At 37.5% G+C, this 144,179-nt stretch overlaps 1 protein-coding gene across 7 annotated transcripts; it reads right to left on the bottom strand.

Annotated features, from left to right (window-relative positions):
- Window positions 1-53,299: 53,299 nt before the first annotated feature.
- Window positions 53,300-127,897, bottom strand: LOC131158103 (uncharacterized). 7 transcript variants are annotated; one of them, XM_058112705.1, is made up of 7 exons: window positions 127,503-127,897; window positions 126,216-126,694; window positions 112,287-112,406; window positions 112,121-112,174; window positions 95,424-95,587; window positions 63,182-63,358; window positions 53,300-53,701 (listed from the first exon to the last, which is right to left on the bottom strand). In XM_058112705.1, the coding sequence occupies exons 2-7, from the start codon at window positions 126,612-126,614 to the stop codon at window positions 53,494-53,496; spliced, it is 1,122 nt and encodes a 373-aa protein (XP_057968688.1). In that variant the 5' UTR covers window positions 126,615-126,694; window positions 127,503-127,897; the 3' UTR covers window positions 53,300-53,493. The 7 variants fall into 7 exon arrangements, with proteins under 7 accessions (XP_057968688.1, XP_057968687.1, XP_057968693.1 ...); XM_058112704.1 differs by having other exon boundaries at window positions 127,488-127,880; XM_058112710.1 differs by lacking the exon at window positions 53,300-53,701 and adding an exon at window positions 57,214-57,335 and having other exon boundaries at window positions 127,503-127,822.
- Window positions 127,898-144,179: the final 16,282 nt, after the last annotated feature.

Raw genomic sequence — 144,179 nt, 5'->3', positions numbered from 1 at the left:
ACAGAGAAGAGTAGCTAGAACTTGCCAATATCCATTTCGGTTATTCCGTTAAAATGGCCATCAATAGCTACCCTTATGTAGTCAACAACTTTGAAAAAATGGTTCGAACAAAGATAGAGATATCCATTTTGACCAAATGTTGAATGAAATTTAGGCAAGGGAAAACAAAGTGAAAGGGATGTGTCAATAGTTGCCGTTCCTAAACTGTCAACAAAAGAATTGTTTGTAGGGGTTAGTAGCTTGAGTGAGACAAATTGTTCATGGGGACCCTACTCATCTCAGACCAATTTGAAAAGAAGTAGAAAAGGGCTTCACTTGGGGAGTCACATATCCCTAATTATTAATCCATACGAGAATCATTTGTAGGGGTTGGTACTTTGAGTGAGGAAATTTTTCCATGAAAACCCTACCCATCTCAGACCAGTTTAGCTAGAAAGAAAGAGAAAAGTACTCAACTTGGGAAATTGCATATCCCTGACTATTAAATCACATAATAATTGCTTGCAGAGGTTAGCGCCCTAATTAAGAGAAAAATTTTGCATTGGAACTCTACCCATCTCGAACCAGGGTGGAAAAAAAGGAGTAAGTACTTAATATGGAGACACTATAAAACATGTCCTTTTTAGTGATGAAAGCATTAGTGACGAACAAAAAATCGTCACTAATACTACATTATTAGTGACAAAAAGACGATTTGTCACTAATACATAGGAAATTAGAGACAAAAAATACCACTGTCACTAATAACTAATTATTAGTGAAAAATTACAATTCGTCACTAAACGTATGTTTTCCCGCTCTAACGATTAAGTACTAGTAACGATTTTCAAAACCATTACTATTGAGGACTTTTAGTGATAGTTTGTTTATTTTACTATTAGTGAACTCAATTTTATTTTTAAAAATTTCTAATAAAAATTTATTAGTGATGGTTTTGAAACCGTCACTAAAATTATTCTCCTAATATCCTTGTACGTTCCCTTTCGACAAAATCCTACGCGTTCCCAAAATACCAAAATCTTCCTCACCATCTTCCTCCCCCTACTACTACCTTCAAATCACCCCTTTGGGCTACATTGGCCATTTTTCTTTCATTAACCACACTTTTTAACCCATAAACACTTATCCTACCTTTTCAAGAAAGTTTGTTATTTGCTTACTCGTTGGAGAAGAGAAAAAGTTGTTAAAAGAGTTAAAAGATTAAAAGCAAGTTTTGTTATTCAATTAAAAAATAATAATTGTGCAAATAATACAACCCAAATTACAAAAATAAAAAATAAAAAAAAAGTTTGGGGATTGTGAAATTGAAAAAAAAAAAAAAACCAAAAAAAAAAGAAATAAATATATATAGATGAATAAATTGCTTATGATTTGCTCTAGGAAGTAATTGTACATTTTTTTCTCTCTTCTCACTGGTGAAGCTTGTGTTGAATTTTCTTACTTTGAATATTATACCATTTTTCTTCTTTTGCCATTACCCTAAGTTGAACATTACAAGCTTTTATTAAGACTGTTTGATCTTTTGCTGTGTGTCTATAATACATTAGTGGATAGTTGATTTGGAAAATAGACATATGAAGTTCGAGAAGTTCATTCTTATATAGATTAATCATAATTCAATCAAGTTTGCCTAAATTGATCCAAGTTAATAGTGTAGCAAGTTGAGATTGGTTACACACACACACACACAAAGTTTCTACATAAACGTAAGCATGCCCTTGAATTAATATAAAAACCTGTTAAATGTTTAGACTTTTCATTGAATCAATTTCTTATGCAATCCATGAGGCAATCATTGTGAGAAATCAATCTGTTCTATTTGTTTAATTTTTTATTTTCTCCTTTTCTTTTTGCTCTAGGACTAGCAAATCATAAGTTTGGGGGTATTTTGATGTGTTTAATTTATATACAAGTTTTGTCAAACTTTCACTCTTATTTTTATGCTAGTTTGTGTTTAATTTTATTATTTATTAGAGTTTTGATTTATTTTTCTTATTTTTTATTTAGGAATAAATAAATTAAAGAAGTCATGAGAATTTAGGAAACTTTCCTTTTTAAATTCAAATTCCCTTCATTAAGAGCCCTTTTCAAACTCAAATTCCTCTCTCAAATTTTTCAAAATACCCTTCAATATTTGGAGCATAACTTTTGCTATAGAACTCCAAAAGGTGCATTCTTGGTACCTACATAAAGCTAAGAAAAAAATCCCACAACTTTCATGTTGAAGATTTTTGAAGATTGGAAAATCTCGATAAAGAAAATCACACATCAATGTGGCGGCTGAAAAGGAGGGGATTTGAAAAATCTTGTTTTGGGGACATAAGAAGGGAGGACGACCAGAGCCTTATGAAAAAGAGGATTTTTCTTCACCATTAAGGAGGGGATTTGAAGTTGAGTGTTGGCGTTATTGTAGGCTTGATTGTAGGTAAATATTTTAGTAACCTGGATAATTATAGAAATTAAATAATAAAGGGAGAGGGAGAAAAGAATTTTTCTAGAAGATTCTACAGGGGCTCGTCGACGAGTACAGAGAGTTCGTTAAAGAACAATCTTCTCAGGCTCATCAATGTGGACGTGTGTCTCATTGACGAGAGTTTACCGAGGGACTGTTTTCAAGGCCTGAAAGTTATCGACGAGGGTTAGGTGTTCGTCGATGAGTCCAAGAAGAACGAATTCCCTTCTTGGACTCATCGACGACGTGACGTGGCTCGTTGATGAGGCCACGTGGCAAGAGGTCTATAAATAGTAGAAAATGATGGTTCAACGAGGAATTCATTCTTCCTCAGCATTTTCTCTCTCTTGTTTGGCCATCACTCCTTCTCTCTACGTTTCTGGCTCCATTTCTCCCTATTTTGACGATCAAAAATTGCCACGTTGATCCTAGGGAGATTCTCTACAAGTCTGTTGGAGTAGATTGTTGATTTGAGCAATTTGGGCACAATCCCAAAATTAGGGTAAGTAGATTATTTGGGTATTTTCAGTTTTATCAGGCTTATTTAAGTTTAGATTTTGAGTTATATGAGAATATACTGGTGTTTTGTGAAGTAAAATTAGGGTGTATATTTTCAAGGTTAGGGTGTTTGTGGGACCCTTCAGGCATAGGTTAAGGACCCCGGCAGATATGTTTTCAAGAGCTCAAGTATATTATAATTTCGGAAATTATGAATAGGCAGGTTCAGGAAATGTGAATGTGATGATTTTCTAGGGAATTCAATGATTTATTGAGGAATTGGTATATACGTATTATTTCAGGATTTTGAAGATGGTACGCCGAGGGTGTGAGAATGGAGTGGAAGGCAAGCCTCCCAGTTAGTTAAGTAAGGAAAATATGTTATGCTAGGAACTTCATATTATTTATAGAAATTATGTGTTTTCTAGATTATTACTCAGTTTACAAATTATTAGTATATCAGAAAATACAGTTTTTCAGAATATAAGGTATTTACTAGTTTTATTGTGTGGCATAAGATTTTAACAAATTAATACAGAAATTATAAAGTTTCCATATTATTATGATTTATAACATCTACACAGAAATATGTTTATGAGACCTTATCAAATCAGTACAAGAGTGATATATTTTCAGATTGGTAAGATTTATATTGTTATGCAGAGATATGTTTCATCAGATTTTACACGAGTATGAATTACAGTTGTTTATACAGATAGATGTTTTACAGCATATGTAGATTACCATGATTTCCAAAATATTGAAGTCATAACACTATGTAAATATAGTTTATACAATTCATATAATACATTATTTTCACATCATTTTCCGGTGTTATGGTTATTTTCCATAACACTATAGTATTATAGTTTATACAGTACAAATATTACACTATTTTCAAATTAGCTTCCAGTGTTATGGTTATTTTGGGATCATGATGAAACAGCAAGATAATTAGGTATATTAGTATTATATAGTATCAGACCCTGATGAATCAGTTTAGTAAATATTTAGTTATCATAGCACGGTACTGTTGCTATTACAGATCAGAGTGCAACCACACATCTTAGATAGTGTGTAGAAGGTTTCCATCAACCGTGCTTGGAGGGATTGTAGACTCCCTAGAAGACTGGGTTGAGGTGGCTGGTTTGACGAGATAGATACCTGTACCGTGCATGGGAGAGGTTGCATATTGGCTGACCAGTGTTAAGTCTTGCGTACGAGCCGCACAACCTTGTCATAAGGGGTTAAATCATGACGTACAATTTTTTAGGGTAAATATCACAATTATGTATATGTATACAGTTTTTCAGAATATTAATAGATATATTATGATACTAGTAGAATGATAAAATAGAAAACTCAGACATTACAGTTGTATTTTAAATTATAAAAGATGCAAGTCGTATTGTATATTATTCTACCAGTTTTTACAGTTTTAGATATTTATCAGTATAGTTTTACGTAACTTAGTTGTCACACACTAGTAATAGCATATTTCCTCTTATTGAGTGTTGTCTCATCTCAGTGATGTAATACTTTTCAGGTGACCCAGTTAGAAGAGTAGAACAGGCTCGTAGATAAAGGAGTTATCAGTATTGCCCTATCTAAAAGGTGAGTTATTTTGGGAGATATGTATTTGGTATAGATCCTAGAGGATCTGATATCTAAAACTAGAGTGATGTGTATAAGTCTTAAGAAATTCTAGTATTGTGTTTCTATTGTACACTTTATGTTTTCCGCTGCCTAGGTATATGCATATGTTACAGGGTATCAGGGTACATGATTTTACCAGTCAGCATTATTATAATTATTTTTTAAAAAATGGCATGAAAAAAAAAATGAGGTCGTTACAACTTGGTATCAGAGTCTAGGTTGTTAGGTTCTGCAAACTCTAGAGTATAGCGAAAAACAATATGAGAGTATAGGAATGGATTTTGAGAGAGATAGAAATTTGTATAGAACATAATTTCAGTGAGATAGTGTTGGGGAACTAGCATGAGAATTTAGGGTTCTATTATGCAATTTGGAAGTAGGAATTTCGAGATGGTTTCTGTGATTTTCCTGGGGTGACGATTTCAGAAAAATTATAGTAAACTATCGTCGATTTCTATTTTCGTATAGTAGGACTAGACCTTAAATTAATGATAGAAGGTATGGGATATTTTAATTAGAATAGCCCTATGAGGTTCGTGAACTCAGAATAATTTGTTATTATTGCAGGATGGACCCAAAAGGTATTAGAGCTCATGCTAGTGGCGACGATGGAGCAAGACCTTCTGGTGCAGGAGGCGAGGACTCAAATGCTATTTTACGCAACATAGTTTAGCAGGTCATGGCTGAGATTGTCCGGAGCTCTAGGGAGCAGGGAGGTCCATCTACAGTTCAGGGATGTACGATAGAGAAGTTCACAAAGATAAATCCTCCAACGTTTTTAGGAGGAGCAGATCCTATAGCTTCTGAGAACTAGACGCAGGAGATCCATAAAATACTGACGGTGCTTTAGTGCACCAATGAGCAACGGGTTCTTTATGCCTCGTATAAGCTAATAGGTGAGGCTGAGAGATGGTGGGTAGCCACGAAGTTATTGGAAAAACAGAGGCCTACGCCCATGGATATGATCTGGAGTAGATTCAGGGAGATATTTTCGATAGATATTTTCCCGCCATAGTTAGAGAGGTTAAAGTACAGGAATTTTTGAGTCTATCCCAAAAAATCGATGACAGTCCAGCAGTACGCGGCAAAATTCATTAAGTTGTCGCACTTTTTCCCTTATATCATTCCAGATGAAGCTAAGAAGGCTAGGATGTTCTGAAATTATGAATAGCTTCCCAAGAGGGGGGGTGAATTGGATTCTTTTTTATTTTAATAATTTTTGAGCTTTTGCTTATGATACCAAGAAAAACACAATTAATAACCGATAATCACACTTGAAAATATTGAAATTTAAATTCACAAGCCAATCAATGAAACTAAAACAATTCAACCACTTAACCAAGAATATTAATACTTTTGTCAATTTCCATGTGATTTTTTACCACCTTTGAGTAACCTCTTCGTATGCACTTCTCTTGATCAAGATTTCCGCAGATTAACCAACGTACTCCCTTTTGGGTTTCCGCAAATGGTTAATCAAAACGTATTTTCTAAATATCAAGAGTCTTTGTTTACGTCTAACTTTTTAAACCTACAACCTGCACTTTAAATCACACAACAACAGCAAGTACAGAAAATAGAAAGTAAAGAAGAGAGAAAGACACAAGGTTTTTACGAGGTTCAGCTTTAACACAGCCTACGTCCTCACCCTTGGCAAAACACTGAAGGGTTCCACTATAGCAGTTTCGTTACCGGGTGGAACAACGCCTGTTTACAATCACTCCTTGGCCAAGGCTAGAACTCACCTTCTCCAAACAACATACCCTTGCTTGGTCAACGAACCAACAGCCTGAAATCGTTCAAAATCTACAAGAGAGATATCAAAAAGCTGGTGTACAAGAGATGCTCATACAAAGAGCAGATTAGTACAAATTGAAACTATGTACTTCAAAAGATAAATATCAAGAAAGAAATACACTATTGAAGCTTTAACAAGGATTTTACCAAATTCTTTTTCTCTAGATGAGAAATCAGTAATCTTTCTTCAGGAATTGATGAGCAAAAAAATATCAGAATCACAGCACTTTTAGATTGCAAGAGATTGAACAAGGTGAGACTTTGAGAGCAAGAGAGCTTGAGAGATTTTCAATGCTTGGTGTATTTTTGATTTACAAAAACCATGTATTTATAGACTTTTGAACAAGTTTCCTTGTTGCAAGAGTTTCCTTAGAGAATTTCCCAAGTTCTAAGAAAATTTGGAGTTCAAACGACTATATTTTAAAATATTAAATTTTAAAAATTTTCTCATTGAACAGTGTTCAGATGTCTGAGGATTCGAGTTTAAACATCTGAAGTTCCTGAAACCCCTTGAAAATTTAACTGGACACAGGGTCAGATATCTAAAAAGAGGGTTTAGATGTCTGAGGTGCCAGATTCAGATGTCTGAAGTGTCGAGTTCAGACGTCTGAACTACTACTGCCTATTTCTGTTTTGATCCATAAAATCTTCAGACGTCTGCACTTAATCTTCAAACATCTGAAGTAATTCTTCAGATGTCTGAACATGAAGTTCAGTCATCTGACGTTGTTACTTCAAACATCTGAATTAAAAAGTTCAGTCATCTGATCTGCCAAGAACCTGTTTTAAAAAATATTTTTTCTTTAAAAATTGATTTGCTCTCTTATGATTTTTACAAGACTTATTTCAAAAATCTTAAATAGGTCTTTAAGTCCTCATAATCTCTTGGAAGAGCTTCAAAACATATTTCAAACGATATTTTAGCTTTTGAAATACTTACAAATTGTTTCCTAAGCCTTTATATGTCATGCTTGAATTCTTTCTCAATCGTTGCTCTTGAAGTTTCTTTGAAAATTTGCTTGAGCTAACTTTATCTGCAAATGCCTTAGTTTATCCTTAGATCATTGATTAGTTGACCCACACTTGATTCATACTTTATTTTTACTTGAACTATACTTGATCTTTACTTGAACTATACTTGATCTTTATTTCCTGAAACACAAAAACTCAACCTTTCCAAGTTAAATAGTCCTTTGTTTGTTATCACCAAAATTCATTGAAAGACCTTGTTAGGCCAACATGTTTGAGAGAAATTTGAGGCGAGATATATATAGGCAAGTGGTAGTATTAACGATATGGGATTTTTCTGAGCTGGTTGATAGAGCCACGGAAGCAGAAGAGAGTGTCCAGGCAGATGTAGGAGAATTCAGCGAGAGGAAAGAGGCCCACACCTCCAAATTTTCAAACTGGCTCTAGTCAGGGTCCATGGAAAGGAGGCAATACTGGTGGGGGTTAGAGGAAGACGACAAAACACAATGGATATCAAGGAGGGAAAATTTATCCTACCTGCCACAGGTGTGGTCGGAGACATCTAGGCGAGTGCCAGTTGGGTAAGAATGTCTATTACCGATGTGGAAGACCTGGTTATATGGCTCGATGATGTTAGGGACCGCCAATCTATGCACCATCACCCAAACCAGGTTGGGGTGGACAACAGTAGGCGCCTTGTGGAGGCCAGCAGAGGATCACTACACTGACTAGAGTCTATGCATTGACGCCAGGAGATGCTGAGATTGTTGGAGACGTTGTCACATGTATACTTACTATTTTACCATATAAAGTTGTTTTTTTATTTGACACAGGTGCCACCCATTCTTTTGTATCGTCGGAGTATGTTAAAGTGGCTAGGATAGGAGCACAGTTGTTAGATGTTGAGTTGTTGGTATCCACATCAAATGGATCTATTATGAGGTATAGGAGGGTACTTATAAATTTTCCAGTGGCCATTCAAGGGAAAGTCCTACCAGCTGATCTTGTGATACTAGATATGCAGGGATTTGATATAATATTGGGTATGGATTGGCTGGCAGCTAATCACGCCAGCATAGATTGCTATCAGAAAGAAGTGATGTTTAAACCCCCAAGTGAGCAAGAATATAGATTTGTGGGTTCACGTGTGCGTGACGCACCACAACTTGTGTTAGCTATTCAAGTGAGGAGACTGATACATGGTGGATACCAATGATATGTAGCTTACATAAAGGAGTTGCCGAGGGAAGAACTGAAACAGGCCGACATTATAGTGATTAGAGAATTTCGAGATGTCTTCCCAGAGGAGTTACCTGGCTTACCACTCGATCAGGAGATAAAATTTGCAATTGATTTGCTTCCAAGGATGGCACCAATATCTAAAGCGCCTTACAGACGGGCTCCAGATGAATTGAAAGAATTAAACGACTAACTACAAGAGTTGTTAGATAAAGGTTTTATTAGGCCCAACGTGTCGCCGTGGGGGGCGCAAGTTTTGGTCGTGAAAAAGAAGGATGGAACCATGAGAATATGTATTGATTACAGAGAAATTAACAAAGTAAAAATTAAGAATAAATACCCTCTTCCCATAATCGACGATCTATTTGACCAACTCTAGGGGACCCAGGTCTACTCTAAAATTGACCTTCGAGTCCACCAACGATCCACCCCGGTAAGCTTAGAGAGAACTTCGCCAAGAGTGTCATGGTGGCCTCAGATCGTCGATCTGGCGACTAATGAGGCCGGAATCAAAGAGAGAAGAGGGAAGGATCGTAGGAGAGAGAGAGAGAGAGAGAGAGAGAGAGAGAGAGAGAGAAAGTTTCTGTTGAAAATCTGTGTAAAAATTTGAGGTTTACACTGTTTATACTGTGGCCTTCGTCGATGAGCCATGTCATCTCGTTAACGAGTCTAAGAAGCAATTCGTCGATGAACTCTTCCCTTCGTCAACGAAATTCAGAATCGCCCAAAACATTCTCTCGGTATCTTCTCGTCAACGAAACATACCCTCGTTGGCGAGACCCTCTTGTATCCTTGTCGACGAAACCCATGTGTTCGTCAATGAGGCCATAAGAAAATTCCTTGGGTTATTATATCCAAAATGCAATGTCGTCGATGAACGCTTTGCATTCGTCGACAAAATCTACTGCCTCCTTCTATTTCTATTCTCATTTCCCTCCCTCTTTATTATTTTAATATCATTATTCTTTGGGTCGTTACACTTTCAACTTATGTGTCCTTGCCTACAGTATTAATGATTCCTCCCCGGGTCTTTGGATGTGTAGCTTTTGTACATCTCTATAAGGACCCATGTAATAAATTTTATCCATGTGATGTTTGATGTCTTTTTTTAGGATATGACATACATAAGAAAAGGATATCAATGCTATGATCCGATCACCAAACGCACCTATGTAATTATGGACGTAACATTCCTAGAATTCGACATGTTCTACTCTCCCTCAGTATCCAATTCTTCTCTTCAGGGGGAGATCCAAGTTGAATAGAAAAATTGGTCAAGATTTGACAAGCTAGGGTTTGATGACATAAATACGGTAGTCAATGGGGAACCTGATAAAACTCTAGATGAATCTCTATAGGATGACATAACTCTAAATGCAACATCTACACCTACAACATCTACATCAACCCCACCTAAAGCTGAACAAGAATCCCCCCACAACTTAGTACCTAAATAGCCATCTCCAAAGAATATCCCTGAGGTAAACTCTCCCATTACACTTCCAACTAATAATGATATGGATATCTCTGCTGGTTATACCTTACCTTTTAGGAATAATCGTAGAAAGCCACTAAATAGGTACTCTCCAAAAATTGAGGAGCGAAGGTTAAGGTATCTGATTGCCAACTATGTATCTACAAAGAAACTATCTGAACCCATTAAAAAATTTGCATGTGAACTTTCCTTGTACCATGTTCCCATTGATGTTCAAGAAGCTCTAACAAACCCTAAGTAGGCCCAAGCTATAAAGGAAGAGATGGAGGCATTACTAAAGAACAAAACATGGGCTCTTTGTCGGAATTGGTGTGATCGCAAGAAGGGGGGGTGAATTGGGTTTTAAAAATATTTTCGACAAATCTAAACGTTTCGCCAATTTACCACAGTTCATATCTCATTCAACATAAGGATGTGTATGTAAATAATAAAACTATGAGTGCGAACATACATGTGCAACATCTCTCATTTAAATAAATGTGTGCATGCAAATAATTATAACTGTAAATGGACAAACATACACATATGGAAATTACAGTGCAGAAAATAAATGAGATATGGAGAGAGGAACACACGATATTTTTTATCAAGGTTCGGCCAAACCAGCCTACGTCCCCACCTTGGGCATACTCACCCCCCCCCCCCCCAAAAAAAAATTACACTATCCCTATAAAAACCCAAACCGTGATGTATGGGTTTAAATAATTAAGAGAGGGGTAAATTGGTAATTAAGCAAGCTTCGTCGATGAAGCTAGAGTTCGTCGACGAAATCCATGCGCTACTCATCGACGAAATTCGAAGGCTCGTCAACGAGGAGAAGCCGAGGGGTTTCAGAAAATCGGTAATATCAGGTTCGTTGACGAGGCCATCGTCTTGTTGAGGAGCTATCTATGTGGCCTTGTCGTCGAGGACACCATTTTTCGGCGAGGAGTGGCCGAGTCAAAGGGTTATAAATAGATATTTTCATTACTTCCAAGCTAAGAAACCTAAAAAAAAATCTCTCCCTCTCTCTCTCTCTCTCTCTATAGAACCAGAAGGCCACTCTCTCTCTCTCTAGATTTCTTCATTGTACGTTGCTAGAATCAATGATTCAACGTTACCACGAGGATCAGGGAAGGATTCTCTTCAAGATTTGTGGATCGGATCTTCGTTTCGAGCATTTTCGGGTTTTGGCTTAAAATCGAGGTAAGGATCGATTTTCATTTCTGTTCTAGTAGTTATGTAGAGAACGGAGTCGTGAGTATATTTTGTACTGTAGGTTGTAGGTTTTGGAACTCGGTTCGCTGTTTAAGGGCCTTGGAGTTTGGGATTTGCCACTTGGGGAAAAGGTAAGGGGATTCAGTTTATATCAGTTATTTTTTCAAATCGGACTCGGTAGGATTGTGGCTCACGGTCCTGTGTGCATTTTAGTTACTCATTTGGGAGGACCTGACAGGTAAAATTATGAGTTTTTCATGTTACAATTTTGGGAGAAAGGGGGTATTGGGTTGCATCCTTGGTTTTATTGAAAACCGTATGTATATTGTTATTTATACTGTGTAATAGGGATGGTCATGCCTTGACTTTATTTTAAACTGTATATGTTTGGAAAACTTGATTTTCGGATTACCAAATGGGTGTGGTTTGTTTGGTTATATGAGCATGCATGGTTGTGTTTTATTGAAATGCAATAGACCAAGGTTCTGAGTTGCTCTAGGTACTAAAAGAGTGTCTGGCTCTATATTCAAAGGCATATGAAATTGCTGAGCCATGTTTAGCAAGAGTGTCTGACTCTATATCCGAGGGCGTAAGCCTTACCGGCTGATCACCGAAGGGTGTGGATCCACCAGTTTGTACTGGTACAATACCATGGGAGCCTAGGGTTCGCCATGTGCTGAGGACGTTGTGTAATGCGGGCCAGCTACGGGTTGAAGGGTTTAACGACACCGGGTTGATCATGTGTGTGTGTGCGTGTATGCACTGTACTGGAACTATTTTCTGAAAATACTAGAATTGCATTTAATTGTGTATATTTGCTGTCATGATAACACTCAAATGCCACACACCAATATAACTTGTATTCTTCCTAACTAAGAGGTGTCTCACCCCTGCTCTACGTACATATTTTCAGATCTTTCGGATAACCGAAGCTAGCTTCTTGGTGTAGGAGCGTAGTGGCCAGTCTACTGCAGATAGCGCTTAGGTAAGTGCTAGAACTTTTTGTTCTCGGGTAGTCATTTTAGGAAATGGTTGGCAACCGGGTTTGTGTTTTGTGCTACGGAACTTGGACTCCTATTGTATAGACTCTGGTATTGTACTGTATATGTATAGAAAAACCTTTTTTCTGCTATGTATTTGGTTGTATGTGAATGTGTATAGGGTTCCTTGGAACCCCACGGGGTCGGACCCTCATTCATCATACCGTATCTTTAAATGATTTGTATGATACAAGGACATGTTAGATTACATTTTCACCCCTAGGTCCCATTTCCGGGTTCGGGGTGTGATAGCTTGGCATCAGAGCTAACCAGGTTATTTGGTCTTGTAAACTTGGTTAGGCGTAGTTATGAGTACATACTAGAGTATAGGAGGTGGAAAATGGGTAGAGTTGGTTTAGGGATGTTTTGTTGCTAAATCGAGACTCGTCGGCGGTATTCTGTTTTTTCCCTAGAATGACGATTTCAGTAAAATCACGACAAACCATGATGGCTTTTGTGTTAGTGTGATAAAAAAGATCTGGACTTGACAGGTGGTAGTTAACATGATTAGGGCTAGATAGTCGAATTTTCAAAATGGAGCCCAAGGATAATAACCTAGGAAGTGGCTTCGAGGAGACTGCGAGTGATGAATCTCCTTCCATGCCTCGAGGATTGACGAGGCAGGTCATGCGGGAGATAGGGCAGAGTGTCAGGAGACGCGAACATTCTCCTACGTCTATGGGATGCACCATTGAGAGGTTCACACGCATGCATCCTCCGACGTTCTCAGGGGGACATGACCCGACGATAGCAGAGGACTGGGTTGAGAAGATTAAGAGGATTTTGGAGGTCCTACACTGCATGGACAAGTAGAGAATCCTCTATGCTACCTTCCAGTTGTCAAGGGAGGCAGGGCGTTGGTGGACTGCAGTGAATCTGCTGGAGAAGCAGAGGGCCGGTCCTATGGAGATGTCTTGGATCCATTTTAAGGAGGTGTTCTTTGATAGATACTTCCTGGCTTCTGTACGCGACGTTAAAGCGAATGAGTTTTCTGCTTTGACTTAGGGGAGTATGACGGTGCAGGGGTATGTAGCTCGGTATATAGAGTTATCCTGGTTTGCGCCGTATTTGATCTCAAACGAGTATGAGAAGACTCAAAAGTTCAAGAAAGGCCTAAGAAAGGACATTCGTAGATTAGTGGGTATGCTTCAGATCCACAAATTCTCAGTTTTGGTGGATAAAGCCACTGTGATTGAGACTGGTATCTGGGAGGATGAGGTGGATCAGGAGCCGAAGAAGAGGCCAATACCTTCTGGTTCTTAGTCTGGATCTTGCCAAGAATCATGGAAGAAGAGGAACAGGGGCTCGAGTTATCATCAAAATGCCGAGCATCAGAGTTCTTAGATGAGCCAGTACGGTGATCGTTGTGTTAGGTGCCACAAATGGCATAGTGGGGAGTGCCAGCCATTTGGAGGTAACTGCTACAACTATGGTTAATCAGGTCACATGGCTCAGGATTGTCATACACCGAAGCGAGGTACACCTTCTTTGAGTCAGAATCGGGGGAGTAATTAGGTATCCCGAGGAACCCACCAGGCGAATACAGCTCCAGAAGGGGTGTACTCGCTTACTCTAACGGATGCTGAGCAAGCAGGGAATGCGGTGACAGGTATGATGATGTTGTTTTTTAATAAAGCTGTATTTTTATTTGGTTCAGGTGCGACCCACTCTTTTATATCTGTAAATTTTGTAAAACTGTGTGGTGTGGAGACCCAAGTCTTCAACGAAGGATTGTTTATAGCTACACCATCTGGGAGTGTGTCTTTATGTAAGAGAATGTTAGAAGATTGTCCAATGGTAATTCAGGGGAAGTTGCTACCAGTGAATCTTGTGGTATACGATATGTCGGCGTTTGATGTCATATTGGGAATGGATTGGTTATTCTCTAGTTATGCTATGATTGACTGTCGTAGAAAGGTGGTAGTGTTCAAACCTCCTGGGGACCAGGAGTATAAGTTTATAAGATCATGTGTGCGTTCGACGCTAGGGATTTTATCAGCATTGCAGGCGAGGAGATTACTCTTGGACGGATGCCAGGGGTACCTAGCTTGTGTGAAGGAACCACCGATGAATGACTTGAGTCTCGAGGATATTCGGGTAGTCAGTGAGTTCCCAGATGTTTTTTCAGATGATTTTCCCGATTTACCTCCGGATCGTGAGGTAGAGTTCGCGATAGAGTTGATGCCTAACAAGACACCGATCTCTAAAGCTCTGTACTGGATGGCTCCAACGGAACTTCGAGAGTTGAAGGATCAATTGTAGGAATAACTGGACAGGGGTTTCATTTGACCTAGTGTTTCACCCTGGGGAGCTCCAGTATTGTTTGTGAAGAAGAAGGATGGGTTTATGCACATGTGCATTGATTACCATGAGATTAACAAGATAACTGTGAAGAATCGCTACCCTTTTCCTTATATAGATGATCTTTTTGACCAGCTGTAGGGTACGCAGGTCTTTTTGAATATTGATCTATGATAAGGGTATCATCAGGTGAGGGTTCGATCCGAAGATGTTATGAAGACGGCTTTCCGAACCAGATATGACCACTATGAGTTCATGGTCATGCCGTTTGGGTTGATAAATGCCCCGACAGTGTTCATGGATCTGATGAACAGGGTTTTCCATGAGTACCTAGACCGGTTTGTGGTGGTGTTTATCGATAAAATTCTGGTATACTCAAGGAGTTTGGAAGAGCACGAGAATCATCTGAGGTTAGTATTGCAAATTGTGTTAAATAAAAAGTTGTATGCTAAATTGAAGAAGTGTGACTTCTGGTTGAATCAGGTGGCATTCTTAGGCTATGTGGTGACTGGAGATGGTATATCAGTTGATCCTAGCAAGATCACAACTATGGTCAATTGGGTGACGCCAAAAAGCGTGCAAGAGGTTTAGAGTTTTCTAGGTTTGGCGGGTTATTATCGTCGGTTCGTGGAAGATTTCTCTAAGTTTTCTGGGCCTTTGAATCGATTGACTAAGAAGGGAGTGAAGTTTGAGTGAACCAGTGATTGCGAGCAATGTTTTCAGGAGTTTAAGCACCAGCTAGTTACTGCTCCGGTTTTGACCATTCCTTCGGGGGATGACGTTTTTGTGATCTACAGCAATGCGTCTCTAAAGGGTTTGGAATGTATGCTTATGCAGCAGGGTAAGGTAATAGCGTATGCTTCTTGGCAATTGAAGGAATACGAGAAGAATTACCCTACGCATGATCTGAAGTTAGTTGTTGTTGTATACGAGCTGAAAATTTGGAAACACTATTTATATGGTATGCAATGCGAGATTTTCACTGACCACAAAAGTCTCAAGTAATTTTTCATGTAGAGGGAGCTGAATATGAGGTAGATTCGGTGACTTGAGTTGATCAAGGACTACGATTGAACCATCAGTTATCACCCAGGGAAAGTTAATGTGATAGTCGATGCGTTGAGTCGGAAGTCGGATCTTGCAGCTGTATCTATAGTTGTAGCTCAGCATCACATTAGACGAGATTTGGAGAGCTCAGGTATAGATTTGGTGTCCGATGACCATCAGGCTTTCATTTCTAACTTGGTGATCTAGTAAACTTTATTTGAGCATATTAAAGCAGCACAGGCTAGTGATGCGGAGTTGGTAGATGTTGTGGAGAAAGTGTAACAGGGATAAGTTACGGATTTTAACATCTCTGAGGGAGGTGTATTGAGGTTTGGAATCAGGTTATATGTTCCGAACGATGATGAGATCAGAAAGACGATTCTAAAGGAAGTGCATCATTCTTTGTATATGGTACGTCCTAGTAGTACAAAGATGTATCGAGATTTGTGCGAAACCTTCTGGTGGAGTGGTATGAAAAGGCAGATTGCTCAGTTAGTGGAACAATGTCTAACGTGTCAATAGGTGAAAGCTGAACATCAGATGCTGACAGGGCCATTGCAACCCTTAGCTATTTCGAAATGGAAATGGGAGAATATTTCCATGGATTTTGTGACCAGATTGCCACCAGCGCTTCACGGGCAGAATGTTATCTGGGTGATCGTGGATAGATTGACGAAATCTACTCATTTCATACTGATGAAGGTTAGCTACCCTTTGGGCAGGCTAGTGAAGTTGTATGTGTATGAGATTGTGAGAATGCACGGAGTACCGGTGTCAATTATATCATATCGAGCCCCGAGGTTTACTTCTCGATTATGGTCGAGCATGCAGGAGGCATTGGGGATAAAGCTTACTTTCAGTACAGCATTCCACCCCCAGACTAATGGACAGTTGGGGAGGATGATACAAATCTTAGAAGATATGTTGTGGCCTTGTGTATTAAACTTCGGTGGTAGCTGAATACAGTTTATGACACTAATAGAGTTCGCTTATAACAACAGCTTCTAGGCTAATATCGGGATGGCACCGTTTGAGGCTTTGTATGGTAGGAGGTGTCGATCTCCTCTGTATTGGGATTAGGTTGGTGAACGTTAGGTATTAGGACCTGACCTTGTGCAGAAGGCATCTAAGAAGGTGGGTTTGATCCGATAGAGGATTAAATCAGCTCAGAGTTAGAAAAAGAGTTATACAGATGTTCGCCGCCATGAGTTAGAGTTCGAGGTAGGGGGTAAGGTATTTCTAAGGATTACTCCGATAAAATGGGTGATGAGATTTAGGAAGAAGAGCAAGCTGAGCTCGAGGTATATCGAACCGTTCAAGGTTCTTGAGCGAGTGGGTCTGGTAGCCTACTGGATTGCACTACCCCTAGCACTCTCGAGGATCCATGATGTATTTCACGTATCCATGTTGAGGAAGTACGCGTTGGATCCTTCACATGTTATTAGCTACGAGGATATGGATATTGGGGATACTTTAACGTATGAGGAGATACCTGTTTAGATTCTAGACCATAAAGTTCAAAAGCTACGTACCAATGACATACCTTTGGTGAAGGTATTGTGGCGGAATCACGAGGTTGAGGAAGCTTCTTGGGAACTGGAAGCAGAATTATGCCGGAAGTATCCACAGTTGTTTTGAGTCATGTACATTACCCTACTTTGTATTGGAATAGGTGGTTGGTCTTGAGGAGTGTGTGTATTTGTGAACTCCTGAGATGGTTCATGTTTGTTACCACGGTATTCCTCTATCATAAGTGCGGGTATGTATATGTTTTGACGGGACTGCATAATAGTAGTCGTCAGTTTTCTTCCTAAGTCGAGTGTACAATTGATTTCATGAATGAGTTTGTGAATGAGAGATGGTAAATTTCGATGACGAAATTTTTGTAAGGAGGGGAGGTTGTAAGAACCCGAACCGTGATATATGAGTTTAAATAATTAAGAGAGGGGTAAATTGGTAATTGAGCAGGCTTCATCAACGAAGCCAGAGTTTATTGACGAAATCCATTTACTGCTCGTCGAAGAAATTCAGAGGCTCGTCGATGAGGAGAAGCTGAGGGGTTTTGAAACATCGGTAATATCAGGTTCGTCGACGAGGCCATCATCTCGTCGATGAGCTGTCTATGTGGCCTCGTCGACAAGGAGTGGCTGGGTCAAAGGGCTATAAATAGATATTTTCATTACTTCCAAACTAAGAAACCTTAAAAAAAAATCTCTCCCTCTCTCTCTAGAACCTGAAGGCCACTCTCTCTCTAGATTTCTTCATTGTACATTGCTGGAATAGACGATTCGACGTTACCACGAGGATCAGGGAAGGATTCTCTTCAAGATTTGTGGATCAGATCTTTGTTCCGGGCATTTTTGGGTTTTGGCGTAAAATCGAGGTAAGGCTCGATTTTCATTTCCGTTCTAGTTGTTTTGTATAGAACGAAGTCGTGAATATATTATGTATTGTAGGTTGTAGGTTTTGAAATTTGGTTCGTTGTTTAGGGGCCTTGGAGTTCGGGATTTGCCACTTGGGGAAAAAGTAAGGGGATTCAGTTTATATTGGTTATTTTTTGAAATCGAACTCGATATAACTGTGGTTCACGGTCCTGTGTGCATTTTGGTTACTCATTTTAGGGAATCTAATGGGTAAAATTATGGGTTTTTCATGTTACAGTTTTGGAAAAAAAGGGGTATTGGGTTGCATCCTTGGTTTTGTTGAAAACCGTATGTATATTGTGATTTATACTGTGTAATAGGGATGACCATACATTGACTTTATTTTAAACTGTATATGTTTAGAAAACATGTTTTTCGGATTACCAAATGGGTGTGGTTTGTTTGGTTATATAAGCATGCATGGTTGTGTTTTATTGAAATGCAATAAGAATTGGATTCCGAGTTGTTCCAAGTACTAAAAGAGTGTTCGGCTCTATATCCGATGGCGTATGAAATCACTGAGCCATGTTTGGTAAGAGTGTCCAGCTCTATATCCGAAGGCGTGAGCCTTACCGGCTGATCACCAAAGGGTGTGGATCCACTAGTTTGTACCAGTACGATACCATGGGAACCTAGGATTTGCCATGTTCCGGGGACGCTGTGTAATGCGGACCGGCTATGGGCCAAAGGGTGTGACGACACTGGGTTGATCATGTGTGTGTGTGTGTGTGTATGCATTGTACTGGAACTGTTTTGTGAAAATACAGGAATTGCATTTAATTGTGTATGTTTGCTGTCATGATAACACTTAAATGTCATATACCAATATAACATGTACTCTTCCTTACTGAGAGGTGTCTCACCCTTGTTGTACATACATATTTTCAGGTCCTTCAGGTAACCGGAGCTAACTTCTTGGTGTAGGAGCGTAGTGACCAATGTACTGTGGATAGTGCTTGGGTAAGTGCTAGGAATTTTTGTTCTCGGGTTATCATTTTGGGGAATGGTTGGCAACTGAGTTTGTGTTTTGTGCTACGAAGCTTGGACTCCTATTGTATAAACTCTGGTATGGTACTGTATATGTATAGAAAGACCTATTTCTGTCTTATATTTGGTTGTATGTGAATGTGTATAGGGTTCCTGGGAACCCCATGGGGTCAGACCCTCATTCATCATACCATATCTTCGAATGAGACTCTCTAGGGCTGAGACTCTCCAGTTCAATTAATGGGATGACCCAACTCGCACAATAAACTAATTTTGTACATAAAAAAATGCTTCTAAAAACAACTAGAGATGTACAACATTAAAAGTTCAAATACATGCACTCTAATATGATATGAGTTAAGCTTAGTAGATTAAAGGGTGTTTATCGAAATAATTTTATACAAATAAAATATATATGAAAAATAAATATTATTATTCTCCTATAAATATTTTTGCAAATAAAGAATATTTGAAAAATCTAAGAATTTAAGCTCAAGAAAATATTTATGCTGTAAATAATTTTCTCCCAAAAATATTTATCAAAGAAATAACCATGAGAAAACCTAAGCAAATACTCTCAAAAATGGTTTTCAAAGATAAAAGTTATATAAGAGTAAAAGCAAATAAAATGCCCTAAATAAAATATTCTTCTCAAAAATAATTTTGAAATAAATGCATGAAAGAGAGTTTGAAAGATTTGTATAAAAGATTTGGCTCCAAAAGAATGATTTTAACAATAAAAATGATTTGAGAGAACTTTGATTAACAAGAGGTTTGAGAGAAAATTAGGCTAATCAAAGTTACTAATATAGAGTAATGAAGGGGTATTTATAGATTTTCTAAAAATTATGATCGTTTGATACATGCTCGGTATTTCAAAAAAGTTTAATTAAAAGTTAATGACATTTTAGTGCTTTTAAAATATTTCAACCCGAGAGTTTTGGTCGACCATATTGACAAGCTCGGTTGACCGTGGCATTTTTGAACTGAGGTTCTGGTCAACCATATCAAGGCTATTTTGAACCCTTCGAGGTTCAGTCGACCAGGGCATGTTCGGCTAATCAAATTTTGATGTTCGGTCGACCAGATCAAATTTCAATTAAGAGTTCGGTCGACCAGAGCATTGGAAATCACCCACGTGCTAGTTCGGTCGACCGTGTAGTGCAAGGTCATTTTAAAAGTGGACGACCGAATAGTCGACCGTTATATGTTCAGTCGACCGAAGCTTCTTTATAGGTTTGGCTTCGATCGACCGAACACACTTAAATTGTGCATTTAAGTCTTGATTTTCAATTTAAGTCACCCCGATTCACATAAGAGTAATTTCTAAGTTGTAGGGGACTTTTCATGTGGTGTTTAGGAACCTAAAGTCAATCTATGGTCATTGAGAGTTCACCCCAAAAATCCAACGTCGGTTGACCGAAGGTGATCCCTAAGGTCACTTTACGGTCCTGTGACTCCCTATGGTCAATCTATGATCCTGTCTGAGAAAATAACCATATCATGCAAATGCATGCATTATTACAGATCAAATAATAAAAATAAATGCAATTACAATAAGAAATAAATGTCTTTTTGCTCTTCTGACTTCATGGAATGTGCTTGATCGTATAGGCTTTAAATCTTGCAAACTTCCATCGTCATTTCCTTATGTGTGTGTTAAATTAATGGACATGCTCACATGCTAAATATACATATAAAAAACATGTGTTTTGTTAGCATCAAAACAGGGATCGGATTCAAAAAGTCAACACTTTTGTGTCATTGCCTAAAGGAAAAAGGACAGTGGGGTGCAAATGGGTGTTCTCCATCAAACACAAGGCAGATGGATCTATCGAATGATATAAAACAAGACTGGTGGCAAAGGGCTATACACAAACATAAGGCGTGGACTACTAGGAAATGTTCTCACTAGTAGCCAAGTTGAATACAATTAGAGTCTTGTTATCTCTAGCAACAAATCTCGATTGTCTGCTGCACCAATTTGATGTAAAAAAAGCCTCTCTTCACAGTGATCTTGAGGAGGAAGTGTATATGGATATTCCACCAGGCTATACGACAACCTCAACAATTAAGGTTGTGTGTAAATTACGATGTGCGTTGTATGGACTAAAACAATCATCAAGAGCATGGTTTGGGTGATTTAGCTTGGCAATAAAGAAATATGGGTTTCAACAAACAAACTCAGACCATACACTTTTCCTGAAACATCAACTGGGTAAGGTAATAACATTAATAATCTATGTAGATGATATGATCATTACGGGAGATGATCCAGAAGAAATAACAAGACTTCAAGAGCAATTGGCGACAGAGTTCGAGATGAAAAATCTAAGAGGACTCAAATATTTTCTGGGAATTGAAGTTGCTAGGTCTAGGCAAGACATATTTCTTTCCAATGAAAATGTATCCTAGATTTATTATGAGAAGTCGGGTTACTAGATTCTAAGCCCGCAGATACACCAATAATCCAAAATCACAAGCTTGGAGAATACCCAAACCAAGTGCCAACAGACAAAGGAAGGTACCAAAGATTGGTTGGAAAACTAATTTAGTTATCTCATACACGGCCTGACCTCACCTATGCAGTAGGTGTAGTAAGTCAATTCAGGCATTGTCCAAGTGAAGATCATATGAATGCAGTGATTTAGATTCTTCGATACCTAAAGTCCTCCCTTAGAAAAGGACTTTTGTTCTCAAAAAACAACTACTTTAGGGTTGAAGGTTATATAGATGGAGACTGGGCGAGAAATATTTTAGATACAAAATCCACCTCAGGCTATTTTACATTTGTTGGAGGGAACCCAGTTACATGGAAAAGCAAGAAGAAAAAGGTGGTAGCATTATCAAGTGTCGAAGCAAAGTTTCGTGGGATGGCTAAGGGTCTGTGTGAGCTTCTCTAGCCACGAAGACTATTAGCTGAAATTGGCTTTGCCCCAAACTACGCAATGGACTTATTTGTGATAACAAAACTACTATTCACATTTCTTATAATCCAGTTCAGCATGATCGAACCAAACATGTGGAAATAGATCAACACTTCATCAAACAAAATCTTGAGGCCAAGATAATTCGATTTCCATTCGTTAAGTCTGAAGACCAGTTGGCAGATATACTTACAAAAGTTGTGTGTAGTAAGAGCTTCTACAACTCACTTGGCAAGTTGGGCATTATAGATATATATGCACCAACTTATGGGGGAGTGTTACATGATTGTAGGCTTGATTGTAGGATTAAATTGTGGTATGATTGTACGATGAAATTTTGGATAGGTATTCATTCATCTTGTATAGGAAAAGGTAAAGAAGAAATATACAAAATTTTATTTTTCATTTTTCGCCACTGACAAAAAAAAGGATTTTCTTCACCATTAGAAAAGAATTCATAGCTTGGAAAAAGAAGAAGAGAAAAGAGAGGCCAAATTAAATTTGTTGACGATTGAGATTCTCAATTTATATACAGTTTCCTTCTTACTTCTTTCATATTCTCTTTGCACAAATTTTCATTATGAATTCTAGAATTATTATGGCTTGTTTTGATTCTATTATGAGCTAATTTCTATTGCTAAGGCTATGATATAGCCTCTCCATGACAATTTCGAATCTTATTTCTATGTGATCATAATTTTATCATTCCTTTTGAGTATATATCATTGAGTTTAATACTTTCAATTATCTGGCCAATAATTGAGTGATTTATTGTGCATGTTAATTTGAGAGATGATGCATTTAGTTTAACTTCGTATGATGTATGCCATGACTTGAACGAAAGATAGGAATGTGCCAACATGATTTGTGCAACTTTTATGTGAAATATTATTAATCTTAATGTACTCATATGCTTTTAAATTCGCATAGACATGTCCCGGGTTATCGAATTTTGGGTAATTCTAATTCTACTTGAAGAGAGGTGAAAAGTAAGGCGAACTCCCAAAAGGGGGGGTGAATTGGGTTTTTAAAATTTCTTTGCTTACTCTGTATTTAAAAATTCCTTAGTTGAATCTTAATCTCAGCAATATATACTTTCATTAATTTACCAATAACCACAATACTATCAATAATCAATTAAGTTTAACCAATATTCAATCTCAAGTTCAAATCTTTAATATTGACACTCAGCTGATTAAATTCCAAAAATCATATTAGGATAGTTTAAAAATAAAACTCAGATTTCTAATTCAAAAACTCATATTTTATTCCTTTACTCCAATCAATATAATTTTCAGATATTTGATTTTTGAAAGCTTTTCATCTAAAATACCTTGTAGCTGTTTAAATATTCAAAATCAGAACTTTGATGAATTTATCAAACCAACCAACTAGCTAATGTATGCTGAATTTAAATATACATCAAAATCAAGATTCCAGCACTCCCAAAGTTTTAGCAAGATATAAAGATCATACACGCATTTAATATTTTTACAAAATTTTAAAGAGATTTAGGTAAGAAGAGAGAGATATCGGATTTTTACAAGGTTCATCTAGCAGCCTACGTCCTTGCCTCAAGCAACCACTATGAGGATTTTTCTTTCCAACTTTCTTCTAGAGAAAGTTACAACCTCTCCGTATCAGGTGAATATCCCCCCCTAACAAGAATATCCCTTCTCGTTAGCCAACGATTCAACAACCCTAGATCGTCAAAAACAACAAGGGAAAACAAGAAACAATCTGGTGTACAAGAAGAACTCTCAACAATAGCAGATTACTACAATTTAAAAAATATATATTTCAATCAAAAATCAATATAGAAATATGAAGCTCAAAGTAAATTTCACTAGGGTTCTTTCTTAGATTGTAAAACTCAATTAGAGCACAAGAACCGTAAGCTTTAATTCAGCAAGTACTCAACAATAGCTTTTAGCAAAGTATTCAACAAAAACTCTTTGAAAGTACGAGAATTTTATCAATAGCTGCTTGTTGTTATATTTAATCTTTAGGTTTAACATGTATTTATAGATAGAAAAAATTAATTTTCGTATTCCCCAAGTTTCTTGCATTGTTTCCCAAGTTTTTACAAAGTTTGGGAACCAAGCAATCCATTTTGGAAACTTTCTCTAACTGTTTTAAATTTAAAAAATTGAAGGTCATACGACTAAGACTATCAGGATCAATCGCCTGATCTTTTATAGAACATCAAATTTTGAAAGTCAATGTAGTGTCAGTCGCTTGATTCCGAATGGTCAGTCACCTGAACTCTTACAGTTTAGTATATTTCAAAAGTCAATACTGAATCTGTCGCCTGAACTTGAGAGATCAGTCGTCTGATTCTATTATGTTTGCTCAAATTTTTTAGCATAATTAAGTCAGTCAACTAATGAAACCTATCAATCGCCTAATCTTGCCACTTTCAGAAATTTCCAAAAACTTTTATTTCAATATTTTATTCCTTTGATTTTGAAAGACTTAAATAACTCTTTTGAAAAATATTTTTCAGGATTTTCAAAATCAGGTCTCTAAGTCAATAATTGTTCCTAAGAGTTTCAACCATTTATATTGATATTCAATAAAGTACTTACATGAGACTTTAAAACTTTTATACTCTTAAAACACTAAGTCTTCATGTTTTTGCTTCCATTCTTTGAGTCTATCTCGACTTCATTCTTCAATACACTTTAAGCTTCATTAGATCTTCTATCTTTGAGTCCAAACTTTTAATGAACTTTATTAAACACTTGAGATCTAGAATCTTTCATTAAAACCACTTGAATCCTGAAACATTATCACTTAACCAAATATATTAAATTCCTTTGTTTTGTTATCATCAAAATAAGATTCGTAAGTCTTGTTAGACCAACAAGGGGGTCTTAGATAAGTTAGAATATTTTGTCGTCAAATAGGATGAAAATTGATTGATTTTATGATTAAGATTTGAGATTGGATTTGTTAGGTAAGTCGAATGGCTTAGTGTTTTTGTCTTGGGTGGAATCTTCTACTTTTTATGCATTTAGTTTATTTAATTTTATTTATTTTATTTATTTTTTAGATTCAAAATCCACCACTTTTCTTGATTTTCAAATAATTGAGAATTACAACAATTTCAATAATTAATAGTTAAATAGTTCTTGTGGGTTCGACATCCTTTTTTATCACTATAGTATTTGTTACAATTTCGTGCACATACGAATTTTCACAATAACCTCAATAAGGGGGCAGCCTTACCCTTAACAAGGAAGTTATCCAAAAAGTGCAGCAAGTGGGAACCACCAATTAAAATAACTACCAAGGTAGTTGTGTATGCACATAACAATATGGAAAGTTACCAACATATCAATAACCACCCACATCTTAAGTGGAGGACCCAAATACAGAAAAAATAAAGCCACAAAGGACCAGATCATAAAAAGGAAATCATTCTTAGAAAAGTATGTTAATACCATTAGACTTAGAACTCTCTCTCTCTCTCTCTCTCTCTCTCTCTCACACACACACACCAAGGTAGTTGTGTATGCACATAACTATAGGGATAGTTACCAACATATCAGTAACCACCCACATCTTAAGTGGAGGACTCAATTATAGAAAAAAATTAAGCCAGAAAGGATTAGACCATAAAAAGGGAAATCATTCTCAGAAAAAGTATGTTAATACAATTAGACTTAGAACTAAATCCTCCCTCTCTCTCTCTCTCTCTCTCTCTCTCTCTCTCTCTCACACACACACACAAACCTCTCCTTTTCATTTCTCCATGCCTATTTACTAACTTAGGCATCAAAGAAATCCCTTGCCATCGAGACCTCCAAATAGTCTATTTTCATCATCTTCATCAAACTTTCATTCTATTGACCTTTAAAATAGCGATCCTTTTTTTATCATCAATAGTCATAATTTTTGTTGAGTAAGTAAAATTTAGAATTTATCCTAATCGATTAAATCTTTCAGAATGATGGCATTGTCCTAAAAGAGAAGTTCATGCAAATGGCTGAGGACTTATAAGCTAATTCTTTTTCACACACTTTTGAATATTTCAACTAAATATCCAGAAAATTTTTTAAGAAATAACAAAACTAAAATATTTAAGTTAAAAATTATAAAAATTAAACAATCTATATCAATGTGCATGATAGCCATTAAACTACTTCTAAAGGCAAAATTCAATTTTTTTTGTAGTTCTTAGGTAATAAATTTCAACATGGCCAAAGTACCCTAGAGTGTGTTTCCTTTGTATTGTTAATCCCTATTATGTTTAAACTAACGATATACTATACGAAATGCCCTTGTTGAACCTATCCCATTCAACATCTCCAGGCAACATTTGCATCATTTGGTTATAAATTGATGCCCAATCGATGTTTCTTTTACAAGAGTGTTGAGACATATTCGAACTATTTACTCATACATAGTAAACTGTGTTTTTTTTTTTTTTCTCCAACTCTCTTTGAATTTTTGCAGCTTTCTGGTTTACTCTAGCTTCAATGTTTGAACTCTTTTGTGGTTGGCATTTAAAGGATATTAAGGACTGCAAAGTGAAAGTACGGTATTCAATTCCCTTAGCTAATTGTAGGGAAGTTTAAAGGAGAGAAGCTAACATTGCTTTAACAGAGAGGAGCTAGACTTTCAAAAAATTTACAAGGTTTGTTCTTCTCTTTCTTTTATTTCTTTTTAATTTCTTGTTGATTTTCTTTATTCCTAATACCCTTTAATGCAAAAATAATATTTTTTACCTTTCCAAAAAAATTAATTTGAGTGAAAAGTGAATGGATTATTTACAAGCTAGAAGACTTAACATTAGAACAAACCCAGCAATCGGTATGATATGCGTTTAACAATTTGTGAATTGTGATTGTAATGTAATGAGATATTTCTTAATGAATTATTTATAATTATGCTATAGAAATACAATCATATAAGAAATTAGTTAATTTTAAAGCCTTTACATCCACTGAAAATACAAATTAATTGATTCTACTAAGAAATTTGATTGCTTTTGATTATCTACCAAATATATATTTTAATGCCAACTTTTTAAAATTTCCAAGACTACAAGTTCTATTGATATTATTGTAAGTGATTTTTCACTTTAAATGTCATCGACCAACATATCTGCTACATATTTTAGAACCATTATTTGGCACGATGGATGCCTCTAGATTTAGAACCCATGTAAGCATGTATGGTAACAATATGAAAACTTGTAAAAGATTCAACTTTTGGTTTCATCGACTCAAAACTGTAGAGGAAATTACTTGGATTTACAAACATTTTAGTTAAAATTTGCATTAATAGTCATTACTTCCACCATTGTTTTATATATATATACTTATTCTAAATGTACAAATGTGCTTAAACATTAACAACTACAAGTTCTATATTCTAGATTTACAAGAACACACATGGTCATTTCCTTGTTTACAATACTCAACATGTAATGGTCAATTCACATTGCAAATACACAATTTATGTACTGTGAGTTTACGAATTTCTAAACATATTTACTAATTCAACATGAGCACCAAAATTTGAAACTCAAACCACATTTTCAAAGCTTTGCAATCTCTCGTACTTGTAGTAGGTAAAATCCCATGAGTTCCTTTGATGTCATCCATAAGATACAAAATCTAAAACAATTTTAGTAAGTTAATGTTTGGAGCATGAATTTTGAAGGTTGGATTTGGATGTGTGGATATATTTGAAAAGCATATAATATATATTTATACTAAGTTTTGCTTAAATCAACATAAATCTAATGTCTAAATTCTATGCCCCAGAGTAGAGTTAGTCCAATGGAATTCAATATTATAAATAGGACGACTGAGCTTTATTACTATTTTAGCAAGCCTGTACAAACTAGAACCTTCATTTTCCTGATTGCAGGTCTTTTATGACCCCATGGTTCATGTGAGAGTTAGTTAACCAAGTTTATTCTATATATTCATGCTTTTAAAAGATATTAATGTTGCAATGATACTATTTGTGTTTTGGTTAGTGCATATGTTAAATAAGAAAAAGAGAGAAACTAATGGTAAATAAAAAGAGGATGAAAAGGGCATTCTTTTTTTCTTTTTCTTTTTTAAAAAAAAAAAACGAAAAAGAAAAAATGTCATTGTGAGTAGAATGTTTTGGAAGATATGATAATGACTCATAGTTGATTTATTTTTTAAAAATTAAAACTATAAATGCCATTGTGATCGATAACATCACGAGTTCATTTTTCAATTCAAAGTTTTTTTATTTTTTATTTTTTTTAAAAAAAAGATTAGATTAGATACATTACTATTCTTATCAATGTATTTAATATATCCTTTGTGGTGATCCTAGCGTGCAGATATGCTATTAGTTGCTACAAGTTAATATTTTTAACACCTTACATTTTTCATGGGCTATAGAATCACATTCCATGACATTTTAATTTTATGGAAGGTGTTTTGTTGTGGGATCTACTATTGCAATAAAGTTCCAAACTATTGAATTACTAGAACCTTGAAACACATGAAAGAATACAAGTAATTTTGAAGGAACATGTTGTAACGTCATCTTAGAAATCGAAGTGCTTAGGAGCAATTATCATTTTTAATAATAAAAAAAAAAATTATATTAGCCTAAACAACTTGATTTTCATGGGTGCATATTCATTTCTTATTAATTAATGCTTTGAGAATGGAACAATCTAATTCCAAACAAAAATGATAAAATAATATAGCATATTCATGTTTGTAGGTACTAAAATTCTCAAGAATCTCAAGAGACAGGCAAAAATAATTTAAGCCTCATTTGGGCTTATGGCTTCCAAGTTGCAAAATTTGTTTCAATTCTTGAATGAGAAGAAAGCCATCTTCGTGTAGTGAATTTTTCATTTTAGAATTAGTCATACAACAACAGAAAAAAAAAAAAAAAAAAAAAAAAAAAAAAAAAAAAAAAACCAAACCTTAAGTCCCATTAGGTAAAATCAACTACCTCCTCACGTTCTTTGAGGTATTAAGGTTTCTATTTTAGAAGTTAGGGTTAGGGTTTCGAACGTTAAGGTTTCAGGTTGGTTGGTGAGGTTGAGGATGAGTCAACTCGTCTTCGACTCGAGTGAGTTGAGTGAATTCAGAGGATCACGAGCGAGCCATATGGGCTCTATCACGTGTTTAGGTCACGTGTGAGCTTTAGGACTCAAGAGAACGAGCTTGAGTGAATCGGGTTGGAGTTTGTTTTCGAAAAATGGGCTTTGATTGAGTTTTAAAATGGATCGGCCCGCTTCAAAAAAAATAGGGCCCGGGTCATTTTTAAAACGGACCGGCCCACTTTCCTTTTTTTTTTTTTAAATAATGCCCATGTTTATTTAAATGGCTAGGCTTGGATTAAGTTCTAAAATGGGCCGGCCCAATTCAGAAAAAAAAATAAAAAATAGGGCCCAGGTCATTTTTAAAATAGGCCGGCCCACTTTCCCTTTAAAAAAATAAGGCTCAGGTTTATTTAAATGGTTGGGTTTTGTACAAAACAATTGGCTTCGGATTCTTTTAAAGCGGGCCCCAGGAATAAATGCGCCCCCACCACCCCCCCCCTGTTTTTTTTTTTTTTTTCTCGGGTTTAGATATTATGACGGCTCAATGTCTTTCAAAATCTGTCTTAGGATTTTATTTTTTTCCGCCTCGTGAACAAAATCCCCACTAACAGCTGAGGGGACTTCACGACTCCCACAGCTTATCTTTGCTCACAGTCATTGGGGGCTTCTCGATGTACATCGACTCTCTCTTTCTCCTGTCAGACACACACTTTAAGACATATACAACAGGGCAATCCTTTTTGTTCTATTTAGACACTATTCTTCTCACACTTAAACATTACAGGCAACCTCCACGTGTGACTGCAACCCATTTTGGCCACCCTCTGTTACGGAAACCACACCTTAACCATTTCAAAACTCTGAATCGTTTCTCATGGCAGGGGCTTCATCTTCCAAACAGGTTCCTGACTTGAATGTGGCACCAAGGTGCCATCCTGTTCTAGTGTTCTCAGCTCCTTCAAGCTCTCTCCTCAATTCCAAAAAGAAATGTTGAGGAATGAGACAGTGCTGGCCACGATGTCCAATGCCGACATAGTCAACCAAGCACTCTATTACAGTGCCCAAGCAATGTCCTCGACATCTCACCTAACCCGTCATCTGCAGAAACAGAACAAAACCGTGACCCTCTTCGGGAATGAAATCTACCTCTTACGGACAAAATACCAAGAGAAACAGCAGAAAATAAGGGACTTAAGGCAAGAAAATATGATGTTAAAACGGGAGGTCTAGGATTTGAGAAGAATGGTGGTTGTTTACTCCAACAACTTGGGCCTAAAATAGTCGAGTTGGAGAAAAATCGGGAGGACATCCAATGGGAGCATAAACGGCTCAAAACCATAGTGCGTAGAAAAGACCAGACTTCTCATTCCTCAGCCTGAAAAGGGAAGTAGAGAAGCATGAAAAGTCGTGATGTTATGTGTTTAAGTTGCCATACGTGGCTTGTAAATGTACAACCCCCATTTTTTTTTTTTTTTCTTTTGGTTTTGAGAGAGTTTTGGTTTAGTTTTATAATCTCCCAGAACCGTAACTATAACCACGGTATTCCTCCGCCATAAGTGAGGGTAATTAATAAAATTTGGTTTTTTTTTTTTTTTTTTTTTTTTTTTTTCTGGAACATAGTTGTCCCACTGAGGATGATCAATCGGAAAAGAAATGTTGAAATTCCTTTTTGAAGAATAAGCTCACGTGCAGGGTTCTAAGTCCTAAAAAATAGGGCCCAGGTCATTTTTAAAACGGGCCGGCCCACTTTCCCTTTTTTTCTGGATGTATGTTTTGATATCATAAAATCACGGTTTTCCGTTGGCCTCCTTTATCACCGTGCAGTGGGCAGGTTCGGGTTGTACTCTAATCTAAATAGTTTCGATCTTCACCCCTTCTTCTACCTTGAATAAAGCTGTCAGTGTGGCCAATGCATCAGGCATCACGTTGTTCTCTCTTGGCGTGTGAGAGAAACTCATATTGTCAAACCCTTCTATCATCTCTTGAATGTACTCTCGATACGGTACCAGCTTGGAATACCGAGTTTCCCATTCTCCGGTTAGCTGGTGGATGATCAAGGCCGAGTCACCTCTTACTGTTAATCGCTTGACACCCCGATCCAAAGCGGTCTGCAAACCTAGTATACACGCCTCGTATTCGACTATGTTGTTAGTACAAGGGAAGATGAGCTTAGCTACCACCGAATAATGTTTCCCATCTGGTGATATGAGCACCGCGCCTATTCCATGTCCCCAAACATTGATTGTCCCATCGAACAACATCATCCACTCTTCGGGGTCGTCTTCCCCTTGGGTTAGGGAGTCAATATCTTGGTCTACGAATTCGAACTCCATAGGTTGGTAATCCTCCACAGCCCTTTTAGCTAGGTATTCCGCAATGACACTACCCTTTATAGCTTTTTTGGTGACATAAGAAATATCATACTCCGTCAACAACATCTGCCATCGTGCTACTCGTCCAGTTACTGCGGGCTTTTCAAACACGTACTTGATTGGGTCCATTTTGGAGATCAGCCAGGTGGAGTAATACAATGTGTATTGCCTCAACCAACTGACCGTCCATACCAAAGCGCAACATGTTTTTTCCAAATCAGAATACTTAGACTCATTATCTGTGAACTTCTTGCTAAGGTAATAAATGGCCCTTTCTTTTCTTCCTGTCTCATCATGCTGGCCTAACACGCAACCCATGGAGTTTTCTGAAATCGATAGGTACAAGATTAACGGCCTTCCAGGCACTGGTGGCACCAGTACTAGGGGGTTCAAGAGGTACTCCTTTACTTTTTCAAAGGCCACTTGGTACTCTTCGTTTCACTTTTTTGTTCTTGCTCAACAGCTTGAAGATGAGTTCGCAGGTGGCAGTTAATTGAGATACGAACCGGGCAATGTAGTTGAGCCTACCCAAGAAGCTTTGCACCTCCTTTTCGAACTTTGGGCTAGGCATCTCTCGAATGGCCTTAACCTTGCCAGGGTCTACCTCAATCCCTTTCTCACTCACTATAAACCCCAATAGCTTCCCGGACGTAGCACCGAAGGTACATTTTTCGGGGTTTAACTTCAATTGGCACTTCCGGAGCCTCTCGAACAATTTTTCCAAGTTTAACGAATGGTCTTTCTCATTTCGCAACTTAACGATCATGTCGTTGACATAAACCTCAACCTCCTTGTGCATTAAGTCATGAAAGTGGTTTACCATAGCCCTCTGGTAAGTGGCTCCAGCGTTTTTTAGTCCGAATGGCATGACCTTATAGCAAAAAGTCCCCCATAATGTGATGAAAGTCGTTTTTTTCCGTGTCCTCAGGTGCCATCCTGATCTGGTGGTATCCCGAGAATCCATCCATGAATGAAAATAAAGCATGCCCTGCGGTATTGTCCACCAGCACATCGATGTGCGGGAGAGGGAAGCTGTCCTTAGGGCTTGCTTTATTTAAATCCCGGTAGTCGACAAAAACTCGTACTTTACCATTCTTCTTGATTATTGGGACAACGTTGATCATCCATTCAGGGTACTAGGCTACCTCCAAGAATCCTGCCTTAAGCTGTTTTTGTACCTCCTCCTTTATCTTGAGTAACATCTGCGGCCGCATTCTCCTCAGTTTCTGCTTTACTGGCTTTGAATCCGGGTGAAGTGGGATCTTGTGGGTTACTAAATTTGTGTCTAAACCTGGCATGTCTTGGTACGACCAAGCAAACACGTCCCGATATTCCCTTAGTAATTCAATCATTTTGTCATTTTCTTCACCCTTTAGTACTGCCCTGATTTTCACCTGCTTGGGTTCTTCCTCGGTTCCAAGATTAATCACAACAGTGAGATCGCTACTGGTCAAGGTTGGTTTTTCATCGGATTTTAACATTCTTTCCATTTCAGAAGATAAGTTTATTTCTTGATCGTCAACTTCGGTTTCATGGATTAGATTGTCAAAGTTAATGTCAATTACTTGGTGAGGGATTCTGGTGTTGTTATTTTCTTTATTCCAGCATGAAATTAACAAACAAATTTTGCAACTGATTTTCAAGATGCACATAAGTGGGAAGGAATGCATAATTCATTTTCATTAAGGAGCTTCCCCAATTTTTCAGTGGTCGGGGGAATACAACAGAAAAACAAAATGAGACACATTCTGAATAAAGATCATTACATGATGATATCCGGTAAATCCAAGGAGCTCCAATTTTGAAGCTGTACTTCTGGCTGGAGATGACGGATCCACCCGGTAGCAGTGCCTGGGGGGACTTCAGCATCTAACACTGATATGCTCAGTTGTTGCAACTCTGCCTCCAGGTTGGATTGGCTGCTTTTCACGAAGGTCCGGTTGATGGACGGGACAACTAGTCCTCCCTTGGAACTTGTTTCGCCGGTGAGTCTTTCCTCCCTTTGCATCTTCTTCTTTTCAGCTTTCTTCCTCCAGTCCGCTGTTGTAGGTATGTAGCCAAGGTCTTATCTGTCTTTCGCTTCCTTAAACATTAATGGCTTTCGGATCCCCTGTAGGTATTTTTCGAGCCCTTTTTCCGGATGGTACCCCTTCCTGATCATTTCGGACGCCATCATATGCACTGCGGAAGAGATTTGAGGGCGTGGGATTGGAGATCCTTCAGCTATAGTTGCGACATTTACGATCTCGAACGCTCAAAATGAGCCCTCCAATGCCTCTTCCGCGGCTTCCACATAAGGAATGGAAGTGGGCTTCGTTATCATAACGTCGGCTTCTCCATATATACAGATCAGCTGGTTCCCTACTACAAATTTAAACCTCTAGTATAGTGAAGATACGACAACCACAGTGTTATGGATCCATGGGCTTCCCAACAAGCAGCTGTAAGAAGGTGTAATGTCCATTACCTGGAATGTGATGTTGAAGATGACGGGTCCAATCAGCATAGGAATCTCAATTGCCCCTATGGACTCCCTACGGGTTCCATCGAAAGCCCTGACTACCAGATTATTCTGCTTGATATACGAAGGGTGGGCCGGCAATTTCTGACGAGTGGTCATGGGCAAAACGTTGAGGGAGGACCCGTTATCGACTAACGCCCGAGCTATCATATGGTCCTTGCATTTGACCGATATGTGCAATGCTTGGTTATGCCCTCTTCCTTCCGATGGGATTTCTTCATCACTGAAGGTAATGTAGTCGGTCGTGGACAAGCCTTCGATTACGTGGCTGAATTTTTCTACACTGATGTATTGAAGTATATACGCCTGATTAAGCAGTTTCAGCAGTGCTTCTCTGTGAATCTCTGAGTTTAAAAGCAGAGACAAAACGGATATATGTGCTGGCATTTTTTTAACTGGTCGACCATACTATATTTGCTGTGTTTGATAAACTTCAGAAATTCTTCAACCTCTTGCGGTTGAACTGGTCTTTTAGTGCTTCTGCTTGATTCACCAATTTGTTCTGTATCCGGCTTCCCAGACTGTGCTGGTGCATATACTCTGCCACTACGGGGTACACCCGTGATATTGCCCGTATCTTCCACGCCCCGGGCTTAGCAATCGTACTTCCATGGCACCGCCTTGTCATTCTGATATGGGAACGGTGGAGGTACCGATATAACCAAACGGGTTGGGGTCTTATGGATGTAGCTAGACTTTTTTGCCAAGGCTATGAAAGGTTGGTGTGGGCACGAGGGATGTTCTTGTTCTTTATCTCCCAGCATTGAAACTTCCACATCCTTTTGAATCGAGCCGACTTCTATGGACTTGTCATCCAACATTTTGCGTAGAACCCTCCTAAAGGTTTTGCAACCCTGAATAGTCTTTCTCAAAGAACTATGGCATTCGCACCATGCTCCTTTGGGACAGGTGGCCTCTGATTCTATTAGGCCTGCCTTCCTGAACTCTTGGTATACCCAATCCAAAGCCAAACGATCTAGGTTGGCTTCTTGTGCTTTTCTGAGTTCTACCCCGACCATAACAATCTGGTCTCCCTCATGATTGGGTAAAGGGTTTCCCTGAATGCCCGCCAGCTTGTCATCAAAGGTCAGCCACCCCGCATCTTTCAATGACTGAACTTTATATTTGAAAGCCCCAGCACTGGTCAATGGGGTGGCCTGGAGAGTTTGCGTGGTATGCATAGTGGGCATTGGGATCAAACCATTGTGGTGGGGGATTGGTGATGGGAATGGCTGGTATGGTCGTCACCATTCCTCTCTCATACAGTTGAGGAAACAAGTCGTCATAGGGTATTGGGATCTGGTCGATCCTTCTAGCATTCTTTGGTGCATCCTTTTCTCGAACATGATTATTTGTCGGTGCTGGTCTTAGTCGAGGGGTTGCGAACTAGGGTCTCGGGCCCATATGTAGTGTCTGGTTTACTATTGGTTTCATGTAAAAATTCCCCCAGGTTGTTGACTTCGGCTTCTCTGCCTTCGGCTCTTGATAGACCCCTATATCATTTGGGTCTCTTCTTCCTTTTTACCTTTGACTCACTTCTTACTTAGGCCGCTATCGGTATTGCTAGCATTTATCCGTTTATCTTTGACGTCGGCTTCCACTCTAACCCCTACCGCCACAATGTCCATGAAGTTATGGGGGGTGGACCCTACCAGGTGTGAACGGTAGGGATCTTTTAACGTCCCTACGAACATCGATATTGCCTCACGGTCGCCAACCGGAGGATCTACTTGAGTGGCCGTGTCTCTCCAACGGTGTGCATACTCCCCAAAAGTCTCTGTTGGCTTTTTCTCCATTTCAGAACAAGACATCATGTCCAAAGCCATTTTCAAGATATGGCAATATTGCGCTTCGAAGGCATCGGCCAAGTCACCCCACGTACGAATTTGGGCCCTGTTCAGCTAGACATACCATCTAGCCGTTAAGACTGCTTCGAAAGCAGTGCATCATCAACTTCTCATTATCGGCATAGGCAGCCATCGACTGACAATACATCCGGAGGTGAGTCCAAGGGCATGTGGTCCCGTCAAACTTCTTGAAGTCTGGCATCTTAAACTTTGGAGGAAGGACTACATTAGGCACCAGGCAGTAATCTGAGGGTCTGGCGATACTAGCAGCCCGAGTCCCCTCTATGGCCCTTAGCCGCTCTTCCAGCTCGTCACAATGGTATTCCGTTGCAGTCTTGCTTGTCCCTACACCCGCAATTGCTTATGAGGGCATCCCCATTCCCATCATTGTCGGGCTAAAAGTCGGAGTGCCATGCGGCGGTTTCTCCGAGGTGAATAGCGGCGGACCGGAAGATTGCCCATGAATCGGCGTAAAATCGGGCGTGTGAATAGGATCATTTTCTTCTTCATGATCCTGATCTTGGACTGTCTTCCCTTTGTTTAGCAGCAGGTTGAATATCCTCTTCATCTAATTGCTCAACTCTTCCTGCCCCTACTCGATCCCCAAAACACGGCTCTCTAACTATTTTGCCATGGCCTTAGCTTTTCCGCAGGTGTTGTACGGGTGCGTATTTGCCTCAATCTTACTGGATCTTAGTCACATCCGGCTTGTTTCCACCTCCCTATTCATGAAAACCCGCATCCTTCAGAACAAATGCATGTAATGGATGTTTATGAGTATGTATGAAAATGCAGTTCTGTGTGCTTTAGCCAAGGTTCTAAAGAAAAATCCTTATCATTTCATTTCAAATTTTCATAGAATTTTCAGTGAGAAACATAGAAAATTTCCAACTAGTCTAAACAGATGTAAGATTCTAATTTCCTGGTCCGCTCCCGACGAGGCAACTTGAATCTTCTGGGGTTGGCTCTGACTTTGTGAGTGCCGCACTGTCCACCTTCTATTTCAGTGCTTTGTACCGAGCTTCCCAGTAGTTGGCCTTGTTAACAACAAAGCTCCAGTTTTTCAAGCACTTTGTTGAAGTGATATCTCTGTTTGTCATATCGCTCTTCCAAGTCCTGTATGTACTGAGATTTTTCTTCAATTTCTACTTTTGACTCTCTCAGTTGTTGGACCTTTTGATTAAGCGCCTTTTGAAGTCTCGATTTCTCCTTTCTCAAAACTACCGATGCTTTCTTTGATGGCGAGCTCTGAATCTTCGGTCACTTGCTTGGCTCAGGTTGAGGATCTACCGGACCTCATTTTGGCAACTATTCTCTGGAAGTCTTTCTTTCAGACGGAAACATGGTTTCTCTGAGCTGTTTCTTGTCTGTCAGAGTTTTTCCCTCGCACAGGACCCGAGGGTTCACCCTGTCACGTTTCCATAGCACATAACTCTCATGGACTCCCGAGTTCTGACCAGTTGCTTCGACTATGTGCGCATGCCTCCATGATACAACAAACTCTCGGATCTTCCTTTGACTATCATCATCCTCATATGTGAACCGAGTGTCTGCCAGTCCATAGGTCATGGGTACGAACTGTATTGCGCCTACTTGCCTTCGGAACATAAGCAGTGCGTAGGATATTCCACCCCAGGGACCTAGCAGTGGGACCCAAGGAAGGTTTCCGCATCTGTATATCACTTTGGGCTAGTCGATCCACGGTGCCTTCCATACAATCCCCTTGCTGACTACATTCTGTAGTCTGTCTTTCCAATCGGTCCTGCTGGCGTGTTCCTCCCAACAAGCTGCCTCAAACTCTACTAAAGGTATTTTGATTGTTGAAAAAGAAGCGTGAAAGAATCCCCAGATGCATGGCAAATGGCTCATCATCCACACATAAAGCAATGGCACACATCAAGTCAATCGAGCATATCTCCTGTACGGCATCCGTTAAGAGATCGGAACGTCTCGGCCAGAATACCGTAAACTGGATTCACTCCTTCCCTTACTTGTGCTACGAAGGCAATGGTAGCATGATCGATGATTCCCAATTCCTTCGGGAAGATAAGCAGGCTATAGATGGCTAATGCCACCAGATGCAGCTGGGCTTCTTCCTTTCCCGCCAGTACCGCCAGACCCTCAGATTACTGCCTGGTGCCTAATGTAGTCCTTCCTCCAAAGTTTAAAATGCCAGACTTTAAGAAGTTTGATAGGACCACATGCCCTCGAACCCACCTCTGGATGTATTGTCAGTCGATGGCCGCTTATGCCAATAACGAGAAGTTGATGATGCACTGCTTCCGAAACAGTCTTACCGAGACAGCGGCTAGATGGTATGCCCAGCAGAATAGGGCCCAGATCCATACGTGGGGTGACTTGGCCGATGCCTTCGAAGCGCAATATCGCCATATCTTGAAAATGACTCCGGACAAGATGTCTCATTCTGAAATGGAGAAAAAGCCAACAGAGACTTTCGGGGAGTATGCACACCGTTGGAGAGACATGGCCACTCAAATGGATTCTCTGGTTGGCGACCGTGAGGCAATATCGATGTTTGTAGGGACGTTAAAAGATCCCTATCGTTCACACCGAGTAGGGTCCACCCTCCATAACTTCATGGACATTGTGGCGGCAGGGGCTAGAGTGGAAGCCGACGTCAAAGTTGGACAGATAAAGGTTAGCAATACCGATAGCGACCCAAGTAAGAAGTGGGTCAAAGGTAAAAGGAAAGAAGAGACCCAAATGATACAGGGGACTATCAAGAGCCGAAGGCAGAGAAGCCGAAGTCAACAACCTGGGGAAAATTTCTACATGGAACTAGTAGTAAACCAGACACTACATATGGGCCCGAGGTCCCAGTTCGCAACCCCCCGACTAAGACCAGCACCAACAAATAATCAAGTTCGAGAAAGGGATGCATCAAGGAATGCTAGAAGGATCGACCCGATCCCAATGCCCTACGCCAACTTATTTCCTCAACTATGTGAGAGGAATGGTGACGACCATACCAGCCATTCCCGTCACCAATACCCCACCACGATGGTTTGATCCCAATGCCCACTGTGCATACCACGCAAACTCTCCGAGCCACCCCATTGACCAGTGCTGGGCTTTCAAATATAAAGTTCAGTCATTGAAAGATGCGGGGTGGCTGGCCTTTGATGACAAGCTAGCGGGCATTCAGGGAAACCCTTTACCCAATCATGAGGGAAACCAGATCGTTATGGTCAGGGTAGAACTTAGAAAAGCACAAGAAGCCAACCTAGATCGTTTGGCTTTGGATTGGGTATACCAAGAGCTCAGGAAGGTGGGCCTAATAGAATCAGAGGCCACCTATCCCAAAGGAGCACGGTGCGAATGCCATAGTTCTTTGAGAAAAACTGTTCAGGGCTGCAAAACCTTTAGGAGGGTCCTACGCAAAATGTTGGATGACAAGTCCATAGAAGTCGGCACGATTCAAAAGGATGTTGAAGTTTCAACTCTAGAAGATAAAGAACAAGAACATCCCCCGTGCCCACACCACCCTTTCATACCCTTAGCAAAAAAGTCCGGCTACGTCCACAAGACCCCAACCCGTTTGGTTATCTCGGTACCTCGATCGTTCCTATATCAGAATGACAAGGCGGTGCCATGGAAGATACAAGCAATATCACGGGTGTAACCCGTAATGGAAGAGTATATGCACCGGCACAGTCTGGGAAGCCGGATACAGAACAAATTGGTGAATCAAGCAGAAGCACTAAAAGACCAGTTCAACCGCAAGAGGCTGAAGAATTTCTGAAGTTTATCAAACACAGCAAATATAGTGTGGTCGACCAGTTAAAAAAGATGCCAGCACATATATCTGTTTTGTCTCTGCTTTTAAACTCAAAGATTCACATAGAAGCACTGCTGAAACTGCTTAATCAGGCGTATATACTTCAATACATCAGTGTAGAAAAATTCAACCATGTAATTGGAGGCTTGTCCGCGACCGACTACATTACCTTTAGTGATGAAGAAATCCCATCGGAAGGAAGAGGGCATAACCAAGCATTGCACATATCGGTCAAATGTAAGGACCATATGATAGCTCGGGCGTTAGTCGATAACGGGTCATCCCTCAACATTTTGCCAATGACCACTCTTCAGAAATTGCCGACCCACCCTTCGTATATCAAGCAGAATAATCTGGTAGTCAGGGCTTTCGATAGAACCCGTAGGGAGTCCATAAGGGCAATTGAGATTCCCATGCTGATTGGACCCGTCATCTTCAACATCACATTCTAGGTAATGGACATTACACCTTCTTACAGCTGCTTGTTAGGAAGGCCATGGATCTATAACACTAGGGCAATCGCATCTTCACTATACCAAAGGTTGAAATTTGTAGTAGGGAACCAGCTAATCTGTGTATATGGAGAAACCGACGTTATGATAACGAAGCCCACTTCCATTCCTTATGTGGAAGCCGCGGAAGAGGCATTGGAGGACTCATTTCAAGCCTTAGAGATCGTAAATGTCGCAACTATAGCTGAAGGATCTCCAATCCCACGCCCTCAGATCTCCTCCACAGTGCATATGATGGCGTCCGAAATGATCAGGCAGGGGTACCATCCGAAATAGGGGCTCGAAAAATACCTACAAGGGATCCGAAAGCCATTAATGCTTAAGGAAGCGAAAGACAGATAAGACCTTGGCTACATACCTACAGCAGCGGATCGGAGGAAGAAAGCTGAAAAGAAGAAGATGCAGAGGGAGGAAAGACTCACCAGCGAAACAAGCTCCAAGGGAGGACTAGTTGTCCCGTCCATCAGCCGGACCTTTGTGAAAAGCAGCCAATCCAACCTGGCGGCAAAGTTGCGACAACTGAGCATATCAGTGTTAGATGCTGAAGTCCCCCCAGGCACTGCTACCGGGTGGATCCGTCATCTCCAGCCAGAAGTACAGCTTCAAAACTAGAGCTCCTTGGATTTACCGGATATCATCATGTAATGATCTTTACTCAGAATGTGTCTCATTTTGTTTTTCTGTTGTATTCCCCCGACCACTAAAAAATTGGGGAAACTCCTTAATGAAAATGAATTATGCATTCCTTCCCACTTATGTGCATCTTGAAAATTAGTTGTCAAAATTTGTTTGTTAATTTCATGCAGGAATAAAGAAAATAACAACACCAGAATCCTTCGCCAAGTAATTGACATTAACTTTGAAAATCTAATCCATGAAACCGAAGTTGAAGATCAAGAAATAAACTTTTCCTCTGAAATTGTAAGAATGTTAAAATCCGAAGAAAAACCAACCTTGACCAGTAGCGATCCCACCGTTGTGATTAATCTTGGAACCGAGGAAGAACCCAAGCAGGTGAAAATCAGGGTACTACTAAAGGGTGAAGAAAAGGACAAAATGATTGAATTATTACGGGAATACCGGGACGTGTTTGCCTGGTCGTACCAAGACATGCCAGGTTTAGACACAGATTTAGTAACCCACAAGATCCCACTTCACTTGGATTCAAAGCAAGTAAAGCAGAAACTGAGGAGAATACGGCCAGAGATGTTTGTTAAGATAAAGGAGGAGGTATAGAAACAGCTTGAGGCATTATTCTTGGAGGTAGCCCAGTACCCTAAATGGATGGCCAACGTTATCCCAATAATCAAGAAGAATGGTAAAGTACGAGTTTGTGTCGACTACCGGGATTTAAATAAGGCAAGCCCTAAGGACAACTTCCCTCTCCCGCACATCGATGTGCTGGTGGACAATACCGTAGGGCAGGCTTTATTTTCATTCATGGATGGATTCTTGGGATACAACCAGATCAGGTTGGCACCTGAGGACACGGAAAAAGTGACCTTCATCACATTATGGGAGACTTTTTGCTATAGGATTATGCCATTCGGACTAAAAAATGCCAGAGCCACTTACCAAAGGGCAATGGTAACCCTCTTTCATGACTTAATGCACAAGGAGGTTGAAGTTTATGTCTACAACTTGATCGTTAAGTTGCAAAATGAGAAAGACCATACGTTAAACCTGGAAAAATTGTTCGAGAGGCTCCGGAAGTGCCAATTGAAGTTAAACCCTGAAAAATGTACCTTCGGTGCTACGTCCGGGAAGCTATTGGGGTTTATAGTGAGTGAGAAAGGGATTGAGGTAGACCCTAACAAGGTCAAGGCCATTTGAGAGATACCTAGCCCAAAGTCCGAAAAAGAGGTTCGAAGCTTCTTGGGTAGGCTCAACTACATTACCCCGTTTATATCTCAATGAACCGCCACCTGCGAACCCATCTTCAAGCTGCTGAGAAAGAACAACCTAGAAAAGTGGAACGAAGAGTGCCAAGTGGCCTTTGAAAAAGAAAAGGAGTACCTCTTGAACCCCCTAGTACTGGTGCCACTAGTGTCCGGAAGGTTGTTAATCTTGTACCCGGCGATTTCAGAAAACTCCATGGGTTGTGTGTTGGCCCTGCATGATTAGACGGGGAGAAAAGAAAGTGTCATTTATTACCTTAGCAAGAAGTTCATAGATTATGAGTCTAAATACTCTAATCTGGAAAAAACATGTTACGCTTTTATATGAACGGTATCGAGAGTACATTCAAGAGATGATAGAAGGATTTGACAATATCAATTTCTCCCAAACACCAAGGGAGAACAACGTGATGCCTAATGCATTGGCCACACTGGCCACTTTATTCAAGGTAGAAGAAGGGGTGAAGATCGAAACTATTCAGATTAGAGTACAACCCGAACCTGCCCACTGCACGGTGATAGAGAAGGCCGACGGAAAACCGTGGTTTTGTGATATCAAAACATACATCCAGAAAAAAGGGAAAGTGGGCCGGCCCATTTTAAAAATGACCTAAGCCCTATTTTTTAGGACTTAGAACCCTACACGCGAGCTTATTCTTCAAAAAGGAATCTCAACATTTCTTTTCCGATTGATCATCCTTAGTAGGACAACTATGTTTGAGAAAAAAAAAAAAACTAAATTTTATTAATTACCCTCACTTATGGCGGAAGAATACCGTGGTTACAGTTACGGTTCTGGGAGATTACAATAACTAAACCAAAACTCTCCCAAAACCAAAAGAAAAAAAAAAATTGGGGTTTGTACATTTACAGCTTTTCATGCTTCTAAACACATAACATCACGGCTTTTCATGCTTCTATACTTCAATTTTCAGGCTGAGGAACGAGAAGTCGGGCATTTTCCATGCACTATGGTTTTGAGCCGTTTATGCTCCCACTGGATGTCCTCCCGACTTTTCTCCAACTCGGCTATTTTAGGCTCAAGGTCGTTGGAGTAAACAGCCACCATTCTTCTCAAATCATCGACCTCCCGTTTTAAAATCTTATTTTCTTGCTTTTAAGTCCCTCATTTTCTTCTGTTCCTCTTGGTATTTCGTCCGTAAGAGGTAGGTTTCATTCCCGAGGAGGATCACGGTTTCGTTCTTTTTCTGCAGACAATGGGCTAGGTGAGATGTCGAGGACATTGCTTGGGCACTATGATAGAGTGCCTGGTTGACTATGCCGGCATCAGACATCATGGCCAGTACTGTCTCATTCCTCAGCATTTCTTTTTGGAACTGAGGAGAGAGCTGGAAGGAGCCGAGAACACTAGAACAGGATGGCACCTCTGGTGCCACATTGAAATCAAGAACCTGTTTGGAAAATGAAGCCTCTACAATGAGAAACGGTTCAGAGTTTTAAGAAATTTGAAATGGTTAAGGTGTGATTTCCGTAACAGAGGGTGGCCAAAAATAGGTTGCAGTCACACATGGAGTTTGCCTGTAGTGTTTAAGTGTGAGAGGACGTGTGTTTAAATAGAACAAAAAGGATTGCCCTGCTGTATATGTCTTAAAGTGTGTGTCTGACAGGAGGAAGAGGGAGTCGATGTGCATCGAGAAGCCCCTAAGGACTGTGAGCAAGGATAAGCTGTGGTAGTCGTGAAGTCCCCTTAGCTATTAGTGGAGGATTATGTTCACGAAACGGCAAAAAAAAAATCCTAAGACAGATTTTTAAAGACATTGAGCCCGTCATAATATCTAAACCCGAGAAAAAAAGAAAAAAAAGGGAGGACGCATTTATTCCTAGGGTCCGCTTTAAAAGAACCCGAAGTCAATTGTTTTGCACAAAACCCAACCATTTGAATAAATCTGGGCCTTATTTTTTTAAAGGGAAAGTGAGCTGGCCTGTTTTAAAAATTACCTGAGCCCTATTTTTTTCTGAATTGGGCCGGCCCGTTTTTAAAATGACCTGGGTCGTATTTTTTTTTTTTTTGAATTAGGCCGGCCCGTTTTAAAACTCAATCCAAGCCTAACCATTTAAATAAACCCAGGCATTATTTTTTTTTTAAAAAAGGGAAAGTGGGCCTACCCGTTTTAAAAAAGACCTGGGCCCTATTTTTTTTTAAGCGAGCCGACCCGTTTTAAAACTCAATCAAAGCCCATTTTTTGAAAACAAACTCAATCCCGATTCACTCAAGCCCGTTCTCACGAGTCCCAAAGCCCACACGTGACCTAGACACGTGTAAAGCCCATGTGGCTTGCTCGTGATCCTCTCAATTCACTCAACTCACTAGAATCGAAGACGAGTTGACTCCTCCTCAACCTCACTAACCAACCTGAAACCCTAACGTTCGAAACCCTAACCCTAACTTCTAAACCAAAAACCTTAATACCTCAAGCCCTAAATTGCCACACAAATAACAACCAGCAATCAAGCATACACAAAATTGAAAATATATATACATATATATATATATATATATATATATATATATATATAAAGAGTTTATCTTCTTTGGAAGTGCGAAAGAACTCCCCGTGCATCTATGTTGATCTTCCCTACCGAGGCACTCCCAGTGATCATCATTCGTTTGGGTTTCGCCAGATCTCTCCAGATCTGGCCGCGAAGACAGAACAGGAGGTCGGTCGGAGCTAGGTCACCTCTAAAGAATTGTGTGATGTTTAGGATTTTAGATTTGCAAGGATCTAAGGCTTCTGAAGAAAGGTCTAGACTCCTGAAATAAGATCAAAGATAGGGACAGTTGAGAGTTAGGAAGAAAATATTGAAATGGTGAAGAAAGGCACAGAGAGAGAGAGTTTGGAGGTAGGCATGAGTGAGAAAGGAATTACAGAGGGGCTAGGGTTTCAAGTTCGCAGCGAATAAGAGCAGAGAAGGGGAAAGAAAAGAAGAACAAAAAGGGTGAGAGAAGAGAGACTAAAAGAGAAGAACAGAGAGGGTGAGAGAAGAGAGGAGAGAGAGAGAGGGCATTCGAGAGAATGAAACATGGAAAAAAGAATAGAACAAAAAAATTATGTTTAAGTATCTAAAGCCCTGGAGCCACAAGATTCAACCACGTGGCATTCCATCATCCGTTTGATCAAAGAAAACACGTGGCTCCCTTGCATCCGTCCGTTTCTATTCCCCATCAACGGCCTTGATCTCACCATGTTAGTACTCTGGATAGCCGTCCGATCCTCGCGGATCAGCAACGGTCAGGATTGCCTCGTTCAAAGAGGAAGCCATCATGAGTGTTGGCACGATTCTCCACTCGCCAGGTGACACATGGCAAGTACGTGGCCCTCATCATTAATGCGCATAGAAGCCCGTGAGCCATCTCCACAAGCCATTATGCCACGATAGGAAATTTGTGCGGGTCAAATCCATATGAATCCCTACAGAGCACCAACGATACAGATCACCCCACGACAACATTAGAAATTTGTGCCCCCTCCTCAACCGCACGATCTGTGTCTTCTGGGGACGGCTTAGATTGCTCCATGCTGGCAATCTGAGTACCACTTGCTGCTCACCGTCCGATGTGTCTTTTCTTTGGACAGTGAGGATCTCTCCACTATTAAATCCCGCTTTTCCAAGGATGGCTTGGATTGAGCCACGTCATCAATCTGCACCCGCACACACCCACCAATCGGGCCACCAACACATGGCTCATTTTTCCCAACACACGAAGAGTCCTGCGTGGCCACCCTGATCACTGTTGGCTTTGTGTTCTCCGAGGACGGTCAGTATTGTGCCATGCCTAGATCCAGGTCACATTTGACCAGCCACTCGGCCACTGATACGTGGCACGCCCTTATACACACGGTCATATGCTACGTAATCTCTTGTTAGCCATTTGATCTATGTTTCCCAAGACGGACCAAATCAAGCCACATTTTCGATTCGGGTCACCCTCCATAAATCAAATAAACCGGCAAAAGCCGATTCGGGAAAAGGGGCAGAGATGTAACATAGGAAGAGAAAGTCCATTAGTTTTACCTCTCGTCTTCCTCTCTTCCAGTCTTCCTTTCCTGTCTGTGAATCTGCAGGGGTTAGTCTACAGCGTATTCCCGAGGATGGTTCGTGAGTCCTAACTCGAGGCACTATGGAGCGCTTTCTTCAGATAGGGTGACCTGACCCGGTAAGAAACAAGATCGATTGTCCGCTTGATCTTCTAAGAGAATGAAACGTAACCTCACTCCTTATCCACAAAGAAGAAAAAACAAAACTTTAAAAACTCACAATATAAGACTTCAATACTCGAAATCTTCTCCTACTATCAAGAAAAACCTCATTTTCCTTGTACTTGAAATGAGAAGGCTATTTATAAACTTAACTTTGGGCAAGCATAAGAAAGAAGACATAAGGGAGTAATTATAGGGGAACAAAGCATGGGGTGAAGAATGATGAAGGGAATATAGCATGGGATGAATGATAAAAAGAGGAACAAAACATGTGGTGAGTGATGATGGGGGGAACAATGTATGGGGTGAAGAATGATGAAGGGAATATAGCATGGGGAAGAACGATAAAGGGAGGAAACAAAGCATGTGCTGAATGATGATGGGGGGAACAAAATATGGGGTGAAGAATGATGAAAAGAATATAACATGAGAAGAATGATAAAGGGAGGAAACATGACATGTGGTGAGTGATGATGGGGGAAAACAAAGTATGGGGTGAAAAATGATGAATGGAATATAGCATGAGAAGAATGATAAAGGGAGGAAACGAAGCATGTGGTGAGTGAATTTGGGGAGAACAAAGTATGGGGTGAAAAATGATGAAGGAAATATAGCATGGGAAGAATGATAAAGAGAGGATCAAAGCATGCGGTGACTGATGATAAGGGAACAAAGCATGCTTGCATTTGACAAATTAGATAATAATAATAATAATAATAATAATAATAATAATAATAATAATAATATGAGGGTCCTAGAAGCTGTGCAAAGCCCTACGGAGATGTGTGGGGCCCACGCGCCATGTGGGTTCCACTAGCCGTTTGAGGGTTATAGGAACCCGAGTTAGCATGCACCGGATATAGGGATCCGAGCTAGCGTACCAAAGGGGGTAACGTGCACCGAATGTAAGAATCCAAGCTAGCGTACCAGGAGATGTTGGCCCACAAACCATGTGGGGTCCACGAGCCATTTGAGGGTTATAGGAATCCGAGCTAGCAGGCGCAAGCATGCCAAAGGAGGTAACGTGCATCGAATGTAGGAATCCGAGCTAGCGTACCAGAGGGGGTAACATGCACCCGATGTAGGAATCCGAGCTAGCGTACCAGGAGATGTGGGCCTACAAACCATGTAGGGTCCAATGGAGATATGTGGAGCCCAAAAGTCATGTGGGTCCATAAGCCATTTGAGGATTATAGGAACCCGAGCCAGCAAGCACAAGCATGCCAAAGGAGGTAACGTGCATCGGACGTAGGAATCGGAACTAGCGTACCAGGAGATGTAGGGCCCACAAACCATGTGGGGTCCAATGGAGACATGCAGGGTCCACAAGTAGCGTGGGACCTACAAAGACGTGTGGGGTCCACAAGCAGCATGGAACCTATAATGATGTGTGGGGGTCCACAAGCAGTGTGGGACCTACAAAGATGTGTGGGGTCTAGAAACAGTATGGGAAGGTTTGACATGAGGTCTCCTCGGAAAGGCCTGGTTAAAATTGGGGTGTCTACAAGTGCAAATGTGTGATCGACTTCTAGAGGAAGAGCTTCATTAAGCTCTGTTTGATCCTACAAAATTGAAAGTTGTAGATGAAGATGAGATGCAAGAGGCTAGCATAGAGGAGACTAAAGAGGAAGCTATTAGAGAAGAAAATTTTGAAGTAGAAGAAGAAGATATCTTAGCAAACTTAGTTGAAAACTAATGGAGACTATTAGATTTTAGATTTTGGAGTTCTTTATTGTACCCTTTTCTTTTGACATTGAACTATGTTGTTGATGCTTTTGGGCCTTATGATTGGTATTTTAATTTTCTTTGTAATTTAAGCTTGAACTCTTGTGTGCTTATATTACACTATGCTTGTTTCGCTTTAAGCTTGGTGCTTGGTAATCATAATTTTTATGTATTTAAGTTTTGGTACAGAATATTTTGGTATTTCAAATTCCAATATTACAGCTAATGTGTTCATAGCTCAATGCCCATCAAATAGGGCATTGTACAAACAACAAATGTGTGGCATATCTTAAGGAAAGTGCCTTCACCTCAAACCTTGCACCTACGCTCCAAGCACTCTTTGCGACTTAGAGGGTTGTATGCCTTCAACTACTATGGCTTCCTTGGCATATGGCCTAATGGTCCACATGCCTTGGTGTCACGGTCCGACTATTTTCACACCGTTACGAAAGGGTCATGCGGCGCTAGCTAAAGCACTCTTATTTAACTAACCAGCCTATCGTTTACCAACATTTATCCACGAAACACTTTCATTAACATTCAATCAAATGGCAGCGGAAACAGTAAGCATTCATGAAAGCAGTGCCAAGCAAGTAGTAAACATTGAATCTACGCAATTCATTAACACCTCCTCCATTGATATCGTGTGTTTAGTGAGGGAGGCAAGTAGGCTAAACACGTTGACAATAGCTAGTGAGTTTTACAATGACTGATGAACACTCACCCTACCCTAAAGAGGTTTTTATGTAATTATCATCCTGGCACAGGAAACATCAAAGTGACCGAGGAGTTATACTACCTTATTTGGCATACAAAGACACTACTAGCAGAAAATAACCATACACTAGTATTTACATGATGGAAACCCATCCCAAGCACAGGAGACAAGCGGTCATAGGCAAGCATAATGCCTTGAACAAGCTTAACTCATGACATTCTCCCCAACTTATGTGGTCGACGTCCTCGTAGACTTTGGCGGTGGGTAAACTTCAAGTTTGTCCACGAACGGTTGAATATCTTCCGCAGAAATCCAACTGATTTCTTTGTCATCAAGGCATTTCCACTTCACAAGGAACTTCTGCCACTTCTTCCTTGAGGATATGAATTTTCTGTCTGCAAGGATCTCTTCAACTTCACGTCAATCAGGTTGCACTATCTTCAACTCTGCTCTATTGAACTGACTTCTGCTTAGGTCATTGGTGTTGGCGTTGAACGGCTTGAGGCAACTAACATGAAACTGCAGCTTCTCCCTTGATTTGCCCACTTCTTCATCTATTTAGAAGCTTTCTCCAGATAGGCTCGGGCAAACTCTACATTTTGTCTCTATTCTTTGATGAAGATGTATGCCTTGGGACTCTTTCGTCTGTATGACTTGCTCACTGTGTGAGGTAACAACGGCAGCTGACCTGTAACAAGCTCAAAAGCGCTCTTGTTGGTTGTTGAGCTCCTTTGGGCATTGCCACATAATAGAGCCACATCAAGTAGTTGCACGTCATTCTTCTAGTTGTCGTTGACAAAATAGCACAAGTACTCATCTAGCAGCTTTCTGAATCTCTTCATCTGTCCGTCAGTCTGTCGGTGATAACTCGAAGACATGTCAATATGTGACCTAAATAGCCCGAAATATTCTGTCAAGAAGTTCTCAATGAACATTAAGTCTCGGTCACAAATAATAACTTGGGGAACCACCCAATATCTCACAATAGTCATAAGGAACAATTGTGTCGTCTCCTCTGCCAAACAGTACTTTGGTGTGGCCATGAAAGTACCATACTTCTTTCGCTCCCCCTTGTCTTGTTAGCAAGTGAGATAAGTTTTGGTATAATCAACCACATCATCCCGCGTGTGCGGCCAATAATACCTCCCCAATAGTCCTGTCATTGGAGTCATTCTCCGCGAATACCCCTCAACGAACTTCCAGCAATATTTGGTAAGGCCAAGAAAGGAACGCAACTACTTCACTCTCATGGGGATCTTCCATTCTTGAATCACCCTTACCTTCTCCATACCCCTCCGAATACGACCTTGTTCAACCACATGACCAAGGAATTTGTTGCTCCACTAAGCGAAAGAGCACTTCTCTTTCTTCACATCCAAACTGTTTCCCCTCAACCTATCAAACACTTTCCGTAGATGCTCTTTATGTTTCCTCTGAAACAACACCGATGCTCCCAACAGTGTTCTAGAAGGGTGAATACATCCCGCTTCCAATTTATTGAGTTGTTTCCCCAACTCTACTATCTCTCGAGGCACAATACGACATGGCCCTTTAGCAGGTGGTTTCACTCCTGATAACAACTTGAATTCATGCTCCACAGTCCGTCATGAAGGCAAATTGTGTGGCAGCTTATTCGGAAACACCACTTTGTACTCATCCAATACTGCTTGGATGGTCGTAGGCTCCAGCTCTTGGCCTACTTCTTTGTCTACCACCACCGTGGCTAGACGTGTCTGCTTACCCTGACTCAATCCCTCATTGAGTTGTATAGCTGAAAGGGACTTCCTATCGTGTCCTTTCATTGCAACGACTTGCACCATGTACGAATGATCTCCCATCAGACACAAGGAACCAGCCGAAGGCATCAACACTGCCCTCGTCCCCCTTAGGAACTCCATTACTATAATGACTAAAAAGTCATCCAATGGCACCGCTATGAAATTCGCATGGCCTTCCCACCGTCCAAGCTTCACAGTCACTTGCTTGGCTACTCCCAGAGTAGGCTGGGCTACAAAGTTAACTGCTTTTATACGTCCTGTATCCTTCTCTAAGGATAAGTTGAGTCTCCATGCTTCCAATTGCGAAACAAAATTATGAGTAGCCCCCGTATCCACCACAGCACGACCTCAAGTCCACAAATATTAACCCTTTTGCTCATGTAACTTTCGATGCTTTTGCCTGTTTTTCCAATGTGCTCACCAACCGCATTGAGCCTACTCACGGGGCATCATCCTCTTCCTCCTCGCTTTCCACCACTTTTCCTGAAGTGGAAGCTTGTAAGGCATTGAGTAATCCCTTGTGTTGACACTCACTCAATCTATGAGATCCACCACACAAGAAGCACGAAAGTTTACTCTTCCCTTTTCCATTAGGTCTGTTGAATCCTTTAGACGACGAAACTTCTTTTGAGGTTTATGATTTAGAGTCGGCCCCCCCACTCTTAGGTTTGCCTTTCTTGAAAGACTTTCCACTATTTCCATCTCTGCCAAACCGTTTGGACGAAGCGGTATTATCACGAGCGTAGTCAGTCAAGCGTTCTGCAGCAACTTGTGCAGTTGATAAGTCTTGAACCCTTTACCTATGAAGTTCTATTCTTGCCCATGGTTTCATCCCCTCTAGAAAATGGAACAACTTGTCCTTCTCCGACATACCCCGAATATCCAACATCAAAGCAGAAAATTTTTTCACATATTCCTTGATTGACCCCGTATGCCTGAGATCTCTTAGTTTTCTCTTTGCATTATACTCAACATTCTGAAGAAAGAATTGGGCATTGAGCTCTCTTCAAGTTTGCCCAACTATTGATTACATAGCGTCCAGCTTCAATCTCTTGGTACTTGGTACGCCACCACAATTTGGCATCACCAACCAAGTACATAGTCGCAGTATCCACATTTGCCTATTCTGAGGTCATCCCCAAAGCGCGAAAGTACTGCTCCACATCAAACAAGAAGTTCTCTAACTCCTTGGCATCCCGAACACCCCCATACGTCCTAGGTTCTGGTACCTTGGTTTTGCTAACTCTCGGAGCGTTAGTTCCCCATAGCAAGAACCATCAGATTCAGCTTTGCATGTAGATCCACCATTCAAGTTTGCAAAGTTTCCACTGTATGTCGAAAGTCCTCTGACATCTCACCTAGCAAACTTGCTTGATGCTTTTGTGATCCCATCACTTCATCAACAAGTTCTCTCATCTGGGCCACCTCCACAACCACAGTATTGGTTGTTGCCTCAACCTGTGCTTCCAGCACGCTGATCCTCTCAGCATTGTTTGGTGCCATGGTCACTTACCAAAGCTTTCCAAATCCAACAACGAAGGTAACTGAATTCTCGTAGCAACTCAACCTTGGGCTCTGATGCCAAGTGTCACGGTCCGACAATTTCCACACCGTTGTGAAAGGGTCGTGCGGCGCTAGCTAAAGCACTCTTGTTTAACTAGCCAGCCTATCGTTTACCAACATTCATCCACGAAACACTTTCATTAGCATTCAATCAAATGGCAGCGGAAACAGTAAGCATTCATGAAAGCAGTGGCAAGCAAGCAATAAACATTGAATCTACGCAATTCATTAACAACACCTTCGTTGACATCATGTGTTTAGCAAGGGAGGCAAGTAAGCTAAACACGTTGACAATAGCTAGTGAGTTTTACAATGACTGATGAACACTCACCCTTCCCTAAAAAGGTTTTTATGCAATTATCATCCTGGCACTAGGAAACATCAAAGTGACCGAGGAGTCATACTGCCTTATTTGGCATACGAAGACACTACTAGCAGAAAATAACTCCACTAGTATTTTACATGATGGAAACCCATCCCAAGCACACGAGACAAGCGGTCACAGGCAAACATAATGCCCTGAACAAGCTTAACTCGTGACATGCCTTGGCCATATCAAGTGATCAAGGGGCTTACAAATATCTTATCCCATGTTTTGATTGCCATTCATAGAGAATAGCTTAATCATTCAAAAGACCTAAATACTCCTAATAAAAAGAGCATAACAAAAATACAATGTGAGGTCCAGCCATTTTTCTTTTAAGTTATTGAAAATTGCCTTAGCTATTGCTGGCCCATTAGGTATTGGGATGGGAACTCAAGGCACACTCTATTATACATAGTCTTGCACCACACATATGCTCAAGGTACTTAGGTAACTTGACTTTGGCCAAACCACTGAAAAAAAACACAGGCATGGATAATAAAATCAAATATGAGCACTCTCTTCTTTTACTGCAATTTTTAATCTATTCACTAAGTTCTAGATCAAACAAACCTTGATTTGTGTTCAATATTTCAAAGATGGCATGAACTTCCACATTATCCATAATGAGAGAAACCTATCCCAAAATATTTATATTCATTCATCCTTATCAACTACTAGGAAACAAGTCAAGTTTGGCAATGTCAAAGACCAAGCAATATGGAAGTCCCACAGTACTAGGGAAGCTGAACTTTGAGGTGGTAATCCCCGCCTTACATGGTGCAGTATAGTACTGGGTACAAATATTATGTATTGTAGAATATATGGAAGTATGAGACAAGCATGGAATCAACTGGTGTGTACATGTGTGCATGTCAGGAGAAGCTTGATAACATGTTTGGAAAACGCAAATAGTTTTTTTATTTTCTTTGCTCTGGTGCACAAATATTTCAACAGCTGCACTCTCCAATTGAGTGGAACGTATTTTTCGTCTTGTAATGTTTTTCCAGATAAATAATTAAAATAAATATACACTCCTCTGATTTATAGAATATAAAAATGAACTGAAGGAATAAATAGCATTCACCTCATCATTGCTTGTAAAATCTTGCAACCCAAGGGGCCAGTTGAATGATATGTGGTGACCTCGGGTTGGCAGCATAATAGTCAGACCAGTAACAAGGTGAAAGCCTGTCAGCAAATTGCCCGTCAGAATAGATGCAAAATGGTAGCCATGCTTCTCCTCCATTCATTCTTCTCTTCCTCTCTCTTGGGTAAGCCAATGGTGCCTGTACATACCTGCATTGGTGCAATCAAAAGCATGAGTAATGCCTGTCAAAGAGTCATTTCCAGCGCTTGGAGCAGCTGGAAGTACCAGAATCTACTAAATTGCACATTCAAGAAACCATGACCCAACCCAGAAATGGTTAAATGTATTCAATTGGTGAGGAAACATAATCATTGGATAATAATGTTCAAATATCATTAAATAAATATAAAATAACAAAAAATTCGAAAAAAAACAATGACCAAAACAACAGCTGCACAGAATAACATTAATAATAACCAAAAAGAATGACACAAATAATTGACACATTTGTGGCTGATGTGAAACAACAATATACCCAAAGAAAATAAAAACTCCCGACAGATTTGAGTTCACAGAAAATTTCAGGAAGTTCGAGTGTGAAAACAATGACAGATGCAAAATTTTGTTCATAGAGAAAATATCACAAAGATCACTAGATCAGAGTACATTATTTATCATAAAGCAATAGCTATTTGGGGGCTTGGTCACTTGAAGACAACAGTGTTGCTGCAATGGGGAGATTGATGGAGGCATGTGTGAGATGCAAGTTCGATCTCTGGCTCAATGGGAATCTCTGGCAACAAGTAGATGACAGTGCAAGAAATGGAGTCCTAGAGAGGATATTTCATTGTTAACGTCAGGTTTTAAAACAATGACTAAATTCAAACATAGGTTCAATTGGGTTTGTTTTGAGTGAGTGACATTTTGCAATCTAATTTGGGTACAGCCACTAAAATACTCTCTCTCTCTCTCTCTCTCTCTCTCTCTCTCTCTCTCTCTCTCTCTCTCTCACACACACACACACACACACACAGTTTGTTCCAGGTAACCATGGTTTATAAAAGCTAAACCTGAAACAAAACTGATAACTTAAAGTTCTTAAAAAATTAAATAGCAACTGAACAGAATCAAATGGTTAATTGATTTTTTTGGTTTATGAACTCAGATAAGTTTTTTGACATTTTTTAATCCTATCTCTATTAGATTTCTTTCCCACATTTATACCTAGTTTGATAGTTTTATTTCACACATGTATATCAAAAGTTTACATTTTGGCTTCCATCTTATCACTGGGTTTTGCCTACATTTTTTTTTCTTTCTATTTTATAACTAGTAACAACAGGACAAAAATCACAGAGAAAAAGGTCTGCAGAGATTAACATAGATTAAAGATTAGAAAATGTAATAAAGAAAGAGTGCATGAAGGGAAAAAAAAAATCCCTCTATTTGTTTGTCGTTTCATAAATTCATTAATATATTATTCATCTGCCTCGAAAAGGGAGGGAAAAGAAGCCTGAAATTTTATTTTATTTTTTTAGTGTTAGTTTTAGTTTATTCAAGTAATAGCATATTTAATTGCTTGAAGGATATAATTATTAAATTATATAAGTAACTACTAATTCTTTCTCTTGTATCAGATTTAAATTATATTTGCATTTATATATTAATGTTTTTTCCATGGCAGCCGATCTTAGATGATATTCATTTATACCATACATCGGGCAGTTTACATTGAAATTATAACTGAAGTCTTGTGGAATTCATATATTATAGAAATGATTTTAATACAAGTATTCTGTTGCAATTTTTTTGTTTTAATTACTCAAATTTTTTCTAACTAAAATCTTATAATCACGAACCATGAAACTACTTGGCCTCACTGTCTAAAAGTCTCATCTCCACCACTAATGCAGGGACATTATCTTCATGGTAGGATTTCCATGGTAATATTACCAAAAAAGAACATGCTTGACTTTTGTCCAATCTTGGTCTCTGGCACACCTTGTGAACATTGTCAAAGATATTTTGCTCCCAATCCCCCCCCTGGGCCCCTAACAAGCCCCTCTCCTTTGTGTTTTCCCTTTCTTTCATAGTGCGCAGTCAGGATGGTATTGAAGAGTGTCAGGAAAGGGGAGGATGGACTTGCACTGGCCTGGATACCATGCCCCCTCCAATAAAATGGAGGCGCATAAGCAATATGACCCTACAGAAGCGTACATGGCACCTTGGAGGCACACGACATCCCCAGAACACCTAAGTTGTTTTTTTTTTTTTTTGGTAAAAGGGTACTATCAAAGGGGTATTGAGGTACCCCGTATATATAATTTTATTATGAATCTATTGAGAAGCAGCCTGCATTTCTGACTTTCTGAATCCAGTTCATGTACTCCTCATGATGCGGAACCAAAAGGTGTAATAATGTCAGAAAATGAATGCACTAAGTTCCAACATTATCAACGGTATCAAGCAGACAAAGTTGTAAAACCAAAAAAGTAGTGTATAGAATCCAGGAACACAATATTTTGTTGCAAATTAAACAGAAATTGACAAAGCAATTTTTATCCCAACAAAGCAATTGATGACGAATGATGGTAATATGTTTCCTTAAATAGGTGTGAAATAAGTTAAGTTCTTAGGATCCTACACATTAATAATGCCTTTGTGTCAAACAGTTAAAGAAGTTTTCTGGGGTGGTAGTCAGTCCAATGCAGCGCAGTCTGCAGTTACAGTTTTCATTCTTCTTTTGATGTGATACAGGATTTTCTTCTAATGTAAAAATAACTTTTTTATTCAATGCTAAGATGAAGTAATTTTTCTTATTTCCAGCTAGATGTCGAATATGCACACCCCTTTTATAGATAAAAATCTTTGAATGTGGCATGGCTATTTCAATGCCCAAAAAAATAATTGACACAAATCATTAGTTTGAAATTTTATTTTGCAATAGCAAGTTCAATTCTCGTATTTCCCCTCATTGTACACATACTTATCAACAGAATTTCTCTACAGTCAACATTAGAATACAACATGATATGCCCCATGCTTGTTAAGACCCAGATCAGTTCACTAAATCTCCCAAATGATGCTTGGGGTGATTATATTAAACCACATGGAAACTTCTTAAAGCAGCAGACCAATACGGACTCTCTTTCGAGCAATAAAACCCATGTTACTTTGTGTCAACTTCCTCGTGAAGATCTCCATATATATATATATATAAAGGCATTTTTTATGCATAAATGATCCATTGCTGACTAAAGGTGACCACAAGAGACAAAAACAGACCACATGCAATCTTGGCAACAGGAGTTGTACAGAAATATTGGTCATATATCAAAGAACCCACAAAACAATGCTTCAATCAATCAACAGAACCTTCATGGTTAACCTTCCCTGGAAAGACCCATCACAACCAACAGTAGACTTGTCATACAAAACAGGTACCATTTCCAAAGAGTATTTCTAACAAAACATTCATCTCTCAAATGTAGTAGAAAGTGTAATCAAAGATAGTGAGGAGACAAAAGCATATATGAATGAGACAAATAATCATAAGACGTTAAGAACTGGACTGGAGGACAAAGAAGCAGTCGCTGAAGTAGGTGTTGAAAATATAATAGAAGAAAAAAATATTTAGTAATAAAATTAAGATTAAATAAAACATAAATACTCATAAGAAGCTAAGGCATGGAAAGACCACTGTTCTTAAAGTCAATTTCGCACCTACGGAGAACATTTCTCAGTGCATATAGTCACTGCACGCACGACCTCCATGATTACTCAACTGGCTCGGCTTTGTGTGTACTCACAAAACACCAGAGCTATAGGACATGTGTAATTTAGCTGCCCAACAAAATATAAATCTCAAGAAAGAGTAGAAGATAAAATTATTTCGAAGAAAAAATACTGTATCTTAAAATGAAGTTGGATCACAGTTTATATAGGTAACATTAAATATAACTTACAGCATCATAAATACGAAACCTTTAAAGTAGTAGTTAATATTTTAAATACGTTACACTAAAATATTAAATTTAACTTATACTTAATTAAAAATGGTTGTTGTTTGATATTTATTAAACAGGTATTTGATTTTCATTTGAAACATATAACATTAATATCAACAATCACCCACATGGTTCAAATTAAAAAAAAACAAATTGAAGAAAGATGAGAAAACAGTGTCGGGTAACCATGAAAAGTAATGCATTGGGTGACAATAACTTTCAATTTGAATTGCACTTAGAGAAAATATGTTATGAGTTACAAGAACTTGGTGAATATTAAATTCTTAAACCAAATTCTCTTAGCGTAACACTATAATCATATCACTCACATAACATCTCTAAACAAAAAACTCCTATAGGTTGGTACAAATAGGTCATGCACCATACCTGGATATTCATGAATGCTCACAATCACTACAGTTGCAATATTCCAACACCATAGGGATGATCAAAACAAGTAATAGTGCTCATCAAACTACTCAATGACTTGTTTTTACCCACTTAACCTAATTCATGGGATCTTCAATCAAATACGTTGGGTTGCCATCATTAGTAGTTTATATTAAGGACTTAAGACACACCCCCTCAATGTTTTTTTCTTTTTTCCTTTTTTTTTTTTTTTTTTTTTGTCATTAGCTTTCCAGCTAACCCTTTAGATAAGGAGTTCATTAATCAACAACTATTTCTCAATTCTCATATTTTGATCATATTAGTACTCGGTATCCCCACATTTTTGTGATCACACTAATAATAGCCCAATTTGATTATTCAATTAGTTTAGGTTAGTCCACAGATATGCTAACCAATGTCAATACTATGGCTATGTGTCTATTATCCACTTGGGCAATGCACTGTAAAATTACACATCTATTTGTATTATTATCATACTCGAATTATTTTCATGTGTCATGTAAGGCTCATAAATTTAGGTGACTCCATCACCACAATACTGCTACCATGCAAAGATTGTGTCTCATTTGCACCTATTTTTCTTTGCAAAATATTAATAATAATTATCAAGCATATTAATTTAATTGCATATTTCTGCACCACCATCTATTTGACATATGAATGGAATATCAAAAAACTTTAAACCCCACAATTAAAGATAATAAATTTATGTGCCTCACAAAAATAGCGCAATAATATAATTGGGGAAAATATTAAAATGTTATATTGTTACTTACTAGAAAATAATAGCGGCATCTCATTTATGCACATAAACATCTCCCATTTAAATAAACAAATCATGACCAACAATAGGAAAAAAAAAAAAAATTAAATCTTTTGAAAATGACAAATAAATTTATATTGACAAAATTAATTTCCAATTACATTCAAGATTTACGCTTAAACTAAATTGATTGTAGTAATGTTTGAATTGGATTGCTTGCAATAGTGGTAATCAATAATATACTATATTTTTAATTTGTTGCTACAATTATGGTAAAATTCAATGAAGTCGTATTTATAACCAAATATTTATTACTACGAAGATGATGGAAGTAAAAGAAGTCGACCAAATAAGGATCATTACCTTTTTTTTTTCCCCAAAAGGATGGAAAACTTTAATTGATTGCTTTATCCCAACACAATATAGATGCATCCATAAGTAATTACAAATAAATACTTAGATTTTTTAGTAACCCTCTTGCACTGATTCTACTATGATTTCAAATGTTGGACTCTCATTACTTCATCTCCAGACTCCAATTATACGAACAATCATCCAAAAAATTTAAAAGAGTAATTTCAATCCATCTCAAAAAATAAATAAATAAATAACAAAAAATATCAATTAACAACTCATGAATCCCATCAATACATACAAAGAAAAGATATCATACTTCAAAACTTTTTTCAATCAACAACTCGTAATTCCCATTAATACATACCAAGAAAAGATATCATACTTTAAATTTATTTATAAAAAAAAAACTAATTTTGTTACAAAAAAGAAATGATGCCATTGAATTTGGTTCTTTTAAAAATAATAATAATAATAATTTAAAGTGAAAATTACTTTTCGGAAATCATGTATCATTAGATTCATGATCTACAAATAAGATAATATAGTAGTCTTAAGTGTTCAAAATTCAAATCTTTAAACAATTAAATAAATAAATGGAGAGATGTTGGAACTTATTGTAAAATATAAGTAATACCAATATAAGTAATACCAACAATTCAAACCAACGTTAATGGAATCAAAGTTTTTTTTTTTCCTTTTCAAATTTTCAATATACATAATTTTTTACCCTTTCAAAATAGATAATAGTGTTTGATTTTAAGATTTTTGGAAATATAATAGAAAGAAAAATATTTACAAATAAAATTAAGATTAAATAAAACATAAATAGTGATCAGAAGCTGAGGCATGGAAGGACCACTGTCCTTAAAGTCGATTTCGCACCTACGAAGAACATTTCTCAGTGCATATAGTCACTGCGCGCACGGCCTCCAGGATTACTTAGCCAGCTCAGTTTTGTGTGCACTCACAAAACACCAGAGCTATAGGAAATGTGTCATTTAGTTACCCAACAAAATATAATTCTCAAGAAAGAGTAGAAGATAAAAAGTTATTTCGAAGAAGAAAAACCATATCTTGAAATGAAGATGGATCAAAGTTTATGTAGGTAAATTAAATATAACTTCCAACATCATAAATACGAAACCATTAAAAAGTAGTAAATATTTTAAAGATGTTAAAACTAATATATTAAATTTAATGTATACTTAATTAAAATAAAATCGATGGCTATTATTTAATATTTGTTAAATAGATATTTTATTTTAATTTGAAACATTACATTAATATCAGTAGATCCGTAATCGATGTTGTAGGTTGGTGATGGCATTGTTGAGTATACACCTGCAAAGGGAGATGGATGGCAAGAAGATCAAGATAATGGGGGTCCAATGAAGACTTGGTAACAAGAGAAAGAATCAGAATGGATAAAGAAAGAGATTTATTTGCAATTTCAATGTAGGAGTAACACCGATGCCCTTTTATAAGAGTGAGAATTTCCCAAAAAGATAAATTTGATCACATGAGGAACCGATTTATCAACCCCAAAGTAAAGGAAACACACCCAAGTATACATGGTAGCAATGAAAAGTGGGGTTCGCAACAAAAGACCATGGAATGGGAGTGTTTCTCATTAAGATAACATTATGTAAGAACGTATGACTCCAAAAGGTTTTGCAAAACACCCATTTGGAACAATAAACAAGCAACTTCCACGAGATGTCTATTTTTTATTTCAACAACTCCATTTTGTAGTGGAGTATGAAAACGATTAACTTACCATGTTATATTTAGTCATGAGCACAAAACACACAAAATAAGCTAGGTGAATAATCAACCACAAATGAGACAAAATGTCAAAACCATAATTTGAAACTAACACAACTTAGGCTTCAAACATCAAAACAAATTAAAGAAAGGGAGACACCCATTTATTGAGTTAGAAAGCAAAAGGAACATGATGATTCTTTCCCAATTGACATGACCCACTCTAGGGACTAATTTTTTTCAAATTCTCATAGGATGTTCAAGATGACAATGAAGCGGCAATGGTCAAACCATAGTCTAAAATTTCACAAATTTCGCCAAAATTTTGGTCAAAATTTCAGATTCTAGGATGGTTAGAAAAGAAATAAAGGTTCAAATTATTTTGTTCAAACTTCAAATTTCCACAACTTTGCATATGGTGACGAAGATTCCAGGAAATTAAAATAAAAATTGGAAATAGAACATCAAAATTGAGATTTTTTATTTTGCTCCTAAACTATTCATTATCATCTATTTTCATATTTCCCAAAGTTCAATTCATAATTTCTACAGTTTATTATAACTTTCAATTGTTTGTTTAAATTGAAAACTTCTGCAGAAATTGAAATTTGAGCCACCCTCGAAATTTCCATCAAAATTGAAATTTTAGTCCTTGTTACCTTAAATGCATATTAGGATGGGCCCATTTGGTATTTTCACCTCAAATTATTATTTTTTTTTTTATACAAAAAGAAAATTTTGTTAATAGAAAGAGAATTTACACAAGGGAGAGTAGGACATCTCCAGAAAAAACTGTGCAACAATCCAGAAAACAACAACAACTAATAAAAACCAGAAAAGAAAAGATCAACATGCCAATAGGTTCCCCAATCTCTTTGTAACTTGTGGAAACTAATTCCTTTGAAAAATCCCAATCCAGCACATCAGTGTGAGGCCAAATACTGAATTTCTTCCCAGCGAATATCCTTGCATTACGCTCCAATCATACACCCATATAACTGCAACTATTCCACACTTGCACAGGACTGCCTTTATTCTTCCTCCTACCAAAGCCTGAGAAAGAAAGAGCTAACAATTCTCCCACAGAAGAAGGGCATACCCAGCTCTCTCCTGAAATACCAAAAAGCTTATTCCAAAAATCCTCCAAGAAAATTCACAGTGCAAAAAAAGATGAGAAACTGCCTCAGAATTTTGGTAACGAAGCACACATACATCAGGAGAGAGAGCCTTCAAAGGTCTCCTAATTTGCAGCAACTTACTAGTATTAGTTTTATTGAGCACAACCAACCAAGTGAAAGCCTTAATTTTTGGGGAGCCTTGGCCTTCTAAAATGAAATGATAGAGTGGGAAAAAAGAAATGGAGTGATTCAAGAATTCAAAAAAATATTTACAAGAATACAATCCCGATTGATCCAAAGACCATGACCAAACAACCCTCCCCAAAGAAAGATTACCCCCATTCAATAGAGACAACAAATAAGACAACTCCACCAACCCCCTAAATGATATGGCTATATTTCACTCATAGCTCAGTCAAAATAGGCGAGGGAATGAAGTGGATAAGGATGCATCACCCAGCCAAGGAACTTTGCAAAGACGGATCCAAGAGCCCCTCCCCACCTCAAGTTTAGTGCGAGGGATGCGAAGCACAACGGACTCACCAAAGAACATCTTAAATTAACATTGGTTTTCAATCCAAACTTGCTTCTTATTACTCTATGCCAAAAGGGTGATTCTTCCAGAGGGAAGTGCCATAGCCATTTAGCTACAAGAGCCGTGTTCTTAGATACCAACTTCCCTAAATCCAGCCCTCCCTCCCTTTTTTACAAACGAACCTCACTTCAGCTAACTAAGTGGTCCCCTGAGGCCCCACCAGACCACAGAAAGTTTCTCATAATTCTCTCCAATTTGCTAGCAATCCCCATCGGAATCTCAAATGTAGACAGGAAATATAACAGAATGCTAGAACAAGAAGACTGAAACAGGGTTATTCTACCCCCTAAAGAGAAAAGAGCCCCCTTCTAGCTGTCTAGCCTCTTTGTCAACCTTTCCACTATTAGATTCAAAAAATTCATTGATGTAGGATTAACCCCCCCCCCCCCCCAAAAGGAACCCCTAAATAAGTCATAGGCTAATCCAAAATGCCCCACCCACTACAATAGCCGTTCCTTTTAATTGCTCCATGGGCACAATCAAAGCTGCTAAACCACTCTTCCCGATATGAATTTTAAGGCCAAACACCTCTCAAAATTTTGAAGAATATTAAACAAAAAAATTGAGCTCAGTTGTCTTATTCTCAATTTAGCATTCAGTTCACCAAAAGATTATTTGTAAAAAAAAATGTGCCCAAGAAAACATCATAGAAACTCCAAACCAACGAGATATACCTGATACCATCAAGAACAGCATCCCAACAGAAATGAGTATGTCCAAACACATGACACACAGACACACTTCCATCAACACCATGTATAGACCTTATGCGAGCTTCAAGATAATCAGAACCAATGATCTTTGGGAGATTAGGATAGAATAGCATCCTCTTCTCCGGACATAGCTCTTGCCTGAATAGATATGGAAGCAATGTCAACAAACTCAGCCTCACCAAGCCTATATAAATAATAATAGAAATACAGGATAATCAAATCACAAATCACAATGAGAACAATAGAGATCAATCAGCAATTGTGAATTTTTTTTACTTATTTAAATATTTTTTGGGGGCTGTTGGGGTGGGAAGAGGGGTGTGAATGCTCTTGAAATATGCGAACTGAATCCTAAATTATCAGATAAATTCAAAGGACACATGGTTAATCCAGAAATTGTTTCAAATGCCATCCATGGGCAGCCAAGATTTATGTGGTCAATCCAATACAACGCCAAAAAAAAAAGTGTTTCCCTGTTTAGCTTAAATTTTAGTGATTCTTGTTGAAAAACAGGAACTTATCCAAAAAAAATATATGAAGAAGAAGATTTAAAATATAAAAAAGTGCACATACACACGTAAACAGAGAGAGAGAGAGAGAGAGAGAGAGAGAGTACTTCCCTCTATTATTACTATATAAAAAGGGAATAAAATAAAGCAACAAATAATGTCAGTCAATCTTACAACATCACCATAGATCCCACCTAACGATCATTTTCAAACAGACAAAACAAATTTATTGAGAAATAACAACAAAGTAAAAAAAAAAAAAAAAAGAGAAAGGGAGAGAACAGACAGTCCTCTAAGAAATACGTCAGATGATCCCTAAAGTTAAAGCCTAGTGAGAAACAAAAGAAACCACTCTATCCCACAAGTTGGAGAGAATAATTTTAATTTTTTATTTAACAAAAGAAATATATTAAAGGAAAGAGAAGAATTACAAGTTAAAGTCTTAAAGCAGGACCAAAAGTCCTCAAGATACAATAAAAATAAATAAATTAATGCAACAAATTAAAAACCTAACACAACCTAATAAGAAAAAGCCCCTTTTAATCCCTTGCCTTCATGATTAATAGAATTATTCATATTAGCTAGCTCACATTGACCTTTCTTCCCCTTGCTCTTACCATCATCCAAATTACCTTCTTGTCCTCCGTGATTAGCCCACCATAAACCTATCTAGTCTAGTTGTTGAAGAAATGGGTAAAAAGGAAGACCTAATCACGATCAAGGTCTTAAATTTCGATTTCAACTCAAATTTCGAACATCCAAAAGTATGTAAAATTTTCATTTCAATGTCAATTTCGATTTCAATTAGAAAAAATAACAGAAATTAGTAGTAAAGCATGGAATACTTTGTGAAATTTTAGAAATGGTTGATAGACATAATAATGTAAGTTTTAGGACTAATAATTGCAAGTTAAATATATCTATGTTGTGTATGAGGTGGAAAAGTTGTAATATAGTATGTGTTACAAACATATTTGTAAAATAATATACATTAAACATATTTAGTTGAAAAAATGTAATTCATAAATCATTTAAATATTATTTATTATACAAATAATGATAATTTAGACATGAATGGTTAAATAAAATATCACTGTAAGATTATTTTTTCATATAATTTCAAAAGCACTTGTAATAATCTTTCGTTTCGATAAAAATAAATAAAATAAATAAAGAGAGAAATTTCACTCACTCCTAAATCTCTCATTTGAATTTTGAGCAAATTTCAATGTATAGTTAAAATTTTGACAAGTTTTGCTAAAATATCGAGAATTCGATAAATTTTGGATGATTCGTTGAGATTTCGACGGAAATTATGCAAGACAGAAATCAACTGCCATTTCGATTTCAAGGGTAACGGAAACTGGAAATTTCGAAAGAAATTTCAACAATTTCGTGGAAATTTAAGACCATGATCACGACGATAGGCCTCTCCCTCCATTTATAATATATGCCAAGTACATAACAATAACCATATTTCCATAAATAGATCACACACTAACACACACTTATTAACACTACAACAACACATCAGTAACACTAAATAACTACACTAACTGGTAAAGGTCCCCTTCAGAGCATAGATATCATATGCTCCGAGCTTGTTACAAATGGACTTAACCCGAGCATCTCTCAAGGCTTTAGTGAATAATCACCAAGTTGGAATGAGTTTCTACACAAATTTCTCTTAAACAAAGTGACAATCAACTTTGATGTGTTTCATTCGCTTATGGAAGATCGAGTTGGAAGTAATATGAGTAGTAGCTTAATTATCACAAACTGACTCCATGGGCTGAGAATGTGGAAAACTAAGCTCTTCTAGCATGTATTTAGCCAATAAGCTCACATATCATGTGAGCCATGGCCCAGTACTCTTGACTCAACACTTGATTTGGCTAGAAAAGTTTGTTTCTATAACGCTCCAACCTGGGTCTGTCAGGGAGCACTACGTCTCTCCTCCTCCACCTAGACCAGACAATAGGAGGGTCGAGCTTTATTAGACTAATGACTGGCCCCACTGACCAATATGTGTCCTTTTCAATGTATTTTGTCCTCACTCACACACTTCCTGAGAAAACTTCCCAGAAGGTCACCCATCCCAAGATTACTCCAAATCAAGCACGTTTAACCGTGAAGTTCTTATGGGAATGCTCCCGAAAATAAAGGTGCACCTTGTTGATATGGGTAGTAACATCAAATCCTTTTTTAAGCCTTTCTTCCACACGGTATCACAGTGTCTTATTTTTCCAAGATACCAAATTACCACCAACAAAAACACAATACACCCGAGTCTCCTATTAGAAGATGACTCAACCCAACATGCATCTGTATATCCTTGAACATAAGTGGGACCCCAATTTTAATATAAGAGACCTCTCCCTAGCGTACCTTTGAGGTATCTCAAGATACGAACGACTACATCCTAATAATTGGAGAATCAAGAAACTAGCTAACAACACTTGTTGCAAGACATATGAATCGAGTGACTATGAGATAGTTCATTTTCTAACCATTCTCTATAGGGTTTGGAATAAGTTATTTAAATATTTTGGAGAAAGATAGGTTTGTCCAAGAACGGTGCAGGAGTTCTTGGCAATATCTTTTGTGGGGTTCGAAAGGAGGAAGGACAGCATTGCTTCATAGAATTGTGCTTTATTTGCAACACTATGGGGCTTGTGAAAGGAACATAATTTACATATTTTTTTCAAGGAATGAGATTCCATATTGGATGGTGTGGGAGAAAGTACTTTTTATGGCTTCTCTGTAGTGTGCGGGCAATGGAAAATTTTAAGGGGATGTGTTTGACAAATTGTCAGTGGGATTGGAAGTCCTTTTAGGGGCGTGTTGATTTGAGGTTTGCTGTGCTTTTTGTGTTTTCCTTTTTTTGTTTTGTTTTTTTGGGGCTTCCTTGATTTCATTAAGGAGATGTCTTCTCTCTGGATTGTACATTCTTTCTTTATCTAATGAATCTTTTATTCTATCAAAAAACAAGTTTCTGTCATCTTGTCGCAAACTGACCCACATCTCGCATTAAATTGCTATTTGGATCCATTGGTGTGTCAACAGGTTAGGATCCCAACAACCCAATGTCATATAAAAGGTCTAGAACATTTCCTATGTGACGAGACAGTCTCTATACGAGATCTAGATACTTCTATACCAATAAGTATACACCAGGTTTGGATCCCAACAACCCAATGTCATATAGAAGGTCGAGAACATACTTCCTACGTGACAAGACAGTCTCTATACAAGATCTAGATACTTCTATACCCAATAAGTATTTCGATGGACCTCAAACCTTGGTCTGAAATTAGTTTGTAGAAAACGTGTCAAGCATTGGATACCTTAATCATCATCACCAATAATCACAATTCACAATATCATCCACATATGCAATGAGCAAAATCCTACTAGAAGCAATATGTAGATAAAATAAAGAGTGATATAGTACGTGTTGAAGACCAAACTCAAATACTATAAATTGACCAAACTAGCTCAAGGACACTGCTTCAGACCATACAAGGATTTATTGAGTCAACACACTAATCATGACTTCCCTAAGCAACAAATCTAGGTGGTTGCTCCTATACCTCCTCCTAAAGATCACCTTGTAGGGCATGGGTTAATACTCTAACACGATCAACAGACATGCTTTTTAGCCATATAAGCTCACATATAGTGTGGCCCATATCTCGATACTCTTAACTCAACACTCGATTAGGCCAGCACAGTTTGTTTCTTACTTTCCTAGGATAACTAGTTACCACCAACAAAAATATAATACCTAGTTGTGGATCTCCTGTTAGAAAGCCTATGTTTGTATATCCTTAAACATAAGTGAGACCCCAATCTTAATGTAAGATCCTCTTCTTATAGGAAGGCATTATTCACATCGTATTAGTGTAGTGACCAATGACATATGGTAGCTAAGGAAATAAAGAAATTAGGCAAGTTTGACAACTGGAGAGAATGTGTCACAATAATCCAAACCAACAACTAAGTGCATCCCTTAGAAACAAGATGGCCCTTCAAATAAGCCACAAACCATGTGAATTGACACCCTAATGACAACTAACCACACTTATCAAAAGAAAAAGTTACCAACTCCCAAGTATCATTATCCTATAATGCATGCATCTCTTTAACCATTTCAGTCTTTCACCAAGGGATAAAAGTAGATTTTGGAGAAGCAACACAAGATAGAGTACTAACAATTTCATAATAAGGGTGACAAGAGACCATAACAAACAAAATTAGAGATTAGATTTTGGGTATTAGTGTGATTAACTTTCCGAACAGCAAATGGAAGATCAATGTCTCAGGGAATAGGATCATCCAAGGGAATTAAAGGCACGATAGTAGAAATTGGAGAAGGCTCTCCTCCCTTGAGTTACCATGTGTACACCTACAAATTAAGATGATCCAAGCAATGAGAAGGACTCAAACTAGATAAAGATGCAAGTGGACTAGGCAGATTTAATAGGTTAGGATCTATAAGGCTAGCAAAAGGAAGGAACTCATCAAGGTCAACAAAATTCCAGAAATCATAATAGTATGGTGTAGACTCAAAGAAGGTTACACAACATATACAAAAATCAATATAAAGAAGGATTATAAAATTGATATCCCTTTTAAGTACACAAATAGCCCAAAAAAATACATTTTATAGCATGAAGATCCAACTTATCCATTCCAAGAGTTAACTTGTGGACAAAGGGGACAGCCAAATATACAAGGAGGAAGTGTGAACAAAGGAGCCATTGGGAAGATAATTGAACATGGTATTTTAGTATGAAGGATAGAAGATGGAATCTTATTGATAATGAAGCAAGCAGCGAGCCCGACATCACTCCAAAAGACTTTGAGAACATTAATCTCAAACAATAGGGTACAAGTGTCAATGAGAATCTGTCCGATTTTTTTGCTCTGCGACACCATTTTGTTATGGAGTGTGGGCACAAGATGACTTAGTCATATAAGTAGTGAATTGGGTACTCAAAAGTATTCCTTCAATATCATTATGAAGTATATTGGCTTATCATATCGAGCCCTTGTTTGAGAATAGAAGGCTCAAAATATATTAAACAACTCAACAATCTTTCATCAAATACAACCAAGTCATCCTAGAGTAGTCATTGGCAAATGTAACAAAGTACTGAAACCGCAATTTTGACGTGACATGACTACAACCCCAAACTTCAAAATGAAAATAACATGAAAGGGCTAGCTGCCCGTTTATTGACTCGGAAGAAAAAGGAGCACGATGATGCTTCCAATTGAGAAGACTCACACTGAAGATTAGACATAGAACTTAAAGGAAGAACTAACTATTTTAACTTGTCCAATAAAATATGACCAAGGCAACAATGGATTTGAAGTGGTGTTGCAGCAAATGGGAGGAGAAAGTGACTCAAAGTTGTGGAGTCACCAGCCTCACGTCCTATGCCAATCGTCTTCCTAGTCTTCAGATCCTAAATAACAACAAAATCAGGAAAGAAGGCTACAAAACAGTACCCACCCACCAATAAAGTTAACTTGAGGTAGATTTTTAAGACTATTGGATGGTAGAAAAGAAGTTGGTTACACCTATGACCTATCAAATGGCTAGTGGCAATAGAGTCAATAACTCAAGGACTAGTTGAGAGATACAAACGACATGAAAGTTACGCCTGTGACCTATCAAATGGCTAGTCGCAATAGTGTCAATAACCCAAGGACTAGTCGAGAGATACAAACGACATGCAAACTATAGGATTGCCTTCATAAGCAAAAGAAGCAATGTCTTGATATGCTACTGGGATGTGTGATACTGCAAGAACCTAGGATACTACTCCTTTGAAAATCGTTAAAGTATGTTGTTCACCCGAGCGATTGACGAGGGAAACATACTTTTTTAATTTGGGAACTCTAGCCCAACATACACACAACCCCGATAAGCAGCAAATTAGAAACACGCAACAAACAACATACTACTTGGACCCATGGACCCTATTCCACTACACACAACCTTTGACAATAGAAGCAAACCACAAAAGCACAACTTACAAGATAAACTGAATAAATCACAAACACGGAAAACACCATTTTTTCAAGCTCCAGTAAACTCAATATACATTGACAAACAGCTTCAGGCAGTACCAAACAATCATAACCAGAGTGCCACACATAAGCAACTAAAAAGGTGAGATCTTTGAACAAAATCCATCACCAAAAACTCAATCGTACGCTAATAGGAGGATACAAATAGTGCAGGAGCAACCGACCAGAAACATACCTGTAAGAAGCTTCATGCGCCAGCATGTGGGGTTTGCCCTACTTGCCGTCAACAGTCACAGGAAGAGCATGTGGGGGCAGCTCGGGCGATGGGATTTCAGCGGTGGGTAGATTTGCAATGTTTGTTGGTGCCTATGGTGTTCATTTTGCAAAATTTAAAGGGGTTTTTGTGTTCCTAACAGTGTCATCAAGGAAATTTCCAGCTACTATTGTAGCTTCCGGCAAGGCTGATTTTCAAGCCAATGGTGATGCTAGAAATTCTCCTACAATGGTAGACATGCAGCGGATTTAGGGAATTAGGCTTCGTTTTGATGGGGCTGTGGCAATTATGGTTTAGGCATCAGAGTGATACCAGTTCACGTTGCTTTATCTGATTTATCTCCCATATATTTCTATTTCTTCTCTGGAATTCTTAAACCTACAGTTGGTTTCTTTTCTCATGAGTAGGCGAGCTGGTGATCCCCCCCACTAATCCCCAGGTAGGTGGGGAGGGCGAGTGCAGTGCATCAACTAAGTGGATATGCCCTAAATGGAATACCTAATCACAATGATAGGTCTCTCCCTTTATTTATAATATGCCAAATACATTACAATGATCATATTACTCTTACCAAGTCAAAAATTAACTCAGGCTCACAAACACAGTAAATAACATGGCAGTAACACTTACTAACTTTAGTAACTAGTAACACTAACAATTGCTAAGCAAAAAGGATGAGGTTTTGGTTTTCAATAACTATGGCTCTTTCTCTCTCACACACAGGCTGTACTATGGCTTCAACAAAAGTAGATGATGAAAAGTCATTCAATTTTGATCAAAGGTAAGACCTTTAATCTAAAGTTGGGCAAGGTAGGGGAGATTCCTTATTTGTTCGTTTTTGAGACCAATATTTCTCATAAAAGGTGGGTAAGATTCTCCAAAGAGGCCATCATTTGGTTTGCTTATGGTTTATCATTTTTCACTCAGATAGGTGCTCCTTTTTCTCTTGGTGGAAGAATTACTCTTATCCAAACCTGCCTTTCTAGTATCCCTTTATATTTCCTTAAGATTTCGGTGCAGGTTGCTAATAAGATAGAGAAGATTAAGAGGGATTTTTTGCAGTCGGGGTAGGGGGTAGTAAGTATCATCTGGTTAGTTGGGGAGTGGTGGGTAGGTCTAAACAAGAGGGTGGTTTGGGTACAGGAAATTTGGTGCCTAAAACACAGCCCTTTTGACTAAATGGCTTTGGCAGTTTCCACTAGAGAATTCTTCTCTGTGGCATTTGGTTGTTAAAAGTAAGTGTGGATTAGATGAGTATGGGTGGGATACTAATTTGAGATTTATATGTTCTTCAGAGAGTTCTTGGAAAGCTATCTCTCAGAGTTATTTCCTCTTCATTCCCCATATTAAATTCCTAGTGGGTAGAGGTGGAAATATCGGATTTTGGAAGGATCCTTGGTTGGAGAATGTAGTTTTGTCCACGTCTTTTCCACGCCTTTTTCGCCTAAGCTTAGGGCAGGATAAGTCTATTTCTTCTTTTGTATCTAATTCAAGCGGTCCTTTGCCTTCTTGGGATTTCCACTTCTGTAGATCGTTAAATGATAGAGGGATGGGAGAGCTATCCTCTTTGCTAGTCTTGTTGAATAACTATCATTTTCTTTAGAGGAAGATAGGCAGTCTTGGTCTCTGGATCCTTCAAGGGTTTATTTGTGCGAATCTTTTTGTGATTTTTTCAATAGTTGAATTTTTATTTTCTGCTCTATAGTTCCATTTGGAAGGCCAAAGTCCCCTTTAAAATTAAGGCTTTTATCTGGTTGGTTGCACTTGATAGAATTAACACCAATAACTTGCTGCTGGTTACGAGACCTTTGAATGCCATATCTCCAAACATATGTGTTCTCTGCTTTAATTGTTCAGAATCATCATCACATTTGTTCATTCATTGTGACTATTGCAATAAGCTATTGGTATTTTATATGAATGTTGCATGAGTTCTAAGACTGGAGGATTTTTTTGGCAGTGAATTCTGCTGAATTTGGCAGGAAAAAGGAAGAGCAGTGCTTTGGAATTGGTTTTTTTTTTTTTTTTTTTTTTTGCAGTTTTTTGTGGGTTGCGGATGGAGCATAATGCGCACATTTTTCTAGGGAAGAAGTCGGCTCAGGTGCTGGCTTGGGAAAAGTTACATTACTTGGCTTCTCTTTGGTGTGTGGGACAAGGGAATTTTAAGGGGGTGAACTTTTCTGATATTCAGCAGGATTGGCATTATGTGTTGGAGTGTCACTTTGTGATGGTTTTTTTTCTTTTTTGTTCTTTAGTCTGTAGGTTGTTCCTTTGTGTTTTTTATCTGGATTTTCCAGACTTTGTTAAGGAGATGTCTTATTCTCCTAGATGTATATTCTTATTCTATTAATGAATTCTTCTTTTATTATCAAAATAAAAAAATCAGTCGGATGGAAAGGGGTCCTCAAAGTGTTTGTTTAGGAAACATGCAATACTTGACATCGATTAGGCAGATAAAGGTGGAGAATATCTAGAATCAGGTCCAGGCTGGAAAGGTAATGCTGTAAAGTTAGAGATGGAAGTGAGAAGAAGAAAAGAAGAGAAGAAGAGGAAAAAAAAGACAGGAGGAGGCTACAGTTGCCTAGAGTCATGTTTGGCTCCAGGTCTGCCCTTTTATATATTAATAATTAAAAAAGCTTGAAAGGCAAAAATACCCCTACTTACACCACAGAATTACTAAAATAGCCTATTCCTTCTAACACTCTCCCTCAAGCTGGAGGTGTGTAAATATCACCTAACCCCAGCATGTTACAACCATTAGACAAGACAGGCTTAAATAAAGCCTTCCTGAAAACATCGCCTAACTGATCGATAGATTTCACAAATGGAGTCCTTAAAGCCTTCTTCAACATAGCATCCTCACAAAATTGTAGTCAACTTCAATGTGCTTTGTCCTTTCATGAAACAATGGGTTGTAAGCAAAATATATGGCAGCTTGATTATCAAAAAACATATCTATGGGCTTCTTTACCAAGAATCCCATCTCTGACATAAGAGAATTCAACCACATGAGCTCATTCATAGTACGAGTCATAGCTCGATATTCTGCTTCAGCACTAGATCTAGCTACAATAGGTTTTTTTCTTGCTATGCCAGGTAACAAGATTACCTCCCACAAATGTACAGCTTCCAGTAGCAGATCATTAATCATCAACTGAGCCAGCCCAATTTGCATCAGAGTATCCCGTGATCTGACAATTTCAATTACATTTACATATCAAACCACTACTAGGAGAGCCTTTGAAATACCTAAGAATCCCACAAACAGCATCCTAGTGTGGTTGTTTGGGATTTTCCATAAACTGACTCACCACCCCCATAGCAAAGGATGTGTCAAGTCTGGTGACAGTCGGCAGATCAACTTGCCAACTGTCTATATCGATGTTTATCTTCAAAGTCTGGTCCAACATCCCTGACAGTTTCACATTGGGATCCATGGGAGTATCAACCAGTGTTAGCTCCCAACATACTAGCCTCACTTAGCAAATCCAAGGTGTATTTTCATTGAGATAGATTCAAACCTTTGTTACACCATACAATCTCAATACCAAGAAAGTAACATAGAGTACCCAAGTCCTTGATTCAAAATTCTTGAAGCCACTGCTTGACATATGCAATCCCACTTTTGTCACTGCCAGTGATAATGATGTCATCTACATAAACTATTAGAAGCAGCACACCTGTCTCACTTTGACAAACAAAGATTGAATAGTCAAAGTGGCACTTAATGAAACCAAATGCAGAGACCAGCTCACTAAATTTGTCAAACCCAGCTTGAGGAGATTGATTAAGACCATAAATGGCCATATGCAACCTATATACCTTACCATCCCCCCCCCCCCCCGAGCAACATAACAAGGAGTTTGGTCCATGTATAGCCCTTCCTACAAATCTTTATGCAATAAGGCATTCTTCACATTCAATTGGTATGAGGGCCGATCAAAATTAACTGCGAATAAGATTAATACACGAACAAAATTGAGTCTAGCAACTAGAGAGAAGGTCTCAAAATAATCAATACCATAAGTTCGAGTGTACCCCTTGGCAACCAATTGGGCCTTAAGCCATTCAATAGAGCCTTTAGGAAGATATTTCACGGTGTAGACTCAACAACACCTAACCAACTACTTACCAGGAGGAAGATCCATCAAATTCCATGTCCCCTCAGTGGTCAAGGCATCCATTTCAACATCCAGTGCATGCTTCAGCATGTGAAGAAGGGATACAGACAAAGGCCATTGACAAGGCAAAAGAACACATAGGACTAGGAAGGTGTTGAACTGAAACAAAAATGAGCAATAGGATAAGCAATTGATAATTGTTTTGGGCATGTTCAAGTACATTTCCATTGTGCAGTATCTCACTGTGATGGATCTCCACAACTAGAAGTTGTAACAACGGAGGGCAGAAGAGGCAGCTGCATAGTGGTAGCGACGTCTGTGCCTGTTTTCTGTCATTCATAAACCCTCATTTTTTTCTTTGGATTAATAAGTGATGGATTTGGAGGAGGATCACATTTTTTTTTCCCAGAGGGATAAGGGCAGGGATCTGAGGATCAATGCATGAGGGGGAAGCCAGAAATCATTGATGGACTCAAAATGTATTCGTCCAACGAGGACCTGGCACTAAAGAGATAAGGTGTCCCCTCAAAAAAGGTAACATCTACACTAACATATTTCTTGGGAGTGCAGGGATCATAACATCTGTATTGTTTCTGAGTTCTTGAGTAGCCAAGAAAGACACATTCAATAGTATGTGGAGAGAATTTGTCCTAAGCCGTATATGGAACATGAACAAAACATGTGCATCCAAAGATACGAGGCACAACAAAGAACATAGATGTTTTTGAATACATGATAAAGAAGGGAATTTATCCCTCTAAAACATTGGAGGGTATCTTATTAAGCATAAAACAAGCTGTAAGAAGAGTATCAGTCCAAAGGAATTTAGAACATGCATATGGAAGAGTAGAGATCGTGCTATGTCAAGTAAATGTCTATTTTTCTGTTCAGCTATTCCATTTTGTCGAGGGGTTTGTATATATGATGTTGGATGAATAATTCCTTTGGCCAAGCAAAAAATCAAAGCTAATTTTGAACAGGAAAAAAAAAAACAAGTGCATTATCAAATCTAAAATTTTGAATACAACACAACAACAACAAGCCTTAAGTCCACTAGGTAGGGTCGGCTACATGAATCCTTTTTTGCTAATTCACCCAATCAAGAGTGTTTTCCTCTATTAGATTAAGGGCAATTAAATCCTTCATCACTACCTCATTCCAAGTTATTTTAGGCCTACACTTACCCCTTTTCATGCCAGAAACAATAACTCACTCCTCCTCATAAGTGTTCTACTATGCCGGCATTTCAAATACCCAAACCATCTAAGCTACCTCTCCCTTATCTTGTCTTCAACTGGTGCTATGCCTAAATTATTGCGTATATGTTCATTTCTTATCTTATCTTTTAACATTATACCACTCATCCACCTAAACATTCACATTTCAACTTCTACTTTTTAGACATAGTTCTTAGTTGCCCAACATTCTGAAGCATAAAGCACAGCCAGCCTTATAACCATCTTATAAAACTTTCCTTTTTATTTTGAGGGTATTCTATGATCACACAACAAGTCTAACGCACTCCATTTTACCCAACCTATTTTAGTTCTATGTATTACATCTTCTTCAATTTCCCCTTCCGCTTGCATTAGGCTCCAAGATATCAAAATATATTAGTGCTATAAATTTCTTGATTATCAAGTTTAATATTCTCTCCACTTCTACTCCATACATTGCTGAAATTACATTTCATATATTCTATCTTATTCCTACTTATCATAAAACCCTTAGACTCTAATGTGGTTCTCCAAAGTTGTAACTTAGATTCCACTCCACTCTTACTACCATCAATCAACACAATATCATCTACAAACAACATAGACCAAGGGATCTAATTTTGGATATTACTAGTAAGTTCATCAATCAATAAAGTAAAAAAATAAGGACACAAGGTAGAACCGTGATATACACTAATTGTGATTGGAAAATATCTAGATTCCCCCTCCTACAATCCCAACGCTAATCACTACTCTATCATACATATCCTATATGACCCCAGTATATCTACTGCATATCCCCATCTTTTCTCAGACCCACCAAAGAACTTCCCTAGGTACCCTATCATATGCTTTCTCTAGTTCAATAAAAACAATACGCAAGTCCCTTTTCTTTTCCCTAAACTTTTCCATTAACCTTCTTAAAAGATAAATAGCTTCATCTCTCAAGCATAAAACCAAATTAATTTATTGAAATCCTTGTTTCTAGTCTTATTCTTTGTTCAATTACCCTTTCTCATAATTTCATCTATGGCTCATAATCTTAATTTCACTATAGTTATTATAGTTTTGACTATCACCTTTTATAGAGGTATTAACAAACTTTTCCTCCATTTCTCCAACATTTTCTTGATTTTTATAAATGTCGAATAGATTAGTTAACCAAATATTTCCTTTATCCCCTAAACATTTCCAAACTTTATTTGGCATTTTATCCGGTCCTATAGATTTCCCACTTTTCATTTTTTTTAACATCATCTTAACTTCAAGGACTCTAATTTTGCGAATAAATCTCTTATTTTTAATCTTCTCCTCATTTGTCATTTCCAAGTTTAGTCTTCCATTTTGGGATTTCATTGAACAACTTATCAAACTATCTTTGCCGCCTCTCTTTTATGTCTTAATTCTCTAGTTAAGACATTATTATTCTCATCCTTTATACATTTTACATAACCTAAATCTTTGCATTTTCTTTCTCTAGCTCTAGCAAGTTTATAAATGTCATCTTCTCCTTCTTTTTTATCTAGTCTATTATATAAAGTATCATAAGCTCTATTCACTAATCGTCTTTTTTGCATTTTTTTCTCGCCTCTTCATATTTTTCAAGATTTTCTATAACTTTTCCATATTTTATACCAATTTCTTTTTGTTTAACAGCTTTTTGAACTTCTTGATCCCACACCACCAGCTTTCTTTACTACCCAAGTATCTACCTTTGGATTCACCTAGAATCTCTTTTGCTATCCTTACAATAGTTAGTCATTTTATTCAAAAAATAATTTGCAACTACCTTATCCTTTGCTATCCTCACTCTTTGATCATTTCATCTTTGAATTTTATTATATTATCCTTCAAGCCCAACCACCTAGTTCTCTTTTGTTGATTTATGTTACTCTTTTCCTTCCTTTTTTTAGTATGTATATCTAATACTAGGACTCTATGTTGTGTAGTCAAAATTTTTCCTGGAATAACTTTACAATCTTTACAAGATAGAAGATCCCTCTACCTAGTTGAGAAGAAATCTATTTGGCTTCTATTAATCCCAGTCTTGAAAGTTAGTAACCGTTCTTCTCTTTTTATAAAGCAAGTATTCAATATAACCAAATCGTAAGACATGGCAAAATCTAACATTGTATCACCGGCCTCATTTTTATCTCCATATCCATGGCCTCCATGTATCCTCTTATAGTCTATATTATCCTTTCCAATGTGTCCATTTAAAGCAGTTCCAATGAATGCCTTTTCAGACATTGGTATTCCTTGTAAAATGTTATCCATATCTTCCTAAAATTGTCTTCTAAGATTTTTTGCCAAGCTTATCTAAGGAGCATATGCACTATTGACATTTACCATCTCTAGGCCTAGAGCTATCCTGATTTTAATGATCCTATTCCCCATTATTTCAATATCTACTATATTATCTTTTAGGTCTTTGACCCCATTTTTATGTTTTTATTTTCCAGCATATCAAAATTTAAATCCTGATTTTTCTATTTCTCCAACCTTCTCCCCTACACATTTCATCTCTTGAAGGCTATTTCCATACATTTTCCCATAAGTGCCCTATATTCCAAGTTGCTAATGTAATCCTAGTTTCTTGTGCTAACTTCTTATTCCTTTACTTTCTACAATGACCTAGTCTATTCCCTTGACATAGGTGAATTTGGTTACAAGATTTTACGCTAGCTATTAGCTACCTAACACAACCCTACTCCTTTATCTAGGCTTGGGACTAACTGTGTGTAAAAAAGATAATTTTTGTTACATAGGAGAAGTACAAGTGTTTTTTTTTTTTTCAAACTTATCACATAAACAATTTTCAAAATCACACCCTACAACCAGTTGAAACCACGCAAACAACACAATGCATTTAAAAATCTAAAGCATACAATTTTGGGTGTGAATCCAAGCTAGACTGGAAAAAAAAAAAATTAAATACAATATTATTTTTTGAAATATTTTGTCTACTCCAAGATTTGCAAACGCAAAACATAAAAATGCATATATTAAGCCTACAAATCATTAACACAAAATCTACTCTACTAGCCAATAGCCAGCCCTTCGATTTTGGCTTCGGAGTTTGGGGTCATCAGCCATTCGTGCTTCGACTCCTTCGAGGCTTCTCTCTCAGTCTTGACTCTTAGCTCAACACTCCACTCTCATCTTCTCCACTCTCCAGTGCACGTATGAGATAAGTTTAAGAGTCCACGCCCACTGGCCACTTAAACTTAACTTTTCATTATATTTTTCTTTTAAAAAAATAATATTTTGTTGTAATTGTAACTTGTATCATGTATGTTAAATTGAATTAGAAAAAAAAAAAAAAGTAATTTAATAGAGTAAAAAATTAGAAATCAATAATAATCATATGTAAAATAAATTTTTTTTAATTTATGAATATTTTAATTGTTTTATTTTTTTCTGAAAAGTAATTATGAAAATCTAGTTCCATTACATATTTCTTTTTTTCCTAATACTTTTTAAGTTTTAAAACATCATTTTGACCTTAAATTTGAAATTAGGTAAAAAAAAAAAATCTTTACATGATCTATTTTTTGTTTTTAGTTATCAAATAAAGTAAAAATTGATAACTTAATAAACAAAATTTTAACTTAATAGTTAATACATTAATAATTCTGATTTTTACTACTAGAATTTCTAGAAAAAATTTATTTTAATCCATATACTGAGAAAATACTTAAAAAGTTAAATAGTCAATTTGTATTGTATGGATCTCTATTAGTGATGCATATGAAAGTAGAGCAAAAGTCTTTTTCACCTTTAAAATTGCAATGTTAATTTCTTATAGTTATAAATGAAAATAAAATCAAGGTATAAAAAAAATGAAATTATCTTTTTAAAGATAAAGGAATATATTTTTTGTAATTATTTACACACTTTAAAGATATGTATTTATTGAAATCCTTTCAACAAGAGAACACATCCCTTAAATATATGCATAAACACTCTTATTTTGCTAAAATATAAAATATCTAATATTTTATAATTTTATTTATTTAAATATTTTAAATAAAAATCACTTATTATTTTTAATCAAATATTATATTTTATTTTTACGTAATAAGTATTTAAAATTAGGACTATTTAGTACTTACTATTTAATATTTACTAAATTACTAATTATATTATACCTGTCATTTTTTTTATAAAAGCTGTAAGTCTCTAACTTTGTATTTTCTCTATGTTTTGTGTATAAATCATCAAATCAAGTCTATCAAGATGCAACGTGAGAAAGGAAATGAGAACTTACCTAATGAGAACATTGGATGGCATTTTGGTACTGCGGTGGACGGTAACAGACATGTTATTATGTGTAAGTTGTGTGGGAAGATAATTAAATGAGGTATTACAAGCTTGAAACAACACTTGGCACATAAAAAGGGTCAAGTGGCAGGATGCTCAAATGTGACCACACAAGTAAGAGAACAAATGATGAAACATCTACAATAGTATGCTGAGAAGAAAAGAGAAAAAAAAAACAAAAAAAAAAGGCAAGATGAAGCAGAAGCCATTAGAGGAGATTTTGAGAATTTGAGCGATGAACAAGACTCGAAAGAAGAAAGTATGAGATTTACTCGACAAGAAAGCATACGATCATAGCAACAATGGGAAGAGAGACAAAGATTTCAAACAAAAACAACTGGAGGGGGTAATATTTATGAAGAGGGAAGTGGCTCTCGCAGTGGTGCTACTAGTGGTTTTAGCAGAGCAAGAGCTCAATCTTATAGTGGTCAAGAAGCTGGAGGTAGTAGACGACAATGGATCAATCCCGATGCCCCTGAAGCTAGACTAAAGGCAATGGATCCTATTTTAGAAAGAAGTAAGAGTGCAAAACAATCAAAAATCAACACTAAGTTATTGAAAGATTTAAGAAGTAAATTAGGAAAAGCAGTTGGAAAATTCCTAATTTATAATCGGATTCTAGCGAATGTAGCTGACTCTCCATTTATGCAGCCTATGCTTGATTTTGCTGCAGAGGTTGGAAAGGGGAAGAAGGATCCACCACCCTATGAGGTATCTGAAATTTATTTGGAGCAAAAGTATCAAGAAATGAAAAATTATATATCTTCTTTTGCTAGAATTTGGAAGGAGAGAGGTGTAACCCTTATGTGTAATGATTGGTCAGGACCAACTAGAAAACACATTATAAACTTTTTAGTTTATTGCGATAGAGGCACCGTGTTTCATAAGTCAGTTGATGCTTCTGATGTGCCAAGAAGAACAGCTGAATATTATTTCAGGTAATTTTCTAATTTTAATTGTATATGCAAATAGTATTATGAACTTGTATGTTTTTAATTAAGTAGTAATAATTACTGATTCTATAATTTCATTTCAGAGTAATGGATGAGGTGGTTGAAGAAATTGAAGAGGAGAATGTTGTCCAAGTAGTGACTGATAATGAAGCTGCAATGAAGGCAGGAGGAAAATTAATAATGCAGAAGAGGCCCAATCTTTATTGGACAGCATGTGCAGCTCATTGCATAGACCTTATTCTTGAAAATATTAGTAAGAAAAGTAACGTGAAGAAGGTCTTAGAAGATGCAAGAACAACAACCTCCTTTATTTACAACCACACATGGACAGTACATTTCATGAAGAAAATCATAAATAATAGAGAGTTATTTCGCCTTGCCATCACCCGATTTGCCACCAACTTCATTGCTTTGGAGACTACTGTTAGGCATAAACAAGCATTAAGGGAAATGTTTACATCTGATGCTTGGAAAAACTCAAGGCTTGGGATGGCAAAATCAAGCTCAGCATATGATTCGAAGAAGATTATCTTAGGCAAAGAGTTTTGGCAAAAGGTCTCCAATATAATTAAAGTGCAGAAACCCTTAATGAAAGTTCTTAAATTGGTTGATGGTGATGAAAAACCAACCATGGGTTTCATATACGAGACAATTGATAGGGCGAAGTTGGTCAATCAAAAAGATTGCCGGTTCTACAAAGACTACTGGAAAATTATTGACAACTGGTGTTGTTTTCAATTGCACCAAGATTTGCACACTGTTGGTAGGAGTAAATCAAATACAATTTCTTATTATTTTAACTTTTAAATTATACATAGTCGCATTAAAAAACTATTGACTAATATATTTCTAAATTTAATTTTAGGATTTTTTTTTAACCCACAATATCTTTATGGTGCCCCACCCTCTCCTAAAGTTGCTAGAGAAGTCATGGATCGGGTTAAAAAAATGATAACCAAGTTGGTACCCAATATAGATAGTCAAATTTGGGCTATTAATCAAGTAAGTATTGGTTCCATTAAATTGAATAATGAATTTTTCTAGTATTATGAAATACTTTCTAGAATAATTATTAATACATCTAATTAATTAATTATATTTCACAATCATTCTTTTCTAGTTGTTGCTATATCGAGATAGGCAGGAGAAGTTTGGAACCCCGTTGGCTCAAAGGGCAGTAAAACAAACAAATCTTGATAAATATAGCTAAATAATAGATGAATGGCTCTATTTTCTCTCTTTATGTTCAAATTTGACTTTTGAAAAATACGCTATACTGACATAAAACTCTCTGTACTTATTCATGCAGCCGAATGGTGGATTCATTATGGTTTGAATGCTCCTAAGCTTCAAAAAATAGCAATCAGAGTACTTAGCCAGACCACATCAACTTCGAACTGTGAGCGTAATTGGAGCACCTTTAGTCTCGTCTATACGAAAACAAGAAATAGATTAAGGTACATGAGACTACAAAAACTTGTTTTCGTACATTATAGCATGAGGTTGAAGTTATGAAGTACAATGAGAAGAAGCCAACAGGAAATTGAAGATGGCTTCAATCCTATCAATTTGGACTACATTTTCGAAGAAGATGATCCTTTAAGTCAATGGTTAGAGGAGAGAGAGACACCACTACCCGACGGTCAGGACAATTCAAATTGGTTAAATGAAGAAGTTGGTGGTACTTCAGAAGGAGGTGATCAACCACCAATAAGCGTGCATGATGATTCAAGTTCAAGCCCTAAACGTACACAAAGTGATGACAATCTTGGTTTGAGCCCACCAAGTGATGATGATGGTAATAGTGGTGCTGGAGCTGGGGTTGGGGGGTGGTAGTGGTGGTGGTCGTGGCGGCGGTATAGAATATGATTATGGATATGACACAGGGACATCAATTGTAAAAGATATATATCCTTCTAATCTTTATGGACTACATGATATACCTTAAAATTATGACTTGGGTATTCCTCCAAGGAACCAATCTTCACAACCCAGGAGGAGTGCTCGTGTTGACCCTAGTGATTTTGCTGAAGATTCATATGGTGTGGTTCATAGTTTTGGCGACTTTGGTTTAGATGGTTCATCATCGCAATCATAAGGATTTCATCCAGCATATCCACATAATGCATCTCGTGACTCACGTTTTTATCCTAGTGGATCAGGAATCTCAAGATCTAGTGAGTCTTCTTCTATACAGTACCCTGCCCCAACCCCAACTTATGGACATTATTCAGGATATGGTCAAAAAGAAGATTATGCACCTCCTATATCAATTAGATTTTCACCACCAATACATTTTCAAGAGGAACAACGAAACGACGAAAACTTGGGTTTATTCAGCTATGTATTTTCACAAGGATGGGGAGATAATTTCCAATCCCAATCTTGAGATACAGATGCAAATTATGAAGACCCTCCACGTCATTCTTTTTGGTGGTGACATGTGTTATGTTATAAATTTGTATTATTGTATTCATGTATTTTCAACTATTTATTGATATTTGATACCAATCACTTTTTAAATTCATGTATGTGTAATGTGTATATTGAGTATTGAGTCTATTGACTCATTTTTAGTAACCTTATGTCTTTAATTAATTGATTCTTCATTTTAATTACATTTCTACATTTTTTTCTCATTAAAATAATGTAAACTATAAAAAAATATGCCTTTTTTGTAAACAGCGCATTAAAATTAATATAAAAATCATAATTCCCATTAAAAAGCATTTTTAGATTGAATGAAAGCCTTCAAAATTCATTAAAAATCTAAAAATCATAATTCCCATTAAAAAGCATTTTTAGATTGAATGAAAACCTTCAAAATTCATTAAAAATCATGTATTAATGGATTTCATGCTTATTTTTCGATTTTGGCATGGTTGTGCATGCGTGAAAAAAATTCACGACCGTTACGCCCGCTTCCCGTTATGTAACACCCGCGTCTCCCATGTCCCGCGACACCCACGACCGCAATTTCGAACCATGATAGTAAGTACCCTTCGGTGCTAGAAATTTGATGCTACAACAACAACAAAACCAAGTCTTATGTCTCATTAGATGGGGTCGGCTATATGAATCATTTTTCACCAATTTATGTGATCATGGACCATTTCTTTTGACAAATTCAAGGTCATTAAATCCTTATCTCATTCAAACTTATTTTAGACCTACCTCTATCCCTGCTATTGCCCCTCACAGTAACTAACTCACTCTTCCTCACATACGCACTATGTGGCCCACATTGCAAGTGCCCAAACCATCTAAATCGTCCCACACTTATCTTATATTCTATAGAAGCTACACCTAACTTACCGTGAATATGTTCATTTCCTAATTTATCTTTCAGTATTATACAACTCATCCATCTAAGCATTCCCATCTCGACAATTTTTACTTTCTGAACATTCTGTTTCTTCGTAGCCCAACATTCGGATCCATATAGTATAGTTGGTCTTATAGCCGTCCTATAAAACTTCCCTTTTAATTTTAAGGGTATTCTACGATCACAAAGCACACTTAAAGTACTTCTCCATTTTACCCAATCTGCTTTAACTCAATGCATTACATCCTCTTCAATTTCTTCTTCAACTTGCATAATATATCCAAGGTATTGAAATCTACAAGTGCTTTTATTTCTACATCAAGTTTAATTTTGCCTCCAATATTCCACCCACTACTACCGAAATTACATTTCATATTTTCAGTCTTATTTCTACTTATCCTTACATCCTCTTCATTTTCTTCTTCAACTTGCATAATATATCCAAGGTATCAAAATCTACAAGTGCTTTTATTTCTACATCATCAAGTTTAATTTTGTCTCCAATATTCGACCCACTATTTCTGAAATTACATTTCATATATTCTATCTTATTTCTACTTATCCTAAAACCTCTAAATTCTAAAGCTTCTATCCATAATTCTAACTTATCCTCTACTCCGCCCCTAGTTTCATCAATCAATACAATATCATTTGCAAACAACATACACCATGGAACCTCATTTTGTATGCTCTTAGTCAGCTAATCCATCATTAAAGCAAAAAGATAAGGGCTCAAAGTAGATCCTTGATGTACACCTATGGTGATTGGAAATCCTCTAGTCTCTCCATCTAGCCCTTACACTAGTCATTACTCCATTACATATATCCTTAATGACATCAGTATACCTACTAAATACACCTTTTTTTTTCTAAAACCCACCATAAACTTCCATAGGTGCTCTATCATATGCTTTCTCAAAGTCAATAAATACCATACGCAAGTCTTTTTTCTATTCCCTAAGCTTTTCCATTAATCTTCTCAAAAGATGTATAGCTTCAGTGATAGATCTCCCAGGCATAAAACTACTGAGACATTCGTTTTTAGCCTTAATCTTTGTTCAACTACCCTTTCCCACAATTTCATCATATGACTCATAAGTTTAATCCCACGATAGTTATTAAAATTTTGAATATCTCCTTTATTTTTGTATATAGGTACTAAAATGTTTTTCCTCCAATCTTCTGGCATTTTTCTTAGTTTTTATAATTTTTTTAAATAAATTAGTTAACCATATAATTCCGTTATCACCTAAGCATTTCCAAATTTCAATTGGGATGTTATCTGATCCTATAGTTTTTCTATTTTCCGTCTTTTTTAATGCAAACTTAACTTCATTAACTCTAATTTTACGAATAAATCTCATTTTTTTAGTCTTTTCCTCATTTGGCAATTCTAAGTGTGAGCTTTCTATTTGGTTTTCATTAAATAGCTTACTAAACTATCTTCCCCATCTTTCTTTTATATCTTCTTCCATAACCAGGACAATATCATCCTAACATTTTATACATTTTACATTACCTAATTCCTTACTCTTTCATTCTCTAGCTCTAGAAAGTTTAAATATATCTCTTTCCCCTTCTTCTATATCTAATCTATCATACAAATTATGAAATAATCTATGTTTACCTTCACTAACAGTCTCTTTTGCATCTTTTCTCACCTCTTTATACTTTCCAAAGTTATCCACATTTCTACACTTCTGCCACGTTTTACACAAAAATCTTTTTGCCTTTACGGCTTTTTGGACATCTTTATCCCACCACCAACTTTCTTTGCTATTTGAGAATCTTCCCTTTGATTCACCTAAAAACTCTTTTGATATCTTTTTAATAGAACTAGCTATCATTTTCTAGAGAGTATTTGTATCTATCCCATCCTCTATAGTCTAATCACCTTTTTGATCATTTTATCTTTAAATTTTATTAAATTTTCTCCCTTTATGTTCCACCACCTAGTTCTCTTACACTAGTTTATTTCATCTTTTCTCTTCCATTTTTTAATACATATATCTAAAACTAAGACTCTATATTGTATGGTTAAGCTTTCACCTGGAATAACTTTACAATCCTTGCATGATAAACTATCTACCCTCCTAGTTAATAAAAAATCTATTTGACTTCTATTTTGTCCACTTTTAAAGGTTATTAAGTGCTCATCTCTCATCTTAAAGCATGTATTCATTGTAATAAAATCGTATGACATAGCGAAGCCTAAGATCATCTCTCCAAGCTCATTTTTTTCTCCATATCCATATCCTCCATGTATCATCTCATAACCTTTATTATTCCTTCCAAAGTGTCCATTCAAATCTCCTCCTATGAATATTTTCTCAGTCCTTGACATGCCTTGTATTATACTATCCATATCTTCTCAAAATTGTCACTTAAGATTTTCTGCTAAGCCTACTTAAGGAGCATAAGCACTAATAATATTTATTATCTCTTGGTCTAAGACCATCTTGATTTTTATAATTCCATCCCCAACTCTATTTACATCTACAAGGCTATCTTTTAAGTTTTTTTTCTACAATAATTCCTACCATATTCTTATATTTTTCTTTTCCAATGTACCAAAGTTTAAATCTTGATTATCAATTTCTCTAGCTTTCTCCCCCATCCACTTAGTTTCTTGAAAGAAAATTATATTAATTTTTCTTCTAATCATTGTGTTTACAATTTCCAAGCTTTTACCCGTACATGTCCCTATATTCCAAGTTGCTAATCTAATCCTACTTTCCTAAACTAACTTCTTTACATGCCCATGTCCAGAATGATGCAAAAACTCTCATATATTTGACAACGTTCCTAGGCGCCAACATGGTATATCGCTTCAAGGCAACGACCTAGCCCACCCTCACCCACTTTTCGCTACACCTGGGTGGTACAAATGCTATGCGTCACTCATAGAGGACGCCCCAGCAAATATTCGGTAAGGATTCACATCATAATGAACTGACAAATTTGATGCTACTAACAAAAATATCAATCAAAGAACATTGAAGCAATGAGGGATTGCAAGAATTCTTCAATCCAAATTCAAGATTCAATTCAAGATTGGCAATGCAGTTGAGTAGCCGAGTAGAATATAGATAGTATAACAGAAACTAAAACCACTTGGTCACTTTTGAGTGACCAAATTTAAAACATGAAAAAAAAATAATAAAATAAAATAAAGCCTCAATTGGTTGTTGGGAAAAAGGTAGTGTGGTAGAAAAGATTAAATTTTGATTGTCATATCTTTCAAACAATTTTTTAGCTTAGTTGAGGGGAGAGCAAAACCACATAAAACTTGGGATTTGGAGAGTTTTATTTTGTTCAGTTTCTCATAACCTAACAGAACCACTAGAGTAGCAAGAAGAAAAATAATGGAGCAAGAAAGGAATAAAAGATTAAATTTTGGTTGTCATAACTTTCAAACAATTATTTAGCATAGTTGAAGGGAGAGCAAAACTGCATAAAACTTGGGATTCTGAGTCAGTTTTATTTCCTTCCGTTCTTTGAAAACCTAATGGAAACACTATAGAAGCAAGAAAAAAAAAAAAGAAGTAAAGAAACAGAGCAACAAATCAAGAAAAGGAATTCATTCGTCAAAAATGAGCATTGTTGCTGCAAAATTCAAAAATTCAATAACTCTATAACTCAAGGAAGTTAATCCTGAATCTTTTCACAAGTATAAAGAAACATAAGTCCTTAAAACACAAGCTCCAAATCAGAGAGTGCAAACTTTACTTCCAAAATTCAATCGGCACACCATAAAAGTAAATGCGACTAGATTTTTGAACCAGAAAATGCAATCAAAAAAAAAAGGTCACACCTGGCGAAGGATAACTGTGATCTCCATCCTTCCTTATTCCTAAATCAGTTTCCTATCTCTAAACCAAGGCGAGAAAAGAGACAAAAGGCAGTGTTTTTAAGCAGTAGCGAAATTGAATGAAGCACAGCACAAGGGATGGACGACAGAGGAAGCAATCTCAGCATCCATGGCATGAAAAAAGCACCTCAGCTATTACAATACCTTCTCTCACCATCAAAGCATATATGCATCATCACTCATGCCAAACTAAAGCCAAATTGGGTCTTTATTTCCTCATAGAACTAAATAAATACATTAAAAAATTCAAACCTGTCTTTTAATAGATAGATCCAAGTCATACGTGAAAAATATCCATAAGAGACAAAATATTTTGACCAATCAAATTCTTGACTCTCTATGGACCCCCAAATACCTGAACGAATAAGAGAAAACAATGATTTACAACAAGATTAAACTGTAGAAGGAAAGGATGTCCAAGTATGTTTTTCCTAATTGACACGCAAAACACTCAAAACAAGAATAGACTTAAACATAGGAAAAACTTGTTGCAATTTTTGAAGGGATGGATGACCCAAACAAGCATGAAAATGGAAAGAGAATACAATGGGATACTAGAAAGACAAGTTTGAATGAGACTAATCCTACCTGTTAACGAAAAACGAGCACCCTTCCACTCATCTAACTTGACACTCATTCAACAACTAGATCCCAAAAACTGATCAAGGATTACCCCCCAAAAGAACACCTAAATAGGATAATGGCCAATCCCATGCAATGCGCTGACCTCTGTTGGTAACTCCCTAACATGCTTCACTAGTATATTAATAGTCATGATACCACTCTTCCCTATATTAACCTAAAGCCCCAAAACCCTATTGAAAATATGGAGAAGCCCCAAAATATTAAAAAAATAAGGCCTGCAATCTTCTTAGAAAAAGATAGTGCCGTCACAAATTGGGGGTGTGAAACCATCATCTCCTCCCTCCCAAACCTCTAACTACATCTATATCAACCATCTTACACACAAGGCATCCGCTACTAAAACAAGCAAAAATGGGGAAAGAGGATCCCCTTGTCTAATCCCCCCCCCCCCCCGGGGTAGCCCTAAACCAAGTTTAGGCTCACCATTCACTAACACTAAATAAAACACATTTGACAAACAGCCCTTCATCCAACCATGCCATCTCTCTCTCCAAAACCCTCCATAAAAATCTTATCCAAGAAATTCTTACTCACCCTATCATAGTCTTTCTCAAAGTCCAACTTAAAAATGAGCCCCTTGTTCTTCCTTCTCCTAATATACTCAACGACTTTCTTCGCGATCAGAACCATGTCCACGATTTGTCCCCCCCCCCCCCCCCCCCCCCCCTTCCCCCCCACCCCAAAAAAAATGAACACACTTTGGGCCTTAGTAATAGTCTTATCAAGCACCACACTAAACCTTTTAGCTAGTACTTTAAAGATAACTTGATAAATGTTGGATACTAGACACAAATATCTTGATAGACTTTCTTTTCTTAGTCACCAAAGTCATAAAGGTAGAATTAATACTCTTACATAAAAACCCATGCTAGTAAAATTCATTAAAAGCCTTCATCAAGTCATCCCTAACCACTACCCAACATTGTTGAAAGAAAAGTAGATTGAAAAGCTTTATTCCCAAAGACAAAAGAACTCAATTCCTCTTCCTCAAAAGGTCTATCTAACCAAACTATGTTATCATCAGGCAAAGGGCCCCACTATAACCCTTCCACCATCAGTCTATTTTCACCCTCTTCAAATACAAATTATAGTAAAAATAAGTGATCTTTGAAGCTATCCTACTTTTATCCGAGATAATTCCCCACCACCCAATGAAAAAGTCCAGAATTACAATCACCATCCCTTACACATTTAAACTTCATCTTCTGCCTCCAACTTTTCATTTCCTTAAAAATACCTCTTCCAATTCGTTCTTTAAGGAAACTCTTTTCAGCTCCTCCTCCCCAATGAGATTAGTAACTTATTTCTTTCTAACTCAACCAAATATTCTAAAAAACTAGTCTTTTATAAGTCGAATGTCTCCTAACACCTCCCAATTCCAATCTTTTAATTTTTCTTTCAGCCTCTTCAATTTCTTCATAAATATGAAGCCTTCACAAACCCTATCCACCACCTCACTACAAGAATCCCTCATCAAAGATGGGAAAGTATCATGATCCAACCATTTGTTTTCAAACTTGAAGGGAGTACGGCCTCAAGAAAGATACCTTCCTAGACTCCAACAGAATAGGGAAGTGGTTAGGGGTGGATATAGGTAGAATGACTTGGGAAAATTACGGAACGGTTCCTCCCACTCACTAGAGAACAAGAACCTATCAATTCTACTAGCCACAGCCCTAGCTCCACCAACCGACCAAGAAAAATTAGTATTACTCAAAGGAATATCCCTCAAGCCACTCTCCCAAATGAATAAATCAAATTTCTGCATTGTGGGAGTAACCCTACCTCCCCCCTTCTTTTCCTGAGGAAACTTCACCTCATTGAAGGCAACCACGACAATCCACTTAGGGGAGGAAAAGCCAGAGATAGAATAAAGCTCATCCCAAAAGAAGCTCCTCAAAGCAAGCCATAAGCTCATCCCCAAAGGAGCTCCTCAAAGCAAGCCTAGAAGGACCATACACTAGAGAAACCCATCATTGAACCCGATCTCTCACTTCTAACTTCCAACAAGATAGAAAGAGGGGAAAAAAAATACAACAACAAGAACACTAGACTGTCCACTTTAGAGATAATACAAGTGTTTCACAACAAGAGAATGCCCCTCACTGACCCCCAAGAGGGTAAGAAGACCTAATCCTTATTAAGCCCTTCCTAAATCCCTTTAGCAACCTCCCCATCGATTTGTTCAAGTTTAATCTCCAGAATTAAAACAATATCTAGAGAACTCCTAAGAAAAACCTCACTAACCAAACTTCTCTTCCTAACTTCCCCTATACCCCAAACATTCCAACTAACAATCTTCATAACAGAGCACGCAAACATCTAGAGAGAGAGAGAGAGTGCCTTCAAAGGTCTTCTAATCTGCAGCAAGTTATTGTTATTAATTTTGTTAAGCATAACCAACCAAGTAAATGCTTTAATTTTTGGAGGAACTTTAACCTTCCAAATAATTGAATAAAGAGGAAAGGCATAATTTGAATAGGTCAAAAACTCAGAATGATTTACAAGGAAACACCCCCAAATGATCTAGACACCAAGAACGAACATCCCTTACCAAGAATAATTTGTAATTGCACAATACAGACAACAAGGAAGCTCCACCATCTCCTTATCATACAGAGGTCTCCAAAAATAGAGATTCGAAGAGACCGGAAAGCCACCCCATTATCCACAAAGAAAGTAATAACCCTATTTGGCTCAAAGAAAAATCTAAAAAGACAAGGAGAAGAAGTGGAAAAAGAATTGTTCCCAAGCCATGGGTCTTTCCAAAATTGAATCCAAGATCCCTTACCCGCTGCAAATTTAGTGAGAGGGGTGAAAATAGAGTAAATCTGGAAAAAAGACCTCCATGGACTCCCCCAAAGAACATCTTAAGCTAGCATTGGTATCCCACCCATTCTCATCCAACCAAACTTACTACGAATAACTCTATTTGATATGGAATTATCTTCTAAATAGAAGCACCACAACCATTTAGCTAAAAAAACGGCGTTTTTAGACACCAAGTTACCAAGACCCAACCCCCCCCCCCCCCCTCTCCTTTTTAGACTTACCTAGGACAAATGCTAATGAGATCCACCTTATCATGGATAGGCTCAAGAGCAGAGGGCAAAAACCCCTTTTTAGTTAATACTTTAATCCGGTCTGAGTTGTGCTTCATAGTATCTTCATCCACTTGCTCAGTGTCAATAGGCAATTGAAAGATTTATTCCCCTAAATGCAAAGTTTCTTGTGAGGGAATTAAGCTCTGCTTTGATCTCTCCTCCCATTCATTTGCAATATGTCTGGTTGATCCCAATCATTTTCTCCTTCCATGACTAAATCAACTCACAACTGGTCAACCAATAAACAATTTTCTCAGTCACAGAAACTGCTTAAATCGTCTTCCAAGTCTAACAACTTTTCCTCATCATCATTGTTCCAAGCCCATTTTCTAACCCAAAATTAGATGGTATTGGAGCAAGAAAACCCTTATTAATATCACTCCCAATTCCCTTACATAAACTTTTGACGGGTTGCAATGCCTTTTTATTATAGAAATTTTATAATTCAAGTAAGCAATCCTTTACCTTTTCGAATTGCCTTCTACCATATGCTCCAAAGCCTCTTTAGCTACAATACAAACCCCCACCCCCCCCCCCCCACTCCCCGGGCGGGGGAAAAAAAATCTTCAAAATTTCCAATCTTGTCTTTAGGTTGAGAGACCTAAAAATTAGTCAAGGGTCTATCTCCTTCCATGTCTACTACATCTAGAGGAATTGGGAGTTCACCTAAGTTCTAGCTCTTACTTCCCTCACCTTTTGGCAGGCTAATTCTTGTTGTCCTGTAGATTAATGAGCTCCCTTCCATACATTCACAAAGAGATTCCTTTTGAATTGGGTTGAGCCCAATTCCCCCTTTTTCTTTAAAATCCCATTTTGCCACTAATTTGGGTGTCCCACTACAGACAAGCCCATTCCTCCCTTTTTTGCGCCCTAAATTGGAATAGGAAACAAATTTGAAATTCAAACTAGAAAATAAAGCAGTCCTTCCTCCCCTGAAACCAAGGGATTCGTCCCTCTCTGCCAATCTCATTCCCTCATCAATGTTCTTCTGACAACATTAGCAAAAGATCACTTCTCCAATTGCCTCAATTCCCCATTCCACTTCTTCATGTGTATCCCATAGCTAATGAGGTTCAAGGAGCCACACTTTGTACACCAAAAAGCAATTTTTTTGTTAGGTTGAGTTGAAAGCTTTAAAGGGCTTAGAAGAAACTTCTCCACCCTTCACCATTCTTGCCTTCAAGTATACAAAGGGCTTGCCTCTTTCCTCCTTCAGTACCCTTTGCAGATGAATTTCCCTTCTCGTAGAATCCCAAATTGATGGTGACCTCAAATCTTCTCCATAACAGCCCATGTTCCTTTGCAAATCACACTTAAGGCCTTGATAATCTATGAGAATTCCTTACTCTTCAGCAGAATGTAGGACAAATGTCTCCCAACGAACTCTGCTATCCAACTACAGGGTTGAGGCAATTAGTGCAAAGAGTTTTACACTCCAACCTAACAATCAAATGGTCACTACACATGAATGCAGACTCTATCAATTTTTTATACCTATTCCTCCATTTTCAACAATCTCCACTTGTCATTCTTGTAATCTTCATTTGACAAAGAGCAAAGAAGCTAAAACGCCAAGGCTAGTTCGAACCTTCATTTGATAGGGAAGGGGAAAAAAAGCTACATCACTAGAGAAATTTAGAACTCCAACACCCTTTTCCAAGTTTAGAAGTACAACAATTCTACTTTCAATTTTAATCTAAGAGAGGGATTGCTACTATTGATCTAAGTTCTATAGGTCTTTTGAGTTGGCTTTGCTAACTAGTTGGCCTTTGATCAATTTAGGGGTTTCTCTGAGTAGCAATCTTAGGTCTTCAAATTTTTGGGATCCTTAGGTGAAGTGTCTAAGCGTTGCATGGGTGGAAAGGTAATTATTCTCTTTAGGTGGTCATATCATTCTTATTAGGTGTATGCTGCTGCTATCCTTCTTTATTATTTTTCAGATATAGAATTCAGAATGCGAAGATTAGGAGGAGTTTTCTTTAGTCAAGGGTAGGACAGGTAAGATCATTTTATTAGCTGGAAAAATGTTTGTGGGTCAAGGTTGAGGGGAGTTTGGATCTAGTTAAGTGTGTGTCTAAAAACATAGTTTTCGTGGGTAAATAGTTATGGTGGCGTCACTTAGAGGTGGCCTCCCTTTGGCTCAAAGTTATCAAAAGTAAATTTTTCTTTCAAGAGAATGGTGGGGCATTAACATGGGTAACAAACATTCTTGTGCATCCTTGGAGGCTTATTTCTCAAATTTATTATTTATTCTTCTCTTTCACTAGATACATATTAGGTGATGGTTCACATATTAGTGTTTTTGGGAAGACATATCAGTGCACACCATTTCTTTATCTATCGTTGTCCACTTATCTTTCATCTTTCTATGATTCATAATGATGGCAATAGTATTTCTTGGGATTTCAATTTTTATAAGAATTTGAATGATTGGATGGTAGGTGTCCTCATTGCTTTCTTTGTTGGTGACCAGGCAACTTGTGAGAATATGTTTGGGTGTAGGCTATGGATGCCTCACGGGTCTTTTCTTGTAAATCTTTCTTTGATAATTTGATTTACTCTAGCCTGTCTTTTTGTCTTCAGAACTGCAATTGGAAGGCAAAGGTTCCCTCTAAGGCATTCCTTTGGCTAGCAGCTCTTAATAGAGTTAACGCAAACAATCTTTTGTTGCATAGTAGGAGACTTCCTAAGGCATTATCCCCATGTGGGTATATTTTATGCTTCGACAATTCCGAGTCTAGTTCTCTTTTTTTTCTTTTTTTTTTCTTTTTTTTTTCTTTTTTTTTTCTTTTGCACTATACAAATGCTTAAGAATTGTGTATTATATTGTTTGGCTTGCTTAGAGAAATATGGCTTTGCCCAGCATCAGTAGAAGATTACTTAACTATTTCTTTCTAGAAGCTATAGGAGGAGCAAAGAAGCTAGTATAATGTGGAAATGCACAGGTTTTGCTGTTTCACAGGGATCTGATTGAACAGAATGTGTGGTTTTTGCTGCTTTTGGCTTTTAAAGCAGTATGTTTTGAGGGAAAATGCTTTTTCGAATTCCAGCAGGATTGGCAGCCTCTATTATTGTGATTTTGTTATTGCCATTTAATTTATGTTAGGAGGATCTTTTATCCTCCACTTTGTATATTCCTTTCTTTTTTAATAAATTCCTTCTTTTTCTTTTTTTATGAAAAAATAGTAAATTTTTTTTATATTCAAAAGGAAAAAAAAATACTCAAAAAAAAGTTAAAATATGAGCAATCAATTTTCATAAATAAAAACGTATAATTCATATGGAAAATATCAAGTTGAGACTTTAGATACCTAAATTTAGTGTTCCAAAACCAAATGCATCGCATTATGGAACATTATACCAATTTGCAAATTGTGTTTTGCTAGATTATGAGCATGGTATAAGAGGAAGAATTTGGGAAGAATTTGGGACTAAGGAAAATATGGAAATGAATGAAGATATCATTTCAATATTTACAGGTCTATCATAGTTTCTGTAGGGAACTATAATAGTGCTTTAGCATCATAGCAGCAACTAACAACTGATGTAGCACAGGTAGCAGCTAAAGCTGCCACTACACTGCTACTAAAACCATGGCCCTGCGCCACACTACTCGAGTCCAACTGGCTTTAAACAATGCCTTTATACATACATGTGCAAATACATGAGGGGAAAAATTTTCATAATGACTGAAGCATTTTCACAAATAACATAATTAATGGGTAGAGAAACCAATTACTAGTCCTAAGATTGCCAACCTTAATTAACAAGTTCTAAAAACATGTTCAAAAACTGAGTTGAAAGAAGCAGTTAACAAACCTAGGAACAAAGTGAGAGAGAGTAATCATTTGGGTACATATCCTCTGCATATCTTTAACAGAATCTTGATGCTTTTCATTCATCTTGTCAAAGTACAAAGCTAGGGAAGTATCCCTATTTGAAAGTTCCCCAGGCCATTTGCATGCATGAAAATCTTTACAAGCCTGCATTTAGATCAAAAAGAGATTGAACATAAACATATCCAATAATAAAAATACTATATTGAATAATAATGCTGACAAAAATAGAATATATGCAACGAGAATAGCATGCTGAAGGGCAAAGATTACCTATACAAGTACAAGGATGTATGATTCATATTATCATTTGGACGCTATTCATTGTTTGATATATATATATATATGCAGGTGTGCATGTAAACACAAAAAGGAAAACTAATCTCTCTGCACCATTCCCTGCCAGTTCCAAAAAAACTCTTGATGAATGTATTCAACTCATAAGGGACATCAGGCTTAGGCTATCTTAAATGCCCTCCTAGAACACTTTCCTAGGTATCTTATGCCCAAGAATAGCATTTCTATCTCACAAGAATTGTTTGGTTTGGTTCTCTCACGAGGATTATAGGAATATAAGATTATAGTGTCCAGCATAATATGGGTATTCTTGTGTTATTTCAATAAGATTACAATAACACTCTTAAAACCAATAATATTAGTATATTACATACATTCTAGTAATCAGAATATGTGCATATTTGTGTTATCAGTCACTTTATCTGCAAAGTCTAGCTTTTATCAGATGTTACAAATTCATTTGCTATGTTTTCAAACTCATTTACCAGGGATGACAAAATGGTACCCATGCTATAGTATGGTGTTGTAGTAATTTGAAGCACCTCTGTTGCAGAGTTTGCAAGAGAGAGTTGAAAATACCTGGTTAGTACCTTTATATTGTTTCGTTGGATTAAATATGATGGTTGCTGGAGTTGCATTCTCATTTCATTCAATGTTATAAAAGGTGAAGGCATAAGGCAAGGTGTTTTAACCCTTAAAAGTTGAGGCATAAGCCTTAAGATGTTGAGGTGTAAGCCTTTTGAGAATTTTATTTTTAGATAAAAATATGCAAATAAATTACATACATTTTTAAAAGTAAAGTAAAAAATTAAGAAAATTACAAATAAAATGAAAAAGACAAAAATCAAATATACATTGTAAACGACTTGTTGGACATTCAAAATTGCTAACTTGACTTCATTACGTATATCATGATAAGAGATAGCTTTTACAAATTTCATATTATTTTGAAGATCTAAGATAGAACTCACAATTATTTTGGATGTCTTTTTTATCTGTTTGTAGCAGCTCAACCCAATCTCTTTCGCCTCCAGTTCAACTAACTCCAAGGGTAAGCAATGTTTAATGTGACTTGCCCACATTGCTTCTAGCTGGGTGTGTGGGTTGCGTGCACAATGCTTTACACCAGTTGAAATTTCAAGATTTCACTAAATTTCAGCATGGAAATTTCAATCAGAATATAGCATGATGGAAATTAATTGCCATTTCAATTTCAAAGGTGGTGGAAGCAAAAACTTTTGACAATTTCATGGATATTTGACACAATGATCCTTAGTACCTATAGCCTCCCAAACTTCTTATTCATCATTTCTTGAAGTGATGACTTGGCACATGATATGCATCAATACCAATCATTAATGCCTAGAATGTGTTGCTAGATCTATGCTCTAGAAAGCTATACAGAAACAACGAACGTCTCTCTTTTATACTTATTCACAATTAAGGCTTTTTTCCAGGATCAATCGAAGTGATGGACCAGCCTCCTGAGTCAAATGGAGAGCTTCCGCACCTACCTCCAAGAGATAAGATTACGTATCTAAATCAGCTGAAGGAGAGTGAGAAGGCAGCTATTTTACCAGCTCATCTATGAGGAAAGCCTCCTTTTGCTCAACTTCAAGTACATTGAATGCCTCACAATTGAAATCAAATAGGATAGATTGACAGGAGGTACAGAATGAAACCACAGTAGAAGTGAAGCCTCCAAAGATATGACAGCTTGTGTGGTGCCACTATCCAAACAAATTCTAGCACTAGTTAAATGAGGTTAGGGTCCATTTGCTAATGATTATTAAGTGTTGACGGTCTCCCCGATGCTCTTCCCCTTCCTCCTCTGTTCTCGAAGTCGAAGCCTAGTGGTTCTCAATGCCAAGCCTTCCTCGTCATCCATCCTTCTTTCAATTCTCCTTTGTAGAAGCCAAAACCTAGTCGACTGACCATTTTTTGAAGCTGACTCTTCCTCAACAATCATCCTTCTCTGAGTTCTCTTGTTCGACCATCGAGAGTTTTTCTCCTAGAAATTTATCACAAAGGCTTCCTCTATAGTCGTTGCACGCGAGAATCCACTCGATTACAACATCATGATCCCTCCTCAAACTCGATTCCTCTCCAAACAGAACACCCCAGCAATTGTTTGAACATCCCTTCGGCAAATCATCCTTGGCTTTTAGAGACGATCAGTGTACCCTCTTTCCGCCTTCAAAGAAGCCTCGTCTGAGATTCTAATTCTTCAGAGTGGTGGGCGAGTCTAGCCATCCGGCTATTTCTCGACTCTGGTCCATTGGAGTTTGTTTTGAAGAATGGGGGTGACCAATGGCTTGTTAGGTAAGAAGCTGTTTGGGTGGGGAGGTCATTCCCCAGTGCAGCTTGAACACAAAACCTTCTATACTAATCGTCTTCAGCCCTCAGTTTTCCAGATTTCAGAGTTTTCAGGGAGAAAAGTTTCACATATTCTTCTAACGAAAGAGGAATTTATTTGGATCATGAAGATATTAGGAGTAATATGTGAAGGAAAGCAAGGAGTAGACAAACTAAATCCAGGAGGCTAATACCTAAAAAGCGAAGGAACTTGGACCTCAACTAAATTGCAATTCAATAACAAAGGGAGATTCCTTCGAATAGAGAAGGGGATCGCAAGAGGAAAACACAGCATTTTATGTGTTCCTGAGAGTAAGAACAATGAAGGCTGGAGAAATAATTTTGAAGCTTTTCTACGGCTTTCTTGTGAACATAACAAGCATATTGCCATTAGATGTTCAGACAGTGATATCTTGAACATAATAAGACATGAGAGGCTGACAATAGAGTAAAGCTAGGGCTCGAGCCAGTCAAAGAAGTGCACCTCCTCAGAAGTCGTTAGCGAGGGGGAAGATCGATTCGGGAAGGAACGATGGGGAATCCCATGATTTCAGGAAAAAGGTCCTTTAACTTCCACATCCAACCCAAATTTTAAAATTGCTTCCAAATTTAATATTGGGCTCAGAAGAGGGAAATTTGGGCCTGTTATCGATGGGCCTGTTATAGCCACTAAATGGATAATTAAAGGAAAAGGGGGTAGCAGGCCAAGCCTTATCTAAGAGGGTGTTGGGCCTATATCAGAAGACAAGATATAAGCTTATACCAAGTCCCAAGAGAACACCAAAGAGACAAGTGAGGAAGACAGTAATGGCAAGATTGAGGTAGAAATTAAAGGAGTCAGCCCAAATATAGAAGGTTTCAGTGAGCATACTCAGATTATTTCAACATATATGAATAAGAATTTGAGTGGCCTAAAGACTCGATGACAAAATTCTTTCTTTTTTTTTTGGGGGGGGGGGGGGGGGGGGGGTTTGATTTAGCTAGAGGGATTGAGTTTTCAAACGATATACTTCTGCAAAGGGGCAACTTAGAGGATCAAGTACAAAAAATCAGTTCAGCAGAAACAGGGCAGTACCTTCTCCAAACTGATCCAAGTTGCAGCAATGGGCCATTTTCTTTTGAATATGAAAATAATCAGCTAGATGAGTTTAGTGAGGACGAGAGGTGTACAGAAGCAGATGATGACCTTAGCAGCTTTTGCGATTTTGATTCTGGGCTATTAGTCGATCAGCTAAAAAGTGAGATAAAGATGGGAGGAGAAGACAATTGGGAAAAATTTGTTGGGGATTTGTGCTTTAACAGAAGAACAAAAAAGATACTATGGAGTAAGAAACAACTACTTACACCTCAGCTTACACAGGAAAAGAGACTTTATTGTCCTCTAATATTGAGTAAGGGTTAGAAGGTTCTGTTAAGCACAAGTCTGGTAAGAGTAAAAAAGGTTGTCGTTGGTGTTAGTCCTCCAGGTGTCAGGAGGGGCAATGATGAGGACACAGCGGATCCAATGGCAATCTGAATTCTTCGGAACCTAGAAAAGTTATTCTTCCTATTCATGTTCAGTCTTTTTTCCCTATTAAGTCTTTGTGCCACAACGAGGGAACTAATTGGGGGAGCGACTTTGGTGTTGGTCAAGGGGCTAGTGAGAGGGACTACTGAGACCCAAACGAGCTCTTATATGATATGGGGTTAAAGTTAGTGAGTCTTGTACGTGTTGAGGTCAAGTTAGGGTTGAGTCCAAAAACTTATAGGAGGGAAAAAAAAAAAGAGAGGGTGGCAAAAGAATTAAAAAATCTGATCTGTTGCATCAAATTATAGGAAAAGGAAAGGGGGTAAGTGTGTTAGATTATGAAGATTATTAGTTGGAATGTTAGGGGTTTACGGGATGCTAGAAAGAGCTATTTGATTAGGGAGGTTTTACTAAGGAACTCAGCCGATATTGTCTTAATTCAGGAGACTAAGCTTGAGTTAGCAGACGGGGATGTTGTTAGAGGGATTTGGGTAGGGCAGTGTAAGGATTGGGTTTTTGGGCCATTTTGGGGTGTGCCGAGCGGCATTTTAGTGTTGTGGGATACTCAGTCTATTACTAGAATGGATGCTTTAGTCGTTTTTTGTTTTTCTCTTTCAGTCCTTCTTGAAATTAGAGATAGGGGTCAATCGTAGATTTCCTCTGTGTATGGTCCTTCTAAGCCTACTCTTAGGCATTCTTTTTTGGATGAGCTTTATTTTGTTTCTGGTTTTTGCTCGCCAAGGTGGATTGTGAGTGGTGATTTTAATGCAATTAGGTTCCCACAAGAAAAGAAGGGGGGTGGGGGGGTTAATGCATCTACACAAAAGTTTGATTTGGTTATTAGGGTGTGTGGGTTGAGGAATCTTCCTTTGGGCAATGCCAATTTTACATGGTCAGTGGGTGCGGCTAGAGAGTTGGCTAGTAGAATCAATAGGTTCTTATTTTCTAATGACTAGGAGGAGGAGTTTCCCAATCTTTCTCAAGTAGTATTACCTATATCTACATCTGATCATTTTCCTATACCACATTTAGGTTCAAGAATATGTAGTGAGACCATGGCTCCTTTCAAACCTTGGTTAGGGATTCGTGGAGTGAGGATGTTGAAAGGGGTTGGGAGGAGTGTGGATTTATGAAGAAGTTGAAGAGGTTGAAAGAAAAACTAGAAATGTGGAATAGGGAAGTGTTTGGAGATATTAGGGTTAAAAAGTCAACTATCCTAGGAGATTTGGAAGAGTTAGATAGAGAGGAAGAATGAGTGACCCTTTCAAGGGAGGAAGAGTGTAACACCTCAACCCGCCACGTGGGGCCCGGGGTGCTACTATAGTGACGTCTATGTACCTGATACCATATTTATTATATAAATTCAGCGGAAATAAATGATACATTCTCCAAAATACATTACCAGAGTTCTAAATTACCTTTATACACGAAGATCTTCAATATCCATATTACAGACCATAATATAATACAAAAACCATCTCAGCCCATGCAACCCTAATACACATCCAGGCACTTCAAACATAACTTAATTACATTAGAGTTCTTACCAACACTCACAAAAACTGAAACTAGCTATCACCCCGCCCCCGGAATTTGCTAAACTCAATCTCAAGATGGTCATGAAAAGATGATTTGTATATTGGAGTGAGACACTTCTCAGTAGGACAGATTAAGTTAATATCAATGTGTTGCCAATGTGAGTTTTAAGGTATATAAAACATCATCAGTTGTTAATTAACCACAGTTATAAAATCATTCTCCAACTATACTCGTACACATAGGGGTGAGCATAATTCGGTGAAAACCGAATTAACCGAATTAACCGGCAGAAATTGGCCGGTTCGGTTTGGGTAAAAATCCTAGTTTAGTCGGTTCGGTTATAATTCTACAAAATTTCGGTTAATCGGTTTCGGTTCGGTTAAGGGTAAAAAAAATTTCGGTTAACCGATTAACCGAATTACTAATTAATTAGATTTTAAATATAATTTATGAATATAAATTTTGCTTATGCAAGTGCATTAAGGAGTTTAATTAACCTATTTGGATTCTTTGTTCTATGGTAAAATATTATTTTCATTAATATAATTAATAAATAAGGTATTTAATTAAGCTGGATTTGGTTTTAAAAAAAATTTATAATTATATTATATTTCTAGCAATTAACTTTAAATGATTTCGGTTAACCAAATTACCCAAATGGGCAATTCGGTCGGGGTCGGTTCGGTGTCCTTCGTCAATTCAATCGGTTTGGTTAATGGTATTATTTAACCGAATTTTTCAGTTAATTTGGTTAATTACCCGAATTTAACTGAACCGACTGTTTGCTCACCCCTACACACACACAATTATTTATCAGCGAAAGTTCACGAGGATAGAGGAGATTACACGCCCATAAATGTAGCTCCCCTCTGCTCTAATACGTTATGCAACGTGGCACGGCTACAACTGACACTTATCAAGGTACTCGCCTTTCTCAGCAAGCCCTCGAGCGGAGAGTTTATTTCGCTATAAACATTTATGCACTTTAATTCATATACAAATACTCACACCTTTACAGTTAAAAAATATGCATTTACTTCTTCAGTATAAACCAATTCAATAAATAATAATACCATTTACATAAATCAACAGATATGCGTAGAAGACACTCCCTGAGACTAACACACCATTTACTTCCCCCATGGTACGGGTTGTGCGGCTCGAAAGCTAGGCTTATGCCTTAGGGGATCAACCCAAACACAGCTGAAGTAACCATCTGCAAGTACGTCTGCAGGCATCAACAACTCAATTATTGCAAGTCCGATAGTCTTACCACTTCCTGACCCAGGTCCCTAGGAAAGGTACTTCATCCTTACACAGGCTAAATGACGGAGACCACCCTACACCTCTTAGTACAGTGTGGGCGCACACGGTCTCAATATAAGTCCCTAGCAATGGTACCGTGCTCACAATACAATTGGTCCTCAGGATTCTTAAACCATATCATGCAATTTAAATAGTAAAAAATGTAGTATAAATCTCATTTCATATAGAACCTACCATTTAACAAAACCCACCCCCCGGCCATTAAATAAATCCCGACCCTCGGCCGTCATATCAAATCCCAATATTTTGCAAAGGCAGTTCTAGTATGTTTCACAAACAGTTCAGTATTTTCACAACCATACTCAAATTCGGTTATACAATGACCCACACCGATTGTTCACTTGCCACACAAATTCAGTATTTGAACATAGCCATTTAAACAACCATCGTAAGATAAAACCCAGTTTTCCACCGTTCACTTTATCCAAAATACCTCTCAGTACAGTGTGGGCGCACACGATTTCAATATAAATCTCTAGAAACGGTACCGTACTCACAATACAACTGGTCCTCAGGGTTCTTAAATCATATCATGCAATTTAAATAGTAAAAACTATAGTATAAATCTCATTTCATATAGAACTTGCCATTTAACAAAACCTGCCACCCCAGCTGTTAAATAAAACCCGGGACCCGGCCATTAAATAAATCCCGGCCCCCGGCCGTCATATCAAATCCCAATATTTTGCAAAAGCAGTTCCAGTATATTTCACAAACAGTTCAGTATTTTCACAACCATACTCAAATTCGGTTATACAATAACTCATACCGATTGTTCACCTGCCACACAAATTCAGTATTTGAACATAGCCACTTAAACAACCATCGTAAGATAAAACCCAATTTTCCACCGTTCATTTTATCCAAAATACCATATCATATATCATATATTTATAAAATCCATTTTGAACAGTCAATTTTCGAAATAACCTTTGAAATCATAATATACATATATATAAAGCAATTTAATTGGTTCAAACTTAATAAACCCTGACTTAACTTAATCCCATTACCTGTTTTCCTCAAGCTACGCCTATAAAGATCCCAAAGCTGCGCCTACGGCGCTCACACGAACCCTGAATTCATAAAACCTAATCATTTCAACCCCAAGTAAAATATTATTTTAACATTTTCCAGGCCCACAAACTCCAAATAAATGATTAAACTCCCAAAAACATCAAATTTGCTTAATTCCCTAAATCTTACCCTAGCACTGGAGTGGTGTCTGGAAAGCCCAGTTCAAAAATCTACTATGCTAGACTTGTAGAGAAATGCTCCTAGATCCTCGTGGTGGCTTCCGATCATCGATTCGGGCGACGAATGGCGAGAAATCAAATATAGAGAAAGCGGTTCTCGCGGGTTTAGAAAGAGAGAGAGAGAGAGAGAGTGAGATATTTTAGTTTCTTAATCAGAAAGTTATTTAAGACCTATTTATAGGTCGTTGACCCGGCCGGATTTGTTGATGAAATAGAGCATTCGTCGATGAATTGCAGAAGAACATTCGTCGATGAAAGAAGAGGTTCGTCGACGAACCTTAAGCTTCAGATTTCCTATCTCTCGGGATTTATTCGTCGACAACACCAGCACTTCATTGACAAGTCATAGAAGGGCACTCGTCGACGAAAACAGGGGATTCATCGACGAGTCCTGCTGCTTTGCCCTTTTTAAATTTTTCTTTCTTGTTTTCTAATTTATTTCTTTTATTTTCCGGGTTCGGGTTTCTACAAAAAGACTAAAAGTGTTTCTCTAAAAAATGAACATGAACCAGTCTTTAAAGAAATGAGAAGTTGGAGGCAAAATATGAAGTTTAAATCGGTTAGAGATGGCGGTTGTAATTCTATATTTTTTCATATGATGGCCAATGGGAAAATGAGAAAGAATTTGATAAGGGAGATGGAGGTGGATAGGGGGGTTATTCACGGAATCTAATAGAATTGCTTTTGAGATCACTAATATTTATTATAATTTGTATTCTGAGGAGGATGAGAGTAGACCAATAGTGGAAGGATTAGAGTGGGATCCTTTGCCTATTGATTGGATAGCCTGGTTAGAGAGACCCTTAGTAAAAGTAAGTTGGGGCTTTTTGGGATGGGGAGGGATAAGCTCCTAGGCCAGATGGTTTTAATTTAGCTTTCTGCCAAGATTGTTGGACGGTGGTGAAGAATCACCTACTGAAGGTTTTTAATAAATTTTATTGGAATGAGGTTTTAAGTAAGAGTAACTTTTATCACTTTAGTGCCAAAGAAAAATAGGTCCACCAAGATTTCTGATTATAGACCAATTAGCTTAGTTTCTAGGGTTTATAAAATAGTCGCTAAAGTGCTAGCTAATTGGTTTGTGTGGTGCTTGACAAGACTATTTCTAAGGCCCAGAGTGCATTTATGGGAGGAAGACAAATTGTGGATGCAATTATGATTGTGAATGAAACTATTAAGGATATTAAAAGGACGAAGACAGGGCTTGTTTTTAAGTTGGTTTTCGAAAAAGATTACGATAGAGTGAGCTAGAATTTTTTGGATAAGATTTTAGTAAGGAAGGGGCTTGGAGAAAGATGGTAGAAATGGGTGAAAGGTTGTATATCTAATGTGAATTTTGTGATGAGAGTGAATGGTGAGCTTAAATCATGGTTTAGGGCCACAAGAGGGATTAGACAAGGGAATCCTCTTTATCTGCTTTTGTTTGTGTTAGTGGCTGATGTTTTGAATCGGTTGGTTGATAGGGCAACAGATAGAGGTTTAGTGAAAGGTCTTATAGTGGGCAGGGAGGAGATTATATTGTCACCATGGTCTTAAATTTCCACAAAATTGTCGAAATTTCTTATTTCCGTCACCATCAAAATCAAAATGGCAGTCAATTTCCGTCTTGCATAATTTCCATTGAAATCTCAACGAATCATCCCAAAATTTATCAAAATCTCGAAATTTCAACGAAACTTGTCGAAATTTTAACTATACAATGAAACTTCCTTGAAATTCAAAAAAGAGATTTGGGAGTGAAATGAAATTTCTCTCTTAATTTATTTTATTTATTTTTATCGAAACAAAATATTATTACAAATGTTTTTGATATTATATGAAAAAATAAACTTACAGTAGCATTTTATTTAACCATTTATGTCTAATATATCATTATTTGTATAATAAATAATATTTAAATGATTTATGAATTTCATTTGTATTAGTTGAATATGTTTACTATACAATATCTTACAAATATGTTTGATACACATACTTTATTACAACTTTACCACCTCATACACAACATAGATGTATTTAACTTGTAATATAATAGTCCTAAAACTTACATTATTATGTTTGTTACCATTTCTAAAGTTTCACAAAGAATTCCATGCTTTACTACTGATTTTCGTTATTATTTCATCAAAATTTCTGTACTTTTGGTAGTTCAAAATTTGAGTCGAAATCGAAATTTAAGACCTTGGTTGTCACACCTTCAGTTTGCAGATGATACTATATTTTTCCCAGAGGGCCATGAGCCTTATGTTCTAAATATAGAGGTTGAAGATTAATATAGGAAAGAATGGAATCGAGGCTATTAACGTGCCTATAAAGAGTGTTAGGGGATTACCCTTGGAAGTTGGGTATGCTATGTTGGGGTGGCCAATGTCCTATATAAGGGTTCCTTTGAGGGGCAATCCTAGAGTAGCTAGCTTTTGAGATCAATGGTGGAGAGAGTATCCAAGCATCTAGACAGGTGGAAGGGAGCCCTTTTTTCTTTGGGAGGGAGGATTACTCTAATTAAGGCTTGTCTTTCTAGTATTCAACTGTATTTTCTGTCTATTTTTAAAATTCCAATGGGAGTCACTAGTAAGATGGAGAGAATTATAATAGATTTTCTATGGTCAGGGGTGGTTCGGGGTTTTAAGGATCTGGTGTGTAGGACTAAGACAGGCTGGTTTGGGTCTTGAAAATTTAGTGTCTAAGAACACAGATCTTTTGGCTAAATGCCTTTGGTGGTTCCCGTTAGAGGCTTCCTCCTTGTGGCATAAAGCTATCAAAAGTAAATTGGACCCGATGGGAATGGGTGGGATACTAATTTGGGTTCTAGATATTCTTCAGAAATCCAGTGGAAAGTTATTTCCCAGATTTACCCTCTCTTTATTCCCCATACCAAATTTGCGAAGGGTTAAGGGCTGCAACATTCTTTTTTGGAAAGATATTTGGTTGGGGAATGATGTTTTGGCCACCTCTTTTCCTTGCTTATTTCATTTGAGCTCATTGCAAAATGATCCCATTTCTTCTTTTTATTGTAGATTCAGGTGGTCCTCTACCTTCTTGGGATTTTCATTTTAGGAGAGCCTTGAGTGATAAGGAAACTATTTAATCATTTTTTTTGTTGGTTATGTCGAACAATTGTAGGGTAAATTCCAACAACGATAGTCGATCTTGGCTGTTGGATTCCTCTGGTGTTTTTTCTTGTAATTTTTTCTTTGATTTCTTGGTTGGTACCAATCGCTCCTTTCCACTCTACAGCGTAATCTAGAAGGGTCAAAATCCCCCATAAAATCAAATTGTTTCTTTGGTTGGTTGTGCTTAATAGGATAAATACTAACGACTTGCTGCAGATGAGGAGACCTTTAAAGGCTCAATCCTCTGATATATGTATGCTTTGTTTTGTTTGCTCAAAACTTGTTTCTCATCTTTTCTTGCATTGCGATTTTGCATTGGAGATTTGGAATAAGTTATTCAATTACTTTGGAGAAAGCTTGGTTTGTCCTAGAACAGTGGAGGAGTTTTTGGTAATATCATTTGTGGGGTTTGGGAGGAGGCAAGAAGACATTGTTTTAGGAATTGTACTTTATTTGCAGTATTATGGGGCTTGTGGAAGGAACGTAACTTGCATATTTTTCCAAGGAAGAATATTCCATATTGGTTGGTAGGAGAGAAGGTGTTTTTCTGGCTTATTTGGGGTGTGTGGGCAATGGAAATTTTAAGGGGATGTGCTTGACAGATGTTCAAAAGTCCCTTCTAAGGGCGTGCTGATTTTAGTTTGCTGTCTTTTATTTTGTGTTTTCTTTTATTTTATCTTTTGTTTTTCTTGGGATTCCCAGATTTCATTAAGGATATGTCTTCTCCCCTGATTATCTTTTTCTAATGAATTTCCTTTTTATCAAAAAAATAAAAAAGTGACGATGTGCTATTAATAAGCACTGCCTATGCAAGTACTAGAGGTCAAAAGTAATGTTTACTAATGTTAGAAATATAAATATTAATTTGGCTAATAATACTGTAACAAGTACTTATTGAATAATAATAATAATAATAATAATAATAATAATAATAACAATAATAATTTTTTTACACTGTACATATAATAATATGTTAAAAAATATATAACTTAAGAGCCAAACAGATTGTACATTTACAGCTTGATAAAGCTATCTTGTTTACAGAATGTTCAACTTTTAAACTCCAAAACATTTGGTCTTTATATCTTGGATGGCCAATTGTGTGACAGTCAGATTTTAGTTCAGCTCCTTCATAGAGTAGCTTGTTCCTTGCCTTCCATGTGTGTTAGACTGCTAAAGACCAATCAAATTTGTAGGTTTCCTCAGAGGAGTTTCCCAGCATTTCTAGCCATTTGATGATGCTTTCTCTATCTGAGAATGTAGTTGAGCATTTGAAGCAGCTGCAACCTTTGTGATAGTTGGCTTTGTGGCAGGGCAAGAGAAAAGAGGTGTTTGCAAGTTTCTGTCGGGAGTCCGCCTTAGTTTGCAGCTGTTGTTGGCTGCTTCCCCCATGTGCCTAGTTTGTCAAGGGTCAGATGATTTTTACCCAAGAGACTGTAGGATTGTGTTGTCTGATGAAGTCCCATGCTGTTTGGATAGAGAAGTTCACAGGGTGTGGAGTCCCCAGATTGCTGAACCTTCACTTGAAGTATATGGTTCACTGTTAATGTTCCCCATCATTTGCTGGACACTGGGTGAAGGTCTCCTTGGCCATCTCCATTTGCCTTCACAGATCATATCTTTCATTTTGGTGTTCTGAAGAGACAATATCAGAAGGAAAGTGGTGTCCAAAATAATCAATGAAGGGGCTGTTTTGGCGCCAATTGTCAAAGTAGACAAAAGTAGAATCTCCTTTGCCAATGAGGTACTTTATGCTGTGTTAGGCAAGAGGCCTGACTTTTGAGTTTTCCTTTCCAAATACAGGTACTAGCAGTAGGGATTTTGATTGACCATGAGTTGTTTCCTTTGAGCTTGTATGTGTGAGCCCAAATGATCCAGAAAGGATTTTGAGGTGCAGAGTAGCCAAACAAGTTTGACAGCAGCTAATAATAAACGAGATTTATTACAACATCATAATATATTATAACATAATATAAGTACATGTGTTCAATCTCCTATAAGAGATCATAAGCATCTGCCAACTATTTCTCAAAAAACCCACTATTTAATATGTTTTTGGTAAGTCCGTTTAAGTACTTCTATGACGAACTAAACAACACTTTAATTATAAGTACTTATTTATATGAGGTACCAAACAGGCACTTAGTCACCCAAATCATGAATCAACTGGTAAATCATCAACGTGGGAGCCCAAATCATTCTCCAGATGAATCTTCGACCAAGGCCTCTACCTTACAATGCAAATGACTTTACTTGATAGACCTATTTCTTTCAACAGGGGTTGGATTTTCTGCACTATTTTCCCAAATGTTCAAAGGAAGAACCAGAAAGAACCCCAGTGTTATGCAAAAGAATCTTGGAAAACTCTAGGGTTCCATTTGGATTAAGGACCTTTATGATATAAAAGGAAAGGAAATGAAAAAAAAAAAAAAACTGGACATAAATTTTACTTTGTATTCTCTCTCTATCACAAATATGATTAAGAACAAAATTTATTCAAATAAGATTGAAAATTAACAACGAGCAAAAGTTGAAGACACGTAAATAAAAAATTTTGTTCACTTATATACTCTCATTTGGCCTTTTCCAAGTTCTCAATGGAGTGTAGATGAATGTGCTATGAATGAGGAAATGTTCAGGAAGGATTGGTGTTGATGGTGCTAAAGTTGTCACAATGTGAGAAGATTATAGATTATGGAGGAAGTGGATGATGTAACAACCCCAAAAATAATGTGTGGAATTAAAAAAAAAAATTAATTAAATTAATTATTAAATATATAATATAATATAATAATATATTAATATAATATTATAATATATATATAGTATAACCTGAAGCTTCTTCAGGATTGAATTTGAATCCAGAAGAGCCCCCCCCCCCCCCAAATTCACGCTCTCTCTTTCTCTCTCTCCTCATGCCCCCACTCTCTCTCTTCAATTTCTACTCCGAAACTAAGCCGAATCGACGATCAGACACCACCACGAGGTCCCGGCTTCAATTCTGAGCAAGTTAATCAAAGCAAATTTTTGATTTAGGGATTCTAAGCACCACTCCAAGGCTAAGGTAAGGAGTACAAATTATGTTTGTTGTTTTAAAAATTTAACCGATTAAATTATAGTATTTAATTATTAAATTGTAGTATTTGAGTATATTAGATTTTTGGTGATATTCCTGAGATTAAATTAAATTGCAGGATTAGATTATATTAGATTTTTGGAAATATTCATAGGATTAAATTAAACTGCAGGATTTGATTATATTAGATTTTTGGAAATATTCTTAGAATTAAGTTAAACTGCAGGGATTTCATTAAATAGAATTTTTGGGGAATATTTTGGAATTAGATTAAACTGCGGGGATTTGATCATATTGGTGTTTTTAAATATGTTGAAATTAAATTTAAATATAGAAAGTGGATCATACCCGCATTTTCTTCAAAATTTAATCGGTTAACGAGAGCGTGTGAGCCTAGGGATGTTAGGGCAGCAATTATTCCGAGGTTGAGCTGATTAAGCCGCATGCATTGCATTAGGATTCCTGTGGGCATTTCTCCAGGAATCAAGTAAGGGGAATAAATTATGTCAGGTATTCATGAAAATTAACCGATTAAAGTTAAGCATATGAACAAGGAAATGTTATATATGATTTTCTGATTTATCAGGCATATGAAAATGATGTTTTGAATTATTATGTGTATATTTTTCCCGGCATGAGATTTATGTATTTTTATTATATAATTGAATTTGAGTATTGTCATAATATTATACGGTAAAAATGTAATTTTTACGGGTTTATGGAAATATTGGAAATGCAATGGATATAGTGAAATGATAAAAAATGATTTTTTTTTTTAAATTGATATAAGTTATGATGATTTTTATATCAAGCTATGATATGGAAAGTCTTATATTGATATGTAGATGATATGATGGTTTCATACCGATATGAGATATATATACAAACATGTTTTATTAGATATGATGATATGTGATATATACAAAAGCGATTTATACAGATATGATGAAATGAGATATATACAGACATGATGAAATATGTATATTGAGTGGTGGAAATGAGAACCTTGTTGGTTTATGTATGAGAGCACAGTACCATTGCTAGTGATTGAGTAAGTGCAACCACACTGCTCAGGATGCGTGTTGGTAATGGAGGTTGATTGAGCCTGCAGGGAGATGTTGACAGCCCCTGGGTCCGAATCAGGCTGCGGCAGGCCAATCGTACTACAGACAAGGTATTTTGATCTAACCTGGTAGGCCAGCCACAATTAGGTCCCGCCTTCGGGCCGCACAACCCAGTCATGTGGGGTAATTACATGATGGTGATATGAATAGGTTTCTCATTACGGACACGATACACTCATATGATTATATTTTGACAGATATGTTATTTGTACACAGAAATATTTACTAAGCATGATCATATTTTCGAGAAAAATATATGGATGCAAATGTATATACATTTATATAAATATGAGTACAGTTCCATGAATTCGCTATTAAATTAATATTTATATGGGTGTGTTATGATAAACTAAAACTCATTTGCCACACACTGATAATAATTTATTCCCACTTACTGAGAGGTGTCTCACCCCAAAGATTTTGAACATTTCAGGAAATTCAGGCAGCTAGGCAAAGCGAGCTCCGAGATAGCGTGACATAGTTCCAATAGTTCAGCGTATGTGTATTTATTTTTGGGAGTGGGGATATGTTGTATAATCCTTGGGATATCAGTTGGATTTTTGGGAATTATATGCATTTCTGTGAAGACTATAGAACTCTGGTATTGTACATAAGGATTAGAAGTATTATGTTTCTCTGCTGCATTAACTTTGATGATGATATTATGGTAATAGAGATGTATGGTTATATATTAAAAAAAAAAAAGGTTGAAAAATCAGGGCGTCACAGATGACGACGGGGCAGAAGGTGGATGGTGATGGTAGAGATGAATAGTGCGGGTGGTGACAGAAGTATTTGCAGGTGGAAGAAAGTAAGGCTCTAATACCACTTGATATGGAACTATTGGCAAGAGAGAAAGTAAGGAAAACTACGGACAAATAAAGAGAAATGAGGATAATTAAGAAAATAAAAGAAAAAACTTTCAAAGCCTGAGAGAATTCACAAGCATTATGCATTGCAGATAAAATAAAAACAAAGTCATATGCATTTGAAGATCAAATCAAGCATAAATATAGATTGAGAACTTCAAGCTCTAGCAATCAAACAAGTTTTTGAAACCCTACTGGGAAGAAAGAAAGTGAATCACCATCTCCAAAGAAGGAATGTGAATACCAGTTATGTCCCTCTCTCTGTCAAAGCTCTGCAAAAGAAATAGTTTTATCAGTACATGAATGTAATATATGCAATACTTTAATGATATAGGAACAAAATTCCGCAATCAAGTATAGAATGTATATTCATTTAACAATTACCTCATGATACCAAGAAAACAAAGGAATGATTCCCAAATCATCAATAATCATAGGTTTGGTTTCTACCCCAAGCCCTCTACATGCATCAAGCAATTTATCCAACTTTTCAAGAGAATCAACCTGACAAGACAAAGACACAGTATATGTTTTAAATATGATTTTAAGCAGTAAAAAAGCAACGGCTAACAAAATCATTCAATGATCTTTAACAAGAATAACATTCTAAAGCAAATGCCATTATTCTTCTAAATTGGGGGGAAAAAAAAGCCCTGTACCGGCAAAAACTGATATTTCTTATGACGTAAAATATAGATAATTCATGCATCATTTTAGTCATGACTCATGCAAAATTGCACCACATTCAAATTTAAAAAATTGGGAAAAACAAAGAAAACATGAAAATATAAATTGCACCAATTTTATAAAGCTTCAGCTAGATTTTATAGAGATTATTCTCACAATACATGAATAAATGCAACACATTCAAATTAAAGATATTGGGAAAAACAAAGAAAACTTGAAAATATAAAATGCACCAAGCATGTAGGTTTATAAAGCTTCAGCTAGATTGTATAGAGATTATTCTCACAATAGTCATAAAGTAAAGCTTATGTTTAGATCCAACTAATAGATTGATTAGATGAGCCTCAATGAATCCATCTATATAATACCCCATTAGGCTAGTATATAAGGGGCATACAAACATCATAGATATAAGAACATTATACTAATATACCCCAAAAAAAGAAAAAAAAAATGTGATGTGCTCAAGCTAGGTGTCACAATCCCATATTGGACATGTATATGGGAGATCTTGGTCAAATAAGGATGGTATAGGCTTCAACTTTGTGAGGAGCATTTTATAAAGAAAAACTATGAGGCCAAATGGGCCTATGTGGGCATACCTCACCAAAGTCGGGCAAAGTTTGTCACATTTGGTATCTAAGTCATCCTTGGGTTAATAACATCTCGTAAAATCAGACACAATGGTGTAGGTCCTACACAAAGGCACGGGCCTCTTTAACGAAGGCTTTAAAGATTCAACTGGAGAGCCTGTCACAATCACACATTGAGACGTGTAGATTTTGGCAATAGGATGATTTTTTAGGCTTCGACTTTGTGGCACACCGTTTAATGGGCAAACCATGAGGCCCAGCGGGTCAGAGACTCAAAGCAGGCAACATCACACTGAAGTTGGACCTACACTAGGCTTGTGACACAATTTGTTCACTCTGTCTACTCCTCCACTGCAAACACAAAAGATGCAGTAAACTAGTTCACTAGTATAAAGAAGCCAAGAACCAACATAAATCTCCATCTAAATTTCCTAACAAGCTAAGGTTATAAGACATGCAACATGCTCTGATTAGGCTTATTGTTGGCCTTATGCATGAGGCAAATACAATAATAACAATACAATGCATAAAAAATTTAGAAAAAGAATAGAAGTACAAAGATAAATCTAAGAGTAATATAAAACCAAAAGGCATCACAAGAAGAAAAATCTGTAAGTAATATAACGCTGAAAAGGCATGACGGAGAGCTAACCAAGGGTGCATATGAACAGCTTTTTGTTTCATATTTTTTTAACAAATGGACACAAAAACATGCTTTTCAAGCCTTTTTTTTTTCATTTCTTAAACAGAGGTTGGTTGTTTTATAAACAATTTAAAACCTCTTGTCTATGTCTCAATTTGAAAAAAAGTAAAATGCTTTGAACCAAATGTGTTTCAGCATTTTATTATCTGAAGCAGAAACATAAATTGTCACAAATTAAAACCGAGTTTGAGCATGTCCAGGACTTGTGTGGACATGTAGGAATACAAAATTTTAACACAAAATGAATGTTAAGTTAGGGAAATGGACATGCATGGCATGGTTAATTGTCTCAAACCAAACAATTCACACCCTGTGGAGGCCATGCAGCAGCTAAAGCATTCTTGCTCAACTATCATCTGAAAATAAACCACAATTTACCACAAGAACACATTCGCAACCATCAAATACAAAGTAAGTAGAAGCAGTAAGCAACCATGTAAGCAAATAAGAATCACACGGTAAGCATTAAAGCAATGCAACACCTCCGTAGCCAATGTGTGTTTAGCAAGGGATGCAACTAGGCTCAACACATTTACCAAATGCTAGTGAGTTTTACAACGACTAATGAACACTCACCCTTCCCTAAAGAGCTTTCTATGCTATTCTAACTCTAGCACTAGGAAGCATTAAACTGACCGAGGAATAATACTCCCTTTTTACACAAAGGCAATGACACACTCAGTGGGGTATGCCCAGGTTTTGATGTAATTCGTTGAGTTGTTTGTGTTTTCTTGTGTTTGCTGCAGTAGCTGGTTTGCTACTTGGGGTATGCCACGTGCTTCTGTACATATCCTTTTTTGATCAATACAATTTATAATTTACAGATCAAAAAAAAAAAAAAAAGCACCTATACTACTATTTACATTATAGTTACCCATCCCATGTACACAAGACAAGCAATCACAGGCAAACATAATGTGTCACGCCCTTGTTTTTGGAACGTGACTGGCCATGACTCCATCTAAAATCTAATGGAGTCACTAGGCCTAGGCAACAATTTATTTTGTGAAACCATCATTCCAAAATAAGTTAGATACCAATTAAGAGTGAATATTTGTTGAAAACACAAGATATATATATTTCATAAAGCAGCAAAAAAAAATGTTTTACATTCAGTGACAAATTCTTTACATTGGGTTGTACAGTTGTACTTAACATACAACATTTTTTTCACTCCTTAGTCTACATACATAACCGCCATCTCAATACATGCGTCGTATCCTTATTGTCTTTCTGCCAACTAGCAATACATGTCAAAATTGCAGTCTCTCGGAGAATTTAACAAGTGGAGCTCTCCTTCAATTCAAACCTGAAATTAAGGAATAGGGTAAGGAACGGCAACCACGAGCTCCATAAACATTCTTAATTCCCCTTTATTCAAATAAAGATTTTAATACTTAACACATGATTCCTTACATGCATACATAATCATAAGGTGCATGAACACACTCTTTATTCAAAGAAATATGCATCAACATACTCTTTATTCAAAGCAAATTGTTCATCTAAAGTTACCATCACAAAACATCCAAATAGCACACATTTACACATTTCTTTTCAACATAGCAATTAGCAACACTGTCCCTACTAAGTGCACAGTTTATCTCAAACAAGTGCCAAAAATCCAGCTTGGCCAACCACTGCTTAAAGTAATACCCAAGTGCCAAATTCTAGCTTGGCTAGCCACCGCTTAATGCAGAAATACCCTCCAGAGGTTTAGGGTCTTTCACCCAAAAGAGACACAATCCCTACTTGCTCAAATTCCACAATATCATAGCCACAACAACACATGATGCCATCTATTTCACACAAGAAAAATTCAACATATGCATACACAAGCTTGGAAATAACAAGTAAAACCATCATCCTTACAAGATAAATATCTATCACATAAAAATTTCCCAACTAAACAAGATATGCAACTATGATGACCAAAGAAAACATATATGCATTATGCAGCCATATCAAGTAATTAGAGATAAGAACCTTAAATTTTCTGTATTAGGATTCAACTTTGTGCAAGTTTCTACCCATATTTCCTTCGAATACCCAAAATCCCTTGGTGAATAAATGAAAGTTAAGAACGCTTACATTAATTTTCAGCTTCTTCAAACTGAGTTTAAGTTTCCCTCTAAATTTCCTATATTTTCCCCAGATTTTCTCTGAATTTCCTTGATTTTCTGCAGAGTTATCTCTCTCTCTCTCTCTCTCTCTCTCTCTCTCTCTCTCTAGAACTAGGGTTTACAGCTAGAGTTTGTGGCATTCTTTTCTGTGTTGAGATTGCTCTGCAAAGCTAGAAGGGTCAAGACAGCAGCTACTCGCCGCCAGCTGCTTGACAAGTGTCTCCTTCTTGGCTGAAAACATGGCAGGACTGCAGCAGCTGGTTGCAAAAAGGGTTCTGCAGGGCTACCACCTGTGTGCCAGGTGTCAGCTGCTGGTTTTCAGTGCTGCCAGGTGGCTGCTGCTGGTTTGTAGTACTGCCACATGTCACGCCTGGTTTCAGAATGCCCCATCTTGTTTTTCTTTCTTCACTGCCCCAACTCTTATGCTATTTATGTTTAGCATATCCCTCATAATTTTCTTTCATCCAAGCCCCTCCCACCAATAACAAGTCAAATGGAATTTCCAATATCAGTTAACAAAACATGGCTAGTATGAACTTTTTTAATGCAACACAAAGCAAGTCATGCTAATTTGAGTAATTTCAAATAGTTTAAATTTACCACACAATTTTAGCAAAGTTTCCAAAAGGCTATGGGCGCAATTAAAATTCATCACTGCCTATCATCTTGAAACAAATGGCTAATCCAAAAAGGTAATTCAAATCTTATAGGGTATGTTAATGGCATGCATTCTAGACTTCAAAGGGAGTTGAAGTGAGCATCCACCCCTAGCAGAATTTGCCTCCAACAATAGTTTTCAATCAAGTATAAATATGGCACCTTATAAAGCTCTATATGGGAGACCTTGTAGATCACTAGCGTGTTGAACAGAAATTTAAAAAAAAAAAAAAAAAATCAAATGCTTGGTCCAAAATTTTTTCAAGAAACTACTGAGAAGATTAAGCAAGTTAGAAATCATCTCCTTGCAGCCCAAAGCCGACAAAAGAGCTATGTTAATAAACGAAGAAGGCCACTGGAATTAGAAGTTGGAGATTTTGTATTCCTACGGGTGTCACCTCAAAAAAAGATTTTTAGATTGGGGAAGAAGGGTTCTACAACCTTGTTATGATGGGCCATTTCCAATTGTCAAGCAAGTTGGTAAAGCAACATATAAATTGATGTTGCCGTCTAAATTAACTCATATGCATGATGTTTTCCACATCTCGATGCTTCGAAAGTATGAACAAGATCCAAGTCATGTTCTTGAATGGTCCAATATTCCGTTGAGTGAGGATGTTAGTTATGAAGAAAATCCAATCCAGATTCTTGAAAAAAAGGAAAGGGTCTTGAGGAAAAAAGTTATTCCTTTGGTCAAGGTACTATGGCATCACCATGGCATTGAAGAAGCAACCTAGGAATCAAAAATTGGCATGGCCGAAAGATATCCTCATTTGTTTGCAGCCTAAGGTCGGATGAAATTTCGAGGATGAAATTTCTTAAGGGGGAGAGAGTTGCGATAACCATACCTTTTAAGCCACAGTAAATTTAAACTACTTTGATAAATAAGCATGACTTGCCTTGTTTTGCATTAAACAAGTTCATACTAGACATATTATTCATTAATTGAGTTCCATTAACTAATAACTCAAATGGAATTTGACTTATTAGTGGTAGGAGGGGCCTAGATGAAACAAAATTATAAGGGATATACTAAAACATAAATAACATAAGACTTGGGGTAGAGAAAAAAAAATAGGATGGGGCATGCTGAATCCAGTTGTGGCACCTGGCAGCACAACAAACCAGCAGCAGCCACCTGGCAGCTCTGAAAACCAGCAGCTGACACCTGGCACCTAGGTGGCAGCACTGCATGACCCTTGTTGCAACCAGCCGTTGCAGTCCTGCCATATATTCAGCCTAGGAGACACTTGGCAAGCAACTGGCAGCAAGTAGCAGCTGTCTTGACCTTTCCAGCCCTGCAGAGCAGCAGCCTCAACACAGAAAAGAATGCCACAAACTCTTGCTGTAAACCCAATTCTAGAGGGAGGGAGAGAGAGATAGAGAGACAGAGATAACTCGGCAGAAAATCATGGAAATTCAGAGAAAAGCAGGAGAAAATAAAGGAAATTTAGAGGGAAACTTAAACTCAGTTTGACGAAGCTGAAAAATAATGTAGGCGTTCTTAATTTTCATTTATTCACCAAGAGATTTTGGGTATTCAAAGGAAATAGGGTAGAAACTTGCACAAAGTTGAATCCTAATAAGGAATATCTAAGCTTGTTATCTCTAACTACTTGATATGACCGCATAATGCATATATGTTTTCTTTGGTCATCATAGTTGCATATCTTGTTTAGTTGGGAAATTTTCACGTGATAGATATTTATCTTGTAAGGATGATGGTTTTACTTGCTATTTCAAAGCTTGTTATGCATATGTTGAATTGTTATTATGTGAAGTAGATGGTACCATGTGTTGTTGTCGCTATGATGTTGTGGAATTTGAGCAAGTAGGGATTGTGTCTCTTGGGTGAAAGGCCCTAAACCTCCGGAGGGTATTTCCACATTAACCGGTGGCTATCCAAGCTAGAATTTGGCACTTGTCAGTATTTCCACTCTAAGCAGTGGTCGACCAAGCTGGAATTTGGCACTTGTTTGAGATAAGGGACCATGCTGCTATATTGAAATATATATATATATATATATATATAAATGCATGCTATTTGGATGTTTTGCGATGGTAACTTTAGATGAACAAATTGCTTTGAATAAAGAGTGTTCATGCATATTTCTTTGAAAAAAAAGGTGTGTTCATGCACCTTACAATTATGCATTTATGCAAGAAATCATGTGTTAAGTATTAAAATCCTTATTTGAATGAGGGGGAATTAAGAATGTCTACTAAGCTTGTGGTTGCTCACCCTATTCCTTAAAAAATTCAGGTACAAACTAAAGGAGAGCTCCACTTGTTCTCTAAGAGACTGCCATTTTTGACATGTATTGCTGGTTGGTGAGAAGACAATAGGGATACTAAGCATATATTTGGATGGAAGTTATGTATGTAGAGTACGGAGTGAAAAAATGTTGCATGTTAAGTACAGCCCAATGAAAAGAGTTTGTCACTGAATGTAAAACGTTTTTAGTTGCTTTATGAAATATAAACATATCTTGTTTTCTCAACAAATATTCACTCTTAAATGGTTCCTAACATGTTTTTGAATGACGGTTTCGGAAAATAAATTCTTTTCTAGGCCTAATGACTCCATTAGATTTTAGATGGAATCACGACCAATCATGTGCCAAAAACAAGGACGTGGCACAATTCCCTAAACAAGCTTGGCTCATGACATTCTCTCCCACTTATGCAGTCAACATCCTTGTAGACTTTGAGGCTAAGCACTCTTAAACTTTGTCCATGAATGGTTCCATGGCTTCCACCAACATCCAGTTGATTTCTTTGTCTCCAAAGCCTTTTTCACTTCACTAAGAACCCATGTCGCTTCTTCCTTGATTATGTGAACACTCTGTCTATAAGGATGACTTCAACTACTCTTCTATCAGGTTATGTTGTCTTCAGTGGTGCTATGGTTGACTAACTTCTGTTTGGATCTTCAGTGTTGGCATTAAATGGCTTGAGGCAACTAAAGTGAAAGATAGGATGCACTTTCATCCAAGCTACAGGATTAACCTTGTAAGAAGCCGTCTTGATTTTGGCCAACATGGCGAGTAGTCTTTCATATTTGTGAAATAATCACCTATCTCAACCTCGTAGTGACTTGATCTAATATGGATGGAGCTAAAAAACACCAAGTCACCCACGTTGAAGTGTGGTCTTCTCCGCTGATCCACCAACTTCTTCATCCACATGGAAGCTTTCTCTAGGTAAGCTCGAGCGATATCAACATTTTGTCTCCATTCGTTGGTTAAGATGTATACTCTCGAACTCTTCCCTCTATACGGGGCTCATCCACTATGGGAGGTAATTGTGGTTATTGGCCTATAACAAACTTAAAAAGGACTCTTATTGATTGTTGAGCTCTTTTAAGAGTTGAAACATAATTAAGCCAAGGAGATGTCAAACTATGAATTGAGGATTCTACACAGCTCTGTCCTAAAATTCCCTCTGAATCTCGAGTCTCAGTCACTAACAATGTCTTGGGGAACACCCCAATATTTCACAATATGCTTGAAAAACAAATGTGTCATCTCCTCTGTCGAACAGTACTTTGGTGCAGTTGTGAAAGTACTATACTTCAAAAACTTGTTTATAGCCACAAGAATAGACCCTGCGTCTCCAAATTTGGGCAAACCGGTGATAAAGTCAAGTGAGACACTCTCCCATGGTCTCGTAGATACTTGAAAAGGCTCCAATAGCTCTAGAAACTTCTTCCTCTCCATTTGTCTTGCTAGCAGGTGAGACAAGTTTGGGTATACTAAATCACCTCGTCACACATGAGTGGCCAATAGTACCTCTGCTTCAACAATGCCAAAGTATGATGTCATCCTAGATGGCCTGCCCACATGACACTCTCTTAACAGTGTCTTCCTTAGGTCTTCTGCTCGAGGCACAAATATCCAATTACCATGTGTCATCAACAATCCATCTTCTAACAAAAACATGCAAGCTTTGCCCTCTTCCACCAACTTCTTGAGGTTTTGGACTATAGGATCTTTGACAAGGTTCTCTCGAAGGCGCTCGCACATTGTTGTGGTAACCTTACTTACTGCCAAGTGTGTTAGCATCTATAAGGCTACAAGCTCGGCCTTTTTGCTCAGTGCATTTGCAGCTTGGTTCATTCGTCCCTCCATGTGCTCAAATGAGAAATCAAACTCCACGTAATTCTTGCCAATAGGCTTGCAAGGGTGGTAACTTTAGTTGTCTAAAGAAGTTACTTATGGCTGAGTTATTAGTTTTCACCACAAACTTCAACCCAAGTAGGTACTACCACCACACATGAAGACAATGTATCACCGCTAGCATCTCCTTCTCTTGAGTTGTGTACTTCCACTTAGTTTCACCAAACTTGCAACTCTCATACACTACAAAATGCCTATAATGTAACAAAATTCCACAAAAGGCATAGTCTGATGCATCTATTTGTACCTTAAAGGTCTTCATGATGTCTAGAAGATCAAGTATCGGATCTTACATCGTGGCTTCCTTCATGTTGTCAAAGGCTCCCTAGAACTCCTCCATCCACCTCCACCAATGACCTTTCTTCAACAGTTCTGTCAATGGGGCAGCTCTCCTTGGGTACCCCACCCCCCCCCCCCCCCAAAAAAAAAAAACTTGCGGTAATAGTTGGCTAATCCAAGAAAGGAACGCAGCTCCTTCACTATTGCTAGGATCTTCCACTCTTGAATAGCTCTCAACTTCTCCATATCCTCTAAAATACGACCTTGCTCGATCACATGGCCAAGCAATTTGATGCTCCTGTGAAGAAAATAGCACTTCTCTTTCTTCACATAAAGGCTATTCTCCTTGAGATTGTCGAACACCTTCTGTATATGCTCTTCATGTTCCTCCAGAGTAGAACTGTAGACAACAATGTCATTCAAGTATACGAAGACAAACTTGTTGAGGCACTCAGGAAACACCTGGTTCATTAACATGCAAAATTTTGTTGGCGCGTTCGTCAACTTGAAGGGCATTACCAAGAATCCAAGCACCTATACCGCATCACACAAGTAGTCTTCCACTTATCGCCATCTGTCGTCCTTACCTAATAGTGGCCTAACCACAAATCAAGTTTGGTAGAAGCACTTGGCATGATTTAGCTAATTAACAAAACAACAATCAGTGGAATTGGTTACGTACTACGCACAATCACCTTTATGAACGCATAGTAGTCCTCATAGACCTCATGCTCCGATCATGTTTTCTTTGAAGCAACACCAGTCCTCCAAATAGTGCATTGGAAGGATGTATATAGTCCGCTTCGAATAATTCATCAACTTGCTTCCTAACTCCACCTAACTTTGGAGGTACCAACCGACGTTGGCCCTCTAGAAAAAGGCTTCACCCCTGGTAACAACTTGATCTCATGCCCCACACCCCGCCATAAAGGCAAGCAATGAGGTAGCTTGTCTAACATCACAACTTTATATTCATCAAACACAGTTTGGACAGCAATAGGAACCCACTTTTAACCTACTTCTTCATCTACCATCAATGTGCCAAGAAAAGTCAGCTCACCCCTTCTCAAATTCTTCTTGAGCTACGTGGCCAAGAGAAGCTTCTCATGGTCCGTTTTCTTCACAATGGCTTGCACAATGCAAGAGTGATCTCCCATCAAATAAAGGGAACAAGCAAATGACTTCGATACCGCCTTAGTCACCCTCAAGAATTGCATTCCAAGTGATCTCCCATCAAACAAAGGGAACAAGCAAATGACTTTGATACCGCCTTAGTCACCCTCAAGAATTTCATTCCAAGTATCACTTGGAAATCATCCATAGGCATGGTGAAATTCTGATGTCCACCATTGTTCAAGCTTCATAGTTACTTGCTCGGCTACTCCCAAAGTAGGCTAAGCTACAAAGTTAATTGCTTTCATGCATCTTCAATCCTTCTCCAAGTTCAAGTTGAGTCTCTACACTTCCACCTGTTAGACAAAATTATGTGTAGCCCCGGTATCCACTATAGCACGGGTGTTCTTCCCATTGATCCACAAATCCACAAAAATTAACCCTCTCGCTTGGGAACATTTGGTTCTTTTTCCTGCCTCTCCAACCCGTTGAGTAACCATATTATAGCCATCCTCGGGGTTTCCTCCTCATCCTCATCTAGGGGTGTGAGTCAAGCTTACACGCGAGCTACTCGAACTCTACACGTTCCCTAACACATCTCAACTCGACTCGATTCTACTCAAATTCGAGTCGAGTTCAAGCTACTTGAGTATTTTGACAAGTTGAGTTTGAGCTTAGTAATAGTACTTGAGTCGAGTTTCGAACCTAATCAAGCCTTTTAATATTTTTATTTTTATATGATATATATCATATAATATATATTTTATAAATATATTTAATATTATATGTACATTAAATATATATTTATATACGTATTTAATATTAATTTATAACCAAGTCAAGTTTAATCAAGTCGAGTTCGAGTTTTATGAACTTATAGCCGAGTCAAACCCGAATTTAACAATTATGAGATCAATCGAATTTGAGTCAAGTTTCACGCTTAACATTTTCGAGTTGAGTTGAGTCGAGTTCAAATATTTTACTGTGTCGACTCGACTCAACTCAAATACATCCCTGCCTTCATTATCTCTTTGTGCCCCCTCTGTGATAGAAAATTGCAAGGCATTAAGCAATGATTTGTGAGGCCAATCAGCAAGTCTATGAGGGCCTTGTCATAAGAAGTATGTCATTTTACCTTTACCACTGCATGTGTTAAAAGACCGAGATGACAAAGCTTCCTTTGAAGTTGATGCCTTGGTATCGGCACCCTCACTTTTGAGTTTGCACTTCTTAAAAAACTTTCAATTGGAAACATGTCACTCTCTTTAGACATTGTGGAATTCTTTTCAGCGTAGTTAGACAAACTTTCTGCAACAACTTGTGCAGTGGGCAAGTCTTGAACTCTTTGTCAGTGAAGTTTTGCCCTTGCCCATAGTTTCAACCTCTCAAAAAAATAGAATTGTGTTTCTCTTACATGTCCCAAATATCCAACATCAATGCAAAGAAAAGTTTCACGTACTACATAACTGTACCTATGTGTTTAACATCTTGTAATTTGCACCGAGCATTGTACTCAACATTCCCAGGAAATAATTGGGTCTTGACCTCTCTCTTCAACTATGCCCAACAATCAATTACACACCGTCCGCCACCACATCTTACTCACCACTCAAGCACATTATCGCAATGAATACTTTCGCCTGCTCTGAGCGTCCTCGCCATGGTTTTAAATAAAGGCCGCAACCGTTACTTAACGCCGTTACGTAAAGGTTTTTTGGGTTACCAATACCGTTACACACCGTGAAATCGGTGGGAAGAAAAATCACGGCCGTAGCGGTCATTACGGACCGTGACCGTTACGTAAAGGCCGCTACGTAACCGCTACAGGACTGTTACACCAAAAAAATATTTTATTTTTTACTTTTTCTTCTCATTTTTTCTCTCTCTTTCATATATCATTCTCAATATACCAAGTGGCAAGAGGGGGAAAAGATTATAATGAGGATGACAATGATACAAAATTTACTATTTCTTTAAATACTCACAATAGATGCATTAATTAACAATTTCAAAATACTAACTTGTTAGGGTTTTTTTTTTTTAATAATATTAGTAATGTGATATTTATGTTCTTTATTTTTCAACTTCAACCTTCTTTCTTTTCTAGCTATTTTGTATTTATATTATTCGTATGTCTTATGTGTCTAATAGATTAATGGAGTGTATAATGTATTTTATTTTATTAATTCATTTAGCACACATAAGAATTTATCACAGATAAGAACAATGAGAAGTATAAATACGCGCACACACGTAATTTTCTATCAATGATGGTTTAAAACAAATGTAAACTTGTTGCCCTTACTAAATAACTTAGTTACTCAAACTAAAGGTCCAAAATACACTAAAACCCTTTCTAAGAATGGCTAAAAGCTTAACATGCAAGTACGCTAATATACACAAGGTTGTGCGTGCTTCAAAAAAATTCACAGCTGTTACACCCGTTTCCCGTTATGTAACATCCGCTACTCCTACTTCCCGTTACACCCGTTTCCGTTACGTTACGCTACCCGCTACCACAATTTAAAACCATGGTCCTCGCCGTGAAAATTATTGTTCCATGCCAAATAAGAAGTTCTTCAACTCAGCATCGTATGCATCCCCATATGCTTGAGGTTCTAGCACCTTTGTTCTTCCACACTTTATCCCCATAGAGTTGGAATTTCCCATAGCTAGAACCATCAAGTTTATCTTGGCATTCAGATCACTCTGGATTAGTAAATCTTCTACAGTAACATGGAACTCCTCTCACATCTCCTCAATGAGTCAAGTTGCAGTTTCCATGGTTAAATGCAACGCTCAGATTATTAAAATTGGGAGGCCAACTTGGAAAAATATTTCAGGCAGAAACCATGGCCGATGATCAAAAGGCGCTGATTCTAAAGCTTATGCTGAATGGTATTGCATTTCAATGGCGAAAGAGAGTTGAAGAACAGCATGCCTGGAAAAGTAAGCATAAAATCAGCATGTGGAGCACATGAAAGAAGAACCGCTGAAACAATTTTTCCCCACTGGTTTTGCAATTAACTTGCCCGAGGAAGAGTACACGGCTGAAAATGAGATGGAAGCAAGTCCATTTCTTCAACCTAGAAGATGCTCAATGGCTTGCTTTAGTGGTAGAAAAGAGGAATCAACCAAATTATAGGGCAAGAAGAAATCTTTGGAGATATTCTAGGGTGCAGGGCAGCAAAGTCCAGCTGTTGTTCAGGGTACACTGACGGAAGGAACAGGCCCTAAGGATGATTGAGGTGCACTTACAAATGCTTAGACAGGCAATTGATCTAGTTGAGGAGCTAACAAGAACAAGATGGGGGAACAAAACTGGATCTGGGCCTCAAAATAGCACTGGGTGCAATTCATTCCAAAGCTAGCAGCAGGCTTCCGAATAGGTATTTGGCTTGTGGAGGGAACATGCATCTTATCTTTACATGCAAAAAAAAATTAAAACCTTGCAAAACTTGAGGGTAAAGGAAGAATGCGTGTGGATGTCTTGAACCACCATGTGGCACAGCATTCATAACACATGTTCATATGATTTCACTCGTTTTCCATTATTTTAATTTTCAAAAGTGTATTTCCTCTCTTGTTTATTTTTGTCTAAGATTATCTTCATATGATTAAATTAGCTTCAACAGAGTTTTTTGGCATAATTATATGGACTCTACTTTGCCTTCCCAATGGAAAACTCATGACTCCACTACCAAAGCTATTCAATATTTGGGTAAATTCAACACATATACCTCTCTAATGACCAACTTCTAAATAGCTGATAATCTACCAGGTGGAGAGAGTTTAAACTAAAAAATTTATTAGAAACTTCAGATATGCATGTAAGCCTATGATAAGCATTTATAAGCACAGGAATAAAGGAGTGTGCATGTGCACATGCACACGTGCAAGCAGTGCTCATAGGTATGTATGTCTATATGCATGCATGTATGTACAAATCTACAAGATTACAAGCAATAAATCTTCCTTACATAATCTTTTCCCTCTCGACGGCACCAAAGATCATGATTTCCAGGTACATAAAAGACATATTCAAATCTGTCCTTCAAAAGGGACATAGTCAAAACGAAGTCCTTGTATGTCTCAGCCACATCACCAGCAACAAGGAGAATATCTTTCTTATGTCTTACAGTTGATAAGCATTTCACCCATGTCATGTTCTCTGCATAGTCTGTATGCAAGTCGGAGAGTACAAAAACACGTGTGCCAACTGAATCTTCACAGGCAGAAGGTAATAGTTGAGGTCTTCTACTGCAACCCCTTTTCATGCATCTTCTGTCTTTCAGATGAGAGATTTGTTTGGAAAGATGGTTTGCATGACCATATTGTTGAGACAAGCTAAGGCAGGAAGGAATTAATCCCACTACCATATGTATACCAAGGAAGCTGACGAAAAGTTTCTAAGATACAATAATCAAATTGGATATCTAAACAATTCAACTAAAAATACCTGCAAGAAAAGAATTATTAATGTTTAAAATTTACATTATGAATAAATGCAAGTAGGATGACCCGTTAACTATAAATATTTAATTTGCAAAGAGAGAAACTACAAGAAAGGGCCAAAATGAAAAAAATAAACCAAAAAAAAAAAAAAGGAAAGGGGTTTAATAATGCGCCAGAAAACAGTTGTAGTGGGGTTAGGGTTTGGTTGTGCCATAGCATCAGATGATTTAATAAAAATAATCGCCCATACAAATTAAGTAATGTCATGGAGTGATAATTCCACTAACTCTTTCATAACAAGAACAGCATCAGATAATTCCACTAACCTTCTCATAACAGAGACAGAAACGCATTTTTCTAACATTTACTTTAAGAGTGATAGCAAAGGATTCTATAACGCTGTTTTGGCTCATTTTTTGGTGAGAAAGCTCTAATGAGCCCTTGGTTTCATGAAAACCACAGATTTTTCTTCCCTTCAATGAACAAGAAATCGTAATGGGATAGCCCAACATCAACCGAATTTCCAAACGCGCCATCAAAATTCCGAATAACCAATCTGTTTATTTTAAAAAATAAATTAAATTTTAATTTTAATTTAAATTTTAAGAAAATTACTTCAGAACCCCACTGTGTCTTCATCTGAATTTCACAGAAAAATACAGGCCCTTGTGGAGCAGAAAAAAGTTGAACAAAACAGAAATACCGTGAGGGCGATGAGGCAGAAATAGATACAGATACAAAGCTCGAAACAAAACAGAAACAGAAACAGAAACAGAGACGGAAATGAGTAATTATACAGGTCCGCTATGTACCCCTTCCGGCCGGATCCCTTTCAAGATGATGGTGAAATTGACGTTGGGAAGACGAGTAAGCTGAGCAACGGTACGAACGGGAAGCGTAAGAGAATAAAAATTGGAATTGAAGTAGAAACTTTCGGGTCGTCGGCGTCTCGTTCCACCTACTTGATCCGATGTTTTTGTCGAAATTAAATTCGGAATGAGCACAAAATGAACCCATTTTTACATTTGTACTGAAGAACCGCTTGCGCTTTTGATTTTCTCAAAGGGGTGCCTAAGTTCTGAAATCAACTCCCATCTTGTCCCACAAACACTTTACGTATGAATCAATTTTTGTGGAGAAATATGTCGCGGTCATGTTTCTAAAAACCCGGAAAAACAGAATCGTGTTTTGGAGTTTTCCAAACATCACTCCAAAGTTAAGGTAAGGGTAGAAATGGGTTATGTATTTAGCAGTTAACTGATTAAATAGGGTCTATGGCCCTGGGGATGTTTAATGATTATTATTTTGGGGTGGAGTTGTTTGAACTGGGGAAATGTGTTTACAGGGTTTTGGAGCCTGTGTCACCGTGGGTTGGACTTTAGAGGTGTTGCAGGAACTTTCTCAGTAAACAGATAAGGAGATTAAGTTAAGTCAATTTTTTATTAAAGTTGAACCGATTAAACTGCTATCTATATATATATATATTTATGATTTCAAGGTTTATTTCAAAAAATCGACCTTTCAAAGTGGACTTTATAAATTTAGGATATATGATATGGTATTTTGGATAAAATGAACAGTGGAAGACTGGGTTTTATCTTACAAACTTTAAACTGTGTTTTCTTGATTGTTAAATGGCTATATTCAAATATTGAAATTGTGTGGCAAGTGAATAATCGGTATGGGTTATGGTATAGCTGAATTTGGATATGGTTGTGAAATATTGAATTATTTGTGAAAATACTATAACTGCCTTTGTGAAATACTAAGTTGTATTTAACGGTTGTGAGTCAGGTTTTATTTAATGGCTGAGTGTTGGGTTGTATTCAACAGCTGTGAGCCGAGTTTTATTTTACGGCTGAGGGTTGGGTTGTATATTGACTCACCCAAAAAATGAGTAGTTCGGAAGCTATCCCAAGTATAGGAGTTTTGTTATGTAATATTTAGCCCAAAAGCCAAATCGTCTTCTCAGGGAATGCAGTTTAACTCCAAATTTTGCGTAATTCCAATCAGGAAATAAGAAAAAAAAAAAAAGGGGCACTAAACACAATTCATATTCGGGTTTTCTAGTTTGTTTGAGATTTTCTTTAATGAATTAAAATAACACGCAATTTAAATTCTAAATCCGAACACACACTAAATTAAATTATAACGAGAAATGAAGATCCTATGTTAATAATCAGGCAAGAATTGAAACATGCATTAAACTTTGGAATAAAAACTAAAGATAATAACTTTCCTATTTAATTTAAGCGCACAATTAAAATAAACTCATTCAAACACAAATTCAACAAAAACCAAAATTCTAACGCATTTAAGCACTCAAACCAAAATTAGAACTTTAATCACTAAACAACAATTAAGCACGGTAAAAAAAATCGGACTTTAATAAAACTAAACTTAAATTAAATCCAATTCAACAAAAATTCAATTTTTAACAAGACAACCAATCTAAATCCTAAGAAGATATAATTTTTTTTTTATATTTAGGAGATCAAATCAAACTTAAACATAATACTCAACCAAACACTAATTAAATACAAAAAAAAGGAAAAGAAATTAACTTTATTAAAAATACCCAAACAAGATTAAAAAGTTGAAACCCTGATCAAACTCCTACAAAAAAAAATATAATTACTCAATTAATTAAAAGCAAGAACAAAAGAATTAAAGAGAGAAAAAAGGAAGAAGAAAGAGAAAGAAAGAGAAAGATAGGAAGAAGCTGGTCATAGGATGAGCAATAGTTGCAGTAAGGAGAGGCTCTCGGCTGGCAGTAGGGGCACGAAGGACAACAGCACAGGCACAAAGGAGCAGGGGCAACAGTAGGATGCAGATGTTAAAGTAGCACCATGGGAGGATCTTCATGACCGTGGCACACACGCTATAGCAAGGGAGGAGTAGAAGGGACGTAGGGGAATAACTGCAGTGGAACAGCAGGCCGTGGAGCAACAGCAGTAGGTGACTGCAACACACAGCAGAAGGGGCTCGGGCAACAGCTAAGAGGAGGAATAGAAAGGGAGAAAAAAGAAGGAAAAGAATAAGAGAGAGAAGGGAGCTTGGGAAGTGGATAAGGGCAGAGAGGGAAGAGAAGGAAGAGAAGGAGAGTTAGAGAGAATTGAAGAGAGTGAGGAGAGTTGGGGAAAAGGAGAAGAAAGAAGAGGGCGTGTAATGCCCCAACTTGGGTCTGCCAAGGAGCACTGCGTCTCTCCTCCTCCACCTGGACCAGACAATAGAGGGCGGATCTTATCAGACTAATGGCTAGCCCCACAAACCAACACGTGTCCTTTTCAGTGTGTTTTATCCTCACTCACACACTTCCTAAGAAAACTTCCTAGGTGGTCACCCATCCCAAGATTGCTCCAAGCCAAGCACGCTTAACTATGAAGTTCTTATGGGAAAGCTCCCGAAAAGAAATGTGCACCTTGTTGATATGGGTAGTAACATCTAATCTTTTTAAGTCTTTTCATCCATGGGGTATCACATCCTCCCCCACTTATAGAACGCAACGTCCTCGTTGCAAACCCACATTTCCAAACTCATGCGATGTGAATCTCATCAGACTTCCGGTTAGGTGTTGACTCTGATACCATTTGTAACGCCCTAACCTGAGTCTATAAGGGAGCACTACATCTCTCTTCCTCCACCAAGACCAGACAACAGCGGGGGCGGGCCTTATCGGACTAATGACTGACCCCATAGATCAACACGTGTCCTTTTCAGTGTGTTTTATCCTCACTCACACACTTCCTGAGAAAACTTCCCAAGTGGTTACCCATCCCAAGATTGCTCCAAGCCAAACACGCTTAACTATGGAGTTCTTATGGGAAAGCTCCCGAAAAGAAAGGTCCACCTTGTTGGTATGGGTGGTAATATCTAATCTTTTTAAGTCTTTTCATCCATGGGGTATCACAGGGCAAGGGGCGCTCGAGTCCAGAAGAGAAAAGAGGAGAAAAGATATAAAGGGGGAGAGACCTACCCAGCGCATGCAAAGAAGGGCCTGGATGCATGGCCAGGTCAAATCATTTTTTTTTTCTTTTTTTTTTCTTTTTTCCTATTTCTTGTTTCTTCTTTTTTCTTCATTCTGTTTCCCAGTGATCAAGCCCACTTTTGGCCATTCTGGAGCCCTTATCTCTCAAAACTTAAAATACAAACGTTGTAGATAATCTTCTCATCTTTTCACATCATTTCAAATTGTTTCAATCAGAGATCAGACGAGAAAATTATGCACAAATTACAAAGTAGTATCGGTTTTAGCTTCTAATAATTGCCCTGCGATAAAAAAAATACCAAAAATTCATAATTTACTCAATAAAATCCAAATATTATAAATAGGACACAATGTTAAAATATTGAGAGTAATTAGGTACTTAATTAAAATATATATCTCGATGCATGAATTAAAACACCTAATTACGCAACTTAGGTGCGTAATCACACCCCCCAACTAACGTTTTTCTAATCTCTAGCAAATAACATGAATGAATTCCATGGAAGTACCCACAAATACTAACTCCAACAAACATGAAATGATTGCACATGCGACACAATTATACCATTTCACATATAGGAATATAACCAAATTTCACACAAACTCATCATATACAATGCACACAACTCGGAAGTAAGTCATTTATGCAAGTTTCATCGTTATATAGTCATTAAGAACAGTATACTCACATGAAGTTAACCAATAGTACAATTCAAAGTTAATGTGATTATATAAATTCGAGTATAAACAGGCAAAGTCTCAAGGTATGTGTAATGTGTATGACTCGTCACACCTAGGTTACCAGTGGACACCTACAGAACTGTCATTTTGACTCGGCCTAACTAGTATACCCTAAAAAAAAAAATACTCAAAAAAAGATGGGTTCACTAGTCATATGTGAGGAGGAGTGTCGCGATCAAACATCCCATATATTATAAGGAACAAACGCTAAATGTATAGAGTGGACTAGTCTGAAAAGGATCCAGCCTATTTATGAGGTGTCGGGTCCTTCACACTAGCATTTTCTCACCTACTCGCCATGTCCAACCAAGGTCACCCTAGATCAACTTATTCACAAACCAGGTGTGAATACATTTGAGGCATTAAGCTGTTGAAGAGTCTTCATATGTGGAGAACATGTGTCGTGTTCCTGACTTTTTGTGGTATTTATGTGGAGCAGGTATTAACCTTTCATTTCATGCGCATTTTTATTTTTTTTATTCTTTCTTTTGCTCATTCTTCAATTTCTGTCTTCTCATATCAATTAGGACGATCATTACACTTCTTTTATTGTCTTCATACCACCAATGAGAATTAAGCTCGAACAGTAGTCCATGAACTAACTCTATCTCTATGGGTGGTTCAGTCTTCACTTCTTGAGTAGGCTACAAGACTTAGGTTTCTATCTCCCCACTAGATGCCACCTCTAGGCTAGCAAGTCAAAAACCATAGACTAGTATACAAAGAATCGTATAGAAGAAAAAAGAACTGAGTTCCATGAACTCTGATTTGAGGTTAACACTCAAAAGAATGATAAATAGCCCAAGGATACCTCATAAGGTGTCATAGTCACCACGGGTGTTCTCTCAATGCTCATAGGGAACCCTAAGTGCAATGAATCACGTGAATGTATCTATTCAACCTTATGAGATACCATGTAAATACAAGAGTTTATAATGCCAAATTAACACGAGTGTACTGCCAATCAATTCTTTATGGAGTTACAAAGTCATATAAAGAGAGACTACACATAAATGACTCGAGTGTGTAATTCTTAGGTTATATGCAAGCATGTGAAGAGTATATGTCAGTGTTGATCATGGCATAATCATATATCCTCAATACTCTTTCTTTCTTTCTTTCTTTTTTTCTTTCTTCTTTTTTAATTCAAAACTAATTAAGTAGACGTGCACAGTGTCACATGCAAATTCTCACCCCCCCCCCCAAACTAAAGTGGAATATTGTCCTCAATATGAAAGCATAGGGGAAATAGAAAAACTGTGCACAAGTGAACAAACTACTAGAAGAAAAAAAATACAAAAAATCACTACCAACTAATGCAACAAAGAAAGAAAAGAAAGATGCAAATAAAGAAACAACTAAAACGAAAAGAAATAAAAAAGTAGTAAAAGAGAAGGGTCAAAAAACTCCCCTAGGGTCTTGTAGAAGTAAGACCTCTTTATGTGGATCGAATGGAGTCATGAAAGGCTTTAGACGCTGTCCATTGATTGTGAAGTTGTTGCCACTCTTTGGGTCTACAATCTTTACTGCGCCATGAGAATGAACTTTTTCAATAACGCACCGGCCACCCCATCAGGACTTTAGTTTCCCAAAAAACACATGCAATCTGGAGTCATAGAGAGGCAATTGATGAGAAGGGAAAAGTTGTTTGTCTTTGATTTTCTTGTCACGCAATAACTTCATCTACTCCATGGCTAAGCGTGCATTGTCATAAGCTTCCTTCCTAGACTCTTCAAGCTCACATACCTACAATTTCCTTAAACCTTTGGCATCATCAAGTGAAAAGTTAATTTGTTTTATAGCCCATAAGCACGATGTTGAATCTCAATAGGTAAATGACATGCCTTACCGTAAACTAACCTGTAGGGAGACATCCCTAAGTTTGTCTTGAAAGAAGTTTGGTAGGCCTAGAGTGCATCAACAAGTTTTTTTTACTAGTCTTTTTTATTAGAACGCAAAGTTTTCTTAAGTATGATTTTGATATCTCTAGTGGCCAACTTAGCTTGACCATTGGTCTGAGGGTGGTATGGAGCAAAGATCTTATGGGTCACTCCATACTTTTGCATGACTTTTTAAAAAGGTTTGTTACAAAAATGCAACCCTCTATCACTAATGATTGTCTTCGGCATGCCAAAAAGTGCAAATAACTCCTTGAAAAAACGGATGACAACCCTGTGGTCATTTGTTCTACAAGGTAGAGCTTCCACCCATTTTGAAACATAATCCACAATAATTAAAATGTAAGAATACCCAAAAGAGTTTGGGAATGGTCCCATAAAGTCAATTCCCCAATAGTAAAAAATTTCAAGGGTCAAAATGGGAGACATAGGCATTTCATTCTTTGCGGTGATTTTTCCTAATTTCTGACAAGTCTCATTGGTTTTACAAAAATTCTGAACATCTTTGAACATAGTGGGCTAGTAGAGTCCACTTTGCAAAATTTTTGAAACGGTTTTATTTGCAGCAAATTGACCTCCACATGCTCCATTATAACAAAAATGCATCACTGAAATGAATTCATCATCAAGCACATATCTATGAACCAACTGATTAGAGCAGTATTTAAACAGTATGAATTGTCAAAATAGTAATCTCGTACCTCAGCAAGGAACTTACGCTTATCCTGAGTTAACCAATGTTCTAGTATTCGGTTAATGCCAAGGTAGTTCACAATATCGGCAAACCATGGAGTGCATGGCACTGCAAAAAGTCGCTCATCAGGAAAATCATCATTTAAGGGGGAAGGAGATACAAACACATTAGGTAGCTACAAATGAGAGAGATGATCAGTTACAACATTTTCCACACCCTTTTTATCTCGAATGGTGATGTCAAATTCCTAAAGAAGTAGAATCCATCTGATCAACATGGGTTTAGCATCGTTCTTTGCTAACAAATATTTCAAAGTAAAGTAATTAGTAAAAATAATGACAGGCGATCCAATGAGATAAGAACGAAATTTTTCTAAGGCAAATACAACAACTAACAATTCCTTCTCAGTGGTGGCATAATTTTTCGGAGCATCATTCAAAGTTCAACTCGCATAATAAGTGACAAATGACTTGTTATCAATTCTTTGACCTAGAACGGCACCAAGGGTGTAGTCACTAGCATCAGTCATGATTTCAAATGGCAAGTCCCACTGAGGAGGTTGCATGATAGGTGCAATAGTGAAATGTTTCTTTAACATTTCAAAATCCTATTGACATTTATCAATCCACAAGAATTCAGTCTCATTTTGCAATAAAGTACATAATGGTTTAACAATACTACTAAAGCCCTGAATGAAACACCTATAGAGGCCGGCATGACCGAGGAAGGAATGGATATCCCTAACTATCTTAGGGATGGGTAATTGGGAAGTCAGGTCTACCTTGGCCTTGTTAACCTCTATACCGCGCTTAGAAACCAAATGACCAAGTACTAAACCACTACTTACTATAAATTGACATTTTTCCAATTCAAAAGCAAATTCTTTTCCCCACATTTTTCAAAATAGCTGTCAAATTTTTCAAACAAATATCAAAGGACTTACTAAACACAGAAAAATCATCCATAAAAATTTCACACATATCATCTAACATATAAGAGAAAATACACATCATGCAGTGCTAGAATGTAGTAGGTGCATTGCACAGACCGAATGGCATTCTGCGAAAGGTGAAAGTAACGAAGGGACAAGTGAAGGTAGTCTTCTCTTGATCCTCAGGTGCTACAGCAATTTGATGATAACCAGAAAATCCATCCAAGAAACAGTAAAAGGAATTACTAGGTACTTTTTTCGAGTATCTGATATAGAAAAGGTAACAGGAAGTGATCTTTTTGACTAACCGAATTCAATTTATGATAATCAATGCACATTCTCCAACTCGTTACTTTCCTAGATGGGATTAACTCTCCATTAGAATTTTCAATGATAGTTAAACCAGATTATTTTGGTACTACCTCTGTCGGGCTTACCCATTTGCTGTCGGAGATCAAATAGATGATATCGGCAGCTAATAATTTCAGCACTTCATTCTTTACCACCTCCTTCATGGTTGGATTCAACCTCCATTATACATCACGAATTGGTTTAGCATCTCCTCCCAGGAAGATGTTGTGAGTACAAATCGAAGGGTCGATACCCTTGATGTCTGCAATGGTCCATCCTATCACTTCTCGTTGCTTCCTTAGTACCTGCAATAACTCAGTTTCTTGTTTAAGAGTAAGGTGAGAAGAAATTACCATAGGGAATGTGCCTTCTATTGGACCCAGGAAAACATATTTCAGCTCTTCAAGCAATGGTTTCAGCTCAAGTGTCGGAATTTCTTCTACTGATGACTTTATAATTTTGGGTAGGTCAATAGCCTCAAACATTGGCTTACACCAACTACTCGTGTAACTTGCATCCAACAAGTGAGGGGAATCATTTATCTCCAAAAACTGCCCCTCTGATTCTAGAAATTTATTATCAAATACCTCAAGCTATTTAGAAGATTCATTTTCAAATGTGCCATCAACATCAAGTACTGACAATAGATCTGAAATATTTAAATTATCTATTACATCAACTGCATGTGTTTTTGTATCATCGCACCCACTTGACATCTTGTGAGCATTGAACATGTTCATTTCCAATGTCATATTTCCAAACATGAACTTAAATATTTCGCTTCAACAATTAATCAAGACATTAGAAGTGGCAAGGAATGGTCGCCCAAGAATAACAGGGGCCTAATATATAGTGGAGACAAGCTGTTGTATGTCCAGAACAACGAACTTCACGGGGTAGTAAATTTTTCAACTTGAACCAATACATCCTCAATCATGCCTCGCGGAGCTTTTACGAATCTTTCTACCAACTGTAGCATCATAGTAGTTTTCTTCAGTTCATCTAAACTCAACTGCTCATATATCAAATATGGGAGCAAGTTCACACTGCTCCCTAAATCAAGTAAAGCTCCCCCGATACGAGATTCACCAATCATGATAGAAATAGTAGGAGAACCAGGGTCTCTAAGTTTCTAAGGAGTCAAACTCAATATCAACGCACTAACTTGCTCAGTTAAGAAAGCCTTTTTCTTCACGTTCAGTTTCCTTTTTATTGTGCACATATCTTTCAGAAATTTTACATATGCAGGGACTTGTTGTATGACATTCAAAAGTGGAATGTTGATCTTTACCTGTTTGAAGATTTCTTGGATCTCAGTGTGATACTTATTTTTATAACCAGATGTCAACCTCTAAGGATAGGGTACCACAGGTTGATACTCCTTAACAGTCTTATCCTTCTTATTATCTGGCTTCTTTGAATTTGAGCTCGCTTCATCTGATTTTTCTTTTCCTTCATCTGTATTAGTTGTCAATTCAAGTGTTGGAGTAACTATTTGTCGATTAGTAGGCATTTCAGGACGGGAAACTTCCTTTCTACTTCTCAAGGTAATAACTGCCTTAGGTGACTCAAAAGCATCCCCTGAAACATTATGCACCGGTTGCTGTTGCTATCGATATACTTGGGGATTAGGGTGAGGCTATGCTAGAAATTTCCCTTTTTCGAAGGTATTCAGCTGCGTGCTTATCTTATTCATGGTGTCTCTTAGTTTTTCTAATTGTTGGTCGTGACGTGAATCTACATGAATTGCTTAAACATGTTCACCATCTGTGTCATGTTGTCATCAGAAGATTTCTTTGATGGGATAGGAGCTAAATTTGGTTGAAATCCCGAAGGTAAGTAACTATGAGAAATCTGTTGCGGTTGATACTACTATCAAGGAGCTGCAACTGGGTGATATAGCAGCTACAGAGGTGGTGCATAAGATTGAGGAACTTGTTGATGCCGTAAAAAAGATGGACCAGACTGATCATTTCTCAATGAGAGGTTCGGGTGATTCCTCCATCTCAGATTATAAGTGTTCGAGAATGGCTGATTTTGGGATTTGTTGACCCAATTTGCTAATTGTACCCAATCAAATCTACTCTCTTGCCAAACTGGTAGTAAATGACAATCCTGAATTCTGTGGTCTGAGGTCTCACAGATAGAGCAATCCTCAGCTTTCACTTTTTGTAATTCCATAACCTCTAGTTTCTTAGACAACGCAGCAATAAGAGCCTGTAGACTAGTTTCCTCTTTGACCTCGTATCTGCCTCCACCTAATCACTGAGAGGTTGTGCTGCCATTGGTGCCCAGTCATGTCATGTGTTCCATTGTTGGGCACTTTTAGCTAAATAATCAAAGAATGATAGAGCCTCATTTGATTCCTTGTTGAAGAACTCTCCGTTGCACATAGTCTGGAAAAACTATTTACATTCAGGGGTTAAAGCAGTGTAAAAATAATTCACTAACCTCCAAGATTCGAATCCTTGATGTGGACATATATTCATCAGGTTCTTGAATCTCTCCCTGAAAGCCTAGAATGTCTCGTCACCTTTATGCATGAACTAACTGATCTGTTCCTACAGGTACTGGGTTCTCTAAAAAGGAAAGAACTTATGTAAGAACTCAGGCTACATTTTAGCCCACCTAGTAATAGAGTTAGGTCGTAGAGAATTAAATCAAAATTCTGCCTTATCTTTCAAAGAAAAAGGAAATGGGTGAAGTTTGATATACTAATTGGTTCTAGCCCTATTAATGAAAGTGGTGCAGACCAACTCAAAATCTACCAAATGCTGATATGGACTCTTAGAATCCATCCCGTGAAATTGGGGTATCATAGATAACATGCCATGCTTAATTGTGAAAGTCGATGCATCTTGTGGTAACACAATGCAGGAAGGTGTAGAAGTGTGTGTGGGCTGCAAAAAATCTTGAAGTGTACGTGGTGTAAGTGCAACCATGACTTCGTTAAAGAATTGTTCAAACAGATTGCTCAAATCAATTTTAGAATCACTCGTAAAAGTATAGGAGAACAATTAGATTCCATGCTTTGTGTCACTACTGGTGCTAGGTGAAATTTTAGACAGTCTATTCGAAAGATCTCGCACCCAAGGCATCAAACATTAATGTAAATAATAGAAATCCACAAACACAACAACAAACAAGCATGATCAATTTTTACTATTTTTTTTCTTTTTAATTTTTTAATGAAAAATAAAAAATCATTGGAAAAATACAAAATTTGAAATTAAAGCTGGCACTCTCCAGTAACGGCGCCAAAAACTTGACTCACTTAAAGAATGAGCAGCTCGGAAGCTATCCCAAGTATAGGAAATCTGTTGTGTAATATTAGCCCAAAGGCCAGATCGTCTCCTCAGGAAATGCAGTTTAGTTCCAAATTTTGCGTAATTCCAATAAAAAAATAAGAAACAAAAGGGGCACTGAACATAGTTTAGATTTAGGTTTTCTAGTTTGTTTGAGATTTTCTTTAACGAATTAAAATAATATGCAATTTAAATTCTAAATCTTAACATGCACTAAATTAAATTATAATAAGAAGCAAAGATCCTATGTTAATAACCGGGCAAGAATTGAAACATGCATTATACTTCGGAATAAAAACTAAAGACAATAAGTTTCCTATCTAATTAAAGCACACAATTAAGATAAACTCATTCAAACACAAATTCAACAAATACCAAAATTCTAACGCATTTAAGCACTCAAACCAAAATTAGAACTTTAATCACTAAACAACAATTAAGCACGGTAAAAAAATAAGACTTTAATAAAACTAAACTTAAATTAAATCAAACTCAACAATAATTCAATTTTTAACAAGACAACCAATCTAAATCCTAAGAAAATATAATTTTTTCTTTTTATATGTAGGAGATCAAACCGAACTTAAACATAACACTTAACCAAACACTAATTAAATACGAAAAAAAAAAGGAAAAGAAATTAACTTTATTAAAAATACCCGAACAAGATTAAAAAGTTGAAACCTTGATTAAACTTCTACTAAAAAAAATACAATTACTTAATTAATTAAAAGAAAGAACAAAAGAATTAAAGAGAGAACAAAGGAAGAAAAAAGAGAAAGATAGGAAGAAGCTAGTCATAAGAGGAGCAATAGTTGCAGCTGGGAGAGGCTTTCGGCTGGCAGGGGGCATGAAGGACTGCAGCACCTGCACGAAGGGGCAAGGGTAGCCACAGGATGCAAATGTTGGAGCAGTAGCATGGGAGGATCTTCATGACTATGGCACGCACGCAGCTACAACAAGCGAGGTGCAATAGGGGCGCAGGGGAACAACAATAGTGGAATAGAAGACCGCAGAGCAACAACAGTAGGTGATGACAACACACAGCAGGAGGGGCTCGGGCAGCAGCTAAGAGGAGGAATAGAAAGGGAGAAAAAAGAAAGAAAAGAATAAGGTAGAGAAGGGAGCTCTGGAAGAGGATAAGGGTAGAGAGGGGAGAGAAGGTCGAGAAGGAAAGTTAGAGAGAAGTGAAGAGAGTGAGGAGAGTTAAGGAAAAGGAGAAGGAAGAAGTGGGTAGGGGCGCTGGAGTCTAGAAAAGAAAAGAGTGGAAAATATATAAAAAGGGAGAGACTTACCCAGCGCATGTAAAGAAGGACCCGACTACATGGCCAGGTCAAATCAAAATTTTTTCTTTTTTTTTTTCTTTTTTCCTATTTCTTGTTTCTTCTTTTATCTTCATTCTGTTTCCTAGTGATCAAGCCTAATTTTGGCTATCCTAGAGCTAGTATCTCTTAAAGTTTAAAACATAAAAGTTGTAGATAATTTTCTCATATTTTCACAGCATTTCGAATCATCTCAATCGAAGGTCAGAAGAGAAAGTTACCCACAAATTACGAAGTAGCATTGGTTTTAGCTTCCAATAATCGCCTTGTGATAAAAAATACCAAAAATTCATAATTTACTCAATAAAATCCAAATATTATAAATAGGACACAATGTTAAAATATTGAGAGTAATTAGGTATTTAATTAAAATATACGCCTTAATGCATGAATTAAAATATCTAATTACGCAACTTAAGCACATAATCAAATATGACGACTGAGAGCCAGATTTATTTGACGGTCGGGGGCCGGGTTTTGTGAAATAGCAGATTTTATACATAATGAAATTTATACTACTCTTTACTATTTAAATTGCATGATTTGGTTTAAGAACCATGAGGACCAGTTGTATTGTGAGCACAGTGCAGTTGCTAGGGAATTATTTTTTGGCCATGTGCGCCCATATCGTACTGAGAGGTGTGGGGTGGTTTTAGCCGATTAGCCAACGTAGAGGTGGTACATTCCCTAGGGTCTGAACCACGAAGTGGTGAGGCATTCGGACATGCAACTGGGTTGCGGATGCCTATAGGTGTATTAGCAGATGGATACTTTGACTTTATTTGGGTTGATCCCCAAGGGCTCAGTCTTGCCTTTGGGCCGCACAACCCATCGTGGGGGTTAAGCATGTCGTTTAGTCCCAAGGAGTGTTTTTTATGCATATATGTTAATTTATCTAAATGGTGTTATTATTTACTAAAATGGTTTATACTGTGGAAATGAAAAGGGTTATTTTTAGCAATGTAGGGTGAGTATATTGTATAAATGCTATTTTTGGTTAAATGGAGAATGAGATGTTTTCTACATACGCTAAAACTCATGTTGGTCACAAACTGATATTAACTTAATCTGCCTTACTGAGAAGTGTCTCACCCCAATATACTAATCATTTTTCAAGACCATCTAGTTTAGCAAGCATCGGGGCAGGGTGGTAGCTAGATTTTGTGTGAGTGTTTGTAAGAACTCTATTGTATGTAAGTTATGTTGTAAGTCTTTGGATATGTAATATAGTTGTATGGATTGGGATAGTGTACCTTTAGTTCTAATTGGTGTTATGTGTATCTGGAAACCCCTATGTTTAATATTAGTTAGAACTCTGGTAATGTTATGGAGAATGCGTTTTTTATTTCCGCTGCATTTATATTATGAATATGGTATCAGGTACACAAACGTCACTAATGTAGCACCCCGAGCCCCACATGGTGGGTCAGGGCGTTACAAGTATGGTCACTGTTTAGATATCTTGATGTTGTGATTGTGAAAGTTTAAAATAAATAAGGGTTAAGGTAAATTAAAATTTTGCAAATAAATTTTTTAATTACCCAATTCACCCTCCCTCTTTGGAATACATCCTAATTTCAAGTTCACGTATGGCGACTAGGTCGTACCCATGTCTTCCCCTAGTCACACCCTGGTCTCATGGGAATTCAAGGATTCAAACTTTAGGCATTCTTGACCTAGTTGCGCCAATGGATCTTCCTCGTCGTGCCGATGGTCAAAACTTGCAGGATCTCAGCTTCAGTAATTCTTCAGGATCTCAACCTGGTCATCTCTTAAGGTCCTATGGTTGAGCTGTTGGTCAAGACTCGCTATATTTCTGGCTCAGTTAGTGTTGACCTTATAGGTCACGCTCGATTTTGATTATGAAAAATACTCATTGTATCTAATGGGTGTTTGAGGTTTTATGCAGGAACTAAGATTGTTAAGATCAAGATGGGCACAAAGCAAGTAAAGCTTGAAGACCAATTTATATTTAGTGTTGTAATATATTTCATTTGTGAAAATTGGTTTGTAATAGTAAATAAGTCTATGGTTTGTAATAAGCTCACACACATCACATGCATGATTTATTACGTAAGCTTAAACAAACCGTAAACCAAAAATGACCTTAAAATGACCTTAGGGTTTATTCGGTCGACCGATACCGAATTTTTTTGGTGTCTTCAAAATTAGACCCAAAGTGACCTTAGGACACTCACCTTTGCACTTGTATGTATTAAGAACTTGAATAGGGTGAATGTGTATTGAAACGGGACTGAAATGCACACTTTGTGCACTTTCGGTCGACCAGTCAAGGCAGTTCATTCTACCCCAATCAACCGAAACAGGCTTGGGTCAACAGTTGACCAAGGCCCTAGTCGACCGATCCAGTATAGTTCAAAACCCCCCAGTTGACCGAAACCCCCTGAGGTAAACAATTTGACCATCTGATCGACCGAGCCAAATTTGTATACCAACTACCTAGTCGACCGAGGGTCCTCAGGAAAAATCCCAATGGTCTGGTTGACCGAACCTGCCAGTTCAAAATGTCCTGGTTGACCGAACCTCGGTAAAATAGGAAATCGCCCACTTTCGGTCGACTGACCATTCAGTTCATTTCTGTCCTAGTCGATCAAACCATATGAACTCTAGTCGACCGAAACTGTTATGGTCGACCGGACCTCTCTGGTTGCCCTGATTTTTACCATGGTTAAACATTTTTTAAATAGGGTTAAAATATTTGAAATGTCATTAAACTTTCCTAATAATACCAATAGGTCCCTGACGGTCATATCTCTTCCCATGTCTATATATATGAGATCATTTGTGCAAATTAAGGATAGATTAGCCACTTTGATTAGGAGAAATTCTCTGAAATTTCCAAATCCTATAATACTCATATCTATGCCCCAACCACTCATACTTACCTTCTCTTATTGCTCAAACTCTCTGTAAGTTGATTGAGTGCTTGATTAGAAAGGTTTGCTCTCCCATTTTGATTAGATTGATTTGATTTTTACGAGAGCCAAACCTAAGTGTTCTTAGGGGACTTTGTTAATAAGTCTCTCCTAAGAGGACTTATATAAAACTTATGAGTGTTGCATATTCATTGCAATATATCGAGAAGTTTGTATTTGTTTTTGGATTGCAAAAACTTCTCAAACATTTTCAAATATCTATTGTGTCTTTATCCTGAAAAATATTTGAAGAGATATTTGTTTATGTGATAAAATCTTTGTTGCAATATTCATTGATTTGCATTATTCGTTGAATAAAAAGATTGAATTCTTTTTGCAAACAAAACATATATATTACTTACTTGAGCATCATACAACTGAGAAAATCTGCGGATTGAAATATACATATATATTGTCTGGCTAGTATCTTTGTGTGAACTGTTAGATTGAGCACATATTGTGATATAAAGATCATACTGGTTGATACTCTCACGCATTAATTATACTGATAGTAAATATATATATATTTGAGAGTTGAAATACTAGACCGCACTGACCTTACATATTAAATCATATTGTGGTGTATGTAATTGCACGTATTTTGGGTACATATATGCTTTACAAGAAAGCACAATCACTGTACCATTTGATTGTAATACACATCTGTTGTATTTTTAGGCACGGGCCTGAAGAGAGAGATTAGCCCTAGAATAGTCCCGGTTTGGCTTAGACCCGGTTAGGAAAGCTAGGTGCACCATCTTGTTAAGGCGTGTAGGTTGAGGTCAGCCCCGTTAATTGACCTAGTTAAGGTTGAGGTCAGCCCTATGCTAATTAACTTGGTTGTAATCGGTGTCGCTCCACCCTTAAGTGAGCTATTAGTGGAATCCTCGGGCTTGCGAGGCGAGGACGTAGGCACAGTTGGCCGAACCTCGATAACATATCGTGTGTTTGTGTATATTGCCGCACTTTATATTTACCGCACGTGTATGTTTTTATGTGAATGATGCGCTTGATTTAAATTACTGTATATTATATTTATCGGTGTATTTGGAACTGAATAGAAAGACCCTAGGTTGTTATATTTAGCTAACATCTAGTTCAACCTAGGAGAAAAGTTTAAAATTTCAATTTACCCCCCCCCCCTTGGAAATACACCAATTCTAACAGTCAGTCTTAGGTTTATGACCTAGTTGCCCCTTAGGGTCACTTGGTCGAGCACTTGGTAGAACCTTGTAACATTTTTCTTTTAGTCTGAACCTTGAAGTCTTTCTTCTGTGACCTAGTCGCACCCTGTGTTGGTTGGTCGCATAGTTGCTTTGATGA

The sequence above is a fragment of the Malania oleifera genome, chromosome 6, assembly GCF_029873635.1.
Source record: "Malania oleifera isolate guangnan ecotype guangnan chromosome 6, ASM2987363v1, whole genome shotgun sequence".
In the NCBI taxonomy this organism is placed as follows: domain Eukaryota; kingdom Viridiplantae; phylum Streptophyta; class Magnoliopsida; order Santalales; family Ximeniaceae; genus Malania; species Malania oleifera.
The sequence above is the reverse complement of the archived record's forward strand: the minus strand, read 5'-3'. Positions and strand labels throughout refer to the sequence as shown.

Coding starts and splice junctions, on each gene's coding strand:
- LOC131158103 (XM_058112705.1), bottom strand. CDS start 126,614: ATGGTAGTGGGATTAATTCCTTCCTGCCTTAGCTTGTCTCAACAATAT. Junction 112,175..112,286: donor TGTTTTCTTGGTATCATGAG/GTAATTGTTAAA, acceptor TTTCTTTTGCAG/AGCTTTGACAGAGAGAGGGA. Junction 53,702..63,181: donor GCTGTTCTTGATGGTATCAG/GTATATCTCGTT, acceptor GCACCAATGCAG/GTATGTACAGGCACCATTGG.